Source organism: Zalophus californianus, chromosome 3 (genome assembly GCF_009762305.2).
Source record: "Zalophus californianus isolate mZalCal1 chromosome 3, mZalCal1.pri.v2, whole genome shotgun sequence".
NCBI classification, from domain to species: Eukaryota; Metazoa; Chordata; class Mammalia; order Carnivora; family Otariidae; genus Zalophus; species Zalophus californianus.
Window position 1 is genome coordinate 160,017,167 of NC_045597.1, and position 144,179 is coordinate 160,161,345.

Consider the following 144,179-nt stretch of genomic DNA (forward strand, 5'->3'; position numbering starts at 1 on the left):
TTCCACTTAGGTCGAAGAGCTTTCTAAATAGTCTCTTCTGAGCGCTGCCTGTTCATGTTTGTTTGTTTAAGTAACCTCTACACCTGATGTGGGGCTGGAACTCATGACCCTGAGAGCAAGCATTGAGTGCTCCACCTACTGAGCCAGCCAGACGCCCCTGCCTCTTCACGTTTGTTTGTTTGTTTTTAATCATTTTCCTCTTCAGTTGTTTTTTCTTATTAATTCATTGGAGTCCTTTGTGTATTCTGCCTAATAATCAATGTCCGTAACATTCATCAGAAATTTTTTTCTCAATGTGTTCTTTTAATGAATGTAATGGATACAGGTGTGGATGAGACTACTCCAAAAGACAGATAAATACCTAGAAGTACGAGCTTAGGTCATATGGTAAGTTTATGTTTAACTTTGTGAGAGACTTTCAGACAGATTTCCAAATTGGTTGTAATATTTTAAATTCCTGCCGGAAAGGTATAAACATTCTAGACGTTCCGCATTCTTATCAACATTTGGTGGCGTCAGTTTTTTTTATATCAGCCTTTCTAGTGGATATATAGTGATATCTCCTTGTAGTTTTCGCTTGAATTGCCCTGGTCATTTATGATGTTGAGCACTTTTCATTTGTTTCATGACCACTGTGTATCTACCTTGTGAAATGCCTGTTCAGATTTTAGGTTCTGTGTGTTTTTATTATTGACTCGTGGGAATTGTAGTTATCTATAGATCCTAGATACAAGTTCTTTGTAAGATATAAGTATTGTAAATATTTTATACCAGCATGTAGCTTACTTATTTTTTAACAATGTCTCTTGAAATGTAGAATGCTTCCATTACTCCGTTTTATCCATCCTTTTTTTTTTTGTTATTGTCAGTGATTTCCAGAGGTTCTAAATCTTTCCTTATTTCTAAGTCATACACATATTCTCCTATGTATTCTTCTAGAAGCTTTAAAGTTTTAGCTTTTATGTTAAACAGCTTCTGTTATGTGTTAAGGTGTTTGGCCCCTTGGTCAAAAGTCAGCAAGTCATATAAGCATAGGTCTATTTCTGGTCTCTTCATTGGCTCCATTAATCTATTTGTCTATCTTTTCAGAAATACCACACTGTCTTAATTACTTCAACTTATAGTAAGTCTTGAAATCAAACAGCTTAAGTCTTCCACTTTTGTTCTTCTTTATCAAGATTGTTTGGGCTATTCTAGGTCTTTTGCATTTCCATATACATTTTAGAGTCTGTTTGCAATTTCTACAAAAATCCTGCAGAAATGTTGATTGGCATTGCATTGAATCTACAGATCAATTTAGTAAAAAGTAACATCATAACAATGTTGAGATTTTTGATGCCTGAACATGGTATACTTCTCCATCTATTTGGGTTTTCTTTCATTTATCTCAGTAATCGTTTGTAGTATTCATTGCAGAAGTCTTAAATACATTTCATAAAATTTGTCCCTAGGTATTTTGTATTTTTCATGATATAGTAAATGGTGTTTTTAAAATTTCATTTGCCAGTTGTTTGTTGCTAGTGTATAGAAATACAATTGTGTTTTATATAGTGACTTGCATACAGTAGACAGCTTCTTATAACCCCCGTGTTTATCTCCTTGTATAATCCCCTCACCCTGTATGTGGGTATCTTTTTTCTAACAAATAGAATATGGCAAAAGGGAGGATGCCTGGGTGGCTCAGTTGGTTAAGCGTCTGCCTTCAGATCAGGTCGTGATCCCAGGGTCCTGGGATGGAGTCCCGCATCGGGCTCCTTGCTCAGCGGGAAGCCTGCTTCTCCCTCTCCCTGCTGCTCCCCCTGCTTGTGTGCACGTGCTCTCTCTCTCTCTGACAAATAAATAAATAAAATCTTAAAAAAAAGAATATGGCAAAAGGGATGGGATTTTAGTTTACAAAAAGACTGACTTTTGTCTTGCTAATTCTAGTTTGCTCTATTTTGCTCGTTTGCTCTGATGGGAGTCAGCTGCTCTGTTGGATATGTTCGATGGAGAGGACTGCATGGTAAGGAATTCTGGACACAGAGTAAGGGAGCCTCTGAACACTACTGGCAGAGAAATGGAAGCTCTCCCAGTTCATGAGGAACTGAATCCTGCCAACAACCCTACGAGTGAGGTTACAAGTGGATCCTCCCTCACCTAACCTGTGTGTACTTTTGACAAACAAAACCATGAGATAATAGATGTTTGTTGTTTTAAGATGCTAATTTTGAGATAATATTATGCAACGATAGGTAATGAATATGCCAAACTTGCTAAACTCACTTAGTAGCTCTGATAATATTTCTGTAGACTCTTTAGCATTTTCTACATACAAAACTTAGTTTAATTAAAAGTTTTACTATTTACTTTCAAATCCATATTCCTTTTTTTAAATCTGTTTTGTTTTATTGCAGTGACTAGGAACTGAAGTATGATGTTGAGTAGAAATAATGATATGGACTATCCTTTCCTTGTTCCCCATTTTAGGAGAAATGTATTCAACTTTTCACCACTAAAGATGATATTAGCTGTACGCTCTTTGTAGTTGTCTTCCATTAAGTGAGGAAGTTCTCTTCCAACCCTACTTTTCTAAGGGTTTTCATCAGGAATGGATGTTGAATTGTTTTCAGATGTTTTCTCTGCATTTATTAACATGATCATATTATATTAATTTGATGATTTACATTAATTAATTTTAGAATGTTAAACCAATCATGCATTCTAGGCATAAACCCAATTTCATCATGAAGTATCATCCTCTTTATATATTACAGGATTAAATTTGCAAATATTTTGATAGGGATATTTGCACTAATGTTCATGAGAGATATTGTTTCTTCTGTTAATGTCTTTTATTGGTTTTGTTATCAGGGTTATGCTGGCCTCATAAAGTGAGTTGGAAAGTGTTTCCTCCTATCTATATTACTAAAAATCCAGCAGTGAAACCATCTGGATCTAGTGTGCATTTGTTTCCAATTTGTTAATTTAAGCTGAAGTTGTGAATGTGTTTTTAATTACAAATTAAATCTAATGGATATGTATAGGGCTGCTCAAATTTTCTATTTCTTCTTGTATGCATTTTGGTGATTTTTTTTTCTTTTAAGGAATTTTACATTTTGTATAAGTTGTCAAACACGTTGGATAAAATTTTTCATAATATCCTCTTAATGTTATTTTAATGTTATAATCTGCAACGTTGTTCTTCTTTTACTTTTGGTATCGGTAATTTGTTTGGGTTTTTTTTTTCCCTAGTCTAGTTAGGGGCTTATCAATTTTATTAATCTTTTAAGGAACCAACTTTTTATTTCATTCACTGATTTTTCTCTATTATTTGTCAGCTTTTTATTGTATTTATTTCTGCCTTTCTATTTACTAATTCATTCCTTCTGATTATCTTAAGTTTAGTTTGCTTTTGCTATTTAGCTTAGCTTTCTAAATTTGGTAACTTAGATCATTATTTTTAATAATTTATCTTTTTCAAATAAAAGCATGAACTATAAATTTCCCTTTAAACATTGCTGCAATCCACAGACTTTTGTATGTTTTTATTATCATTCAGTTAAAAATATTTTTCTAATTTTTCTTCACATTTTTTTCATACCCCAATTTATCTCTTTTTCTTTTTTCTCCTAATGTTGTCCCATATGTCTTCCCATATGGTAAGCCTTTTTTTTTTTTTTTTTTTTACTTTCTAGGCTTCAATGTGGATAGATTCTACTTCCTGTCTTCAGATTCACTATTTCAGCAGTGTCTAATCTATTGACAATAATCAATCAATAATTTATTTTGGGTATTGTATTTTTCAGTTCTGTAATTCCCATCAACTCCTTTTTTATAGTTTCTCTTTCTTTATTGAAATTCCCTATTTATTCCTTTAATATGTGTATGTTGTCTTTTAAATCCTTGGACCTATTTGTAAAATCTTTTTCTATGACTTTCATCATCCCTATAATTTCTGGGTCTGTTTCTATTGATTGGTTTTCTTCCTGGTTAAGGGTGCCATTTTCTTACTTTTGCACATCTCCAGTAGATTAGATACTAGATATTGTGAATGTTACATTGTTGAAGGCAAGAATTTGTCTTTTTTTAGGGTGTTGGGTTGGAAAGAGCAGGCATTTAGTTGCTTATGAATCTGCTTCATATTTTTATTATTTTTAATTTTTTAAAGATTTTATTTATGTATTTGAGAGAGAGTGTGTGAGCGAGTGAGAGAGAGAGAGAGAGAGAGAGCATGAGCAGGGGGAGAGGCAGAGGGAGAAGCAGGCTCCCCACTGAGCAGGTAGCCTGATGCAGGGCTCGATCCCAGGACCCTTGGATCATGACCTGAGCAGAAGGCAGACGCTTAACTGACTGAGCCCCCCAGGCGCCCCCTGCTTCATGTTTTTAAAGCTTATCTTTAAGCTGTGTTAGAATGGGTCTGGTGTAGCTAGGGCCAGTTGAGCTCCTTTCTAGGAACTCTACCGAATGCCCTGGGGTTCAGTAAGGTCTCTGAACCTCACTGACTGGTTGGATATCAATTGCCTCCCAATCTTTGTGAGCTCCGCTCGTTGTTTGGCTCATTAATTTGTCCACTAGTATTTCTTGCTTCCCTGGTCATCTTTTGTTGCCCAGCCTGTGGAGTCGCATGCTGCATATGCACAGCTCAGTGTTTGGTCAAAGACCCAGAGAATCTCCTGTCTAGGCTCCTTTTTCTGTTTAGCTCCCTCCTTTTTGTATACTGCCCTGTAAATCCTAGCCACCTCAAGAGCTCTGAGTTCCAATGTTTATCTCCTTTATTCAGCAAGGACTGCTGTGCTGTTCGAGCTTGCTATCCCTCTACCACGGTCTGCAAAGTGCTGCCAGGCAGATAGCCAGGTGATCATGGGGTGATCATCTCAGTTCATTCTCTTCTCTCAAGGACTGTGGTCATGTGTTACTGTTATCCAACACCTAAAAACAGTAATTAATATATTTCACCTAGTTTTATAGTTGTTTGCAACAAAAGAGCTAATCTGGTCCAAATTACTTCATCACGACCCAGCAGTTTTTTAGTTTTTAATCATAAATGTGTTTTACATTTTATTGAATGCATTTTTTTCACCTACCAACATTATCTTGTGGCTTTTCTTCAATTTATTATGGTGGTGAATTACTTTAATAACTTTTCTAATGATAAAGTGTCCTCATATGCCTAGGATAAACTCAACTTGCCAATGATGTTTTATTTTTTTAATACTGGCTCAATTTGTTTTTGCCAATGTTTTGTTTAGAATGTTTATCCAAGAATGAGATAAGCCTTCATACTTTCGCTCTCACACTGTCTTGGATTTTGGTAATCAAGATTATGCTATTCTTTTAAAAGATACAGCGGTCGCTGCTGTAATAATTTACTATAAACCTGGTGACTTGAAACAACACAAATTTATTATCCTAAGTTCTGGAGGTCACAAGTCTAAAATGAGTTTCACTGGGCCAAAATTAAGGTGTCAAATGCCCATGCTCACTGCACAGGCTCCAGGAGAGAATCAGTTTTACTGCCTTTTCCATCTTCTAGAGGGTTACCTGCATCCCTTGACTCATGGTCTCCTTCCAGCCATCACATCACTCTGACCTCTGTCCTGTTGTCACTTCTTCTCTCACTCTGGTTTTTCTACCTTCCTCGTTTACCTACAAGTACACTCATGATTACACTGGATTTACACTGGACCTATATAATCTAGTATAATCTCTCTTAATCCTTGATTTAATCACATCTGCACAGTTCCTTTGCCACATCAAGCAAATATTCACAGGTTCCAGGGGTTAGGAACTGGATATCTCTGGTGGGGGGGAGGACATCATTCTGTCTAGCCCAAGAAGAGAGAACATTCCCCAGTTTTCTTTTCTTTGAAAAATGTTATATAAAATTTGAATTATCTGTTCCTCGAATATTTGATAAAATTCACCTGTCAAATCGTATGGGACATGTTTATGGGTAGCTTTTTAAAAAGAAACCGCCAAGATGTGTGTGTGTGTGTGTGTGTGTGTTTCTGTGTGTATGTTTCAAGATAACCAGAATAATACAGTAATAATGTTTTAAGAATAAGATTATTACTTTTTAGTATTTTTCACCATAGGACATATCTCTCTATGGCATGTATATATATATATGCCATATGCCACCAAAATGCTGTGTTTTAAATCTCTTTAAATAATTCTTCTCTATGTAATTATGCCACCAACTAGAGATATAGTTGGGTTCTTTTATCTTTTATACTTCAGAATTCTTTTTATCATTTTGATTTAATTTTGCTTTATAATTATGTAAACATTTGCATTGTTCCAATATCAAAACTAGAAAACAGGATTTATTCAGAGAAGTCTACCTTCCCCCCGTTCCCTAACTTATTTCCTTCCTCACCATGTAAGTAATCATTTTCATCAGTGTTTGGTTTATTATTCTGTGTTTTATTTATAATGTGAGCAATTATGTATATGTGTGCATGTGTGCATATTAGTTCCTAATTATGTAAGTATATATGATTATATGTATATTTTTTACATAAAAGATTGCATGATAAACACACTGCTCTAAATTTTATTTTTCTTATTTTTTTCTTACTAACGCTATGTTCTGGAGACCACTTCATCACTCTGCAGAGAACTCCCTTAAGACTTTTTATAACTCCATAGTACTCATTGTTTTCATGTACCATGTTTTTTTCAAATAATTCCTTATCTTTGGACATTTGGGTTACTTTAGTTTTTGTCTAATAGAGTGTTCCAACAAATAACCTTATGCATCTGTTATTTGCTAGTGTATTTTTGGGATAGCTTCTTAGAAGTGGGACCACTGGTTCAAAGAGTAAATACTTTCCTGGACATCCACAGAATCATCACAGAATATCTTGTCAAATTTTTTTTGGATTATTGCCAATATGATAGATGAGAAATGGTATTGCAGCATACTTTTAATTTGTATCTTTCATATTAGTGAGGTTGAGCATCTTTGCCTAGGTCTAAAGGCCATTTACATTTCTTTTTTGTGTTTTATTTAAGATAAGAGTATTATCTATACTTTTCTGTAGGGCTAATGGCATTTTCCCTTAGTTTTTAGATACTAGCCATCAACAACTTTTGTGCTACAGGTTGCTAATATTTTTTAATTTGTCTTTTCCCCTTAAAATATTAAGTCTCATTCTTCTACCTACCTTTTTTTTAATATTTTATTTATTTATTTGACAGAGAGAGATAACACAAGCAGGGGAAGTGGCAGGCAGAGGGAGAAGCAGGCTTCCCGTGGAGCAGGGAGCCCGATGTGGAGCTTGATCCCAGGACCCTGGGATCATGAGCTGAGTGAAAGGCAGCCGCTTAACTGGCTGAGCCACCCAGGCGCCCCTCTACCTACCTTTTTTTAGCTGGACTCACTTTCTTTTGCCACCTACCAGTAATCGTCAAGGCAAGACTTCCCCATTAGCTCTCAGGTCCACTACATAAACAGAGGCTCTTGAAAATTATTGTTTTACTATGAAGTAATGTATACCTTGAATAAAAAATGCAGAGAGACATAATATTCTTCTGCAATTCTGTTATCCAAACACAAATATTAATACTTTAAAGTATGTTTTCTTATTTTAAAAATATATTGTTTTACAATGGTAGATACATGTCATTATATATTTGTCAAGACCCATAGAATGTACAATTCCAAGAGGCAACCATAGTGTGCACTAGGGACTTTGAGTGATAATGATGTGTTGTGTAGGTTCATAGATTGTGGTTCAAGATGTTGAGAGTGGGGAAGTCTGTGTGTATGTGGGGCCAGGGGGTATATGTGGACGCTCTGTACTTTCAGCTCAGTTTTGCTGTGAGCCTAAAACTGCTCTAAAAAACAGTCTATTAACTTTCAAAAAAAATATATGTATGCGTTTTATGTAATACTCATATACTGTTATGGGCAATATGCCATTTTCACTTAATAATACTATATATTGTATAGGATTCTATTTTATTGTTTGGTTTTTTTTTTCCAGTTAGGTATTTTAATCTTTTACATTGCAATCAAACGTCCTTATAACCAAGTCCCTGACTGTTTCCTAATAAAATTTCATAGAAAAGAAATAATGACTCAAAAGAAATGCACATTTTAAGTGCTTGAGATATTTGTCATCATCTCTCATAGGGGCATAATAGATATTTGTTAACTGAATGAATGAAAACTGGTAGCTTTTCATGGGGAGGGAGGAAGTGAAGAGTCAAGACAGCTGGCTTTCACTTGTGAGGGCACCTAATACTGAAGAGAAAATGGAAGAGTGAAATTTCAAATATTTTTCAAACCACACGCCACCACCCTATCTCCCAAAAACATGTGGCTTTTCTCCAAGGGGAGACTCTCAAATGTTAGGCAGCTGTAGAAATGCTTGTGTTATACCCCACCCCCATTGAGCCTCACCGCCCTATAGGACTTGACCGCCCTATAGGATTCTATGACACAAAATAAAACAAAGAAGCAAGGCAAATATGTTCAACTTTCTGAGGAAGAAAATTCGACAAAAGAACTTCAGATTTTCAAATGAGGTCACATTAGAAAGGTGCTTAGTTATCTGTGAGCCTGCATGGGGCAGCAGAAGGAGTTGGGGTTTCAGTCAAAGTTATGTCTGGACTCACTTCTAGGTTCTGTTACTCACTGTCTTTGTGGATGTGGCCACTGGATTCTTCTGGGTCTCAGTGATGCCATCTGTTCTATCACCTTGTGAGGACAGAGTGAGTGCAGTAGTACCCCTTATCCATGGTTCTACTTTCTGTAGTTTCAGTTACCCATGGTCAACCATGGTCTGAAAATATTACATGGAAAATTCCAGAAGTAAACAATTCATATGTTTTAAATTTCTTGCCATTCTAAGTAGTGTGATGAAATCTCACACCATCCCGATGGGGATGTGAGTCATCCCTTTGTCCACCACATCCACACCATCTACACTACCTGCTCACTAGTCACTTAGTGGCCATCTTCGTTATCAGACCAACCAGCCTGGTATTGCCGTGCTTTTGTTCAAGTAACCCTTATTTTACTTCATAATGACCCCAAAGCACAAGAGTACTAATGTGTGGCAATTCAGACATGCCAAGGAGAAGCCATAAAGAGCTTCCTTTAAGTGAAAAGATGACAGTTCTCAACTCAACAAGGGACGAGAAAGAACTTGGATGCTGAGGTTGCTAAGATCTACAGTTAGAATGAATCTTCTAAGATTAATCTCAGGAAACAAACTGAGGGTTGCTGGAGTGGTGGGGGGTGGGAGGGATGGGGTGGCTGGGTGATGGACACTGGGGAGGTATGGGCTATGGTGAGCGCTGTGCAGTGTGCAAGGCTGTTGAATCACAGACCTGTACCTCTGAAACAAATAATACATTATATGTTAAAAAAAGAAGAAGATAGTAGGAAGGGAAAAATGAAGGGGGGGAATCGGAGAGGGAGACGAACCATGAGAGACTATGGACTCTGAGAAACAAACTGAGGGTTCTAGAGGGGAGGGGCGTGGGGAGATGGGTTCGCCTGGTGATGGGTATTAAAGAGGGCACGTTCTGCATGGAGCACTGGGTATTATACTGAAACAGTGAATCATGGAACACTACGTCAAAAACTAATGATGTAATGTATGGTGATTAACATAACATAATAAAAAAAAAGAATCTTCTATCTGTGAAATTGTGAAGAAGGAAGAAAAAAATGTATGCTAGTTTTATTGTTGTTGATCTCTTCCTATGCCTAATTTATAAATGAAACTTTATCATAGGTATGTATGTATAGGAAAAAAAAACATACTACCTCTAGGGTTTGGTATTATCAGTGGTTTCAAGCATCCACTGGGGAATCTAGGAATGTATCCCCACAGATAAGAGGGGGACTACTGTGTGTGTGTCCAGGGCTTAACACATCTGTCGCATCATAAATGTTCACTAAGTATGGGATCCCTTCTCCTTTCTGTGGCCCATGATGTGGATGAGCTGAGGTGTGATGTTCTTTTTCAGAGTAAACCCTATTGCCCTCCCCTACATATAAAAATCCTGCTTAGGAACAACCCGTGAACAGAAACGACAGTATCAACCATCCCACGCTCCTCTTTCATCTCTGCCACCAAACACTCGCTGCCACTTCTGTGGGACCCTTCACTAGCCTGAACCAAGCTCTCCCACATGGGGCACCACAGCGCCTCATGGATAGCTCCCGCCACCACTGCTCTGTGCCCCTCCCACCTGCCAGTATCGCCAGACCCTCCACACCCCTCTGCCCAGGACAGCCCCAGCCCCACACCCTCTAAAAACTGAACCCAAAGCCCCGTTCCTTTGTCCCTGGATCCACCTGGCTGTCCTCTGGCATTTCCGGTTTGAGCTCCAACAGTGTTCTCACCATCACCTATCTGCAAGTAGTGGGGAAGCTGACCCCACTGTTCCCTGACTTTCTGTGACAAGCCAGTTGACACAGGAGGAAGCCATCTCAACCATGAACTGCCTGGTTTTAGTTTCTGTTCTGCCACAATCCAGCTCGGGACCGTGGGCCTAGTCATTTTACCTCTCTGTGCCCCAGTTTCTGTATATGTAAAAAGAAGAGGTTGGACTAAGTAATCATTCCTCTGGGGGAGCAGTCCTCGTTTTCCAGCCCCTATGCTACTTTTTTTATATCATGGGGAGAAAAGAGTGTGCAGATGTGCAGGCAGGTCTCAACTCGGGCTTCCAGGGTTGCAGAAACACTAATGCAGCAACCCCCCTCCCCGAGTCCCTAGGGTGACCCAGCAAAGCTGCAATCCCTTTTCAATGCCAGACCAAGATTTCTTTGACATAACACGATGTGGTGATGAGAACAAGAAGCAACCCAGCTTTTACACGTTGCCCAGGAGCATCTCGTTTAATCCTCATGACAAGCCTTGAGGTTGGTATTGTTCTAGCTACTATACAAGGAGAATGAGGCCTGGTGGGATCACATACTCCATCAGGTTACCTAGTTAGTACATGTGGTCTGACTTCAGAGCCTATACTTTCTGCCTTGGTGTGCGCTACTCAACGATCTCCAAGCTCTCTTCCATCTTTATGATCCCACACAGGCTTTTTGGGCGCTAGTGGTGGGCATGTTTAGATGTCCCAAGAATTGACTTTCACATGGAAGTTGTTGTGTTTTCTTTTCTTTCTTTCTTTTTTTTTTTAACACAGGGGCCCTGGGTGACTCAGTCGGTTAGGCATCCAATTCTTGGTTTCGGCTCAGGTCATGATCTCAGGGTCCTGGGATCAAGCCCCATGCCTGGCTCCACGCTCAGTGTGGAGTCTGCTTGAAATTTTCTCTCTCTGTCTCCCTCTGTCCCTCCCACTCGTGCTGTCTCTCTCTCTCTCTCTCAAATAAATAAAATCTTAAAAAAAATACACTCTAACTAAAATATAAGCTATGGGTGTATTTGGTGTAAAAACCCAGCAAATCAAGCTTTGTCATGTCCAGCTACACTCTCAGCTACCCTCACTTCTGCCCTCCTGTCCTGCTCACTTTCTCAGTTCCTGACAATGTCATCTCAGTCACTCAGGCACTCTTGACTCCTAGCCATGGCACGACACCCTCCCTGCAACTCTCCACTCCCCACTCGGTATACGTTGTCAGTCATCACAACTGACACAGTTCTTAAAATCGCCTCCAAAACCTGTCCTGTCCTTCACGGTTCCACTGTCACCCCTCATGCTTCCCTCATGGCCGCAGCCACCCAAGTCCCACACTCTCCTCCCCACTGCCCGGTGAGCATGATTCGGGCACATCAGATGGACAACAAGAACCAGGTCAAGAGTAAGGGACAGGTTTCCCGAGACCTGAAGCCCTAGCGACCTCCATGTCGGTGAAGAGAGAGGTGGGTGCAAGAGTGGTGTCAAGTCCAGGGTGTCAGCAATGTAAGCAACCATCTCACCTCAAACAAAGACAAGGGGACCTTTCCAGGACAACCTCAGAACAGAGGAAGTGATCTCCTGCCCATCCTGGAGAGTAGAAACATGTTGCGGGTGGGAAGGGGCTTGAGTAGCTCTCTACATCTGAAATCAGCCCTGACCAACCCCATCTCAGGATAGAGGTCAGAGCGCTATACTGGGCAGGCGGGTTCATCCACCATGGATTTGGGGCAAGGAAAAGGGCTGGGAACAATAGGTAAAGGGATCTCAGTACTTTGTTAGCCTTCAAATTCTGGACCCTGAGAAGCCCTTACTCTCTTTCAGTTTCCACCTTGAGTCCTGCAAGGTTGGTTACTGGGTGTCTTTTAATCTCTGCCCCCTTCTGGGAATGACCTCAAGAGCCTCTCTCTAGTCCTTGGGATCAAACATCAGGAGCCCTTCACCTCCCAGCACTAGAACTAATATTATGGCTCTTTGGGGCTGTCGCTTTGTGGAGAATGGATCCCCAAACAGCTGTAGGGCAACCACAGCCTCTTAGCAGACTGCCCAGCACAGAGAAAATTTGTTGAACTACATCACTAAAACAAGGCAGGCAGAAGGATTACATTTAAAACACCTAGGAGCATATATTCCCATGAGGTGCTAGAACCGCAGGCTTCCAGCAAACGGCCACAGCCAACAGCATCTCAACCTCATCAGCAGAAAAGAAGATGTCGAGGGGACCCAGAGGTCACAAAGCAGAGACACATAGAAGTCCTGTGAACTGCAGGCTTGTGAGTCAGAGATAAGCCTTTTCCAACACACCCCCAAATCCTAGCATTTCAGAACTGATGAGTAGAGGACAAACCTGTGGCCACTCCGCGTCCACTAGGCTAACAGCACGTTGTTAATTACGCACAAGTCTTTTCCGCTGAGCCTGTAAACGGCCTCAGAATCCTTCTCAACACAATACTTCAGGAAGCTATTACAAATCGAAAGCTTGGCAGCTGGGATAAAACTTATTTTAGAAATAAGTAACACGGCCCTCTCATTCAAAGGGGAGGATCCCGAGACAGTGAAGTTTACTGAATTTTCCGTTCCCCTTGATTATTTAATAATGTAATTCAAAGTGTCACATAGAGCTTTTGACTCCTTTCCCAGTGCTCTTTCTAGTAACAGTCCTCAACCTTCAAATGCCCATTTGCAATCACGTTGTCTTGGAAACGTAAGAGTTTCCCCAACACTTACGACTCAGGTGGTGCCCCATGAACAGCTATCTAGCATTCACCCCAAAATAGAGGAAATATATACCAAAATATCTCACAATCCCTGAAAGGATTTAAAGTCATTGGTCACCATGGCAGGTAAGATGTGAACCTGGGCATAATCCTTTTTGTCTCTACTTCCCATCTTCGGCCTCTCTCATCATTTCTCCAGGGGAGTCTAGCAGCTGAACTCAAATGACCATATAAATGGCAAATAGCTACAAGAGATAAATGCTGAAGCAAAACAGTCATATTTGGGGGCATTAGGATCGATTCCTGTTTTCTTAAGCTTTCTGCTTTGTAACAAGAGCATCTTCTGTACATATTTTGCTCTCTTTGATTGTTCACCTTCTCATAAGGGAAAAAAACTTGATAAATCTTTTGTCTGTTTCGAACTCTATAGATTAAATTTTTACCATGCTAATATACTATATTGCTGAAAGAAGATAATTATGTGGTAAAATTAAGACATTCTGCAATTATATCTTGTAATATCATTAATTTCCAGATGCACACAAATTATATCTACCTCAAGAAGAATAGTAATTTCCTTTGTTTTGCTCACAAAAGCAGGTAATAACAATCTTTCTCCTGCAATTATTTTAGACAAATTTTCCAATTTGTTATCTTAGACCTCTCAGAGCAGTAATGATACATTATCTCAGGTTTCAAGTTTCACTTTTATCATTGTATCGCTAATGATCTTTTAGATTGAAAATGTTGTTTTCTTTTTGCGAAAGCATTGACACTCATTGTCATATCTTTCCAGCATCTTCATAATCGTAGGAGAGAAATCATTAAAGGTAATGAATGAACGGGGTTATTGAAAAAATTATGCCATAGATAACATGTCCCCATCTATGCTAACACAAGATCCATTTCATGCAAGACATAGAAAGAAAAAAATTAATGGCACAGAACAAAAATGCTCAAAGAAGCATGCCCATGAGTAGCTTATAAAGTTATTCCAATCTTTACTAGAATTTTGTATTCACACCAAATCGACAAATATTATTGAGCACTAATTCCATGCAACATACTATGTCAAGGAGTAAAAATGTCACTGGACTCTCTAAGAGTCCATAGTCTACTAGCTGGGGAGACAAGAATGAAAGAAATCAGTATGGAAGAGTGAATCACAATAGAAAGCAAGACCTACATTAGTAATACAAGACTGTTTACCAGGTGAATCTTAGAGAAAAGAATTCTATGGGTTCCAAGGGAAGAAAGCACGTGGAGTTTGGGAGGTTTGGGAGGAGTTCCTGGAGCAGGAAAGACAAACTGAACCAAATGTAAGAGAAAAGACCCCATGGCCAAAGTTGAACTTGATCAAGTAGACCTTCTCTACGAACCCATCTTTCATTGTCATCATCATCTTTCCACACCTCACCGAGACTCTCCTCATCTGGCTTTGCTTTATATCTCATTTCTGTTTTCTCTTTGTGATATCACTAACTCTTATGGGTTCAATAACATCATGTCTTAAATCTGAGTCTCCAGCAAATCTGTGTCTTTCCACTTGGACTTTGAATCCTACTTATGCTTCCTGCCTCTACTGATATCTTTCTCTCCATCCCAGTATGAACAAATCTTTTCTATCCAGCCAGGCTGGTTAAATGCCACCTCCAGGAAGCTTTCTCTTTACCCCCTCAGTGGGAAATTATGTGTCCCTCCCCTGAATTCCTACAGCACCTTTTTTTTTTACCTCTGGCATGAACAACCCTTATTGTTTGCTAAAACACTGAGCTGTGGTTATTTGCCACCATGCCTTCTCCTTTAAGCATTTGTGTATCTATGTCTCCACCACCAAAAGAAGTGGACCCAAAAGCCTGATTGTATTACATGATCCCATCCTCCTGGCCACAGCTGATTGTGCCATAGGTGGACACCAGTCTCTGGCTGAGCAAACTGAATTTTCTCTCCCAGCAGTTGTGACCTACAGAAGCAAATGAGTTTCTGCTGGTTCTCAAATTAAAATATATATTGGGGGGGGGCTCCTGGGTGGTTCAGTCAGCTGAGTGGCCAGCTCTTAATTTTCCCTCAGGTCATGATCTCGGGGTCCTGGGATGGAGCCCCACATTGGGCTCCCTGCTTGGCAGGGAGTCTGCTTGAGGATTCTCTCTCTCTCCCTCTCCCTCTGCCCCTCCCCACTCTTTATTTCTCAAATAAGTAAATGGATCTTTAAAGGAATCAAAGGTCACTTTCAATAGCATGAAAAGATGACTCACGGAATGGAAGGAGACAGTTGCAAATTATATAAGGGTCTAGCATGCCTAATATAAGAAGAACTCTTACAACTCAACAACAGAAAGACAATCAATCCAGTTAAAAACTGGGTAAAGGATTTGAATAGACTTTTTCTTTCCAACTAGTACATGAAAAATGCTTAACATAATTAGTCATTAGGAAAATGCAAATCAAAACCATAATGAGATACTACTTCACACCCACTAGGTTGACCATAATTTTAAAAATGGAAAATAACAAGTGTTGGCAAGAATGTGGAGAAATTGGAACCCCCCCCACCCCACGTTGCTGGTAAGAATGTAAAATGGTACAGCAGCTGTGGGAAAAATTTTAGTAGAGTCTCAAAAAGCTAAATACAGAATTATAATATGAACGAGCGATTCCACTCCTAGGTACATATTCAAAAGAATTGACAATGAGTGTTCAAACAAAGACTTGTACATGAGTGTTCATAACAACATAATTAATAATAGCCGAATAGTGGCAAAACCCAAATGTCCATCAGTGGCTGCATAAACAAAATGTGGTATATCCATACAATGGAACTATATTCAGCCATAAAAACAAATCAAGTGTTGACACATGCTGCAACATGGGTGAATGTTGACAACATTATACTACATGAAAGAAGTCAGACACAAGAGGCCACACATTGCATGATTCCATTTATATAAAATATGCAGAAGAGATAAATCCGGAGAGACAGAAAGGAGACTGTGGTTGCAGCAACCTTGGAGGAGAGGGGACTTGAGAGTGACTACTTAATAGATATGGGGCTTCTATTTGAGGGAATAACAAAGTTTTAGACCTCAACAGTGATAACAGTTGCATAACATTGTGAATGTAATTAATGCCTCCGAAGTGTACACTTTAACATGATTTAAATGATAATTTTATGCTATGTGTATTTATAAAGTTATTCCAATCCTTATTCAAATGTATTCACATCAAATCAACAAACACATTCCCATGTATATTCTACATGTATTTTACCATCATCATAATAAAAGACATTTAGAGTGGTTGGGTGACTTTGTCCATCATATCCATGGAGAATTGGAAAAATTCAATCCACAAAGAGTGAATGATGAAGCAATTGAGCAGAGAGAAATGTGAGCCTGAAAACAGGAAAGAGAAGTTTCTCTTGTCCTTCAAGTGCTGGCGTCAGTCCTCACGAGGCTCACATGTATTTGCAGCCTTGGGCTTCCACACTCCTATTAAATTCCCTCTTCACAATTCAGTAATTTGAGGGGGTTACTGCCTCCACCAAAGAGCTTGAGGACCGCCCCCCCCCCAGCTCCTTAAGAGCATGGTCTGTAAGAGAATTCATCTCCACTGTTTTGCCCACAGGGCTCACATAACCTAATACCCATTGTTTAACTGGCACACCGTATAAGTGCATTAAAAAGAAAGAAGGAAAAATAGATTCAAAATGAACACAGGCAAACACACACACACACACACACACACACACACACACACACAAACCCAAAACAAAACTTTTTGACCTAAGTAAAAACAGACCTAATGGAAGAATTTCCTTCCACTTCTCATAATAATTTAAATCAGGTTGCTTAGTAACCATCTTCCTTAAAATGGTACATTTATAAAAAATAGTGTTTTTATAAGAAGCTGTGGATTTCTAAGCCAGATTTTATAACCTCATGCAGGCCCATATGTCTTTTTTCCAGGCTAAATTCCAACTGGCTTGCAGAGGGATACGCATGCTGAAAAGCAATGCTGAGAATGTTGAGGGTCAGGTCGATAGGAGAGGAAGGATTTCAGTGTAACCGTAATATCAAAGGGTGCCTTGAAATGAAAAAGGATCTTGATCTTTATGCTGTGTATTTATTTTCTGGGAAAGAAAGTCATTGGATAATATTGGCAAGGAATAGCATGCCCATGACTATAGGGTGTGCTGTTCCTATCAAGTCACATGAAGAGGTGTCCAAAGAAGGGAGAAAGGAACTCTTAATCGTTTGGATTTTATTTTATTTATTTTATTATTTTTTTAAAGATTTGTTCATTTATTTGGGAGAGAGAGAGAGCAAGTGAGCATGGGATGGGCAGAGAAAAAAGGAGAGAATCTCAAGCAGACTCTGTTCGCTGAGTGCTGAGCTCGTCTTGGGGCTCAGTCTCATGACCCTGAGATCATGACCTAAGCCAAAAATCAAGAGTCACATGCTTAACTGACTGAGCCTCCCAGGTGCCCCATAAGACTTCTGAGGTCTTTCTTCCCCCAAGTTTCTATTTATTTATTGGGGGAGGGCAGAGGGAGAGAATCCTCAAGCAACTTCATTTGCATTTTATATGAAAACTCCAAAGCCCTGAACAAAATATGACCTAGGAGACGCAACCATTTTGTTGTTTTTCTCATGTAATGCAATTTTGGTATTCATTCTCAATTGTATATCATAATAAGAATTACCACTTAACATTATACTGGTGTTACATTTGTATAGTTCTTACCAGTTTTTACTGATCAGCTCCCAAAATGGAATATCCTGAATCAAAGATTGAAATGGTATAGTGGTGTCTATTTAAAAAAAAAAAAAAAAACTATCCATGCCAATTTTTTGGTACCCTCAGGGCAAAAAAAGTGTATCTCATTGCATTCTTTCTGGGTTATGGCTTCTTTCTTTGCTTGATTCGGGGCAGAGGCAGAGACTGGAAGGGAAAACAAACACTCCATCTGAAAACTTGCTAAATCAAGGAACTCAAAAAGTCAAGTAGGCAGTCCTCAATTGGAGTAATTAGCAGAATAGCCCATCTAATGCTGAAGTGCCAGCAGGTACCCAGAGCCCTCTCTTGATTATTATACTGCTTAAATGCACTCAGAGCACAATCGTGTACTCCAACTAAAGAGCCCCCGGCATTCTCTAGGTCTGCTTCCCCCTACGAATCCTGTTCAGTCATTTTCCCTGGGGTTAAAATGGCTGGACAATATCTCTTTGGAAACAATACGAATTTCAGTAAGATCATAAAAGAACACGTTTGAGGAGCTCAGCTGTGCTTGAGTTTATTAGTTAAATCATTTAGAAAAACTTCTCCTTTCTGCTTGAAGTCCTCCTAATTGTGTGACAGGATGAACTTGTCAGAGAGACTGACAGGTAGCATTCTTGAGTTGTCCACCCCTGGTCCCAGCTTCCCGCTGACGTGATGTGTGTGTGTGTGTGTATGTGTGTGTGTGTGTGAGAGAGAGAGAGAGAGAGAGAGGGAGAAGGGTGAGCAATGAAGTTACTTACAAGGTACAGTTACACCAGGAAGAGTCAGCTCAGGGGCCACCTGAGCCTGAGCCAGGGGAGGTCACCATGCCGCAACCCCCCCCGCCCCCCGGTGCCCCCGGCCCTGGCTCTGGCAGCTTTAGCAGCAGTAGTGGACTCCAGAGTGGATAGGAAACTCTGATGGCCAAGGGACCAAGGAGCCACTTTCAGGAGTTCTTGTGGCCCGGCCCGGAGCTCCCAGTCCTGCTCTTCAGACAGTTTCAGAACAACTGCGCCCTCTTCAGCACCAGCTACTCTTGGGGAGTCAGAACCTTGTAATTTACGGCTCCTCTTCTCATCCTGCAGACCAGTAGTAGCCACACCTAGATATAAAAAGTTTTCCATATCTCGTGGAATTCCTTTGTACATACACTAGATTATTCCACGTGAAAAACACCTCCCCCCCCCCAAATGATAAGAAGCCACTTCTGAGATGAAAGGTGTGTACTTAGAGGATGGGAATTGCAATCTCAGCTTTATTCAGCTGTGTACCTGTGCTCATGTCAACTTCTCTGGCCTCCAGTTCCTTCTTTGTAAAATGACACATTTACACCACATGATCTCTAAGTTCCCTTCCAGCTCAACATTCAGCATCAATAGAGCTGAAGTCACTAATATTTCAGTGGGACCATAAAAGTGACCAAGAGGTACTCTTCATTTTCTAGGGTTTAAGTTCCTCAATTCATTAATTTACAGTACATTTTCATCTCAGTTGAGATGAAACTAAGTTCCACTAAGAATTTCAACCCTTGAATATTTTATGGATCATTGTATGACATTCCACTAAGTTCAGTTCCACTAAGAATTTAAACCCTTGAATATTTTATGGGTCATTCAAGGTATGACATTCAACAAATATTTATTCAGTGTCCATGGTGAGCTAGGTCCTGTGCGGAGTTGGAGATAAATGAAGAAGGAGGCATGGTTCCCTGCCCTCCGAGTGCTTGCAGCCTTGTATGGGAGAATTAAGCCAGCACTGTGTTGTGGGTCAATTAGTAGGTGCTGTGGGGGCACCAAGGAGGGGCATGAAGGGCCAGGTGCATGATGTCCAAGAGAAAACCTGATCAGACAAGAGGGAGACAGAGATGGGGAGTAGTTTGTGCAAAGGCCCAATGGTAAGAAAGAGCATGGCAGCTTGGGAACCATAGTAGGTGCTGGAGCCTAGGGACCAAGGACTGGAGAGAAATAAGACTGAAGAGGTTTGGAATTATTACTATTTAATAAAACAAATTAAAAATCAGAAAATGACAGTCAGAACCACGGCAATGTACTTTACACTCAACCCGTGGGTAACAGTTTTAAAGTCTGACAATACCAGGTGTTGTAAAGAAAGTGGAGCAATTGAATCTCCTACATGTTGTGTGTGGTGAGAAAACATGCTGGTACAACCACTTAGTAAGACAGTTTTGAGATCATCTATGACTCAGCAATTCTAATCCACTCATCACAACAACTGCTTGTAATACCCAGAAATGAAAGCAATCCAAACGTCCTTTAATAGCAGAATAGATACGTTAACTGTGGTAGAGTAATGTAATGGAATACTATAAAGCAACCAAATAAACCATCTCTAAAGATGTGCAATAATATGATTACAGATCACAAACTTAAGGCCAAGGGGAGAAAAGACACAAAAATGTATATATTATTATGTTTACATAAAGCTGAAAAACAGGGGAAACTAGGCTTTACTTTTTAGGGATGCATAATATAAATCTATTTCATATTTTATGTAAATCTATTTTAAAGAGAAAATTCTCACAAAGGTCAGGGTAAGTTTACCTCTGGGAGAGGAAAGGGGTCTGTGATTGGGGAGGGGCTGACTGGGAGTTCCTGGGGGCGTGGCAGCATTCTAGCCACCAAGGTGGTTCACACGGAGTGTTTTCTTTAAAATTGTGTGTTCAACTGGGCATATAGACTATGCGCTTTTCTCAATGCATGTTACATTGCACAGTGAGACTCTTAAATAAAAAAGGGAACACTAGAATCAAACATGACAAAAAAAGAGACAGAGAAGGAGGGAAAGGACAACAGGAGAGAAGGTTAACGGGTACACTTAGTAGCCCTGATTATCTGTGGGGCTATGGCAACAGGGCCTTGGCCAAAAGCTGTTCAGAAGGATGGTTTCCTCCACCTTGAGAACAGCTCATTGTCGCATCCCTCAGCCTGAGTATGAAGTGGGGTCTTTCTCCTCGGAGACTACAGCCAAGGACAGAGGAGGAAGAATGACCGACAGAGAGAGACAGGCCCTTCCTTATCACATGCCCCTTGTGGGTTTCCTCCACGTCTCCTGGGAAACCTGTTGCCCTGTTTCTGTGTCCCCCTCCCTGCCTTGGGACTGTTGCCGGGAAAAAATTCTCAACCTTCTTTCAATGCAGTTCTCTGGCATCTGAGGCAGACCAACCATGGGGCTCCAGGCCACTTACTCACATTTTCCCACTTTTTCTGCTGTATTGTTGAAAGCCCTTTCATGTTTTTCTCATTTGATGCTTCAAACAGTCTCCAGATGTGGGTAGAGCAGGTATCGTTATATTCGTGGAAAGTTAGTCTCAAAGGAATAGTCCAGGGTCATACGGCTCAGACTAGAATGTGGGCCCCCCATTCTGAATCTACTTCAGTGTGCTATCCTACCGACTCCACAGATCACCAGAATATAGGGCCCAAGTCCCACACCCCAAGTTTACATGGCTCGGTCCATTTGTGAGAACCACCAAAAGCCCAGAGATGCTATGGGGGAAGTTACCTTAACCCACATATTAATGCACGAAATGACAAAAACTCTGATTCCTCCCAAACTTTTGGGTCGAGTCTAAATATCTCAGTAGAGCTTGCTTTCTCTGATGTGAACTTCACACACTTTCTTCATTTCACAAAGCACTGAAGAAACAAGATTCTGAAGCTTGCCAAAGGTTTTAGCCCCTTCGTTGTTTTATCTCAGAGAAAGAGAAAGAAAGTGAGAGATTCTCTTGTGTTTCAAAGATCTAATTTTTGGTGTGAAAGAGTAAATGTCTCCGAGTTGACCCCTTTGAAGCATGTGGTAAAGAATGAAAAAGGAATGGACAAGTAGAAATCAATACTTCTTCACTATTATCTATCAATGCGGGGAAACCAATCCCAAATGTACATTTCTTTCACTGCTTCAGTTGCTTATAAATATCATACACTAATATCAAGCTTTTGGACAAGTTTTTCAGTATTATAATATCGTCTAGGAAAATTTTCAATATTTAAAATTTCCTTGTAGTTGTGCTTGGTTTTTAACTGGTGAAATAGATGTGTTGGTGGACGATCATTTGTGTTTCGAAATGATTCTCTGCTTTACAGAAAGATTCATTGATCACATACAATCTTTCTCATAGCTCTCATGCTGCATTTTGAAATTGGATTCAGCACCATCCTGAGAAAAATGTAATTACCATCTCTTAGGATCCATCTATTGCATAAAGTGAGAACCATTTATATATTCATTTGATTACAAATTCAACGAAGTCCTTCTTAAACATACTCCAGGAATTATTCCATCGTGTTCCTCTCTTTGAAGTCTAAAACCAGCTTGTGCCGTCACCACGGAAAAAGAAATAAGAATATGACCAATCCAATGGTCAAGCAAATGTCTTAAGTCTTTTCAAGAGGTAAAAACCAAGCTAGAATTCTTAATTGCAATCAAAATCAGACCAGTGGCTATAATTGCTTAAAATGGTCATTTTTCCAAGTTATAATAAATGTAACCATTTAAGCTTATAATTTACTTAAAATAGCAGGCAGAATTGGGGTATTTTATAGCTCTTTCAGTCAGTTTGAACAAAGAAAGCAACATTACTGAATTTTTCAACTTGAGCAAATATTCCACCAAATTTTCCCTATGAGGTACTTTGCTTGGTCTGGCCTCTTCAAAACCATCCTCCAGACCCAGCAACAAAGCCACGGGCATCTCCTTCTGAACACCAAGTTGAGAATACATGGAGCAGAAGAGACAGAAATAAAAAGCTTTGCCAATAGATTTCACCACCGCGATGATGAATTTATTTCTCTCTCTGAATTTTAGTTTCCTTGTCCCTAAAATGGAGACAACAATCAGGATCTAGTTCCCAAAGTTGTGAGGATTAAATAAACTAACAAGCAGAAAGCTTCTAGCAGACCACCTGGCACAAAGTGAATGACAGCTGTTACTCTTCTTTGCGCTGGGGGTGAGGGGACATAGCTTCTACCACTAACTTCGCTACATCTAGCTATATGGCCTTGGTAGGGTTGACCCTCACCTTTTGTAGACCTTGATTTTCTCATTGTGACATGGAACTCTTTTGGGGTCACTAACTCAAACGTCTTCAGAGATCAGGCAATAAACATAAGTGAGGTAGACCAGGTGTAAGACAATCGAACTGCTTGGAAAACCGTCTGAACTTTGGAGTTCTTCCTAGCCTAATGGCATTTAAATTCTGAATTTGTTAAATACACCAAGACTGGCAAACCAAACAAATACAAACCTAATTCTGTCAATGAGTTGTCAACTTGCAACACCTGGGGGACACTCTGTAATACTCTTTTCAGCTCTGGCATTCTCTTCCTCTTCTTTTCCATGTTCTTCCTCTTCCCCAAATCTACTGTAGGTGGATTCACGTAGTCAGTCAACTAGTGGGTCAGCCAAAGGGGTTGGTGATTTTTTTAAAGTAACCCTGGAGTCTGCATTCCCCCACTCCACCCCCATCCTTTCCCTCATTTTCCACCTCCACAAATCCATATGTAGCCTTCTCCATACATATATACCACTGGCTGAAACTGCCACTTGGAGTGTCTATTTCACGTGAGCTATGTATGCACGTAGCTCTCCTCTACACTGCCTCTCTGTGTGTTTGAGGAGAGAGATGACATGTTTTATATGTTTTGTTCTGGGCTCCACACTCTGTGGACATTTAAGTCATGATGATGACAAAGAGTGCCATACAAGTTTCCATTTAAAGGTATCCCATTTCAGACTTCTAGAGTTTTCTTGGTTCCCTAAGCAGACAGCATAATCATATGTTTCATAAGTCTATAACAAATAAGGCATGTTCCAAAGTGCTGGATTCTTTCCCCTCTTTTTGCTTCCCATTCAAGGCTTAATTGATGCAGCACAATTACTTAAAGCTGTCTTTTTTTTTTTTTTTTTTTCCCTCATGGGTTATCCACGGACTACAAACAATATATAGTAGCAACATTCTGGGCTCCGAATGCACCAAGAACATCCTATGCCTACAGAAAGGAGTAAGACACAAAGATGAAAGGAGCTACCTACTTCTTTGAGGCTTTGTTCTTTGAGAAAAATCCTTTTCCTATCCCTTTCATTACCTCAGCGATGGAGGCAAATGCTTTAAGAAGGGTCATATAATACTTTGAAAGGCCTTTTGCCACAGTGTGGTTATTAAGCCCTTGGGAAACAATGGGCTTCTCTAAAACTATATGGAAAAATCGTACCCCCTGAGAGTCATCTCGGATTGGAATGAAATAAACTGGTTACTCTAGAGAGCAAAATATGATTGATGAAGGCTCAGAACCAGTGGTGTTTGGGTCTCTCACCTCTGGCTCTTTCTGACTTATTCTGTAGTACAACAGAATTCAGGTTGAGTCTTTGAAAAGCTCTCTGGCTTCTAGCTATAATGTAACATATGGTAAAATGATCTCAGCACAGAGTTATGTTTTCCTTTTCTTAATCCTCCCAGTAAGACCAAATTCCAAGAATGGGATGGAAGAAGGGAGCCGGACAGCAGAGAAATACAAGCAGGCTGTGGAAGTGAGAGCTGCATTAGGGCTATGAGACAGAAGAATCACAAAAAGTTCATATCCATAATAAAGAAACTGAAAGCCCCGGATGGTCCCTCTCCAAACTATTTGTGTTCATTTGCCCCCTCCTGAGGAGTTAGGACAATCTAAGTATTTGCTTAAATACACATAAGTACACTCAGCTTATAGGTCCTGGGGGAAAATCCTAATGTGGCTCTCTTAATACCATACAGGAAAATATCTAAAACTTGAATCATCTCTATTTTTTTTAAGTTACTCTTTAATGTCATTTTCTATTCTGTAAGATATTTTTACAAGTCAAGCCGAGTCTGTAATAGGGAAGGGCCTTGAAATAATTCTTTCTCCCTTTTTCCCTGTGATGCTGAAAGTTCACAGTCAGCTCTACAGGCTATTTAGTTAGTGGGGTTCTCAACAGGCTCTGGGGAAAACATCAAGGTTTTCCCTCTCTTACTGCATCAGAGGGAAGAAGAAACAATGTATAATACACAGAGCTACCACTACCCATAGTTTGGGTAAAGAGGGAGGAAGCAGAATGGAGGAATGCAGAAAATTAAATATTTTGACCCATGAAGGGGAGGAGAACTCTGTCCACCCACCGTGCTCCCAGTCACGTGAACGCCATCCCTTGTTAAAGCCCTGAATTAGGGACATTTCCTGAGAGCTTCAGATTATATGTGGGGCTCCATTGAATTCAATTTTGAGTGTAGGAAGTAAAGCCGGTGTCCAATATAGAAGGATTGATCCCTTTTTGAAGCCTATGGAAGGAAGGCACTCGAACGTATACATTTATTGTTTTTTGAATCTGAATACACATGTATTGATGGCTGGCAATTGCAGGTAGTTATAGTACTTTAATAAAGAACTCTGTTTTGACTTTTAAAAATCAATATTAAAGGAATCGTGTCTTCAGGACAAATTCTCTGGGCTGAGATAATTGGACTAAAAGATATGAGTAAGTGCCTTTCTGCCTCTTCGGGTTCTCATGGGCAAACTAGGTTTCATGAAGACCATAGCAATGGCTGTGCCCACTGCTGGGGGTGAGTGTCCTGATTTCACTAGGACTTGGTGCACTCTGTGTTTTTGTTTCACTTCTAAGTAAGTATAAAAAAGGCATTTCAAAGTTACTCTACTTTCACTGCATCTCAAAGTAGTTTTAAAGTAGTTTTATCTCATTAATTTATACCAACAGGAAGAAATTGGACTCCTTCATAACAGCATAGTTTCCTTTCAGATCTAATTTTCTGTACTTGTGTAGTCAGTGCTAAATTAGGCTATGGATTTAAAAATGAAGCCTGGTTTTGAGGCAATTATCCTTCTACTCTCTGTTCTATTTTAGGAACAAAAACAACAAAAAATACTGTTGCCAGAAGCAGTGGTAATGCTACCACCACCAGGAAAACTGGCTATGAATTCTAGATATTCCATTCATCCTCTGGATGAGCGGGGTCAAGCACTTAACCTCTACCCTCAGTTTCATCTTCTGCAAGGTAGACATACTATTTGCTCAATTGTAGTCACAGGATTGTTTTCAATACTGAATGAGATAATAACTGTAAGAGTGCTATGCAAAGTAACTTTTATTTAAAACATTGTAACAAGTAACAAACAAATAACAATAACCCAGAAGTTCCTTGATATGGAAGTTACTATGTGAGAGAGGAAAGAAGCTCAGAATCCAAGAGGGAGAGCTTAAAAGGCCCAGTAGGAAAAAAATCATAAACAAAGTAACAATTCCATTCTTTCTTTTTTTTTTAAGATTTTATTTATTTATTTATTTGAGAGAGAGAGAGAGAGAGCACATGAGAGGGGGGAGGGTCAGAGGGAGAAGCAGACTCCCTCCTGAGCAGGGAGCCTGATGCGGGACTCAATCCTGGGACTCCAGGATCATGACCTGAGCCGAAGGCAGTCACTTAACCAACTGAGCCACCCAGGTGCCCAATCCCATTATTTCTTAAACTCTTTGGATTTTTCTAAATAGACATGGAGTTTTCAAGTAGATTTGTAGGTGGTGTCAATCCTCCTGAAGAAAGTCAAATAAATATGAATCAAATTTAATGTCTATCAATAAAATAATTAAAAGTTAACATATTTATACATGATGCATTGACAGATGAGATCTACAAATCCTCCCGAAACAGAGATATATTGGGAGAGCAGTATCTGCTGAGGTGGCTTACCTTATAACCATAGGTTTTTGGATTTTCTGATGCTATTGTATTTTTTGTTTCATTTTCCAATTGGTGCTTAAAACTAGAAAACATTGAGAAGAGAAATTAATGGGCAAACTAAGACAAATAAGAGGAGAAAATTCCAAGTTCAAGGTTTGGACAACTCAAGATTAAGATGTGACTTCTCTCCCAAACTGATCAATGCAACTGTGATTCAATGCAATCACATTAGAGATCCTATCATTTTTTAAAGCTTTTATTTAAATTCCAGTTAGTTAACTTACAGTGTAATATTAGTTTCCGGTGTATAATATAGTGATTCAACACTTCCATACATCACCCAGTGTTCATCACAAGTGCACTACTTAATCCCCATCACCCATTTAACCCAACCCCCCCACCCACCTTCCTTTTGGTAACCACCAGTTTGTTCTCTACAGTTAAGAGTCTGTTTCTTGGTTTGCCCCTCTCTCTCTTTCTTCCCCTCTGCTCATTTGTTTTGTTTCTTAAATTCCACATATGCATGAAATCATGTAGTATTTGTCTTTCTCTGACTTATTTCGCTTAGCATAATACTCTCTAGCTCCATCCATGACATTGCAAATGGCAAGATTTCATTCTTTTTTATGGCTGAGTAATATTCCATTGTATATATATATACACCACATCTTCTTTATCCACTCATCAATTGATGGACACTTGGGCTGTTTCCATAATTTGGCTATCATAAATAATGCTGCTATAAACATAGGGGTGCAGGTATCCTTTGACTTAGTAGTTTTGTATTCTTTGGATAAATACCTAGTAGTGCAATTGCTGGATCATAGGGTAGTTCTATTTTTAACTTTCTGAGGACCCTCCATACTGTTTTCCACAGTAGCTGCACCAGTTTGCATTCCCACCAACAGTGCAAGAGGATTCTTCTTTCTCCATAACCTTGCCAACATCTGTTGTTTCTTGTATTGTTGATTTAAAACATTCTGACAGGTGTGAGGTGATACCTTATTGTACTTTGATTTACATTTCCCTCATGATAAGCGATGGTAAGCATCTTTTCATGTGTCTGTTGACCATCTGCATGTCTTCTTTTGGAAAAATATCTATTCATGCCTTCTGCCCATTTTTTAATTGGATTATTCATTTTGGGGGTGTTGAGTTTTAGAAGTTTTTTATGTTTTGGATACTAACCCTTTTTGGATATGTCATTTGCAAATATCTGCTCCCATTCCATAGTTTTGTTGATTGTTTCCTTTGCTGTATAGTGGCTTTTTATTTTGATAAAGTCCCAGTAGTTCATTTTTTAAATTTTGTTTTCCTTGCCTCAGGAGACATATCTAGAAAGAAGTTGCTATGGCCAATGTCAAAGAAGTTACTGCCTGTGTTCTCTTCTGAGATTTTTATGGTTTTAGGAGAGATCCTATCATTTTGTGTGGGTGCATGTATATGTGTGTGCAAATTGACAAGTTGATTCTAAAATGCATATGGAAATGCAAAAGGCCTAGAAAAGACAAGACAATTTGAATAAGAAAAAGTTGGAAGACTTACACTACCAGATTTCAAGCCTTATTCTAAAGCTGCAATAATTAAGACATTATATTGGTACAAGGATAGACAAATGGACCACTGGAACAGAACAGAGTGTTCAGAAATAAACCCACACATGTACAGTCACTTAATGAATTATAAAGGCAACACTGAAATTCAGTGAAGAAAGAAGGATCATTTGAACAAATGATGCTGGAGAAACTGGATATCCATATGAAAAAAAAGTGAACTTGGACCTCTTTCTCACACTATATTGCTAAAATTAAATCAAAAATAGATCAGAAAACTAAATGTGAAAACTAAAAAAATCAAGCTTTTAGAAAAAACAGAATATTTTCATGAACTTGAAATAGGTAAAGATTTCTCAAACAGGACACATAAAACCCAGAAAAGACTAAAAACAGAAACAATACTTCGGACTTCAGTAAAATTAATAACTACTATTCATTATATTTGGAACATAAAGATATATACAACATTATGTATGTTATACTGATATACATATATAATTATATACATATGTACCTACATAATACATATATACAACTGTATATAATTAATACAAATTATTATACATATTAATGACACAGACACATCCAGAATATATATAAATATCTTTTACAGTTCCATAATCTAAAAAACTAAACAACCCAATTTAAAATGGGAACAAGACTTGCATAGGCATTTCTTGTCACCCATCACAAAAGAATGTCTAAATCATGAGAAAAGATCATATAATTTGTATGAGGGAATTAAAAATCAAAACCACAATGGGAGATCACCACACATACACCAAAATGGCTAAAACTGAAAAGACTGACAATAACAACTTTTGAAAAATATGTGGAGCAATTAGAATTCTCACACATTGCTTATGGGAATGTAAATTGGCAGAACCACTTTGGAAAATATTTGGCGGTACACATTCCAAAGCTAAACATAGGTTTACCCTATGAATCAACCATTCTACCCCTGGGTGCAAGCCCAAGGGGAAAAAAATGAGTGAATATGTCCACCAAAAGACATGCTCAAGAATGTCAATGACAGCTTTACCCATAATAACTAAAAACTCTGAGTCACCCAAAGGTTCTTCAATGTGAGAATGGATAAATGAATTGTGATATATTCATACAATGGAATACTATTCAGCAGAACATGGACTACTGATATATTCAACAACATGGATGAATCTCATGTATATTACGCTGGGCAAAAAAATAAATCTAGACACTGTACATACTCTGTGGGTCCATTTAAATGAAATTCAAAACCACACAAAACTAACCAATATATACAAAAGTCAGAGCTGTTGATCGGGAAGAGGCATGAGGGAACTATCTAGGGTGGAGTTCTGTATTTTGATTTGCATGGTTATTACAGGGTACATACATACGTAAAAATTCATTGATTTGTATGCTTAAGATTTGTGATCATGACTGCATGTAAGTTATATTTCATCTGAGAAAGAAGAAAAAGGAAATAAATGATCTTTCACTGTAAAGATATTAAAAGTTAATCTCCTTTCTGAAATGTAATTCTAGATGTTCGGTGTTAGAGTACACCTTAAAGATCAGTCACCTCGTCTTATAGATGTACCTAAGAACTGGAGTTTACCCTGTCTTGTCCAAGGCCAAGAGCAAATTAGTGACACAGTTAAGATCAGACTCCAAGACTCCTGATGACCCTGTCCAGTGGTTTTTCCTCTCCCTCACTCCACTTCCCAAAAGCACCCCTGAGAAGGATGCTGGCACCTAAGTGAGCTCACCAATCAATCCCTATGTCCTAATAAAATGTCTGTGGAACTTAGTCTATGCATCTCCTCTGCTGGAATTCTCTTTCTTAATTTGTTTTTTTTTCTACCACATCTCTATTACCAATTTATCTTTCAAGACTCTGCTCAAAATTCCCCATTTTTTTAATTCAATTAGCCAACATATAAGTACATCATTAGTTGCAGATGTAGTGTTCAGTAATTTATCAATTGCATATAACATCCAGTGCTCATCACATCACATGCCCTCCTTAATGCCTATCATCCAATTCCCCCATCCTCCCCACTCACCTCCCCTCCAGCAAACCTCAGTTTGTTTCCTATAGTTAAGAGCCTCTCGTGGTTTTTCTCCCTCTCTGATAAAGTTCCCAATTTTTTAGTGGGCTTTCTTTATTCTTTTCCTCAGTGGAATTGATTCCCCTTTATATCTATGATAATAACATCTATTCTTTTTACCGGTATTTATTGGTCATCCACTATGTGGATGCTGTTGTAGATGCTTAGAATTTAGCATTGAGACATATAAATTTCTTGTCTCTGAGGGGAGAAATAAGGTCAGGAAATGACAAGAGACCCTAAGTAACAGTGTCAGGACATGGTAATAGGAAGTGCTCTTTAGATCAGTGGGTCAGTAAAGGTGTCTTTGAGGAAATGACATTTGAGCCAAGATCTGAAGGAAGCAGGTGATGAGTCTATCTGAAAATGAGACTCCTCGATGTATCTGTTTATATGTCTGTTTTGTCCATGCCAGAATCTGATTCTGATTGAGGGCAGAAATGGTATCTTAACTCATATTTGTATTCTGGATCAGTATAGGGACTCAAAAATGTTGGTAAAAATAAGTGAATGACATAAGCAACAGAAGGCACTACAGACAAAGTGGACTTGAGAATTTTGAAATTTTGTGATTCAAAGGACAATCAAGAAAGTGAAAATAAAATCCACAGAACAGGACAAAATAGTTGCAAATCACATTTCTGGTAAGGTATCTAGAACATATCTATACATCTAGGATATTTGAAAAATTCCTACAACTTAACAATAAAAATAACCCAATTAAAAATGGACACAGGATATGAATAAATATTTCCTCAAAGAAGATATACAAATGGCCAACAAGCACATGAAAAGATGCTTAAGACCATTAGTCATTAAGGAACTATAAATCAAAACCATAATGAAATACCACTTCTCACTTGCAAGAATGGCTACAATCAAAAAGACAGACAATAACAAGTGTTGAGAAGGATGTGGAGAAACTGGAACTGTCATACGTTGGTGGTGGGAATGTAGAGTGGGGCAGCCCTTCCGGAAAATAGTTTGGTAGTTCCTCAAAATGTTACATGTGGAGTTACTATATAACCAAATAATTCCACTCCAGATGTTCATCCAAGAGAATTGAAAACGTAAGTCCACCTACAATTTATATGTGAATGTTCATGTTCACAATAACCAAAAAGTGGAAACAGCCCAAATGTCCATCAGTTGATGAATGGATAAAGAAAATGTGGTATATACATACAATCAAATATTATTCACCCATTTAAAAACAAGTGAAGTACTGACATGCTATAACATGGATGAGCCTTGAAAACATTAGGGTAAGTGAAAGAATCCATACACAAAAGGAATAGTGTATGATGCCCTTTATAAGAAATGTCCAGAATAGACAAATCCATAGAGATAGAAAGTAGATAAATGATTGCCAGGAGTTTGGAGGTGGGGAAACAGAGTGACTGCCAGTGGGTGTGGGTTTCTTTTTGGGGTGATGAAAATATCCTGGAATTAGATAGTAATGGTGGTTGTACAACTTGGTGAATAAACTAAAAACCACTGAATCATATACTTTATTTTTTTATATAAGGTTTATTTATTTGAGAGAGAGTGGGAGAAGGGGAAGAGGGAGAGAAGAGAGAGAACCCCAAGCAGATTCTGCACTGAGCATGGAGCCCAGTGTGGAGCTCGATCCCATGACCCGTGAAATCATGACCTGAGCCGAAACCAAGAGTTGGACACTCAACCGACTGAGCCATCGAGGCACCCCTGAATCATATACGTTCAAAGGGGAATTTTTTTAAATTTTATTTTATTATGTTATGTTAATCACCATACATTACATCATTAGTTTTTGATGTAGTGTTCCACGATGCATTGTTTGCATATAACACCCAGTGCTCCATTCAATACGTGCCCTCTTTAATAACCATCACCAGGCTAACCCATCCACCCACCCCCCTCTCCTCTAGAACCCTCACTTTGTTTCTCAGAGTCCATAGTCTCTATGGTTTGTCTCCCCCTCCGATTTCCCCCTTCATTTTTCCCATCCTACTATCTTCTTCTTTTTTCTTTTTTTTTTTTTAACATATAATGTATTATTTGTTTCAGAAGTACAGGTCTGTGATTCATCAGTCTTACACAGTGCTCACCATAGCACATACCCTCCCCAATGTCTATCACCCAGCCACCCCATCCCTCCCAACCCCCCACCACTCCAGCAACCCTCAGTTTGTTTCCTGAGATTAAGAATTTCTTTTTTTTTCAAGCATTTATTTTTTTAATTTTTTAATTTTTTTAAAGATTTTATTTATTTGACAGAGAGAGACACAGTGAGAGAGGGAACACAAGCAGGGGGAGTGGGAGAGGGAGAAGCGGGCTTCCTGCTGAGCAGGGAGCCCGATGTGGGGCTCGATCCCAGGACCCTGGGATCACGACCTGAGCTGAAGGCAGACGCTTAACAACTGAGCCATCCAGGCGCCCCAGAGATTAAGAATTTCACATATCAGTGAGATCATATGATACACGTCTTTCTCTGATTGACTTATTTCACTTAGCATAATACCCTCTAGTTCCATCCACATCATTGCAGATGGCAAGATTTCAGGTTTTTTTTATGGCTGCATAATATTCCATTGTATATATATATACATATATATATATATATATATATATATATATATATATATATATACCACATCTTCTTTATCCATTCATCGGTGGATGGACATCTTGGCTCTTTCCATAGTTTGGCTATTGTGGATATTGCTGCTACAAACATTGGGGTACACATACCTCTTTGGATCCCTACATTTGTATCTTTGGAGTAAACACCCAGTAGTGCAATTGCTGGGTCATAGGATAGCTCTATTTTCAACTTTTTGAGGAACCTCCATACTGTTTTCCAGAGTGGCTGCACCAGCTTGCATTCCCACCAACAGCATAGGAGGGTTCTCAAAGGGGAATTTCTTAACATGCAAATTATATCTTAATTTTTTAAAAAGAACAAATGAATGAATGAAACAAAAGAACAAATGAATACCTAGGAGAGACCTCAGGCTTTGTAAAATTGTGACAAATATGAGCTCCTCAAATGCCGTGTCCACCATGAAATGGCAAAATACCACCATTTGGTTCCCACAGTGTTTCCTGCACTTGGTCAAAAGGCTGCCAACAGCACCATCACTGAAGACAGTATCTGGCCCATTGATAATTGAAGCAGTGAGCCTAAACCAGGGCTCTGGCCACAAAGGCAGCATCCAATGCCAGAAGCACATGAGAACATCTGGACAATGTCATAGCCAATTCAGACTTCACCCACACATCATCTGGTCATCTGATTACAGTTCCTTATAGCCTTAAAATTCTACAGGGGAAAAACTCACTCAGAACAAAAGATGTCTGGGTAAGTTCATTCCATAACAAGCCAATGAAAGCAGTAAAGCAAAGGAGAGCATAGTAACAAAAGATAGAGAGAGGGACCTTGAACAAAAACAGCGAGCTTTTTTGATCCTGTTGTTTGTCAGAATCAATAGAAATGTTTTCTTTCACTTGGAGAGTAAGAATTGGAATTTGTTGAAATTGGATCTTGAAGCACTTAGAATGTTTCCTTTTCTTTCTTTCTTTTTTTTTTTTTTTTTTTTGGTACTTGAACAATGGCACACATTCTGTTTACCAGGAAGCTCTGACCACCGCGGCAAAAATTGTAGCAATTGTAGTAATTCTATACTTAGCTTTCTGTTTTCAGGGTTGTATAAAATAGACTCAGAGATATTAATGGGCAGTACGTAAAGAAAACCCTTAAGATACTTTTGAAAATATGTAAACTATCTCCCTTTATATAAATGCTTTTTTCTGGAAATATCATCAGACTGTGATGTTGACTGGTAGGTGTAAGAGTGAGAACACCATTGTGAACTCTCAGTGAAAATTCCACCTCAGAAATAGGGAATGGTTATGATAAGTGCATGATTTCAAGATAAACCAGTTTTATGCAATAAACCAAAATGAGTGTGGCATTGTAAGTTTGCTAGCTTTGTACAGCTTTGTTTTAATTACGGACTGATACCACAGCTGCTACTCGTTTACCTAATAATCGAGCTTGGGTGTATCAAAAGTAGAGGACCCCAGGGCTGGAACTATGGTGCCTGAGTGTGAGAGCAAGCATGTCATGGTAACCTTCAGTGCACAGGCTATGAATTGCTGTAGGATTTTGCCTAAAGCCCCATGAAATTCATGGCAAAGAGAGCATTGTGTTGAGCTATGGAATAAAAAGCAGCTGTCCAATAATGCCTCCAAATAGGCCAGTGTGGGCCTTCCGCATACCCCTGCTGTGACTCAGAAAATTCTTCACCAAAATCCCCCCTGGCTTATCAGGTCTCTAAAAGATTCCCTGTCTTCCCTACAGCAAACACTGTGATCCAATTGAAATGAGGTCATTCAGAATTACCTTTCTTCCTATACAGTGAGTTTATGTCCATGTCCTTTCATGTGAGTGGACATAAGATCTGTCTTAGGCTTTTCTGGGTTGATAGGCCCTTTAGGCTGATCTGCAAGGCAGTGCTGGATTGGACCAGTCCTGCAAATACAGAAAGAATAATTTGTCTGTTTTAGCATGTGAAAAGTTCTGTCTAATGGAACTATTCACTCCAGCCAATGCCCAGCATACTTACATTTTCTCTCCCCAAATCCCATTCTATCCACCCTTTGAGCTGGGCCATCCTCAGCTCTGATGCCTAAATCCCCAACTGTGCAGAGGTGTATTCTCCCACATCAGGTAAGACTTGATAAATCCAGATGAAAAATTTCAAGATGAATCCTTCTGGTTTTGAAATAGAAGATGTTGGTCTAGGATAGTGCTTGCAGTTGAAAACGTTTTGTACCTGTCCCGCCCTCAGCTCCAAGGCAGGTCTTTCTCCCTAAATTGTCACAGGGACTATCACTGGACACTAACTTTTTATCTAAAGCTGATTGGGCTCGAGGCCCCAGCATCTTTAGCTAAACTCAGCCATCAATAATGGGTACCTGGAGATGATCACTCCCATTTTTTTTTTTTTTAAACCTGGAACACTGCTATTTTAGTTATCCTTATACAACTTCTGCATCTAAGGTAGCAGATTCTGAATGAGGAAATATAGTTGTTCAATTTCCCAGTAAGATGGCTATTTATTTTCCTCTATTTCCTAAACTTTTTCTGCATCTTTATAATAAACCCACAATATCTCTAAAGCCCTGATTTTTATCTAAAGGAACCTATTTCTGTTCCTTGCAACCTGATGAAGCTTAACAAGCCAAGGAGTTTGATAAGTGCCAGGAGGGCAGGGATCCCATCTATTTGTGGACTAGTGTAGGGGCTCAATAAATATCTGTTAAACGCATGGAAAGCAACCTTATTGTTTCTGCTTTTCAGCATGGATTTAGGATGGGGGAATATACATTAATCTAGGTGATGGTTCTTAAACTCTGAATATTGTCAGCATTGCTAAATTAGCCTGTCTGAAAAGGATAATTTCAGGTCAAAATGAAAAGCTATTCGATTGAAGTTCAGCTGATAATTGGGAAGAATTAATTGGAGTTAGTAAAGGAGAATTATTTACTTAATGAGTTTCATCAGTATGGTGTAGTGTTTTACTTGTCTTACTGACTGATGTAGATAAGGAAGCTGAATGGTTTCATTTAGGGAACATTTAGGTCTCCCGCAAATGCACAGGTAGGTCTGGGGCTCAGAGTTCTGAACCAGCGCTGGGGCAAGTGTCCTGGGTCCTATCGGGCAGTGGTTCTCAAACTTAGTTTGCATCAAAAAAATCACTGGGAGGTACTTTTTAAAACTCAGATTGCTCTCGAATTTCTGAATCAGAAGATGTATAAGTCAGGGTTCTCCAGAGAAATAGAACCAATAGGAGATATATCTGTATTGTATTTATAGATACATATATGTTATAGAGGATGAGAATTCCCACAATATGCCATCAACAAGCTGGAGGTCTAGGAAGATCATTCCAATCCAAGTCCAAAACCTGAGATCTTTAGGAGAATGGATGGCTCAAGTCCCAGTCCAAAAGGAGGAGGCTAATGTTTCAGATCCACTGTCAGGCAGAAAGAGAATTCTCCCTGCCTCCACCTTTTTATTCTATTCAGGTCCTCAGTGGATTGGATGAGGCCCACCCACACGAGGGGAGGTGGGGGGGGAGGCAATGGGCTTTACTCCGACTACCAATTCAAATGCTAATGTCTTCTGGAAACACTCTCACAGACACACCCAGAAATAATGTTTAGCCAGATATCTGGGCACTCCATGGCCCAGTCAGTTGAACGCATACAATTAACCATCACAAGTCCATCCCTCATCAGGCTGGCAACCATAAATATCTCCTTAAACCACAGTTAATCTCTATTTAAATAAAGAGAATAACAACATCATAATTCCAACTAACATCTAAGGACCATCCCGTGTACAAATAAAGAAGCATTACTTCCTTCCTCAGAAGAGAAGATAAAAACTTTGAATGATGTTTACTCTCCCCTTGATATCCCATAACTTAAATACTATCATGTAAAATTAACAATACTTAAATACTATGATATAAAGTCTATACATTTTATGTTACATGATAAGGGGATAAGGAAGGAAAGAAAACAAAGGTACACACACACAAATATATTCACAACAAAATAAGGAGAACATACTCATGACAAGTACAGTCCTCATTTCTGTAACTGGTCATGTGGTGGTAGCTGGTATTTATAAGTACCTTCTTCCTCTACCTGATGTGGGAAACAAAGGCAGAAGAAAAATTATTAAATTTCCTTACTACCTACAGCCCACTGACAAGTCCTTGAGGCAGGCAGAGTGACATTCCTCCATAGACTCAACTGCCTCAATGTTGATACTTTGCTAAGAGCAAAAGGCAATCCTAGCCCAACCCCCAGGACCCTGTAAGTCTAATTGAACATATAAAAATTCCTTTGGAAACTTCCTCTATTTCTACCCTCCACCAAGATACATGTTAGCAATCATTGCCCAAGACCCACCGATATACAACTGAAGGGTCTCATGACTGAGTTTTTACTAAACAGTAATAAATGATCTTTCCTAACAATAGGATCCCCCTCAGGATCCTGGGAACCTTGTTTCCCCAATGCCTGGGAGGCTTATGCTATCCCTAACCCCCTCCCAATTTGAAAGTATACAATGGGCCACTCCTCATGACCCCAGTGCAGCTCTTGCTGCCCACGGGTCTTGTCCCTGGGCTTTAATTAAACCACTTTTTGCACCAAAGACATCTCAAGAATTCTTTCTCGGCCATCAGCTTCAAACCCTAACTCTTTTCCTACATCACTATGCGTTCTGTATTCCCTTTATATTCAACAAGCACCTCAACTAATCATGCTTTTTTACCTGATGGGTGACTCCAATCTTCATTCTTGAAGGGCCTGAGCCATTAGTAGTCCTGCCTGGATTGAGTTGTTGCAGTTTTCCATTGATCTTAATCACAGGGTATGGACGCCCTAATGGATCTCCACTGTGGAATAGTAGTCCAATTTCCCCTCATAGTCAGAATCCATCACCCCAGCCAACACCATAATTCCCTTCTTTGCCTTTTGACTGAGAGGCATGTGGATCCCAAAGTGGCTAGGTGGCAATCTTAGCTCCAGTACAATGGAATTATTGTTGTATCTCCTGAGGGAAGCATTCCTCCTTTTGGAACTGAGACCCTTAGGTCAGCAGAGCACAAGGTCATAGGAACTGGAAGCAAAAATCTTGCTAATGGATTATTAGGTATAGTAGTGAGTCATGACATTCCCATTTCTACCCCTTGAATTCTGGGCCTGTGAATCTTGGCTATAGGAGAAACAGCACCATATTTTGGACATCTATTGGACAACTGACTCAGAGCACATACAGCCTCCTGAAAGCTTGCCCTAGCAGGGCAAAGTATTGCCACCTAGCTGGCGTGATAACTGTCTTCAGAAGACCCTTCCACTGCTCTTTTAAGCTAGCTGCTTTAGGATGGTGGGGAACACAGTAACACCAGTGATTTCCATGAGCATGAGCCCATTGCCACACTTCTTTTACCACGAAGTCAGCTCTCTGATCAGAAGCAATTCTGTGTGTAATAGCATAACGATGGATAAGGCACTTTGTAAGTCCACAGATGGTACTTTTGGCAGGGGCATTGTGTGCAGGGAAGACAAATCTGTATCCAAAGGCAATGTCTATTCCAGTAACAGCAAAACATTGACCCTTCTGAAACAAAAGCAGTCCAATGCAGTCACCCCACCAACAGGTAGCTAGCTGATTTTTTACCTGGTGGGGTGACTTCACTGATCACCTTAGGGAACGGTACCCTACTGGGGATTCAGTGTTGGTCTCTGCTGCTACCAAGTTGGCCTTGGTGAGTAGAAGTTCATGTTAATGGGCTCATGCATAATGTCTATCACTGTCACATGGCCACTGTGTTCATGAGCTCACTGGGTGATAACAGGCTGGGCAAAGAGACTGGTATCCACAGAACAAAGTCATTCTATCCACTTGACTAAGAAAAACTTCCTCTGCTGAGGTCACCCTTTTGTGAAGATTCACATGGGACACAAATATCTTCACAGTTATTGCCCACAGTTGTTGCCCATCCACGGTGCAAAGGTCCATTCATATACCTTTACCCAAATTTCCTTGTCACCAATTTTTCTAGTCATGTACCTTCCAAGTCCCTGACCATCCAGCCAAACTATTGACCACAGTCCATGAATCTGTATTTAATTGCACATATGGCCATTTTTCCTTAGAAACAAAGTGAACAACCAGGTGCACTGTTCATAGCTCTGCCCACTGGAAAGATTTGCCTTTACCACTTTCAGGGATGCCTCAGAAAAGGGCTATAGTGCTGCAGCAGTCCACTTTCAAATGGTGCCTGCATATCACATAGAGCCATCTGTAAAGCAGGCCTGAGTTCTCTCTTCCTCTGTCAACTAACCATAGGGAGCTCCCCATGCGGTCATTAGCTGCAGGCCAGGAGAGAGAAGGCAGTGTAGCAGAAGTGAGGACCATAGGCATTTGAGCCACTTCTTCATGTAAATTGCCTATGCCTTCAGCTTCTGTCTAGGACCAATCCCATATATACCACCTTCATTTGATACTGGAGTGTTCCTGTGCATGCCCAACTTCATGATCTGGGGAGTCAATAAATATCCAGTTCATAGTGGAATCACATGGTACCTTTGTGGCTCATGGCCAAGTATTCAGTCTTTACTAAGGCCAGTCAAGACCTGTTTCCCAAAAGGAGAGTAGTTATCTGCAGGGGATGGTAGGATTTTGCTCCAAAGTCCTAAGGGCCTATGTTATGACTTACCTACAGGGAGCTGCAAAAGGCTCCAAACAGCATAGCTACCTGTCATTGACACTTCAAGCGTCACTGGATCTGCAGGTCCGTGTGGACCACATGGCAGAGCAGATTGCAAGCAGCCTAGACCTGCTGCAGACCTTCTTTTCTTTGGGCCCCACTCAAAATTAGCAGCTTTCTGGGTCACTCGAAATGGGTTGGGGTAAAAGAGCCAGATGAGGAATATGTTTCCTCCAAAATCTAAAGAATCTATTCCAAGTATGCATTCTAGAGCTGGAGAAATAACCACAGGATGTGTTCAGTGGCCCACTGGACCCACTGTGAGATGGACCTGAGATAAAACTCCACTGGTCTCCTGATCTCCATAAGCCTCTGCTCTGACCGGTGGACCACAGAGAGGTTTTAGATCTTCCGGAATCAGGGCTGGTTCAGAGCCAGTACACAGTAACCCCCCCAAATCTCTGATTATTTCCTTTCCCCCAATTCACTGTTACTCTGGTAAAAGGCCATAGTTCCCTTTGGGGAACACTAGGAGAAAGATGAACAGTACAAATATTTGGTAGTTTACCAGTGTTCTTCTCAAGGAGGTCTGGTTTCCCCTTTATTCAGAGGGTTCTGGGTCTATAAACTGGCTCCAGTCTGGGAATTGATTGAGGAGCTATGACTCCGTTTTTATGATTCAAGTTATACTTTTGTTCACTTGTCCTAGAACTTTTCTGCTTATACAGATGAAGTAAGAATTTAGTAAGCTTCCTATCTATGTCACTTCTAGGAACATCCCAATCAACGTACCAACACCATAGGTCTATGTGAGCCAGTCTCTTCTGATGGCTGCTTTAACTCGGCGGTCCATTATAGTAACCACACCCACCTTGCCTTTGGCAGCTGAGCAAAGCCACTAGGGCCCTACTGCCCCGGAATCCAACTATTCCCATTGCCTTTAGGTTTCCCAGTTCAGTGACCGCAGCTCCCACTGTAAGGTCTGCCCTACAGAGAAGAATAACCACAGAGCTCTTCGAGGGTAGGGATCCCCTCACAAATTCATTTCTCACAGTCCTGCTGAAAGGTGTGTCTTCTGGAGCCTCCCAGGGTGAGTAAGCAGGTCTTAAAGACAAATCCACTCTAACATCACCGTCTCCCTGAGCCTTTGAATCCCTCCCTCTGCATTAAGCAAAGACAGGCCTGGCATTTCCAGTTTGCTCTGCGTAGGCCACATTTTGGTCCGTGTTTCAGCCTACCAATCAAACAGAGTGCTTTCTAACAAGCTGCAGCATTAAATGCAGAAGCTCTGCTTAGTGAGCCATATCAGTAAATTTGGCCTGATCCAATTTTATGTTCCTTCCTCCATTATCTTACACCCTTAATATTCATTCCCACATATGTTCCCCAGGTTTCTAACTGAACACATGAGAAAACTCAAGTGCTTCTCTTGGAGTATAATCTGAATTCCTGAGTTCAGCCAAATAGGGAATGGTGAGGCACCCAAGAGAAGAGCAATAGGAGGAAGTCACTACCACTCCTCGACCTCAGGAACCACAGGTGGGGTAGTGTTATTGGAATGAAAGGGCAGAGGGTGCTGCGGAAGCTAGACCCGGAGTGGGACCTCTCTGGTGGAGCTGGAGCCATGGGGGAGGTTTAGTAGCTGTGGAAGATGTTGCCCTGGGCAGACAGAAAAGGAGGGCTGGAAAGTCCTGGTCTCTCTGTACCCATCTCATACCCTGTCCACACACACACACACACACACACACACACACACACACAGCCCCAAGAATGGATCTGAGGGCAGACAAGCACAGGTACGGGGCCTTCCCAGAGGGTCAACAGGATGACTAGTGGTGGATGAGACAGACACGGGCCCTGCCTTCATTGACCTTACAGTCTAATTGATTGTACAGAGCCTAGCAACCCTGTAAGCTGTTGAGGCCCAGGGGGCTTTATGATCTCTAGAGAAGTGTTAGGGACTGAATATTTGTGCCCCCCCTAAGTTCATATGTTGAAATTTAATCCCCAGTGTGATGGTATTTGGAAGTGACACCTTTGACAGTTAATGGGGTAATGAGTGTGGGACCCACATGAATGTGATTCCTTCTTTGACAAGAAGAGGCCAGAGAGCCCATGCCACCCTTTTTCTGCCCCCTGACATTACAATAAGAAGTTGGCGGTCTGCAACCCAGAAGGGATTTCTCACCAGAGCCCAACAATGCTGGCACCCTGATCTCTGACTTCCAGCCTGCAGAGCTGTGAGAAATTTCTATCACTGATAAGCCACTTGGTCTACAGTATTTTATTATAGCAGCCCAAACTAACTAAGGCAAGAAATGTTTAAGTTGATTGTGTCACTTGATGAAGATATGAAAAGCAAATATATCTATAAGAGAAGCTGGGCTATTATAAGATAATATAACGCATTTTTTGCTTGTCTATATAGGAAGAAAGTTATAGAAGGAAATGTTCTTTTTCTTTTGCCCAAATAACCATACTCTGTATAAAATTAATGTTTTGAAGTGGAAAAGCTCTGAAAGTGGCAGTGGTTATCTTTTGAATTTATGAACATTGTTACTATCATATCTTACATGAAAATTAATAGGAGTTGAGGATGTGTATTGAAGGGAAAGGAATGGATCCTTCACTGAGCTTTTGTTGGGGACTGCAGTTGCATGGAGACATGGGATTTTAGGTATGACGCATAATTAAGCATGAATTAATAGCATGGTAGAGTGGGGTCTACAATAAAAACACATGGCTGTCTTTCACAGCTCAAGTGCTCTGCTCTGCTCAACATCCTAGAATTAAGCACTTAAATCAGATATCTTTAAGTTCTTGCCAGAAGAAAAAAAAAAACATATTTCTCTTGTAAGCCCGAATTTTTTTGGAGGAAGGAGTGGGTGGGTGGCAGTATTACAGAACTGTTCCTTTGAATGTTGCTCATATGGAATGTATTTGAACGACATTGACATTTGGGGGAAAAGATTCTGTGAGGATATGAGATGTTTGCTGGCTGCAATCATATGGTAATGATATCAGCTTCGCCTGGGAAAAATGACAGCACGAAACTCAGCTGATTTGCCTAGACAAAATTACATGAAATTGCATGTATTTGTCTAGAGCTTTCCGGTAATAAACATGAGAGGGATAGATTTTTGTTTCTTGGAGAGCAAATAATTTGGAGGCATAGTTCATACCCAGTGTATCATTGTAGCAATAAACAAGTGCCAGAAAACGTCTCGTCTTTCTTTAGGATTACATGTTATTGAGTAGCTTATTTAGCATGATGGCATATTTTCTTCACAATCTCACATGTTAAGTGGACTATTTTGTACATCTTACTTTCAGGTCATCAACTGAGTTTATCTTATCTTTGGGGGAAATAATAAAGTAGTGCCTATTAGTAAAAGAACATTTTATTTTTCTTTTGACAGGATTGAGTCAGTGCTGGTATGCATGCACAGTTGTGCCTCACGTGATAAAATAAATGTATTCCCAAAAGGTGGTGTATAAATTGAGTCATTTTCCTATTGGCTTATATTATCTTGTCAAAGATGTTATATTTTCCTTCCAGACTGAACTTTAATTAACTTCCAACACTTTAACTTTCAGTTTCTCTTTACTCCTCCTGCATTCTTTCCAAAAAGGTTTCCATATTAATCTTGGTAATTTTAAAAACTCAAAAATATATAGGAAACTTCACAACTACCCCAGGAGAGCAAGACAGAGTCTTGGGCATTTCTCAGCCTCCAGCAATCTGGAAGAATCACTCTTTCAGACTACTGAGAAAAGCTCAGTAGTCTGATATGTGTATAATTTTGCTTTTTTTCTACCCCCACACCCCCCGCCGGAAAAGTGATAAGGGACTGCTATATGGTACATACTTGTGTGCAAAATCTTTTATTCCCTGTTACCATCTATTGAATGATCGAACTCTGAAAGCACCTCTCTGAAACATGCTGTTTAGTTCTCGGCAACCAAGAGTCACATTCATATCTCTTTTCCCTCTTCTTCTGTTGCACTCCAGATGTCTTCTATGAAACAGCCTGTGGTGTGATAGAAAGACTTCAGATTGTACGGCCCTACGAATCTACATTTGAATTCCATCTCTGACATCTACTAGCCATATGACGTGTCTGCCTCAATTTTCCTCATCACTAAAATGGATTGAGTCAGCACTATTTTTAGAACAGTTGTAAAGATTAGTAATAATATGTATTACATACCTAGCACAGTGCACAGTACACAAGTGATACACAACGAATGAGAGTCATCTTTTTCCTCATCATAGTGATCATTGGGGTTCGTTATTGATTTCTCTGTATTACTACTTGATTTGGAGACCTGTAAGGTCAGAAGCTAGCTCAGTGCCTGGCATAGCAGGTGCCCATAATTATTTATGGAAAGAAATCATAGGTAAAATTGAGCATGTTCATTATACATCTGGGAACTCCAGATTCCTCGTGCTCGCTCCACCAGCCTATGGATACAAAGCAATCCGATTTGCTGACTCCACACCTGTTCACATAGCTCTCTAGTCTCCTAAAATAGGCTTCTTCCACATTTCTGTGAGCCTCCAGGGTTGTCTCATCTATGCATAGAACGAAGCTTGGTCCCAGAGAGCTCCTCCTCCATGGCCATCAGGCAATGCGCCAGAGCCCTGAAGGCACCAGGCTACGAGGAGGTTGACGGCAAAGGGCTGTGGCAGTGCCTCTCTCCATTTGGTATTAAGTCCATTACGGGGGCTCCAACACAATGCTGCTCGAGAACCAGTGTTCCTGACAGAGGCTCTGGATGTGCGCACAGGCTAGGAAGGAGAGACCGCACCGGGCCATATTCAAAATCAGCCATCCTCTGGCAGAGGCTCTGTGCACCACACCTAGAGCCGGGCTCCTTCCTCATTAGACGTATTATCTTCAGGGGCAGCTCAGCCCTCGTGAAGACAGGTGTGCCCAGGTCCGCCGAGTGGCTATGCGCTAGGCCGCAGCTGAACTCCTGTAGGCGACCCAATATTAGCTCGGGTGGCAACTCCTGCTACCTTCATCTGCGATGACAATCCATGCTTCCAGCCCACGGTGGATTTGTGGGGTTTTTTTTCCAACATTAATAAGTGTCTTATGGGAGAGCCAAGGTTTCCTTTTAACAGCCTCTGTGTAAGCTTGGCCCCCGTGCAGAGAGCGCAGGGCGCAGCACGACGGTACATCTGGAGTGCATCTTGCCACGCGCCTCCCAGGACTCCGGGGACTGTCAGAGTTCCCTGCTTTCAGAGTCCCTCCTAGGAGTTTTGCGGCAGAGCAGACACAGCATCTGTGCAAGGGTGGCCCCAGGAATCACAGGGTTAACCCTCTGTCACCACGCTGGGAGCCAGGTGGCAGGACAGGGCCGAATCAGGACTTGCCTCTTGGTCAGTCAAGTGCCAGCCACTTACTGGAGCCCTCGGAATGCTGGAGAACCTGTAAGCCCTGGGGAGGATCTGCAACTGCTCCAGGAACCGTCCAGGAGGACCAGTGCCCCAGTTCAGGCCGCACATGAAGTGGGGGGATCTGGGTCAAGGCGAGAAAGAGAGCCTCGGAAAGAATCAGCTCGGAGGAAGCACATGTACCAACAAATGAGTGCTAAGCATTTTGCGGTTGTCAAATTCCTAGGCCCTGAATAGTAATGAGAGGGGGCTTGGAGAGGCTAATGACTAATGGCCCCTCTATTTCCTGCTGATGTTGGCAGTTTTGTGTCATTTTGTTTTTATGTTAATTTATGCACACAGGATTAGAATGTAGCATTATGTGGTCATTTAATTTAATTGAAGTATGGAACTTCATGGGCCCAGTTTTACATTTCCCTTATAGATTTCAGTGATTTTATCTTTCGCATTTAATCTTCCCCCCATCACCATTCCTAATAGCAATAATAATACATTTACACTTGCATCACACTTTTCCTTTCTAGGAGCTCAAAGCACGTCATGGCCCATTACCCCACAAGAGCTCTGCAAGGCAAATGCCAGGGAGGATTTTAAGCACTTTCCTTAGGTTTAACATAAATAAAAAGGTGCAGCCTTTATCACAGAGATAAGTTCCCAGCCATTTAAATGACTTTTGAATGCAATGAGAAGCTTTGCTTATGCATGAGGCTTCCAGTGTGCTCTCTATTTTTCATACCTCAGAAATATGTGACCTTTAAGCCTGACAGCCCTGCTCAGGGTGCTTGTAACTGAGTAGGGAGTTTTCATGGATCATCCCACCCCCTTCTCTTCAAGAATGTGGTGTTTGTGCCACACAGCCTGGAACAACGGCCAAAGGGCACGGGGGAGCGCCCCTTGAGAAGTGGAGGGGAAAACGGGAGGTGAGCCAAGAACTCCCTTTAAAAAGCCACTAGCTCTTCTCTGGTGAATACAGATGGACCCAGGGAGCACTCTGAGGCTGGGACTCCCTGGATCTATTCATGCTCTTTCTGAAAAGCCACGCAAGCATCCGCTTGGAGACACTGGCGTTCGGCACTCCTTTTCTCTAAAGGCCGAAAGAAGAAGGGGGAGGTGGCAGTGAAATGCTCTGAGGTAATGACAGAGCAGCTCACGAGCCTGAAGGAGACAGCCCTCCCCTGTGGCAGAAATAAGGGGCCGTGGAACAGGAAAAATAGAGGGGTAGCCATGTCACATTTGCCTTCTTCTACCAGAACAGCCAAGAAAACACTATCTGACTCAGGCCTTCAGTGGGTTTCGTGGCCCTGTGCAGCCCGGAGTACCTGTTGTGGCAGAAGGGGAGGAACAGGAGAGACGGGGTTTGGGGTGCAGGGCCACAGCTGAGGGCCCGCGCACAGGTCTGATGCGGAATGCTCTGCTTCAACCCCAACGACTCTACTTCCATTCGGGGCTGCACTGCTTAGCATTAGGAGACATGGCGGGTGAAGTGCTCGGTCCCCCAAGACTGCCTCCCTTTGAGGCCAGCCATAAGTGCAGTCCCCAAGGCACTTGAACAACCTCTCCTCCTCCTTTTTCTTCCTCTTCAGCTGCTGCTGCTTCTTCTTCTTCTTCTTCTTCTTCTTCTTCTTCTTCTTCTTCTTCTTCTTCTTCTTCTTCCTCTTTTTCTTCTTCTTCTTCTTCCTTTTCTTCCTCTTCCCCTTCTTCTTCCTGTTCTTCCTCTCCTCCTCCTCCTTCTTCTTCTCCTTCTTCCTCTTCTTCCCCTTCTCCTCCTCCTTCTTCTTCTTCCTCTTCTTCCTCTTTACTTTCTTCCTCTTCTTCCTCTTCCCCTTCTTCTTCCCGTTCTTCCTCTCCTCCTCCTCCTCCTCCTTCTTCTCCTTCCTCCTCTTCACTTTCTTCTTCTTCTTCCCCTTCTCCGTCTACTCCTCCTCCTTCTTCCTCTTCTTTTTAAAGATTTATTTATTTATTTGAGAGAGAGAGGGAGAGAGAGAACTCAGGTGAGGGTGGGGCCGGGGGGAGAAGAATCCAAGCAGACACCCCACCGGCGCAGAGCCTGACTTGGGGCTCCGTCTCACAACCCTGTGATCATGACCCAAGCTGAAAGCAAGAGTCGGAGGCTTAACTGATGGAGCCACCCAGGCACCCCAGCGCTTGAACTTCTGACCAACTGGCTGCAAACTCGGGATTCCCATGACCCTCCTCGGGTTCAATAATTCACGGACTCACAGAACTTAAGAAAGTGCTATACTTATTACAGTTTTATTATGAAGGATACAAATCAGACCAGCCAAATGAAGAGCCACGTAGGGCAAGGTCTGGGAGGGCCCGAAGGCAGAGGGGTCTGTCTATGCCCTCTCTCCATGGAATCAAAGCGTGTACTCTCCCAGTATATTTGACGTGTTCACCCACCAGGAAAGCTCCACTGAGCTTCCAGTCCAGAGTTTGTATTAGGATTTCATGACATAGCCATGATTGCTTGAATCATTGGTTATATTATTAACTCAGTCTCTAGCTCCCTTCCTCCCAATCCCCCCATATCGCTTCCCTGAGGCTGCACGGGCTTAAAGTTCCAACCCTCTAAACACGTGGTTGTATTTCAGGTGACCAGCCCCCGTCCTGAAGCTATCTCGGGCCGACCACTAGTCACCTCATTAACATAAGATCAGGTATGATCCCAGGGGCTCATGAGTAACAAAGAACCTGGGACAAAGACCAGACAAACTCTTTATTATACAATAAGAGACTTCTGAATCAGGAAGTGGGGAATATGACACATATATTCCTGCTCCAGAGATTCACAGAGTGAATCTTTGAAATTAACGCCTTAGGAAAACTTACAGTTAGAGGCCAGGAGAAGAAAGATATTCAGCTTACTTACTAAAATACTTGGATTCTAGCATCTTTAACTCTAGCACCTTTGGACTTAATTGTCTTTATCAGTTAACAATTGATGAGTCGCCTTCTTTCATTCATTCAACACTAATTAACACCTGGGCCTATATTCTCATTGTCTTTATTTACTTAGTTTGGGGTGTTTCCCATTGTTCTAAATCGAAGGAAATACTGCATGTCCAATCAGAATTGTAGGGCATCCTTATGTTAGTAATTATGTGAGATCCTTTGGAAGAACTTTGCTAAGTTTTCATAATCAAGTCATACTAATGCAATTGGGCGTACGATTTACCACAAGATAAGGTGTACAAAATTATGACTATATGGATTTGAAATACGTAAGCCACATGAAGTGGGCATGAATTCCCACCACAACTGGGTTTACAAGAATCGTAACTTGATTTTACTTAAATCATATTAAATCTGACTCAGAAATCCCAGTGCTAAGTTGTAGGGAACTTCATTCTTGGTCTTTAGTAGGCCTTTCCTTCAATCCTCAGCCCCAGAGTCATTACAACAAAATATTGGGGGAGCCAACCCCGTCTCTGTCCCAGACTAGTCACTACTGATAAGTTCACTGCCAGAAACTACAGGAGCCCTTAAATGCAGGAGCATATTAGAAAAAAATGCAAATTAAAACCACAAAGAGATACCATTACACACCTATTACAATAGCCCTAGTAAAAAATGCTAAGAATATCTAGTGCTGGCCAAGAAGCAGAATAATTGAAACTCTCATAGGTTGTTGGTAGAAATGTTAAATGGTACAGCTCCTCTGGAAAACAGTGTGGCAATATCTTATAAAGTTAAGCATACTCTTACCAAAAGACCCAGAAATCTCCCTCATAGGTATTTACACCAGAGAAAGGAAATATGTTCATATAAAAATCTGTACATAAAATCTCATAGCAGTTGTTTTGGTGAGAGCCAAAAGCTGAAAATAACCCAAATGTCCTCCAACAGGTAAAAAGATAAGAAGATTATGGTAAATCCATACCATTCAATACTCCTCGGCGGTAAAGGAAATGAACTGTTGAGACACACAAAAACATGGATAAATCTCAAAGATATTCTGCTGAGTGAGAGAAACCAGTCTCAGAAGGATACTGACTGTATGATTCCATTTAGTTGGCAATCTCAAAAAGACAAAGCTATGATGATGGAAAATACGTCAGTGGTTTTCGGGGGTTATGGGTGGGGGCGGGACGACCACAGGGGGATGGCACAGTGGAGGTTTGCGGGGGTGATAGAACTGTTCTATATCCTGATTACATGAATCTATACATGTCTTAAAATTCATTGTTCTGTACACCAAAAAAATGTTAATTTTCTTTATGACCATTTAAAAACATTAACCAAAAAAAATCAATCCAAGGACACTGTTCCCTCAGATGCCATGTTTGGGTGTAATATTCCACAGATCCTGGGGCTCCAGTGCTTGGGGTCCAGTCTCCTTAGGCACAGAGGATATTCCCCTTAAAGAACTTGTCACCTCCCTCTAGGAACGATAAGAGAGACTGTGGACCCTTCCTGCTTTCCAGAATGTTCATCTTCTCTCTGACATTTTTTTTTTTATCTACTCCACTCCATTCTCTCCCCTATCAGGGGACATTCTCACTTAGTAGTCTCAAGACTTTCAGGAAAGCCAGAAAGAGAGGTTGTTTCAAGCACTTTCTGCTTTCAGCTTTTCAAATACCCCTGAGGCAAGAAGTACAAGGGCCTTGATCCCTTCCAGTAAAGAAAAAGGGGAAAATGAAGAGAAGAAAGCACTAATGATACTCATTGCTGCTGAATATTTTAGAAGTAAAAACAAAACCGAAGTTAATACCTCAGTAAATTACCCCACTGCTCAAGCAATAAGGAGAAAGTTTCACCTAAGCCCGTGTTGTTCTGGTCCCTGTAATCAACACAATCATATACGGAAAAGATCAGTTAAAAGCAGTGTGCTCAACCTAAAAGTGTGTGCATGAATTTGTGTAAATTAACAAAAAGAACAAGAGACAACCAAAGGTGAGACAGGCAGAGATATGGACCCAAGAGCTCCCGGGACTGCCTGTGGAAAACCAGTAACTTACCTACTGGGAGGTGAGTGGTTTCAGAAGGAGAACATCATCCCTAAATCCACGTGTCTGACCTGGCGGTAGAAAAGGGGCCAGCAAGTGCTCTGTGCAGACTGAGCTCAGGATCTGCCCTCAGATTTAAAGATTTGCAAGATGGAAAATGTTTCCAGAGATTAAGGACAATGGGCATGGGCCATGGCTGAGGTGCATAAACATATTATACTGAAAAGAGCAAGAGAAGGAACAAATGATGAGGTAAATGAAGTAAAATATTCATATTAAATGAGTCTGGGTAATGAGTACAGTTCTGTGTTTTCTTCTTATTCCTGGAAATTTAAAATTATTTCCAAACAAAAAAGAGTTTTTAAACAAAATATTCTTTTATAAAAGAAACCCTCTTAGTATAACACTATGTCTACATATCATAAATTTGTGACTACATGTCATGAATTTATTCAAACCCATAAAATGTGCAACACCCAAGAGTGAACCCTAATGTAAATGAAGGACTTTGGATGATAATGCTTTATCAATGCAGGTTCATCAATTATAACAAATGCACTGCTCCGGTGAGGGATGGAGATCAGGGCAGAGGTGATGCTTGTGGGGGGGGGGGGTGGTATATGAGAAATCTTGGTTCCTTCTGCTCAAAACTGCTGTAAACTTGAAAGTGCTCTAAGAAAAATAGAGTCCATTAAAAAAAAAAAGAGTTCTAATGCTCAAAAAGGTTGGGTACCACAACTTCAAAGAATGGGTAGTTAACCTACTTACTCCCAATGGCAACCTTCTCTCTGTTAGATCACAGTAAATGTATGGTTAAATTCTGAAGAGTGACTGAAGAGTTGATAGTCTCTTTTTTTTTTAAGATTTTATTTATTTATTTGACAGAGAGACACAGCCAGAGAGGGAACACAAGCAGGGGGAGTGGGAGAGGGAGAAGCAGGCTTCCCCCCTGAGCAGGGAGCCTGATGCGGGGCTTGATCCCAGGACCCTGGGATCATGACCTGAGCCAAAGGCAGATGCTTAACGACTGAGCCACCCAGGCGCCCCAAGAGTTGATAGTCTTTATTGTGGATTAGAAAACGCCTCACTATTTAGCTAGCAGACAGCTGGACTGCATTCAGTTATGACAACGTGGAGTTTCCCATTCTTGGACCATCAACCCACTTTTTTTAAGGAGGTGGGTCCCTACAATGCCTGGGGACATGGTACCTCAGCTACAGAATTTAGAAAGATATTTTTACTTTTTTTTTTTCCTTTCAGAAGAAAATCTAAGCTGCTTGTAAGTGTGTATTGACAAATGAAATCAGTCTTCCTTCCATGCTTTTTTCTTAAGCAGTAACTTTGGGCTGACTCTTTAAAGCATCCATGATCAATTCTGATGGGCAAAAAATATTAATAAGAGTGTCAAGAAGGTGGATCTGGCATTTGAGAATTTGATAGCTTGAGAGTGACAATCAAACTCAGGGCATCAAACTCAGATCAAACTGGGGATCATTATAGTTGGGATATTGGTTTCCTATGTAGCTGTGACATTGGACATCTGGCTTCTCACTCATCAGTGAGACACCACTTCCCAGTGGTGTCTTCCTGGCCTTCTAAACACCAAGGGGAAATCCAAATTGGGTTAAGAAATGTCAGACCGAATGTCCAGAGGTGAGACTCTTACACTGTAAGAGCATTGTAAACCATGACTTGCCTTTCATCATGACTTCAGAGTCGTAAATCTTGTCCCAAGCTAAATATGGATCTCCCCAAAGAGAGGTAGGTAGGGGAGAGGAAGAGATTCTGTACTATGTTACTTCCTGAGAATTCTCTTTCATTAATCTTTGCTCTGAAGGTGCCTTTGAATGACTCTTGGTGCAATGAATAATGTTCACATACAATGTTTCCTGTCAAACATTTTACTCACTCCAAAGTCTGACGACAGTTTGGGAGCAGTGTCTTTTGCTATTACATTTTTCAATTGGCTTTCTATTGTCACTTCAAGAAGTGTGGAAACACCTGATTTATGAGAGCCTGGCTTAAAAAGTATCATTTCCATTGCTTCCTTAGTAACCGCCTCCAATAAGCAGAGGACAGCAATTTGGCTTGAACTTGCTTTGAGAAGCTTTAAGTTTAATTTATACATTGGGTAGAGTTCTCCAACTCCAACTCATTGAAATTCAATGTAATGCATCCTCAGAAAGCACCTGGAAGACAAGAAAAACAAAGCTACGGTATGCATGACCCTATAGTAAGGCAACAGCTGTGTGTTTGTGAATACAGTCCCAAAGCAGATTCTCGTTTCTCTTTCTTTCCTCCACTGTCAGAACATATGATAAACAGAATTTCAATGAATGCAGAAACTACACCACAGTTAATAATTAGACCTGCTTCTCAAAGGTGCTTTAATCTTTTTATTTCCTTAAGTACCAATCTACAGTTTGTCTATGTTACTCCTGATATATTTTATCCAATAGCCTCATTTATGGGGCATGGTTTAAAAGTTAGCAGCAGAGAACTGACAATTTGTGCAAAGAGTAGGTTTGATTTAATATGTGCAGGCACTGGAGTCTCTTAGAAGATGATTGGTGCCAAGAAATTTGGAAGGTCATTATGTGGAATATCTGTAGCTCAGTATCTTTTGAACCTTTTTAATGGGTAAGGAGGAACATTTGTGCATAGTGATATGGGACTTATTGTACCCTTGTCCTCAAAGCTGTCAGTCACCTGCATGACTCTAAGATCGGTTTTGCAAATGCACGCTCACACCAAGCTGAACGAGGGGTTTGGAAGCTTCTCTCAGCCTCAAGTGGCGAGGGTTCCTCAGATACTGCTTCTCAAATTTTAATATGCGTTCACATGCCTTGGGAAGAAGGCTGAAAGGCAGAGTCCAAGTCAGAAGGTCTGGGGTAGGACCTGAAACTCTGCATTTCTAACAAGCCCCTAGGTGACACAGAAGCTTCTGATCCATTACCTCAACTGTGAGCTGCAAGGGCTTGGAGGACAGTGTTCCCCTGCTTTGCTGTCATCTGTGGAAGAAGGACTGGGATATTGGGGTTTGTGCAGCTCCCCTGCTATGTTGGTGGATGCTCCTCAGTTTCATTTTCCATATTTATTTGTACTTTTTTCCCCCCTGACAGCTACAGAAGGCCTTCTTGTGAAAAGAGAAGAAACTGAGGCAAGAATTCAAAAAATTTATTTGAATTGTTGAGATTACGGTCTTATGCTTTACTTTGGTTTAGAAACTTGACTTTTGGGGGGGGCTCTTAATTCAAATACAACAGCAGGCAAATAGTAACTTGGAGATGTAAAGGAAGCAAATCTTACATACAAGGATGACTTTTCCATGCTCTCTGATTTTGTTCTCAAATGAATAATAAGGCCAATGTGGGATTGCCAGGTTTTGCTGTAATTTAGACAATTGTTTCCATGTGTGGGAGTTGAGTTAGGATTCTCTATTTGTTGTGTTTGTCATTCCCTTTTCTTGATTCCATCAGGTCAATGTATGCTTTCAAAAGGGCCAGGGTCACACCACATTAATATGTTAGGGATCCTAAATTTGAAAACAACCCAGACTTTTTAGAATTTTTTTTTTAAAGGAATATCTTTGCAGTTCTGGGTGTTCCTTTCCGGCCTTCCCAAGCATTTTTCAGTCATTCCATTTGGAGTATGGAAATTTCCTGATCATTTTCACCAGCCAAATAGCTCATTCTTAAGTGGGTGTCTATATTTGTGGTGGGTTTGGGAAGGAGTGGTCAAAGCCTGGGACAGTAAAGTTCCAAAGAGTCTACATCAAAGTCACAATGTCATGATAACAAACCAACGCTGACATATCTGCATAATACCTTGCCGATTATAAAGTTCTTTATTGTGTATTTTTTTAAATATTTTATTTATTTATTTATTTGAGAGAGAGAGAGAGAGAGAGAAACAGCATGAGAGGGGAGAGGGTCAGAGGGAGAAGCAGGGTCCCCACTGAGCCGGGAGCCCGATGTGGGACTCGATCCCAGGATTCCGGGATCGTGACCTGAGCCGAAGGCAGTTGCTTAACCAACTAAGCCACCCAGGCGCCCTATATTGTGTGTTTTGATCTGGAGTCTAAAATACAAAGGTTAAAAATGGCAGCCCCCTCTTTGCTGATTCAATTCTAATATAACAAAGGATGTTTGGTGTTACCAGAGACTATAAAATCCTAGAGCTACAGAAAATACCTATGACAGCTAAACCAGCTAAACTCAGCCTCATGGAGATCAGCTTATTAAATGCTATTCATGTAGCACTGATTTTACCTTGAGCCAGTACAAAAGCTTTCTCTTCTCCCAGATAGTATTTAATAGTAATAACTGCTAACAGTCACTAAAAGTTTATCATGAATCAGGCACTATTCATATTTAATATAATCCAATCCTTACACCACCCTGTGTGGTAGATACTGTTATTAACCCCATTTCACAGATGAGGAATTTAAGATTTAAGTAAGCCATCCACTCAGCTGGTAACTGGGAAAATCAAGATTTAAATATAGGTGAACTGACTCCACAGTCTACTCTTAACAAGGAGGCTAAATTATCTTCGCTTTGGAAGGAAGGTTGAAGCTTGTTTAATTGGTAAAAAAAAAAAAGGGTATGACTTACTCTTGCCTCGGACTTTGTAATTTTCACCATAGCCTAGCTTCCTGTTGGCTCTGAACCCTTAAAATATCATTGTGTCTAGAGCTCAGCTTGACAACATCTGAACGCACTCCGCTAGTGCTTTGCCACCTCAGAGTACTCTCCAGGTCTTTTTTTCTTGTGTTCTGACAGGAAAATATTCCAGATTCTTTAAAAGAAAAAGTATTCACCTGAAATCTGTTGACCAACATTCATTCATTCATTCATTCATTCATTCCCCACTACCACCACTACCAAAACAGGGCTTGTGAAGGTTACATGGGACTCCAACATCGCAAAAGCTAAGGGTCACTCTTCGGTTCTCATCTTGCTTGACCTCTCATTTGACATTGCTGATCACTCCCTCCTCTGTGAAACACTTCCTTTAATTGCTTTCCAGGGAACCATATTTTTTTCTCGGTCTTGCAGAAAACCACACCTTTTCCAGGTTTTCCTTCTATTTGGGGGGCTGCTCTGTTTCACTCTGTTGCTGGTTCTTTTCATCTTCCTTAGCCCTAAAATTAGAGTCCCTCAGAGTTCAGTCCTTGGACCTCTTCTCTTTCTTCAGTCATGCCCTTGGTGATCTCAGCCAGTCTCAAGGTTATGCACTCTTGGATTTATGTCTCCAGCCCACTCCTCTCCCCTGAATGCCAAACCTGTACATCAACACCCTGTTCTTAGATGTCTAGTGGGCATCTCCACCTTTTAATGTCCCAAACCAAACTCATGGTTTTCCCTCTATGATTCTCTCTTTTAGTAGTTTTTGCAATCTCATAAATGGCAAATCTGTTCTTCTAGTTGTTCTGGTAAATCTTGCATTCATTCTTTCCCTCACTCTTTATATCCAATCTATCACAGTATCTCTACCTTCAAAATATATCGTAAATATTGTTGACTCACCCTTCACACTATATACAAATGCAGCCACTTACCATTTCTATTGATACCATCCTGGTCCAAGTCTCTCTCCTTGATTGATTAGAAAAATAGTCTCTTAACTGCTCTCCACGCTTCTACCCTTGCCCCACCACAGTCAATTCTGAACATAGCAGTTGGAATGATCTTTTGTAAATATAAGTCAGATCATACCCCCATCCCCTCAAAACTGCTCCTTTCAGAGGAAAGTCTCAAATTCTTTCAGTGGCCTGTAAGTACCCACAATCTGCACTCCTCCAAAACCCTTTTCTGCTACTTTCCTCTTACTCACCCCACTTGAGCCACAGCAGCCCCCTACCTATTCCCGGCACAAGCTGGGCACTCTCCCCTAAGGGTCTTTGCAGTTATCTTTTTCCTTACCTTGAATAATCTTCCACCAGATACTGCAGTGCTCCCTTACCTCCTTTAGGGATATTACCTTCTCAATGTGGACTTCTATTTCAGTTACTCAAAACTTACCTGCTCAAAACTTGGCAGATAAAACCACCACCATTTTATTATGCTCAAGGATCCTGTGGCTCAGGCATTCAGAAAGGACACAGTGAAAATGGCTTGTCTCTGTCCCCAATGACAGGGGCTTCCAAGTCTGAAGGCGACATGACAGCCAGAGTTGAAGTCTCACTCACTCACATTCTGCCAATTGATGTTGCCTGTCAGGGGATACCTCAGCCAGAACATCTCCATGTGGCTTCTCCATGGGGCTGCTCAGGCTTCCTTCCAGCATGGTGACTGAGGTCCAAAAGAGGGTGTCCCAGTGAGCACCACGTGGACCCCTATCCGCTCTCATGCCCTAGCCTCAGAAGTGACATAGCATCCCTTTCACCATAGATGCAAACCCACCGAGGCTCAAGGGGAGAAACACAGACTCCCACCTTCTGAGAGGAGGAGAATCAAAGTTGCATTGTAAGGAAAGGATGTGGAATGGGAGATCTTGTGGAAGCCATCTTTAGAAAATACAATCTGGCACACCTTCCCTGCTTGTTCTATTTTAAATTGTAATCACTCTCTGCCCCCGCCTCCTCCACCTCAAAATTCTCTATCCCCATGCCTTTGTTTTCCCCATTGCATTTGTATTAGCTTCCTATTGCCTGTAACAAATTACCACAAATTTAGTGGCTTAAAACAATTTTGGTGGGGTTTTTTGTTTGTTTGTTTGTTTGTTTTTGTTTTTGTTTTTACAGTTCTAGGTCAGAAATCTGAAATCACAGTACTAAAATCAAGGTGGGCAAGCCTGCATTCCTTGCAGAGACTCTAGAGCAGAATTCACCCCCTAACCTCCCCAGCTTCTATCGGCTGCCTGCATTCCTTGGCTTGCTGCCCCACATCCCTCTGACCTCTGCTTCTGTGGTCACCACCCACTCCCCCAACTCTGACTCTCCTGCCTTTTTCTTACAGGGATCCTTGTGATTACATTGTGCCCACTTGGATAATCTCCCCACCTCAAGATCCTTAATTTAGTTACATCTACAAAGTCTCTTTTGCCATATAAGGTACCATATGTGCAGGTTCCAGGGATCGGGATGTGGACATCTTTGGGAACCATTATTTAGCCTACGAGAGTGCTTGTCACCATTTTAAACACATGATATATTCTAAGTATTTGTTCACATGCTGTTTACTAGAATATGATCTCCATTACATTAAAGATTTTTTCTATTTTGTTTTCTGCTGTATCCCATGAGCTTAGGGCAGTCCCTGGCACATGTTAGGAACTCAATATCTATTTGTTGAATGAGTTATTTACTTGCCGAATGAATGGCTCCACAGATGTTACCGAGTGCCTACTATATGCCAGATAAAATGCTTGAATTAAAGCCATGCAAACACTTTTGTCCTGGGTTCCTTTCTGCAACACCTTGTGTCCATAAAGAAAGCCTCCTGTGTGGTGGTTCATCAAGGTAAAAGGGGGTCCTGCCCAAAATCACAATAAAATGATAACCTTTTTTCATTTCTTTTTAGATATGATGCAAAAAAAAGTTATTGTCTCTCTTCTAATAAGCATGCAGCCTGAATCTCTGTGATCTCCCCACCCAGTCACTTGTCCTGTAGAGAGAAGACATCGTGGGTAGAGGGAGATTCAGACCTTGGGTCTTAATTACCTACACAGGGTTTGGGCACTGCTATTCATTTAGCTCTTAATTGAACTGTCCCAGGGCCATGCTTAGAGTTTTGTTTCCATAATATTCCATGATATTTCTCCAGACAGTACACAAATAAAAATGGTTTTTATTTTTACTTTGAATTTCCTGATTCTTTCTGGATCAAGCCAGATGTGTGGAAATGTCTGTGTTTGTGTGTGTGTTTAGACACCCATCCATATGCTTGCAAGGATGTGAATTCTGTGACCTTCTGTTCTTTCTTTTGCTTGATGACTCGTACACGCAACCTCATAAGGCAAATCTCATAATTAAGTTGGATCTGGTTCAACCATGAATTTTTCAAAAGATCATAATCATCATGGTTTTCATGTTCATTTAAGAAACAATGTAGTCACATATGTCCACAAATGAACCTCACAAAATACTGCCCTTATCAATGTGGTTTTGGAACAGGGGCCAAATTGGACTTATTTATATCCGTTTCAGATGTAATGCCTTAGCCTGTCACTAAACATCACATAGAAAGCAGAATCTCAAAACAACATGAAATTAAAAGAAGCCAATGCTTGTTTCTGTGCTAACTAACATTAGAGACGATAGGAGCAGAGTGACAAAGACTAGTTAAGAGTTTAAGTTTCTCTTTAAGGCTCTGTTTTCCCAGATGTTAAATGGGAACAATAAAATCTTCCCCTGGCAACCTCTTGTATCTCTATAAACTTGAATTCTTTATCTATAAGATCAGGATGATAATAAGACCTACTGCACAGGGAGTTGGTAGGATGAAATTAGTTTCAGGCATAACGTGTTTCTTCCAACGCCTGGTGCTCAGTAAACATTCAATACATTCTAACCCATTATTATTATCTACTCACAGCATTAGGTGAATTCTAGACATTGGATTTACATTAACTAACTGGTAGCTATGATTTTTGTAAGCAGAAAAGGCTCCTTTAACTGAAAGACTGAAGAATCACTTACGTAGTGTGATCTCAGAAGCACTAAGAATGTTCTACTTACCCTTAGAAGGTCCTTTTCCACCTTGAAATAAAGCCTGCTGTTTCTCCAAGAAAGCTTAATTTATCTGACTTAAAATGTTAAAATGAAAACACTCCTAGGAAAAATATTACTTTAAGCATCGTTTGCTATTTACACTTTAGAATGAGTGAGTTTTATGTCTTGTTCTGAGAAATTTCCCTGGGGTAGGAAGAAACAACACGAGACGATTGGCAGCAGGAAAAAAACTTCACCTGCTCCACAATTATAAATAACTTATATGAATATCAAGTTTAATGACATATATGATGTTTTGGTCTCTGTGCATCTCCCACAACTGCCTCCTGATACCCCAGTTGAACCATCAGGCCTCAGAGACATTACACATACAGACAAAAATCCTTTTTATTGACCCTGATTGGACTTCAAAATTATGTTGTTAATGTTATATACTTTTCAAAGGAAAGTTATCACTGTTGCTGGGGGGCATTTATTTGTTGTAAATTTCATGGCTGGGACTAAAGCTTGAGAGAAAATATAGCCGTTGCTTATACATTGGCTCTTGTTTCTCCCTGTCTTCTGCCCTTGCCAGGCACCCGAGATCCACCCAACCCCCCCTGCAACAAGGCACCCCAGCCAGGCCCGGGCCTGCCAATAGCTTTCCTGGCGGAAGCAGAAACACCACACAAAAGCTACAGAGTACAATTAGATAGATTGCCTATTGAGGAAGCAGTGCATATTTCCTTCAGCTGGTAAGGACCGAGGTGCTCATCCCAGCTTTCACAAATGAGCTAACCTTGGTAAATCACATCCATTTTCTTGGCCTTGGTTTCCCTATGAGTGAAATGAGGATGGCACACAGTGATTTGTAGGATGACTTCTCTAGTTCTAAGATTCTGTGATTACTCCTTGCCAGTGTTGTGCTTAACGCCAGAAGTCATTAGTTCCTAGGGCTTCATGCCCAAGTGGAAGGTGAGCTCCGTTAGGTCAGGGCACCAGCGCTCCCAACCCCCCAGGACAGCTTGTCTTTCGTTGCCTACACACAACAAAGATGGTGCCCAAGGATTCCGGCCTCTCCTTTTCTCCCCCGCCGGAGTCATCCAGGTAGAAACTCTGAAATCCCAGGCCTCATTTGAACAAGTTATCTAAATTCTCCGAACAGTCATTTCTTCTTTTATAAAATGGGGACAATAATCGCCATCTCATTGGGCTTGCGGTGAGAATTCGTTTACGTGGTGCACGGAACTTGCCTCGCCTAGTGCCTGGCACATATTGGCAACTGTCTCTTCCCTTCAGTTTCACTGCCCTGTGCTCTTAAAATTCTAATTCTTCCTCCACATTAAAGGAAAGGAAACTATTTGGTGAGGCTGAAATTCATTTATACTGGATGATGGTTCCCCCAGGCTCCTCTGGGGTTCAGCCTTTTATCTCTGACTGTGGAAGGCTTTGACTATTCTCAAAAGGATCCCAAGCATCTGGGGTGCAGGTGGGAAGTAGGGATCCCTTGCTAAGCTGGGAAACTTCTCTCCGATTCTGAGCTCAGATGTCCTCAAAATCAGCTCCTCAGTCTACTCGAGTTCTTTCCTAGGAAGCCAGAGAGCCGGATAAGTCTGAGTCGGAAGGAATGGCAAATCTCTACCAGCTCCACATGCTCGAATGACAAGTGTCTGGGCTCCCTTGGGAAGCAGGGGCAGCTGCTGGAGATTCTGGCCCAGGACCTGGGGGCGTGGAGGATGCGGTGCTGGCCGCGAGGCATGTTTGCACTGTGTTCTCTCCCTCCTCCAGCTGGCTGCAGGAGTCTGCACGGGGAACAGGTGGAAGGAAGACGATGAAGAGCCAGGAGCAGCTGGACTCTTGCAAGGATCCCACAGAAAAGGCTGTTCCAAGATCTGAGCACTTGGACCCAGTTCGGGGAACTCAGTCCCCCAGGTCATTAGCAAGGGACTCACTCCCACGGCTGCCTGTTGCCTTCAAAGGGAAGCCCAACCCCCTTTCGTGGTGTCCAGGTCCCTTCCCAGCGTAACTGCTCCTCAGCTTCATGTCCCCACAGCAGTTCCTCATGCTCCGTTGGGCGGCCTCCACGTCTCCATGCCCCCTCAGTCTGGAAGGCCCCTCCTTTTCTGTACTGAAAACTCCAACACAGTTGCAAAGACCCGTCTCAGTCTCATGCTCTTTGCTTAGACCTTCAAGTCTCTTCCCTGTGCCTCCAGTGCAAGCACACCTCTGCTAGGACCTTCCACACCACTGCATCCCTGTCGTCTACTTTCACAGTTAGTTCCTCCGCTAGGATGCAAGCTACTTGAGAACAGGGACCTTGCTTGATTCCCCCCCCCCCTTATCTCCTGCCCTGAGCCTGTGTTGGCACAGGGCAGTTGCTCAATAAATGCCAATTAAGTGGCTATCGAGCCCCAGTTGCCAGAGAATTTATTTTTTAAAAGAGTTTTATTTATTTATTTGAGAGAGAGAGAGAGAAAGAGCACAAGCAGGGGGAGTAGCAGAGGGAGAGGGAGAAGCAGGGTCCTCGCTGAGCAGGGAGCCAGACACAGGGCTCCATCCCAGGACCCTGGGATCATGACCTGAGCCGAAGGCAGACGCTTCACCGACTGAGCCACCCAGGCATCCCTGCAAGAGAATTTAAAAAGAGAACTTGGTATTCCTCCATGAATACATCTTAGAGGACCGAGTAGCTCATAGTACCAAGAACTCAGTCTGCACTGACACTGATTGAAGTCTATTAGAAGATGAACCAAAAATAAAAACCAGAAATTTGACTCAACTGTTTAAAAACTGTATTCATTTTAGCCACTTTCTTCCATATTCAAAATATTTTTTCCTTGCCCATGGAAAACATCCTCTTATTGTGACAGCAGAATTGCCTGCTCAGCTTCCAAGGAGCCTCATGGCACACTGCACCCCCTCCTCCTTATCTTTATGGTCCTGGAGAAGCAACTGAGAGGGGAAAAAAAATGATGATCATTCACTGATGGATTCAGAACTCTTTCACAAAATGGGCATCAGAGCAGCTAGCTGAGGGTAATTTTTCTTTAAGAAAAATTCTGTAATATATTAAACATGCAAGAGCATTTTCTAGATTCTCTATCCATTTCCTCCACCCATGGAGGCATTCCACATCTAATTATAGGCATTTATGGGAACTGCTTTCATTTATGCCTAATTACCATGTAGTACAATAACTATTATGTACACCACTCTACGTGTCAGATTAACTTCGCTGTAAGTTTTATTGGATTATCATATTAAACTCTACCAAAGCCTGCTAGGTCTAGTTAAGCAAGTTTGTCCACTCTGCGTGGCTACCCATTTGCAGAGGACAGTTATCTACCCACATTCTAGAACACGGTCAGGGATTTGGTGAGAGTTACTTCTGATCCCTCCTTTGCACCCTTTACAACTCCTACCCGCACGCCGGGCCACTGCCTTGGAAGATTTCAGGAACATCTGCAGCAACAGTCTACTTCCGAGAGAATGTGGAGCTCGGTGGAAAATGCCGGGAGTGTGCAGAACGCTTAGTGGCCCAGAAGTGTTGGGAAAACTCCCCGGGACTTCTAATCTGGCAGGAAGATCCACACACTTTTAAAGAGGTCTTCTGATTAATTAAAGAGAAATATGCTTTTAATGTTTTGTCACCTTCGGGCCTTTCAGACACTACTAACCAGCCCTGCCATTAGCACCTTTGGTCTAAGTTGGGAGCAAATGTCACCTGGAACAAATTTCCCAGTATGAGGGACAGAGAGCTGGTGTGAGAGGCCATCCGCGTTCTGTCCCTACCTGGGGACTTGGGGCACTCCCTCTGGGCTTCCGGTTCCAAGACGCACCTGACAGCCCTAAGCTGCGGGCGGCAGGTGTGCTGACAAGCAGCGAGTGGGGCGCCGTGTGAATGTCCTGAGCGAGGCTCGGGGCGGTGGTGGGCGTGCGCGTGGGCAGCCCACCCGACGGCTGTGTGTGAGGCAAGGAATTGCGGAGGGAGGGAGAGATGTGACAGAGTCCTAAAAGCCCCAGGGAATATTCACTGCTCTGAAAGTCGCCCCACATGTTTGCCAAGCACAATGTCACCTGCCGTGTCCCCACAGCCCTTCTCGGCCTTTTGGGCCTTCTCTCTCAGAGACGTCCCTTCCCGATTGCGCTGTAAAGGATTGTGCACTCAGACATTTCAGGAAAGCTTAGGAAAGCGAACTTGTAAAATGGCTTGTTTGGATAGGCCTGGGAAGATGGCGTGGTGGCCACTCAGCGTGGCTGAGGGAGTCATTAGATAGTCCGGAGATGAGACTTGAACCCCCAGTTACATGGGAGACACGGGCCTGAAAAGCACTGTGTTTCCTGGAAACTAAGAACGAAAGGAACGAAGTGTGTGGGCGCCGCGGAAGGCTGGTGGCAGCCGTGGAGGCTGGGGCTCGGATGTCCCTGGAGGAGAGAACCTGCGCGGGGGCGTCTGGGAGCTGAGCGCCTGCAGGCGGTGCTGCGGTCAGGCTGCAGCCGCTTCCCCAGGCAGCTCCCAGCGAGGACTGAGCCTGAGCCGGCAGGGGGCCGAGGCCTGGCTGGCCCCACCTAACACCAGACGCCAGGAAGAGGCAATCTTTGCTCCGGATGGAGCTCCCCGCTGGGCTAGCCAAAATTTCTCAGAGCTTCACGGCAGCCAATCCGCTGTCCTTCCCCCTCTCCTTCATGGTCGCCAGACCTACTTCACTGTCCCCCTGCTCCCGCTGCTGCTTCCCTTTACCTTTCAACAATTTGCCCCAGTTGCTCACACTTCTCATTAGGTTTTGATGTCTGCTTCACAGAGGACCTGAATTGCGAATAGGTCTATGCCCCCAAGATAGGAGAAATTTATTATATCTTTAAAAGGTTATTTTGACTCAGAATACAGCTGCATAAATTTTTTTTAAAGATTTTATTTATTTATTTGACAGAGAGACACAGCCAGAGAGGGAGCACAAGCAGGGGGAGTGGGAGAGGGAGAAGCAGGCCTCCCGCCCAGCAGGGAGCTCGAAGCAGGGCTCCATCCCGCGACCCTGGGATCGTGACCTGAGCCGAAGGCAGAGGCTTAACGACTGAACCACCCAGGTGCATAATATTTTGCTCGTAGTTTCACATCCAAAAATCTCTGAAAACCCCAAAACTTGATCTGACCTTCTATGATGCTCATTGTAGTCTGAAGTTATTCCACTTGAGTCGTGCATCTTGTTGTAGAAGGATGAGGGGCTTGGTTATGGGATGTTGCCCTGAAGTTTGCTGGGCATTTAAGATACAGTATATGCATTGCATTTGCCCTGTAAAATATTTTAAAAACCTGAATTATGAAAAATATGTGACTCTAAGGGTTTTGAGTAAGAGATTGTAGACCTGAGCTATATAAAAATTAAAGTCAGCATGAAATAGCTGGCCTTTAAAAGAGACTCTCAATGAACTGCACCCTCCAGTCTTCACACCCTTGTGTGAAGATTCGAGGTCCTTTCTCCTTGAATCTGGGTGCTTTACCCAGAGAATGTGGCATATGTCATGTTCTGAGTCTAAGCCTTAAGAGAGCCTAGAATCTGATTCACCAGGAAATCTGACTGTCCTGATAAGCAGATCCCATGAAGAGGCTATGCAGACAGAGAGATGTCCTAAGATTACTTGAGCAGTGCCCCACCTGAGTCCATCCTTCTGGCCATGCCACCCAGGAATCTGACATGTTACTTAAGCCACCTTGAATGTTCCAACTCCTGCCATCTGACGACAGTAGCATGAGACACTCTAAGTGAGACCAGAATAAGAACCATCCAGCTGAGCCCTGGTCAGCTCACAAACTTGTGAGAAATAATGAATTATTGTTTTAACTTACTAAATTTTGTGGCAGTTGTTATGTGGCAGAAGATAACTTAAACGTACTAAAACCTTTGCTTACAAATGAGGCGAGGGTCACAGAATGGGAAAGGGAAAAGCTAGCATGGCACCAAAGATATGTAATGCTAACAATTCCCACTAACTGCCTTGAGCTTATATACATTATCTCAGAGCAACCCTGGGAAGGAGGCTTTATTACCTCCATTTTACAGAAGAGAAGACTGATGGGAAGAGGGGTTCTGTAATTTGTCCAAGGCTTTTCAGCTCATTTGTGATAGAGCTAGGATTCACACCTGGAAAGCTCTTGCATGAGTGACGCTGACCACCTCCTTCCGATTTCCGCCCTAGTGGAAATTAATCTCTTTTATGGTGAGCATGTGTCCCCTCTGCTCTCCTGCCTCCAAACACCCCAGGACTGCACCCCCAATTTTCCTCTGGGGGATCACCCACCCTACTGTCAATGCATATGCTCTGGGTGGAACTCTGCCGCATGATCTTGGCCTCAGCCCATAAGCACATCCATTCCCGAGGACACAGCTCAGGCTGGGGCAAGGACAGTGAAATTTAGTGGGAAAAAACTCTCTTCTCTACACTGGACTTGATACAAAGGAACGTGTCCCCTATACATGCCCTTCAACCTCATCAAGGTCTCCACATGTCTTTTACTCCAAACCTTACTGCATCCTTAGCATTTCCCTGAGCACATCCTTAGCCCCTTGCCTGCAACACCATCCCCCCACCTTTTGTTTTTGTCCAGTTATTTCTCATCCTCAAGACTCAGTTCGTATCGCCCCCTGATCCAGCTTGACATAGCCCCACCCACCCCCTCTTCCCAGGACCTGTGTTTGTGCTTCCGTGGTCCCTGTATATACTTGTGTTACATCACTGATCATATTGCCGTATCATCTCTGGTCTACCTGCCTGTCTTCTCTGCATTCTGCAAATTGCTCAAGGCAGGCAGCATGTCCTACCCATCTTTATATCCTCATTGCCTTGCACAATGCTCAGTCTGTAAATGATAACATAAATTAGATGAATGGATGAGTGACTGTAGGGTTATTGTGACCTTCTTCACTTAGGGTAGTTTTCCTGTGTCATTTAATAACAGCAAGTAGCCGATGAAAATTTCAAAGTCTGCTTTCGGCTTTCCCGGTGCTCTGGTTGTTGATAGTTGGTATTGGCATGTGTGAGAGTTGAAATACTGAAATACTTTTTGGGATTGGGAGATCATAAATAACATCTTCTTCTTCCAGTTAACTGAGAGCAAAGACATAAAACAAGAACGTTAAGATTCAAATGTCAGTTTCATTACAGTTAAAACCAACCGTAGAACATGACTTTAATCCGGGGGCCAAGCGGGGCTTTCAAATACTCTCTCAAAGGGAGAGTTTGGGTCTGCAAAGCAAATCATTCATTCAGAATTACTGCCTCCCTTCATGATGGAGAAAGGACCCTTCAATGTTTGCACTGTTTTAATAGTTTCTAACCACACATTCAAGGAGCATGACCAATAGATGCTAATTCCTTGCAAACCCCATCAATCACTACTACTCCTCTCATGTGGGAAAGTGAGAAGGGTCTCTCGCCCATGGGAGAGACCAAGAGTGTTACTTAGGAGAAGTCCCTTCCTGGAAACACAAAGCCAAGGACATGTATGCACATTATGTGATGGACATGCAGAAATCAGGAACTCCAGAGCTCAGGAAGCGGACGCTGTGTCCCTAGAGAGACACAAAAGTGCTGGTTTCTTTGATAGTTGGAAGGAACAACGAAAATACCCAGTGAAAGTGCAATCATGAAGTGCCTATGAGTGCTTGAAAACACTGATTAGGAATTTAAAATCCGTGCATTTTACTCACTCAAGCAGTAATATTTATGGCACATAGAATAACAAGGCTCTTTGCTAACATATCCAATGACATTTCTGAAACATGAACAATTATAGCGTTCTTTAGTTTACTTGGATATGTGGTAATTTCTTGGTTTTAATGGAAAATGCTGAAATGTTATATTACAATGTTCAGGCTGAAATAAATGAGGTTTTTTTTTTTTTTTACATTGTTTAGAAAACTTGGGGGAAAAGTGCAACCCCGGCTTACTTCCCATTATAGATTCAAATGTAACGTGTAGTTGACTGATTTTTGTACATTTCAGGCTCGATTTTGTTCTGAGGTAGTAAATGGGAGGGAGAGTTGAGCTATATATTTTTTAAATGGCACTGGGGACCTGGATTTAAGAGTTAGTATGGCCAAGTCATCTGTTTCCCTGGAACTCAGCCCCCTGATCCCCATCTGTAAAATGGGGCTATTACAATACCTACATCCCTGGGCTGAAATGAGAATTAAATGGGACACAGTGCATAGAAATCTGCAGGTCAATACCAGGCATTGAACTAGGTGCTTGATAAATGTTTTGTTTTGTTTTGTTTTGTTTTAAGATTTTATTTATTTAGTAGGGAGAGAGAGAGGAAGCATAAGCAGGGGGAGTGGAAGGCAAAGGGAGAAGCAGGCTCCTTGCCGAGCAGGCAGCCCGATGCGGGACTCAATCCCAGGACCCCAAGATCATGACACGAGCTGAAGGCAGATGCCCAACCGACTGAGCCACCCAGGTGTCCCTTGATAAACGTTTTTAAAAGTAGTCAGCAGGTCAGGACGCCTGGGTGGCTCAGTCGTTAAGCGTCTGCCTTTGGCTCAGGTCATGATCGTGGGGTCCTGGGATCAAGTCCCTCATCAGGCTCCCTGCTTGGTGGGGAGCCTGCTTCTCCCTCTCCCACTCCCCCCTGCTTGTGCTCACTGTCTCTCTGTCTCTCTGTCTCTCTCTCTCTCTGTGTCGAATAAATAAATGAAATCTTAAAAAAAAATATTCAGGCTTGGGAGCATCTGGATGACTTAGTTGGTTAAGTGTCTGCCTTGGACTCAGATCATGATCCCACCCTGGGATCGAGCCCCGCATCAGGCTTCTTGCTCAGCGGGGAGCCTGCTTCTCGCTCTGCAGCTCCCCCTGCTTGTGTGCTCTCTCTCTGTCTCTCTGTCTCTCTGACAAATAAATAAATAAAATCTTTAAAAAAAAAAAAGTAGTCAACAGATCATCCCAAGATATGTTACCACGCCTCCAGCAGCCAGAGGACACGGTGGAAATGTGATTTCATGAATTTATACCCTGTGTGGGCTTGCCCCAACAAACACAGTACAACGGCTAAAGTGGAATTAGAGAAACACCAGTGTTCACTCTTGGAAAGTGTAGAGGGAAAAAAAGAACATTTCTAAGGACTTTCCCTAAGCCCTGTGCTCAGGGAATGGAGACTAAAATTGTTGTAGGGCTACTCAGGATGAAGGCACAAAGGGATGATGGGGACTACAGGGAGGGAAGTCTTTTCCTGTAGTGCATGTACGGTTGGCAAGTAGCTACACAATGCAAGAAGTTGTTCATTTGAACCTGAACACTCAGCATTTTGCATTAAATATTCAAGTATGCCAAGAGCTGAAAGTATACTTCAGGCTGCGGGATATGTGCTGTACAGACCAAGTGACAAGAATACCAGACAAAAAGAGAAGATCTGAAGGAATAGTCATTGCCCATCTGAAAGTTTTCCGTAAGCATTTGTTTACAATTCAGTCTTTCCCCAGTTGGAATTTTGGACAGCGAACAGAGAAAAAACAACTAGATAACATGACAGAAGCACATTTCCCTAGCAAGTTATTGTGATTCTTGTATTAAAGCACAACTGAACATGATGCGTACAAGGTTTTTTGTTCAATAAAGAAGTGCATTTTTACCTATCTTCAAATTGACATTTGAAATTTTCATGTCCTAATTTGACTATGCAAATATGGGACTTGCAGAATTAACTTGATCACAAATATCATTAAAACTATATACAAGATTTTAAGCTCACTGAGCAGAAGTTATATCTTTTTTTTAAAAAAAAAGATTTTATTTATTTGTCAGAGAGAGAGAGTGCAAGCACAAGCAGGGGGAGCAGCATGCAGAGGGAGAAGCACACTTCCCGCTGAACAGGGAGCCCGATGCGGGACTCGATCCCAGGATCCTGGGATCATGAACTGAGATGAAGGCAGACACTTAACCGACTGAACCACCCAGGTGCCCCAGAAATTATATCTTTTTAACCATTACACCCTTCTTAGTACCTATTCTACAAAGTAGACTCTCGATGCATCTCAAATTAATATAAAAAATATAAATAGGTTTTTAAGTATAACAGATCCAATTGTTTTTCATACCTTTCTGCATCTTATAAAAGAAAATGAGGTGTAATAACACACATGGTATTAGGAACACCTTAGTTTCTTTTTGAATAAGTGTAATTTCTAAACAATAAATACTATTCTTCCTATATGGCTGCTTTTTGATAGTGAGTTTAACACAACCAAAAAGGCATGTTAACTGACCCAGGCCGCTGGAGGATCGTCTCAGGTGTTGTAAGAGAGCTCAGAGTTTCAAAGGACAGTGTCCGGCGTTTCAGCCCTGCTCTGCATGAGAGCTGCCCACCCCTTGCATTCTCGTGCTTTCCTAAATACAGCCACAGTTTCGCCAGTGTGTAGATACCTGGTTTCTCCATTAGGAAAGACAATGCAGCTCATAAAAGGTGATCAAAATATTATCTCAAATAAAACCGTTTTAGATGAGAAAAGAAAGCACCAATAACTTTTCCCCTTCGCCTGCCCTCAAAAGTGTCGGGAAGAAAGACAGTTACTCTAACAGGAAAAAGAAAAAATGCTCCATTCTGCCTTTCATGCAGGGTTTACTGTGTCATGTCACAAAAGAGAATAATTATCCTCTACCACCTTGTTTTTCTTCAAGATAGACCGATACCAGGGCTGTGCAGCTCAACTCTGGAAAACTCTGAAACAAACGGTAGGGAAGTGGATCACCTGGGATCAGAATTGGGCTGCGATGTTTTACTAAAATTTAAGTATCTTCTGTTTCATTTCCTCCAGGACTTATGAAGGCAGAGCCACCATAAAGTTTTATTTCCCAGGACATTCCTTGGAACACTCCAGGCACCAGGGCTAAGAGAACTGCCTCTAGGTTTTGCCTGTTGAAACTTCAACTTGAACTCTCTTTTGCTGTCATTCACTGCCAGGGCCTCACTCTGTGTCACAGTGACCCAAAGTGGGAGATTGATAGCCTGAACTTCATGGAGCCAAAACAGTTTCCCAAGGAAACGCGTGTATTTATTAACTAAAGAAAAATGAATACCTTCTGTTAAGCATGTGTCTCGGAAGCCTTTGAATGATTTCTATAAGACACAGACAATAGGAGAATATCCAAGAAGCAAGCAGCAGAAGAGTAGATAGGATCAACTTAGAACAGCTCAAATGAGACTGAGAACAATACGGTGCTTTGATTGATAAGGTGATTTAAAAATTAAAAGAGGGGAGTCTATCTGTGAGCTGAATGCCAGTTACCAGAGATTGATGGATGGCATGAGTCTTCCTTTCTTTATGGCATCTTTCAGATAAAGATGTGTTTTCTTTTAGAGAGGCTCTTTTATAAGACAATTGCTTGACTAGGAGGGTACGAGTGAGTGTGTGTGTGTGTGTGTGTGTGCGTGTGTGCGCGCACGCGCGCACCTGTGCACGCACTGCAGCATTTTAGGGCAGGGCTCTATACCTACAATGCAAGGCTGTGCCATAGCTTTGCAAACTGTCTATGCTTTCCATAGCTCATGCATAGATAGTGTTCTTAAAAAACATCCTTCCTGGAGAAGCCTTCATTTCCAATTGTGTCTAGGCACCATGTGGTAGCCAGCATGATTAAGGAAAAAGTGATTGTGTGAACCTCCAAATCCATCTGTCATGTCACTGGCGTTGAAGAGCCTCGCTGAAAAATTAGCCTCCTCCTTCCCCCAACTTGTGTTTTCCCATCCTCAAGACAATACGGGAAGCTCTTCGCTAGGAGAGAAGGGAACAAAGGGGCAAGGAATTCAATAAAAAAGAGATCCTAGGCAAAATGAAATATTGTTTCCCCGTCTGTATTGCTTTCTTTCTCTCCAATCCACCCAAGCATTAACCACTTGTCTGCTGCACCAGGAGGCAGAATCGTTTCTATGATTTGTCTGCAGAAGGCTGTAGTCTCTGAGGACGTCAGGGATGTCCAGAGTGATGAGTAGTCTGGAACACGAGAGACTAAACTGGACATAAAAATTGCAGCTAAATGTGAGAAAATACTTATATTTCCTCCTTCGGAATTTTTCTAGTACACTTGCTTATTTAACTGCACATACAGGCTCAAAGGCTTATTGGATTTTTATATTCTCTGTACACATTTGAAGACTTCTTGAAATTGCATACAAAATTTTATTTACCTGCACATGTGTGCATTTTTCTGGGGAGAGGATTTTTGTAATCTTCGGTTTCTTTAAAGGGTCTATGACCCACAAAGTTAAAATTCACTGCAACAAAGTATTTGCCGTTCTGTTTATTTTCTCAGTTATAGAAGGTACATCTTCCCTCTATAATTCATTGCAGATTAAGAGTTGGGAGACAAATTCTAGCCACAAAATACTTAGACCGAGAAGAGACCACAAAAAGCCACAGGTAAACCAGGCAACAGATGCTGAATTAGAAGACGAAAGAGGATGAGGTGAGGGACATCAGATGGGTAAGGACTTTTGTTTCATGTCACAGTTGCAATTCAGACTCAGTTGAAATGCATCTTACGTGGATTTGGAGGGTTTTTTGAACTTTTTTTTTTAGAAATTTGCTTTTTAATTTCTTCTTATTTCAATTGTTGAGAAGAAAAGATGTTGCATATTTGCACTAATGAACTCATTTTAAAATTTCCTCAGTTGATATTAGATTTAAAGGAAGTTAATGAAAATGGGAAAATTACAGAGTAGTAAGCTTGTTTCAGGTTTAGGGGATTTTGATGGAAAAGATGATTAGCATAGCTTGCCACACGCAGGCTGGCTTATGGTCAATGAAATTTTTAATCTGTGTACATTCATCTTCACCAGACTATTTCCTAAAAGTTAAAAAAAATCAGCATTCCTAGGTATATTTTATAATGGAGTATGTTGGCTACGATAAGAATAAAAGGTTTTTTTAAAGATTTTATTTATTTATTTGAGAGAGAATGAGATACAGAGAGCACGAGAGCGGGGAGTGTCAGAGGGAGAAGCAGACTCCCTGCTCGGCAGGGAGTCCGATGCGGGACTGGATCGCGGGACTCCAGGATCATGACCTGAGCTGAAGGCAGTTGTTTAACCAACTGAGCCACCCAGGCGCCCCAAGAATAAAAGCTTTCTAGGCAAGAGAGAGACCTGCAATATTGGGATTAAATGGGGATACTATCTCTCATGAGAACTGAACCCTAACACTGATTGCTCATTTATCAGACTATGTAAAGTAGCCTTAAAGAGACCAAAAACATCCCTTCATGATGAAAACACTCAGCAAACTAGAAATAGATAGAGTTTCCTCAAACTGCTAAAAGACATCTATGAAAAACTGGAGCTAAACTCATTACTTAATGAGTAAGAGTAAAAGCTTCAGTCTTGAAGTTCGGTATGTTCATCTGAAAAGTCTATTGACTAACCATTTGTGGTAGATTGGATTATTTGTTCCAATTCTTCTCTTGGGTGATAACAGTATAAGGTTGAACTATATAAAACTGACATTTTTGGTTAAGTAAAAAAATGGTCAGATATCAGCAATTTCATGCGGTTTAACCTAATGCCACCCATACCTTTTGCCATGTCGCTTTGCAGTGCTCCCCCGATGGAGGTGAAGTATCCTCCATCGTTTCACTGATGATGGGCTTAGGCTTGGCCATTTGACTCGCTTTCAAGTCAAGTTAGTGACTGTTTGTGACTAGAGACGTTAAATGTGCTTGTGATGTTTGGCTTGTACACCAAACTGTTCACCATGAGAACTTTCCCTGGGCAGTCCCTAGTCCAAGGATGAAGCGATACACATGAAGCACACCTGGAGTCAACCCACAGCCTGGAGCTGAGCCCAATAGACTTGTAGCCTGAAAAAGAGCCTCCTAGCCTGGAGCTGCTGAACTCCAATCTTCCTGCAGACTACTGTATGAGAATAATTGTTTTTGCTGTAAGCCACCAAGGTTTAAAGTTGTTTGTCACTCAGCATTATCAAGGCTATAGCTAACTAATACAGCATTGAGCAAGGGAGAGCAGCCAAAACAAAAGTAGGGTGTCTGTTCAAGCAATATTCAAAGGAAATGAGTCTTTTTGACTTCACCTGGGACTTTCCTAAACTCTTAAAAGAAGACAGGCAGATGGGTGGATACCCCAAGCAGCAGACCATAGCTCGAAGACAGGCTTTGTTTGGATAATTGGTTGTATATCACACTATAGGAAAACAATGACAAGCATCAGTTTTTAACACTTCTCAATCTTGACCAGGGTCTGATTTGCAGCCCAGCTCTAATCTGAATTCTCATAAATAGGGAAAAAAATCAAGAAAATAAAGTTGGATTACAAGTAAGGGCATGTTATTAGTTATGACTGTGCCATGCTGAGGAACAAACACTTGGATTCTATATTGCTTTCATTTACACTGAATTTTATGCTCAGTATTTTTCACTTCTGCAAGTCCTGGAGTTGAGAACATTTTCAGAAATGAAATCACAATTAACTGAAGTTGTTAGAAATTGTATAGTCATGGGCTCATGCATTTATTTATGTCAACAGTTCCAAAGGAAATTGCTATTAAGTCTTATCAACTGTCATCCATTTGTCCTCTTTAATATCCTGGGTTAAGCTATTACAACAGTGTCTCCAGTGTCCCTAATCATAACAGTAGCCACTGTTTATTAAATGCTTATTACCATGTACCACAAACTCTGTTATGTACTTTTTGAATGTTGCATCTAATTCTCACAATAACATTGAAAGACAAGTATTATCCCCATTTGAGAAGTGAGGTATCTGTGACCCAGAAAGATTGAGTAACTTCACCAATAATATAAACAGCTACCAAGAGTGGGAACTGGAATTTGAACCCTGGTCTAACTATAATCCTATTTAATGTTGAGCAAACATCAGTTCAAGCTGGAGGTTTAGTTGTAGAAATAAAAACATTCTATCCATGGAGATTTAGCTGCTGGTATAGGAAAAGAACCTTATAATAAGGTAGTCTTAGTTACCTTATTTATCTATCTACTGAAATCTATCAAAAAGTTACCATAAAATGCCAGTTTGATCTAGATTCTATGTCTCTTCCTTTGTCCAAACATTTAATTCATTTTCACTTCAGTTACTTCCTATGTTCTTATAACAGGTTCATTATGGACCTTTGGCTCAGTCCAGAATGGAGTTGTTTTTGAAAAAGCATAGCATATTATGGACATTGCTGCTATAAGCATTGGGGTGCACGTACCCCTTCGGATCACTACATTTGTATCTTTGGGGTAAATACCCAGTAGTGCAATTGCTGGGTCACAGGGTGGCTCTATTTTCAACTTTTTGAGGAACCTCCATACTATTTTCCAGAGTGGCTGCACCAGCTTGCATTCCCACCAACAGTGTAGGAGGGCTCCCCTTTCTCCGCATCCCCGCCAACATCTGTCAGCCATTCTGACTGGTTGTGAGGTGGTATCTCATTGAGGTTTTGATTTGGATTTCCCTGATGCTGAGTGATGTTGAGCACTTTTTCATGTGTCTGTCGGTCATTTGGATGTCTTCTTTGGAAAAATGTCTGTTTGTGTCTTCTGCCCATTTCTTGATTGGATTATTTGTTCTTTGGGTGTTGAGTTTGATAAGTTCTTTATAGATTTTGGATATTAGCCCTTTATCTGATATGTCATTTGCAAATATCTTCTCCCATTCTGTCGGTTGTCTTTTGGTTTTGTTGACTGTTTCTTTTGCTGTGCAAAAGCTTTTTATCTTGATGAAGTCCCAATAGTTCATTTTTGCCCTTGTTTCCCTTGCCTGTGGCAATGTTTCTAGGAAGAAGTTGCTGCAGAAATCGGAGGGGGAGACGAACCATGAGAGACTATGGACTCTGAGAAACAAACTGAGGGTTCTAGAGGGGAGGGGGGAGGGGGGATGGGTTAGCCTGGTGATGGGTATTAAAGAGGGCACGTTCTGCGTGGAGCATTGGGTGTTATGCACAAACAATGAATCATGGAACACTACATCAAAGACTAATGATGTAATGTATGGTGATTAACATAACATAATAAAATTTTAAAAATAAATAAATAAAACTTCAAAAAAGAAAAAGCATAGTATAAATAAGAATTCCAATCTTTACCTATATTTTTGAAAAATACAGTATGAGATATGAGTACAAAGTTCCTAACAGCTTTTTAAAATTCTGTATCTCCTGAGAGCCTCTTGCTCTCAACCCCAGAAAATTCTCTTCTCTTCTCTTCTCTCCTCTCCTCTCCTCTCTTCTTCTTTCCTCTCTCTCTCTTACCCCTCCCACCTGCCTTCTTCCCTTGTGCCCTCTCCTTCTCAGCCTATCAGTCCTGGGCCCTGCCACTCCCTAGACAACCTCTCCTCCCTCCACATTACCACACTGCTCCCAGGCACTGGCTGACACTCAACCTATCCAGCCCCATAGAGAACTTAGTGCCCTTTTCTTTATACAGTAAAGCCCTTTGAGGCAAGAGCCTCCCCTGAGGCCCTGATGCCTTCTAACTCCCTCCCTTTCTTCTCTTCTTACTCACTTTGTCCTCACTAAGTTCCAAAAAAGCAAACTGACCTTCAGAAGGTAGCACATAGCTAAGTGGGTAACTCCAGTATATTCTACCTCAGGGAAACAGTCTGGGGTAGAAAAAAATAAAAAGGCTGAGACCTTCCTAATTCCTCCATATGAATGTTGTTTGCCCACCATGTGATGTATTAGTTTCTTATTGCTGCTGTAACAAGTACTTCACATTAGGTGGCTTAAACAAAAAGTGTGCTATCTCATAGCTCTGTAGGTCAGAAGTCCAACATGGGTTTTACTGGGTTAAAACCAAGGTGTCAGCTGGCTGCGTTCCCTTTTGGAGTTTCTAGGGGAGAATCTATTTCCTTGCTTATTTAGTGCTATGGGCGGAACTAAGCAACTGGAACCCAGCAACTGGACTGAGATCCCCATGTTGTTGCTGGCTGTCAGCTGAGGGGCCATTCCCAGCTTCTAGAGGCCGCCCTCATTTCTTGGTTCATGGCCTCTTGCTTCCATCTTCAAAGTCAGTAAGTGGTAGGTTGAGTCCCTCTCATGCTCCAACCTCCTTCTTCCATCTCACCCATATAACCCATCTAGGAGAGGTTCTCTGCTTTTAAGGACTCGTGACTAGACATGGCCCACCTGGATAATCCAAGCTATCACTCCTTCTCCAGGTCCATACCCTTAATCACATCTACAACATTTCCTCTGTCACGTAAAGTTACATGGCCGCAGGTTCCTGGGATTAGGGCATGGGCATCTTTGTAGAAAAATCAAATAATCACTTTTGAAAGTCATATGATAACTCCGTTTCTTTCTTTCATTTTTTTTTTTTTTTTTTTTTACCTATCCTCCAAATGTTTCTATTAAGGTGCAAGCATTTAGAAAGTTTTCACTTGTAGTATAAGAAAAGATACAAGTTAGAAGATGTATATTCTTAGAAAAAAATTAAAAAATAAGTACATGTGGTCAACAAGGAGAAAGCCCCATTACTAGTTCTATGAGGCCTACTTTCCATAAGATTTGATCATTTTTTTGCTGAACATTCTCCTCACAATGGTCTTCCAAGAAGATAACATTTTCCTACAACATCGTCTCTAAATGTTTTGAGTTGGATTGGTTGAGATAATTCCAAAGTATCCAGGCCCCCAGGCCCCATCACACTGGAGCATCACATTTTGTTCTATGTCTTCTGCTGAAGATGCTGAAGATGAGACATTTTAAAATATGCGGCTAAATGGAAGACTCGTCAAGAGGAGGTGGGGTAGGGAATATTCGTGGTTATTACTTTTCCAAGTAGCTACTGCCACTGCTTTATGCTGTCTAGGAAAGGAAAATTAGAAGCCCAGATTACAGCAGGTCATTGCAACATGCAGAAACAAAGCGGGATATACACACGGAAACTGTCAGAAGCAATGCCAATTAAATGATCAACAATGAACAAGTCGAAAGGAAAAACGTGAAGCAAGGTGGAACACCAAAGCTGAGTGAGATATCATCACACATCAAAAGCTAATAAGAAGGAAAGCATGCAGGAATGGGAAGTGTTGCCTGAAAATGAGGTAAGAGGCTTTATATGCGGGACAGTCTGGGGGGTCTCTCAAAGACCTTTCTAAAAATAAATAGTGTTTCAGAAGTCTTGGCAGTAGATACAATGGAATGCTGCAGTGCATGCCTTGTTGTGGGGATTCACACGTGAGAGAGCTTCACGCCGTGTTCTTTGTTGTGCATTTTTATCCCACCTGCCAGAACTTTCTATTTATGCTTTCTCTTTTTCTTCAGCAGAGAACAGGAGAGTCATGATGGGCAGTTGATAAAAATGTGGGGCCGAATTTACATAGTCATTCAGTGACTGTCATGCACCCTGATGCTTATGGAGTACAATTAAGAGAGTCTCTAATCTGAATAAAAATCTTTTTGTTTCGTGTCATATACAATATCACTACAAGCTCATCTACATAGTCTATTATAATGCACACTTTTATACTACTATAGCCTTCACCTAATCAGTCCTCTACCAGCTAATCAGCTCAAATACTGTCACAAGTGGCATAATGCATGCAATTATCCTTAATTCAACTTCTAAACATGGAGGTGAAAGATCAGATTTAACCAAACAGGCTTATCAAGAATTCATGAATTGATAATCATGATTAATGGGAAATCACAGTGCAAAACTTGTTTTAATTTACCTGTTCATGTGTTACAGAGAAATGCGAACTTTCATCCAGAGCAAACAAAGAATGTCTAGACTATCAAATGAATTTTAACCCCAGGGTAAGAAACACGCATTCACTATTTCAAGGATAATCTTAAATGACAGAATTCAGTGTGGCTAAGTCAGGATTATAGTTTTGAAAATATCCCAACCTTGACTCACTGAAAGAGAAATAATTACTCAGAAATGGAATCTCTAGTTATTACCAATAAACATTTGAAGGGGGGGATTTACTTTGAATGGGATAAACTGAACTGCTTGTCTGTGTAGATCTTCCAATTTCTACAGAGCTGGGCTATTTTTGAAAAGTGGCCTTTGACAGTAACTGTGTTAGGTTTTATGTTCCCTTAAATATTGACTACTTATAAGGCACTCCGAATACTGACCTGTGATTCATTCATCTATTGAGATAATATTTATTGAGCACATATTACATGGTAGAACCTATGCTAAGTACTGGGGCTAAAAATGATAGATAAAAGCAGTCTCATCTTTGAGAACCTTGCAGTCCAGCAGGTAAGATCATACAAAGAAACTGAAGTAACTGACGTAACAGGATGAGACCTTGAGGAAAAGGCTGCGGGGTGTCTTCTTTTGTTACTGCTGTGCTCCGATGAGTTCACCAGGGGATGAGTAAAATACATGCTAGCACAATACCAGCGTTATGTCTCTGGAAGCCTTGGATTTCCCTTCTAGACCTTCCGCGGTGGCGGGAGTAAACACCTCTCGTGTCCCTGGCAGGAGCGTAAGGGGTGAAAGCAGATTGTGCCTACGATGGAAGAGTTAGGGCTGGTGTCCTAGGTCAAAGTGGGGGTGTGGCCCAACCCCAGGAGGCAGCTTCCCCAAAACTGAAAGGGGATGGATGGTGGCTTGGAGGTTCTTGAGGCAGCGATGCACTCTACTGTATTCACAGTGGGGAGTGATGGCTCAAATGGTGGGATACTTGTGGGGTACTTATGGAAACTGGCAGTGTAAGTGCTGAGATTAGGGTCTGCGTCCCCGAGTCTTTAGTCCATGGAGAGGACCCCTGGGAGGTCATGTTAGAGCTGCCCCTGCTCACCCACAGCATGTCCACAGGGCACTCAGACAGCAGAGGGGCTCCACCGGGCAGATCATTGAGGGCAATGCTGGCCCCCTTCTCTGGGAACCACTCCAACATGGAGATTGTAGACATTCCTGCTCATGTTTGGGAACTCCACAGACGTGACTGAGATTGAATTTCTTGCCTCGGGAATCTACTGTTGGGGAGCAAATCCATACCAGGTGGTGTAAACTAGATGCCCACAGGTATTACAAGTACTACAAAGGAATCTAGCGATGAAGTGGGCCTGGTTTGACTAAGGTAAACCAGAAACTACCTGCCTTTTAAAGAGAGTGATTGCTACCCAGCTCCAACCAGTTTTGACCATGTGGTAACACTGGTGGAGCATAGTATGAGCTCTTTGATTTTTCTGATTCGTTTTTAAGAGAAGCTGAAGTATTATGTAAACATCCTGAATTTTAACTATTGCAAACTAGTTCAAATTTTAAAATATTGTGTACACCAAATACATTTCATCTGCCATATTTGATCCAGAAACTGGTCATTTGCAACCTCTGGGCTACAAGGAGGATAAAAAAATTTTTTTAAGTGTGGAAAGTTGTGGGAAGTGGGTAGAGATGTTAGATTTTGAAATGGGAATAGGGGAATGGATGGGGCTTTGGAGAAGACGTGAGATATCAGAAACAACTGAAAAAATGAAGCACCAGAATTCTTAAGTTTGTTTATTTCTCATTCAATAAATATTTACTGAGTACCCCCTGTATCAGGCACCACGCTAAAAGTTGGTACAGAGGTAGGTGAGTGTTAAACAAGGCATCTCTGCAGAGCCCAAGAAAGTCTGTATGGCTGGATGACAGAGTTCAAGGGGAAGGTAATAAGAGGAGGCCAGAGAGGCTGGCAGGGGCCAGAGCCTGGAGCACCCCACACAGAGGCCCTGCAGAGGAGTTTGTACTCATCTAAAAGGCAATGGAAGGTTAATGAAGGATTTTAAACAAGAGTTCCATGAACAGGTGTGAATGCTCAAAGATCACTCAAGGTTAGAGCACAAAACATTGAAAAGAAGGCCAAGTATGGGGCAATACTGTTATTCTGGTGAGAAAGAAATTCCAGGTAAAGCAGAAAGAAGTGAATGGAGAGAAGTAAATGGATTCAGAGCCACTTAGGAGGTGGAAGGATGATAAAAGGTAATTGATGAGTAGAGAATGAAGGAGAGAAAGGATTTAAGGTAACTTAAATCCCAAGTTTCTGATTTGGGCACCGTGTGAATGATGGTGCCATTCTCTGAGATAGTAAACTCTGGTCCAAACAAACAAACAAAAAAGAAGCAGGTTTAAGGGAGAAGTTGATTTGTCCTGCTGTGGCATGTGACATTTATGGTGTCAGAGAAACATTTAAGTAGAGCTAGGCACAGGAAATTGGGTGTATGGGCTGTGAAGTTAAGGGGCAGGTTTGCACTGGACATGTAGCCTTTGGCGCCATCAGCATGTAGCGGGTCCCTAAAGCTGGGGAGAGAGAACATTGTCCACAGAGACTTTAGAGGAAGAAGATCAGACAGTCAAGAAAAGATCCCTTGGGACTAATGGTATGTAAGGAATGAGTAGAAAGGAAAAGAATGTAAAGACATGTAAGAAGAAGCAGTCAGAGAGGCAAAAGAAGAATCAGATGATTGTAGCTAGAAAGCAAAAGTAGAGATTATTTTTAAAGCGAGCAAGACAACTAAAATATCCTTGAGATTTCAAGACGTGTAGGACATTGGGAATTTAGGCAAGAGTAGTTTCAGTGGCTGGGAAGCCCAATGATAAGGTTTATCCTTTTCCTTGGTGAAGAAACATAAATAGCAATGGGAGACAGTTCTTTAAAAAGTTTGGCTGTGAACAAGAAGGGTGAGGTTGCTTGAGCCTTGATGGAAAGGTAGCATGGGATGAAGGAAAGGAGTGCGTGTGTGCGTGTGTGCGTGTGTGCGTGCGTGCGTGTGTGCGTGTGTGTGCGTGCGTGTGTGTGTGTGTGTAGCAAACTTGAGCTTCTCTAGATGTGGATACGAAAAGGAACCAGTAGAAGAAGAAAGGGCATTTCTTCCAGTATAAGAGATGCCAAGGGGTTTGTAGATGTGGAGACAAAGTCAGCGGGATTTCATTCTAACGTCTCTTCTATGAAATGGCAAGCAAGATTATCACCTGAGAATGAGCGAAGGAGATAGGGAGCTGGGGACTGGAGGAGACTGAGCAAGGTGTGATTCGGCTCCTGTGAAGAATGAGGATGGGAAACAGAATTCTGCGTGGTCTTAGAAGCCCTGCTGAGATCGGTGCTCATACATGTGTGGCGACGCGGATCTCCTGCACTGTGACGTTCCCTTTGGCAGAGCTCAGTAGCCCAGGTGATGGCTATAGTATCAGGAGTGGGGCAGCCGGGTTCCTCCAGTGTCGGGGGAGTGCCGGAGGATACAGCGGAAGGAGAAGGGGATGGGGATCCTTGAGAAAAAGCAATTAAAATGTTGGACTTTACAATCTGAGGACTCCATTAATAATAATATTATAATAACTTGTAAACTGCTATTATTATTACTACTTACGCGATGCTTCCTATGTCCCTGGCAACATTCTACACACTTTGTGTAAATGACTCACAACCATATGATGTCAGTGTGAGTATGTTCCCCGTTGTACAGGGGAAGCAACTAAAGCACAGAAAATGTAATTAACTTGCCCCAGGTTACACAGCTAATAAATGAAGAGTTAAGACTTGGACCCAAGCAGTCTGGAGGGCATGTTTATAACTGTTGGTAACATGTTCGTTGGTAACAGGTTTGTAACTGTCTCTGTCCTTTGTCTCTCGGCGTGTCTTTCTCTGACAGCCACGCATAGACATTCTTTTCTACTCAAGAGGGAGAAACAGATGAGCCAGGCTGGCTACACTGAGACATGAACACATACACACATCACCGGGAAATAGGAAGCAGAGTTGGGAGGCTCTCCACTCCATTTTTCTTTTTTCTAAAAAAAACCTAGATTGGACATAAGACTCGGTGCTCCATCCCAGAAAGACTGGGAAGCACACTTCTCTGAAAACCAGCCTCTGTGACAATCGCAGCCGCACCCCATCCTGATCACCACGTGGGCAGTGCTGGTTGGTGTCGCATCTCTCCGTCCTGTGATGCCGTGAAACAGCAGCCCAGGAAGGATCACTGTCCCCACACTTCCGTCTTCCACTCCCTGACGTCCTACATCCCCGATGGAGATTTACTCCTTTACATGAGGTTAAAGTGCACATATTCTGCTGAGCTCTATCTCATCATTTCCATCTCATTGTGAAAGTGTTTTCTGAACTCAATCTTTAATAGATAAAGTTACAGATAACAAGGTCACGAAGGGGAAGGAAAAGAGGAGTGTAGAGTCGACAAAACACTGTGCCTACTTACAATTTTATCTCCCAGCCGATGGTGACCATAGCGTTTATAGTTACAGAACAGTTCGATTGAACTATTCAGACCAGCTCTAGGACTTAATCTGGACTGTGTGATTCACTCCTAATAAAAGAATTTTTAGAATGAATGTATTTTCAGGGTCTTTTAAACAATGGATTCTTGCTTGCTTTTTTCTAAGTACATGTAATGTAGCATTTTTATAAAGTGTGGTTTCTTTGAGGTCTTTAAAAAGACTCCAGCTGTATAGAAATATCTCATTAGTGACAAAGACAAAGCAAGTTTTTCCTCCTTTGTTTGATCTAACAATGGAGGACTCATCACAAACTGGTGCCTCGCAAGCTTACAATGGATTGTATAAGTTGGGCATTTTGTTACCGCTTTTTAAACATTTCCTCCCCCTCGCATTTGTCCAGGTGCTCAGATTTCCTCCCAAAGTCACAAAATACAATATGAGTTGAACATCTGGCTCATAAAAGTCTTTTTGAAGGCAAAGCAGAATGTCTCTCCTGTCAAAGAAAGTTGCAAAAGAAAGTATACCCGAGGATTTCTACCAGATATGGCTTGGAGGCTCATCTTGTTCACTGAAAACTGGAACGTTATTGTCCTTCCTGGATCCTTAGTGGCTTGGTATTGTAATCAGGAGGTATTCACAAACTAAGCAGTCATCCAGACAAAAGGCGGAGCGCACATCCTCGTGCCTTAAGCATGTGGTCCAGAGAGGTATAATGAGGATGTCATGCAGTTGTACATCTAGGTGAAGCTGCTATTGACAAAATAACCGTCTAAAGATGCAAGCGCTTAATGACAAAAATATAAAGCTCAGGAAGCAAGAAGGAAAATGTTGAAGCTACTCATACAAAAGAATGATGAAAAAGATCTGTATTTGATAAATCATAGATGACCTGTTGAACTTGAGGCTAAGCTACAATAAAAGTTTCTGCTATTCACTTGACGTTTCATGTAGGGGCAGTGGGCTTTGCTCGGCGCTCTGTGTGTCAGCCAGCGTGTGGGCCCTCTGAGGGCAAGAATCTTGTCTGTCTTAGTCAACAACCGGATCTCCTTTGCCTTAAATAAGGCCTTGCACCAGTTGTGCCCTAAATCATTTGTTGAATTCTTTAAAGGCCAAATTACCTAGACTAAACCATTCTATAAAATACCTATGAAACAGCGGTCAAAAACTCATGTTGAAATATTGTTACTAAGATTTGGCCTCCAAATAAATAGCTTATTAAATGGACTTTCCCCCCTCAGCTTTGTCCATGTTTTAATAGACATACTTCATTTACCTCACGGTCTTCTGTTCCAACAGGAAAGAAACAAAATGATCTTTTCCCTTAGGTAAGGTCTTCCAGAAGGATATATTGCCTCCAGAATTATTTAGTAAGTTTCTACCCTGTAGGGTTCAAATCCTGGACACCCAATTTAGCCAGAAAAGAAAAACTATTGTCTCAATAATTAAAAGGGGAAAAAAAAAAAAAACGAAACCCAGGCCCCTATTGCCAATAAACCTCCAAGCTGTGTGACAAACAGATATCGAACAAGCACAAAGCCTGAGAGAAATCCAATAGCATCCACCTCGAGAACAAGCTAGTCTCGGGAGAGGACAATTATCAAGTGACCAGCGCTTACCTCATGGTTATTTAGTGCAGTCAGGTACAAAGGCACTTCTGAGATTCCATGATGCTTCCTCCGTGCTGGCCCCTAGCCTTTGACTGAGCCCTACAAAATTGTCAGAGGCACTAACGCTCACGGATGTCTCCTACTCTGCTGTAGCAACTTCACAAACACATCCCAGTTTCTTTCTCTCTTTCTTCCTGCCTTCCCTTCCTCCCTCCTTCCTCTCTGTTTCTTTTGATGGTTCAAGGGCTAAAACTACACAGGAAGCAGAGGACATATGAAAAAAAAATCATTTGAGAAGAGTTTAATAAAGAGACTATTAACAAGACTAGCAAAAGCACAGGAATAATGGAGCACTCAGCACCCAGGCTGGCGTCCGTGGGACTCACCACCCCTAGGCCTAAAGGGGCAAGGTGGCTTAGTGAGACCCAGTGGGCTATATAGAGAGGGCCTCCTGAGAGGACCTTAGATCTCCCATCACTTTTCAGGGACCTCACAGGGAGGGAACAGCCCAATAAGTACCTGCTTACCAAAGTCTCCTTCCTGTACTTCTTGTTGACCTAACCCAACTGGAGGCCAAAGGGCCAAGGAACCTGTTAACGTGTTTAGTACAGGTCAGACTCCGGAGGCACAGGGCAAGGCAGAAAGAGGTAGAGAGTGAGTCTGGAAGGGTAAACAGAAGACATCCAACATAGCACTAAGTCCCTGGTTCCCACATTTTATTTCTAGCTTCATGACATAATTAAGAAGTCTCTGAGCCCAGTTTTTCCCTCCCTCAATTAGATTTCAAGGCATCTTTATTCTTCTGTCTGCTGACTATATGGCCTATTTTATTTTGATTTTGTAGACTTTGATTGCCTAATTTCCAAACTCCATGATTATTTCAAAAGTCACAAACCAAAGTGATCATTTAGAAAACCTGTCTGGTATTTAATATCAGACAGACAATGATGGGTATTCAAATACTCACTGGTAAGCATGTTAAATATCCAGGGTTTATTTCAACACACACACACACACACACACACACACAGTTTTCCTGGAGCCTACACTAAGAGAGCAAAACCTAAAATCCCTCAGTCCAAAGCCAGAGTAAAATGCTAGTTCTTGTAAAGTTAACCACATAGTCATCTTTGTGCTAAAATTCATCCAGAGCAGCTGATATGGCTTATGCAAAAGGGGCTTGAATCTGGAATGATACATGGAATTCAAGCTTGGAAACCAGCAAGAACATTTTACCTACAAAGTTTTTACATTGGGCACTCTCTTCCCTGCTCCAACCCCATAGTATGGGCAGAGATTCTGTTCCCCTCCATCACATCCCACACTCACATGACCATAATAAAATTCCCCCTGGTTTGATTTCCTAGGAGAGCCATCATTTGATGATATCTAGCCAGAGAATCATTTTGGTTTTAAACACAAAATTACTTCAAGTCATACATGGGTCGTTTTTCCAGCATGCATCAGTTTATATGAGTGGATTTTCAATCAAAACTCCATGTCCTTCAGGCTAGCTATTTTGGATACCATATTTTCCAAGTGGAAAAACAATCATGGTAGATCAAAGCATGTGGCCGGGCACACATCTCCAGCACCCCACCTCCGGAGCAACCACGACTGAAGGCAGATGCCAGCCAACGCCTCGAGACAAGCAAGCGTGACTACATGGAGACGCTTGAGCAGCAGACATTTGATATTATCTCTTAATTTGTCCCACCTCTCTATACGCAAACCAGAGTTTCTGGCAAGTAATTTAAGAACTACCTAGCCCAAAATATTACCAGGAAAGAGGAGTCACTAGCTCTTGAATGCAGATATCTGTATCTGTATATCCATATCTACAAGTAAGGACTACCTACTGCAGGCTCCAGTTACATTGTAGTGCAAGTTAAAACTCCATGTTTGGTCAAGAATATCTTTATGGTAAGGATTCTAAATGTCTCTCATGATTATCCTTGGTTGGTGCTGAATTGTGTATGTTGTGTTGAATATCCATTGACATCTATTCTTGCTCTAGAAGTCATGCAGCAATTTTAGTCAAAAGCAATACAATTCTGACCTCCCAGTACACTGGATGGATTCTCAAGGCATTTTTTTCTTTGTCTATTTGCTTGATCCCTTTATTAGGTAATCAGATAATAAGCATTTTGAGGTCCTACTGTGTGCAGTATGATGTGATAAAAAGAAATACACCTTAGGGCGGGTGCCTGGCAGGAACCCGCTGGTCCAGAGAAGCAGTCAGCCTTGGAGACCCCCACATGGAAGGAGCTAGTGAAATAAATACCTGACCTCACTACCTTCCCTCTACTTGGCTTGAATCCCATTTTCTCTACTTATCAGTTATTGGTCTTAGACAAATGTATTAGCCTCCCTTAACCTTAAATTTTTTTTTTTTGCAAATTTGGGGTGGCGATAAAAACCTATTCCATTGGGTTGCTGTGAATGTTGCTGATTAAATGCAAATGTAAATCCCTTAGGATATCATCTATAATACCAATGAAATGAACAATAGCTTCATCCCTCTTCCCTCCCTTCCCCATTCCACTGGGCCAGGCAAAAGCAGCACTTGCAAACAAGCTAGGAATCACAGAATTGTATCCTTCCAAAAGGATCATAGTGATCATATCCTCTCCCTTCCATGTATCATTCCCATTCAAGCCCCTGTCGCATAAGCCGTGGGCTTTGGGCCTCATTCAGACACTAGAGAGCTTTGTGACTTTGAACAAAGAAATCAACTTCTCTGGACCTCAACAGCTCTAGGAAATGAAGACGTTACCATCTCCCCAGACTCCTTCGGGTGGAGAGGAGGGGGTGGCTTGTGGACACCACCTGACAGTTCTGTCAGGCTCCTCCTTGCCGGCCATGTTTCAACATTTCTCCACGTGACGGCACCCTCGTTTCTTTTAACAGTTTTTCATTTGAAAAATATAAAGGACAGGGAATATTTTATAATGGAAACTGGTGACGAAAAATGCCTAACAAAAAGTAACAGCGAGCAAGGGTCTTCCAGACAATAGGCAGCGAGAAAAAAGTTCTGACTTTGAGAATAAGCACTCAGGACAATGGGGAAATGGTCCCAATATTATTAAGGAAATAGCATGCCCTCCTGAGAGTGTGGCTGATTTGGGGAAGGATTTGGGATCCAGCTAAAAAGTTGAAATGAGATATAATAGAAAAGAGGGATTTCTGAAAGTTTTGAAGCCAGAGAAGGAACATCATAAAAGGAGGAGAACATCCTTAAAGGAGGAGAACCTGGCCCAAGATTGCAGGAAGGATGGGGAATATAAAAGCTTAGAGCTAGAGATGCCAAATGTATATGGGGCGGTAATGTGCACACGAGCTGATGGGAGCCTGCACCAGTGGGGTCGTCATGACATGAGTAGATAAATACACACACACGAGACAGTCTGAGGAAACATCTGATGGGCTGTGAGAACTTCCTAGATGGAGGAGAAAGCAAGAGGAGGTGAGAGTCAATTCTGAAATTTCACATCCACACACCCGGGAGAACGTGGGAACTTGGGCCAGAGGCAGAGAAGTGAGAGACGGATTTTTGTGGAGTCCAGAGCAGAGAAGCCAGTTTACAAGTCATGTGTGCGGTGGTAATAGACCCAGGGGAGGTAAAAGCATGGTGGTCCTCTGCAAGGGACCTCACACACGTGGGAGCAGATGGCCCAGTCTGGCTCCCATGCTGCACTGACTTGGTTTATTTGGGTTTATTTATCATCTTTGAGTGGCAATACTATTTCTGTATCTTCAGCATTTTACTCATACAGTTTATGAGTCCCTGTGTTATAGTTATTTATGTATATCTTGTCCTTAGCAGACTGTAAGCTCCCTGAGAGTAGGGATCCTGTCTAACTTTTCCTGATATCCTCCAGGATGTCTAGAAAAGTATTTACACACACAGGTGCTAGTCAATATTTTGAATAGATGATGAGCCGGATTGGCTACCTGCGCAATGAGATCTTTTGCTAAAAATGCAAAGCAGGCAAGACAGCATTGTAAGTTTGATCTGAAACCTGCCACCTCTACTCCAGGCACAGAACAATGAGACATAACATATGAAAAGAATATTTAAAAGACAGCTCAAAACAGGAGCGCCTGGCTGGCTCTGTCTATGGATAGTGTGACCCCTGATCTCAGCATTGTGAATCTGAGACCTGCATTGGGTATAGAGAGATTACTTAAGAATGAAATCATAAAAAAAAAAAACCCAGCTCAAAACCAAAAACAAAAGTTTTCTTAGAAAAGAGATGAAACGGTAAGGCAAAGCAGTACACCAGGAGGCAAGGTCTGGGTGCAGAAGCAGCCAAAGGCAGCCAGAGGTCAACCCCTGCCCTGAATGGAGCTAAAAGGGTTCCAGGCCAGGCTGAGATGACCCAGTGTTCCTTTGATATATTATAGCATAACAAGCCACCCCCAAACTCAGTGGTATGAAACAACAACCATTTTATTTTATTTTATTTTATTTTATTTTATTTTATTTTATTTATTTTATTTTATTTTATTTTATTTTAAGATTTTACTTATTTGTCAGAGAGAGAGAGAGAAGACAAGCAGGGAGAATGGCAGGCAGAGGGAGAAGCAGGAAACCCAATGCAGGGCTTGATCCCAGGACCCCGGGATCATGACCTGAGCCGAAGGCAGACGCTTAACCGACTGAGCCACCCAGGCGTCCCCACAACCATTTTATTACGCACATGTATTGTATGGGTCGGAAATTCAGAAAGGGCAAAGGAGAGAGCCTTCTCTGCTCCACAGTGTCTGAGGCTTCAGCTGGGACCGCTCACACGACAGGGAGTGATCTGAATGGCTGGTGGTGGGAACAGCTGGGGCTGGAGAACCCATTTTCAAGACGGCTTCTTGACTCTTGGGTCTGGACCCCAAGCTGGGCTGACTGAACAACAGACTCAGCTGGGACTGTAAACCTCACTAGAAAGTAAGGAAATGTGGGGAAAAATGAGAAAAGACAGACAAAATAACAAGTGTTAGCAAGAATGTAGGAAAATGAGATCTACGACTAGTGGAAGGAAAACTCATCAAATCCCGTGGAATTTAGAAATATCTAGTGCAAATAATTGAAAATTCATGTTCCCTGTAACCCAGCAGTTCCATTTCTAGGTAAAAATCTTAGAACTTTCCTTTCATTTACCAGGGTATCTGCCATATTAATTAGATGTTGTTGCACAACAAAGACCACAGCATCTCTATGGCATTCAAGAAGAAACACGTATTGCGCTCACACCTCTATAGGTCGGCTGGAGATCAGCTGAGGTAGGTGGCTTGGTGCCCGTCAGCTGGCGTGGTTCACACCCATGTGGGGGCAGCTGATCTAAGCAGGACTCAGCCGGGAGGCCTGCCTCTGACCCACTTGGATCATCCTTCTCCTAGGCCTAGAGAGTGGTCTTGGCGTGTTGTCATGGCAATGGCAGAGACTCAAGAGCGCTAAGCCGACCGCACAGGTTTTTTTCCAGGTGTTTGGTCACATTATGCCTACTAACATTCCACTGGACAAAGCAAGTCACGTGACCAAACAGAAAAATTAGTAGGAGTAACCGCAAAGCCACCTGGCAAAGGACATGGTTATAAGGGAGTCTTCACTAAGAACCGAGTCTGTGGATGCAATCTACCACATTCACCGCAAAATTGTTTCTAATAGGGTGAAAAGAACCTAAATCGTCATCAGAAAAAGAAAATGGGTAAGTAGATTGTGGTGTTTTCGTCCATCTGAGCACTGTAGAGCAACAAAAATAAACTAGGGCTACCTGTATCAACATATATAAACATCACAAACAAAATGTTGATTGAAAAAAACAAGTTGTAGAATGAAATGTGGAGCCTAAAACCCTTTATGACAGGTTTTTAAAAGCTCCAGACTCGGGTACCTATTTCTTATGGATATATATAGATATACATACACAGTAAAACTATAAAGCAGGGATAAGAAAGATTGACCTAAGCCTCATGATAGTGATTACCCCTGGAGAAAAACAGAGATAAATGGAATCCTGGAGAGAGACAAAGTGGGCTTCAGCCGTATCTGTGACATTGTATTTCCTAATATAAAAGACACGAAGCAAGTACAAGAAAATGTCAACATCGGCTAACTAAATCCGCATGCTGAATGACAGATGTTTCTTATCTGGTTTGGTGAGGAAAGGGTTACAAACAGCCAAACAAGTAGTGTTTTAGGCCCTGGCAGAGTCCTCTGCAAAACACCCTGAGATTCTGCCCACTCTTTCTGCTGCTTCCAAGCCCTGTCAACATTTTGAAACTGTTCCAGATAATGGATGCAAAGCAAATGAGGCCAAAAGAGATGACCAAGAATGAGCAAACTCCATTCATCTCATTCTGATCACTTGTGGGCTTTGGTTTTAAATCCCAGACTCACAGACTGCCTCTTGTTTTGTGACATTTGGCTGTCTCCTGAGTCAGCAAATCAAGTGACTAGGACACCAAGTCAAGGTGCCTTTGCAGAGGGGACTGAGCGTAGAGGGGGTTATTTCACTCTTTTTAAATTAATCGTTTCTCAGAACACCTCGGAGTCTCTTTCCATCCCTAGGGGAAAGAAAAGGACTATTATGGAAAGAAAATGACACCGAGATTTTGTTAGCAAATATTAGGAAAATTTTAAATCATGGCAAGGAGAAACTGCCAACTGGCCTGGAAGCATATAATAGTGTCGACGTGGGGGTTGGAACTTAAGATGACTGCAAAGCCCTTTGCTTTGAACGTACGACTAAAGCAAAAGTCAGAAAAAGAACATTGATTTTTAAGTAATATAAGGTTCGATACATTTTTTCCCCAGTAGAGTTAAATTTACTGCCATTTTCTTTTCACTGTGATATTTCACCCTGAAGATGGTGGTTTGGAATTGAAACGTACATGCATATGAAGAAGCATATAAAGATTGCACCAGTATAAGGCAGCCTTTCTAGATGGTCTCTGCTGTGGATCCGTGGATGGCTGTGTTAGTGCGTATTAATGGCAAACAGCTGACGTATCTTCGAAACAGGTGCTTAATTGAAGAAAATAGGATTGTTGGATGCAAGGCCACGAAGGTGCGAGCCTGCATATCTTCCAGAAGCACTCAGCCCAAAATGAATATCCTTGCCTGTTTGCAATGTGATATTCAACATTAATCGGAATGGTTTTTCAATGGAATAACTTTAGGGTTATTAGCTGTGATTTTTAAAGTGGCTTACGGTGGTTATTAATAAAAAGAAATCTCTCATCCCTCCCCTTACACCCCTCTAGAATTATTTCTTATATAGTTCTCCTTCCAAAGACCCGCTTGAATTTTTCCACTTCTCCCAACTCTCATCCGAGCCATCGTCCGCTCTCGCGTGACCTTCTGGTTTCCCTGTAGTCACTCTGGTCTCCTCTTCCTATCCATTCTCCATACAACAGCAAGAAGAAGCTTTCTAAAATATGAACCTCGTTGTGCAATTTGCCCTTTGAAAAAATCTTTCTGGCACTTGCTTCCTATTGCCTTTAAAATTCCTAATACGGCCTGGAAGATCCCACCTCCCGCTTATGACTTCAGACTCCACTCATGCTGCTCCCTGCTTCCTCCGGAGACTCCTACCACTGGGTGGTTTTTATTTTCAATCCAAGTTATAGTACACTTACAGAAGAAAGTACAAACAATTCTGTGAAGTTCGTAATGCCCCCATCTGAAAAAATGTCACACCCCCTTCTCCCCACAGCTTCCATCTCCCCAAGGGCAACCACTTAAGACTATTTCAGCTGAGTCTTTGGAAATTTGTGCTCACATCTCTAAATACCATGGTTTTAAGGCTACTTTTATTTTTGTTTTTATTTATTTAGTTAGTTTTAGGAAACCTCAAAGCCCAACATGGGGCTTGAACTCACGACCCCAAGAGCCACATGCCCTGCTGACTGAGCCAGCCAGGCGCCCCTTTTTTGGTCTTTATTTTTTTCATCATTTATTTTTAATTTTTAAGTAATCTCTTCACCTGCCATGGGACTCAAACTCATGACCCTGAAATCAAGAGTTGCATGCTCCACTGACCAGGCCAGCCAGGCGCACCCTTTTTTGTTTTAAGCCTACTCTATTGAGTTTTTACTGTGCGAGATAAGAACTCATTCTTTAATCCTGTTCTCCAGTTCTGCCCCCAACACCATCCTTCCCATTCCCAACATAGTTACCTGATATTATGGTTAGACAATACCCTGTATTTACATTATTTGGGCTATGTAAACATTTTTACAGCTGTGCCATGTGTGTCAAAGATTACTCTTCCTTTCCTGAATAACTTTTACTTTCCCCAGAGTTAACATTGTCATTTTTTTTTCCATTGGTTTTTCTTATCACTAAGTCAACCCTACACTCCCACTTAGGTGAGTAAACATTTTCTCCATACTCTCAGTTAAGTGCATGTCAGTGTTTATTAAGACATTTTCCTTGCTCAGACTTCTACATCTGATGAGCAACTGTCATCCTGGGGTTCTCCTTTTATTCTCATTTTAGTGTCATTTCAGGAAAAAGCAAAGTAATGTCATGTGTCCCACTTGTCACCTTGACCTACACTTCTGGCTTTCTTTCAGATCCTTATTCAGAGGCCCCAGGGCCTCCGCACATGCTGTTCTCTCTTCCTCAAATCTCTTCCCTCTCTTTGCCTAATCTCTTCTCATCCCTTCGATCTGAGCTTAAAAATCACTTCTTCAGCAGCATTCCCTGATTTCCCCCAGCCGGTCATCCTCATTATACTTTTCCTTAATATCTGTACTTCTCCTTCATAGCACTTATCATAAGTGTTAGTGCAGTGCAATAGTAACTTGAAATATTAATTTTTTTCCCTCCACAACTTATACATGACCTTTTCCCTAATCAGACACATCCATTTATTCAAGGAAAGTAGGATTTGTATAGAGGGAGTGACAAGGGCAGGAAGCGTTCCATGCTCAGTTTTTCCACTTCCAACAGAAGCTTGTCAGACTTAAAAGGGCAAATCATGAGGTTGCGGATGGAGAGCAGAGCTAATGCTGTAACCTGGAGCCCAGGTAAAGAGGAAGAGTGGCGTTGGCATCAGGACACTGGCCAAGCATCCTCCTTGGCCGGCACCAGGGAGCCTTGGGAGGGAGCAGCAACATCCACTCAGGGGGGTACTTCAATTATTTGGCAATCTGATGCTAATATTCACTAGTGTATAAACCAATATATAGGCCAAAAATTTTAAAGATTCCCTTTTATTGTCAAAATTATCTAGGGTATGAAACCGCTTGCAGTGAATAGAAATTATAGTACAAGTCAGTCACTAACTCATTCTACCAATTGCCAAAGCATTTGTTGGGTTGTGACAATTGGTGTGCTCGTGTGTTTGATGCAGCTGTCACTGTCTGAGGAAGATTCTCTGGGCACCCCATGCCACCTCCCCTGGGCCTTCCTCTGATTTCAGTTGCAGCTGAGGTCGTTGGCTTCCATGCACACCATCAGCATCCCAACACAAGTGTCTGCTAATCTCTTTGCTTTTCTGCCTGGAAGTACCCAACAGCAAACGCCCCAGGGGCCAACCTCACACAGCAGCAGCCAGACATCAATGGGAAACAGTTCCCCCAGACTCCCACCCTTTGAGAAGACAATTTTGAGGCACGTTCTACATGGTTTCTCGAAGGGTCCCTAGCAGGATCTGGCCCAAGTGTCCACAGTGAAAACCAGCACAGTAATATCTCAGCTGTTGACCTCCCTTCCTTCCCCATCTCATTCCCACTCCCATCTTCTTGCCTTCTGGGGTCGACTTCCAAATGTACTCCCTGTACCCAAGGTAGTATCCTTGTCTCAGGCTCTGTTTTGGAGAGAAACCCACGCTCTCATGCTCTCTGAGCATCTCTTATTTCCTGGAATGAGTCATGGTTTGATATTGGGTATTGCAGCAAACCTTTCAGTGATTTCGCTCTTGCAGTGATAATCATTAGGTGACTGGAGACCCTGTGAGGACCTGAGTGGTGGTTCATGCAGCGGCCCTCTCTCAGCTCCGCTGTGTAGTGCGACCCTCCCCAGGAAGACTTTAAAAACTGGAGTGATGGATGTGTTCCTAAACTGATGGGAGAAAGTCTTTCACAATGTATATGTACATGTTTATCAAATTGATGATGTACACTTCACATACCTTATCATTTTGTATGTTAATTATACCTCGATAAAGCTGAATTAAAAAGAAAACTTAAAAACTGGAGGCAACTTTCCAACACCTGAAATAAATAATCTAAAATCCAAAGCAAGTTCCAATAATCTGCACTCAAAGTGCCAAAGCCAGAAAAACAGCCTCAGCACTCCAGTGCATAGGGTTTCTGCGATAAACCTCATGTTCTGGGATGTATATTATTTATTCAATTTTACTGCATACTGTCATTACTCTTATATTATTTCCCAACTGGCATGAAAATATTTCCATATTTTAGTAGCCAGTGCAGTCATGCTAGTGGACCTGCAGACTTTTATCTCCATTCCAGGACAGGCCTGCACAGGCCTATGGAAAAACCAGCAGAAGCGAAATAAGTCAATCAGAGAAAGACAAGTATCATATGATTTCACTCATAGGTGGAATTTAAGAAACAAAACAGAGGATCATAGGGGAAGAGAAGAAAAAATGAAACAAGACGAAATCAGAGAGGGAGACAAACCATAAGAGACTCTTAATCTTAGGAAACAAACAGGGGCTTGCTGGAGGGGAGGGGTGTGAGGGGCTGGGGTAACTGGGTGATGGTCATTAAGGAGGGCATTTGATGTAATGAGCACTGGGTGTTGTATGCAAATGATGAATCACGAAACCTTACCTCTGAAACTAATAATACACTATAGGTTAATAATTGAATTTAATTTTTTAAAAAAAAAGATAAACCAGAAGATCACCTCTCCATTCCTAAGATTGTTAAACCTCGTCCAAATATGGACATGTGGAATTCACCCACCCCACTCCTTTCAATGCCCCTTCAGAAATAGAAGTCCAGGTCTTGTGTCAGTTTTCTGCTGCTATGTAAAAAACATCCCCAAACCTATGACTTAAAACAAACATTTATTATGATCTCTAATGGTTCTGAGGATTGACTGGTCTCAGCTGGGTAGTCCTCAATTGTGATCCCTCATGGGGTTGCAGTAGAATGTCAGCTGGAGCTGGTCATCCAAAACCTTGACTGGGTGGGACATCCAAGATGGCTTCTTCACCACATGTCTATTCCCTAGCCTGGAATGCTTGGAAGAACTGGAGGTTGTCCAGGCATTCTTCTTCCCACGTGGCCTCCCCACATACTAGCTCAAGCTTGCAGCATGGTGGACTCAGGTAAATGACTGGTTTGTCTTACAGTGAGCCTTCCATGAGACCAGGTGAAAGGCTTCTTCTGGCCTAGTCTAGAAGCCACACCCTGTAACTTCTGCCATATTCTCTTGCTCACTAGCAGGTTATATGTTGGCCAGATTTAAGGTGAGAGGATGACCAAAATAATCTGAATCCTGGGAAACCCAGTTCATTGGGGGCCACCTTTTAGAGACTTCCTACCACAGGTCTGGATATTAAAGGGGAGTGAGAAAGGTACTTGGGTAAGACCAGACAATAGTCAAACCCACCCCCTTTGCTTAAATATCTATTTATTTGTGTGATCATGTGTTTGATGAATTCTATCAAGACCAAGGGTTGGCAAACTTTTTCTGCAAAGGGCAATAGAGTAAATACATTAGGTTTTGGGAGCCATGCATCTCTGTCACACTTACTCAGCTCTGCCCTTCTGTGTGAAAGCAACCGGAAACAATAAATAAATGAGCGACTGGGGCTATGCAAAATAAAACTTTATTTATGAACACTAAAATTTGAATTTCATATCATTTTCATGTACTGTAAATTACTGCACTTCTTTTGATTATTGTTTTCAATTATTTACAAATGTAAAAACCATTCTTAGCTGGCAGGCAGAACAGAAACAGGCGGCGGGCCAGATTTGGCCCATGGGCTATAATTTGCCAACCTCTGGTCTAGACTGAGGCAGGGTCTGTGTCTGCCTTATCCACCCTTATAAGCCCTGTATTTAGTACATCATAGCAGCACTCAGTAAATATTTATTGAATGAATAGTTGATTTATACACAAATTATAAAACCCTGAAATAAGAATTTTGCTGAAAAGTCTTTAGTGTTCACCTCAACATCAATCTCCTCCACTTAAAACCTAGGTCAAAAATTACATTTGCAGCTTTATTGACATTTTCCTGGAAATATAGCAGTATCAGTACACCCAAGTCTCACTTACCCATGCTAAATGTGCCCAGAGTACCTTGAATAATCTGAGATTTCAATACTGAAGAGTGATGGAGGTTTATTGCCTTCTCAGCTTCTCAGAGAGATGCAAGCGCCAGCCGTGAATCAGTGGTCTCATAACTCCTGAGCCACACATCGCTATTTAAGTGCTAGCAATATGACACCGTAGCATCCTAGAATTGCCAAAAGTTGCCCTGGAGACTCTTGCTCACATCCCCTCATTTTCCAGCCATCCTGCTGGACATCCCAGCCATTGATGCCCTAACCACAGGACCTGCTGCCAAACCGATGGTCTTCCCTTTCTCCATTCCAACCTGCTCCTCCTCCCTCCGTGTCTCTGCCTGACTTCCTTGTTTCTATTAAGGGCACAATCAGTACCCCGTCCCTGAGGCTCAAAACTTGGGAATTTCCTTTTTCCTCTCCCTCTCCCCCATTATCCCATCTTCTCATAGCTACAGACCCAATTTAGATCCTATTAATTCTTGTCTAGACTCTAGACAAATATAATCTCTGAATCCCCCCTCCCCGCCCTCCCCACTCCCCTCACACACACCTTTTGCCTCTTCTCCTCCAACGCAATATATCGATGAAAAACTAGGAGTAACCCTCAAATGACACTTAATAGTTACTGCCTTACTTCTTAATCATTTGAGTAGCAATCTTCTTAAAGTATAAATCTGAGCATGTCACTTGTTTGCTCCAAAACCTTTAGTGGTTGTTCATTGCCAACCAAATTAAACAACCTCCCTGGCTTAACATTCAAGCACTTCTAACCAAACTTTCTAACCTCATCCATCATAGAGAGTCTACCTTTTTGGCAAAGTGAAGTGGAAGAGACTGCCTGTCTCCCAATAGTTATTCTTTCCTTTTTCCTTAGAAATAACACTCTTGGTTTTTATTCAGGCACAGAGCCACTGCATTTTCCAGCCTGCCTTGCAGTTAGACATGTCCATTAGACAAAGTTCTGTCAAACAAGATGTGAGCAGAAATGTCATGCGCATCTTGTGAGAAGTATCCTTAAATGGTAGAGGGTGTGCCCTTTTCCCGTTTCTTCCATCCAGTTAGGAAGAATGTGGGTGTGATGGCTGGACCTGGGCCGCCATCTTAGGCTGCAAGCTAGAAGCCACAGATGAAGGATGGCCACATAACATGATGGAAAGAGGCTGGGTCTTTCATGCTTGAGGTCATCCTACCAACCCTGAGCTCTCAACTCCTTTGTATGAAAGGAAAAAGAAGCTTCTAACTTGCTTAAGACATGGTTATTTTGTTGTCTGTTCTTTTGTTTTATCACTTGCAAGCAAACCAATCACAGGGATGTCAGGGGTTACTCGTCATTTTCTCAGAATTTGTTTTTCTTGCCTCCAGGACTCTCTGTTGTCAGTGTTCCCTCTGCCCATTGTACCCACCCCTTTTTATCCCCATTCCCTTCTGCTATGCATATTTCTACCTTTACAGTCAACCCATTGTCAAGGCCCACCTCCAGTGTCTTCTCCATGAGGCCTCTCTTAATTCTTCAGTCATTAGATTCTCCCACTCCTTAGATTCCTCCAGAACTTTTAACTCCCTTATGCAATGCTTTCCCTGATAGGGGTCATCTATAAACTAATCTTACCCCATGACCCTCCTTTTCGATGTGAGGGCAGATAGCCACCTATGATAAGTAGTATTTGTTGAGACACACTTTGGGAGTTGCTCCAGCTCACAGAGACTTTCCTTTCTTTGGGAACTGCCACTGCCCCACACCCACTCGCATGACCACCACCATCATGTTTTACCCTATGACTGCCCAGGGCCCTGGCTGACTGGACACGTGATGGACTGCTTTCTCTTAGCTGACCCAGTCAGAGTCTCTCTTCTGAGAAATGGAAGTAGAATTCTGGGCCAGCACATAAACTTGAGAGCTGTGGGCAGCCATGTTCTACCACAGGAGCTGGGGAAGTGGTAAATATCAGTCTGCAGTATGAGGAGAGGTGGACAAGAGATGGAGAAAGGTTCTGATGACTTTCCACCTTCTTGAAATTTTATTTAACTGAAATTGCTGGAGGGTCACAGATTATTTAGTGGCCAAGTAAGGGAGCCCTTCAGCTCTACCAATTTGGTGGAACAACCACATGGGTTGAGATTTTCACAAACTTTTTTTCTTTCTCCCTTGGCTCAAATTGTGCCCTTTTTGGCATTCTGTGACATTTGTTATCGGTGCCACTCGCATGGCATTTATCAATTATTTACTGCCTTATCTGGTTAGTCTCCATGTACAAATCTAGCTCATAAAGTACAGTGGGGCATGGCTCTCTTACTTAGCCCCCTGTTCCTAAAAGCTCAATGAATCCATTGGTGTGTTAGCTTTTCTCTATTTGCATTGGGAATAAACCCAACGATCACAGGCCAGTGTTTGTTATCCAAATTAGATTAATACGAAGATTGAATTTATTCGTAATTTAATTTGGTCCACAGATGGAAAGAAAGAGAGAAAACGCTTTATTTTCTGCACTACCTAAAAATCCTGACCCGAAAGAGAAGGAAAAACCAGAAGTGAGAAAGTTGAAGAAAAATAAGTTTCAGTAAGTGAATAACTTTAGACTCTAACGTGAAATTCACTCCCAAGCGTGCTGTGCAATGGAACACGTATTCTTCTGTTTTCTATGTTCAGCAGACAGCTGGAAACCCACACAGGATGCCAAAACTATGTGACCTACATTTGCAGCTAGACGGCATTTGTTAAAATGAAATCTAAGATTTAGAATCTTTTAGTTTAAATTTCCTTGGGAGTATTATGTGTACTGGATAATGGGGTAACAGATGCTTTACTCTGTTTTCTTCCAACTATTTAAAACCACGTTAATCTATCTCTCCACTCGTAAAAAACAAAAACAAAAACAAAAACAAAAACAAAACACCTCACTTTTTGAAGGGCTTTTGTCAGGTATGAAATATTAATCTATTGAAAGCTTAACCACATTTCTGCATCTTTGGAATGAAGGTAACATCTAAAATAAATGGAACTTCTTGCATTCTGGCTTACATTGGCTTTTTGTTAGCATGGGTGAAATAAATAAGGCTAAATAATTAACATTGCAGTCAGATTCATTTTCTCTTCAGGCAAATGGTCTGTGAGTACATTTTCAGAAGCCAAAAGCAAATGTTTTAAGGAGAACTCCACCTTTCCACAGGATTCCCTGAATAGGCTGACTCACATTTAGCAGCTAACTCCTTAAAGAGGGCACAGAGTTCGTTTTGATGATTGTGGTAACCATGGAGGTGGGCGGGAGAGTATCTTTTTCTGAGGCCTGGTCAGGGAGGGACTTCCCTTAAAAATCAAGATCTGTTCCGAACTGAAGTGCCCACACCCTCTGACTCTCAATCCCCAAACTGAGCAAAGGCAGCCTCAACCCGAAGTGACCACATATCCTCGAAGCCTGTAGAGCCAACTCACTGAGAGCCTTTTATTTTCCTGTATGTCCAGGAGAACTTAACAAGCTCTTCCCACATTTCCATGGCTTTCATTTCTGTCTGGAATGTTTTTCCTACTCCTCTTTATGATTTCTTCCCCACTCCCCCCATTTATCCAACTAATGTGCTGAGATCTGTCTCAAAGGTCATTTCTTCAGGAAGTCTTCACCAACCCACCAAAATGAATCATTTTCCTCAGTGCCACCCACAGTTCTGTTCTCATATCTACTGCTCTTACAAATCACCTTAGTAAATGCTCTGTCCCCTTTCCCAGGGGGCTGCCCCTCTCCACCCCTCCCCCAGTATAAGAAGTCCCTTTGTGATGTGGCCCTGTTTTATTCATGTTTGCATTTCAGCGCCCAAACTAGTCAGAGTTTAATAGAGTTGCAGAATAAAAGTTAGTTGCTTTAGTACAATCAATTATGCACTTTCCCTCCTATATCTTCCCTGGCTCTTTTTCCTATGCCTATAAATGTGCTCAAGTGGTTTTGGGTTTTTTTGTTTTGTTTTGTTTTTTGTTTTTGTTTTTTAAACTACTCATAGTAAGAGTGAGATCTTGTGATTTGCAACAACGTGAATGGACCTTGAGGGTATAACGCTAAGTGAAGTAAGTCAATCAGAGAAAGACAAATACCATATGATTTCACTCATACGTAATTTAAGAAACAACAACAACAAAGATGGATAAACAAAGAAAAAAGAGAGACAAAAAAAAAAAGAAAAGAAAAGAAAAAAATCCCAGACAAATAAATGCAAAGAACAAACGAGCAGTTGCCAGAGGGGAGGTGGATGGGGGGAGGAGTGAAATAGATAAAGCAGATTAAGAGTACACTCATCCTGATGAGCACTGAGTAATGTATACAAATGTTCACTTATTGTAATGTACACATGAAGCTAATATAATACTATATATTTATTGTACCTCAATTAAAAAAAAACTATCCATACTAAATGATTTTAACTCTTTGAATGAATAAGGATCCATGGGCCACAGTGACATGAATGAATCATTAAATGAGTGGAGAAGGGAAAGCTCTTCCTTATACTGTGAAGCCAATTAATAAATGTAGAAGGAATAATGAATTTAGAAAATTACCATTTGCAACCAATGTAATAATAATTGATTCAGCAAAATCATCAACAGATGCTATAGCCAGGGGTGAAAATTTGAAGAGAAATGGGCCATTTACATAGTCCCAAACTGTCTCCCATAAGATTCTTATTAATTATAAAGAGAAAAACAGAAAGTTTACAGTGAAGAAATCTAGCAAATATCATCACCTTGACCAAACAATTAAAGTGACCAGTATGGAACGAATTGGCACTATGTGCCTCTTGATATGATGCACTGAGAAAGACACAACATCACTTCCATAGTCTTCCTCCAACAACCTTCCATAGTCTTCCTCCAACATCCTTCCATAGTATACCATAATCTTCTTGCCTGCCATAAATGCATTAGCAGAATGTAATCAGGAGGAACATCAGACTAACCCAACTCAACAACATCCTACAAAATAACTGGTCTATTCTCTTCAAAAATGCTAGACCACTACAAAGTGTAAAGAATGACTGATGAACTATTCCAGGTTAAAAGAGACTAAGAGTGATGACAAATGAATGCAACATGTGATCTGGGATTTTCTTTTGCAATAGAGGACATTATTGAAACAATTGATGAAATCTAAATAAGATGTGTAAATTAAATAATGGTACTATAGCAACATTAATTTCCTGATGTTGATTATTAGGTTATTATTATGTTACAGAATATCCTTCTCTTTTAGGAAATACACTGAAATATGAAGTATAAAGCAGCATCATATCTGTGACTTATTCCCAACCAGTTCAAAAAAAAATATAATGAAGTGTGTGTTGAGGGCTGGAGTAGTGCCTGAAGAGAGAGAGAGAAATAAAGCAAATGAGGAAAATGTGATAAAATATTAGCATCTAGGAAACACGAGGGCTATATAGGAATTATTTGCACTATTGGAAATGATCTGAAGTCTAAAATTCTGTCAAAAAGAAAAAAAAAAGCACAAGTCAATCAAACTTCCTTTAATTCCTCATCCTCCAGTCAAGTTTCCAGAAGAAGATGTCTGCCAGTCTCTGCACTTCTCACTGACTCTCACCCACTGTAATCCACTATCCTTATCCATTACCCAACTGAAATGATCGTGATTTAATCTCCAATGATCTAAGTGCCGCCAAATCCAATAACATTTCTCTGTCCTCTTCTACGTTCCATCCCTGCAGCATCTGACACTCTCTCTACTTTATGCTTAGAAGTTCAGGTCCTTAAGTATAAACCAGCTTATGACTTTCTCCTCACCTACCTTTGTATCTTCCCTCCTGACCATTCCCTACAAGGATCCTTCTTTACCATTATCAGAAGTCTGGTACTATTCATGTATGGCTCTTCTCATGCATTTACTTTTCTTACACTGTTAGCAAAGCCAAACTCACCCACCAATTGTCAGCCCACATATCACCTCCATTGAGAAGTCTTCCCTGAATGACACATCAAATTTTGGTGGTCCTTGTACCCTGTGACTCCTCTCCCATAGCACTTAACGCCATATAATACAGTTGTGAGTTTACTTATCTATCTCCCCCCCATAAAATCCAGAAGGACAGAGACCATAGCTTATTCGTCTTAAGATTTTCAACATCCAGAACAGTTAGTTCCTGGCCCAAATAGGGCACTCAGTGTGTCTTGGGTGAATAACTGATTGACAGAATTGCCATGTTGAATCAGAGAAAAGAATCTGGCTTCTAGACCTCAAAGAACAAAATTGTGTTCTCAAGTAGAATGTTGTGGTTGGGAGAAGGCATCCTTTTTTTTTAAGTAAGCATATTTCACAGTTATGGCTATTTAGTACACTAGAAATGTAATACCATTTGTGAAACTACCATCTGGCTCCTTAATAGCAGACCAAAATGGGAGCGCAAAAACCTTCCATGTAGACTCTACTTGATTTGCAGGTCTTCTCAAGATTAATGCCAGTGATATTTCTCTTCAGACTCTAGTTTCCTAGTGTTTTCCATTTTATAGAGAAAATGAGGTCTGGCGTAGGACACAAAATGTGTTCATTAATCTTACAGCAGCTTCAAAGTGATGTTTAAATAATGGCTTTATTCTTCTGAAAAAATATTGGTCAAATTGTTGAAACAAAATGCAACCCTGGAAGAGTTTCACGAGAGAAACCCGTTATTTTTGTTCCCCATAAGGATTCTGCCAGAGACCAGCATTCGTAATATCTTCTCAACTAGAAATACACTGAACTATAGCTTGTGTTTCTAAAACCATGGCGATGTGGTAGAGATGACAAGTTAAGCCCTTGACAGAGTTTACATCTTATGGAATAACAAATTTGGTGTTGCTATTCTTTCTTAACAGTAACAAAAATCATTACTTTTTTTTTTTTTTTTTTGACGTCTATAAGGAAAGGCACATTCAGAGCTAAAATTGGCCTGGAGCCTTGTTTCATTGGCCTGAGGTTAGTACCCTTCTGTACTTGTGCTTCCTCTGTTATCTTAAGGAAAACATGGCCTCAGCTCGGTGTGGTTTTGTGGGGTTTGGGTTTGGATAGGCATTCTAGATGGACAATAAACTATTAAAGCACATAAAAGTCTCAGCAAACTGGGAGGGAGGAGAATTGCTCAGAATTCAAGGATTTTTCTCAAAGACTCCTTTTTCACACACGCAAAATGTAAATCCAAATGCCGCTCTTATGCAATGCTCTGCACACAGAAATTCAATATTTAGTGATGGTGATGATTTAGGATACACACAGTTTCTGAGATACAAAACTGGAAGTATAACACAGCAATCTTTCTTGTTCCACAAGAGTACACGAAGGAGAAAAGGTGACAACAAGATCAGTGAGGAAAATTAAGTATTTGAAAACTAATTTTCAAAGGAGAGTACAAAAAACATAGGAAAACATCTTTGTGCCTTGGAGTAGGCAACATTTCTTTAGCAAGACACAAAAGTAGTACTAAGCATAAAAGAAAGGTGGATAAATTAGACCATCTTAAAATACATAACTTCTGTTTATAAAGAGATACCATTAATGAAAAGAGAACATACACCTCCCAAAAAAGTGGGGAAAATATTATTAACATAAAGAATTTGATTTTAGGACATTTAAAAAGAAAAAAACTCCTGGGGCGCCTGGGTGGCTTAGTTGGTTAAGCAACTGCCTTCGGCTCAGGTCATGATCCTGGAGTCTCGGGATCGAGTCCCACATCGGGCTCCCTGCTTGGCGGGGAGTCTGCTTCTCCCTCTGACCCTCTTCCCTCTCGTGCTTTCTATCTCTCATTCTCTCTCTCTCTGAAATAAATAAACAAAATTAAAAAGAAAAAAGAAAAAAACTATAAATCAGTAGGAAAGAAAACAGAAAACGCAGTAGAAAAAGTAGTTATTGATTTGACAGTACTTCATGAACAAAGATATCCAACTATTGGCCAATAAACGTATGAAATTGGCCAAGTCAACCTCGTTTGTTGTCAGGGAATTAAAATTATTAGTTTATCTTCAAAGATAAGTGACTGTTTCCGTATTTGCTCATGTGTATAACCAAGTATTCAAAGATGTAGTAGGACATCTTTCTACTATTTCTATTTACTTCATTCTGCATTGCCTAAAGAAAAATAAAATGGGTTCCAAGATGCTCTGGCTCTGTCCTGAGTAACAATAATTGAGTCTTGAGAAAGATCTCAGACAGTCATTAACAGACCTGGCTCCTGCTGAGGAAGTAGGCCTTCATGGCTAGCCTCTCTTTCACATGTATTAGTTTCAAAATGACCACATCTCAATCACATCAAACACCTAGATGAACGTAATCATCTCAAACCACTCTCTTTAAAGTGAAAAGCAAGAAGGAAACAGATAAAATTAGCAAATCTTTAAAGTCTAAAATGGCAAATAATCTACCCAAATTCTAAAACAAACACGAAACTTTAGATTTTAATTATTCAGTAGTTATGTAGTCTTTGATCCTTCCTTCAAATAAACAGTCTTTTCTTAAGCATCTACTACCTGTCAGGCACTGTTCCAGAGTTCCAGGGATAAGAGATATACACACTTGTGGCAGGTGTGATATTTCAAGTCACTAACTCGGAAGAGCCTACATGCAATTTATTTTTTGCTAACTGGAATCAGCTTCTGTCTGTCTGTTGGCATAGCCCTTAATTTAGTCATTTCCAGATAAAACCAACTGTTTCAAGGTCTACTCTCAGATTTTTTCCTTTCTCTCTTTGCCCTCTCCAGGTCATGGGATTCTGAGTTCCCATGGTCCAGCATAGCGGTAGTCGTGGGAAGAGGAGGAGGGATCTGATCGGCAGTCCTATGCTGGCAGGTGCCAAGGTGACTAATCAGTGCTTTGGGTTCTCAGGCATAACCACACCTCTATCTGGGCTTGGCAGGACAAGTCATATCTTCAGGCCACAGTTTCTGTGTCTTCCTCATCCAGGTATTACAAACCTACTGTCAACCATTTACATAACCCTCTTGGAGCAGAACTGTCAGACGCTCTCTTACGCTGTTGGGGGCAGTGTCAAGTGTCTCAGCGAGCACCTACCATGATGAACATTTCTACTTTATTGATACTACACTGTGGAAGATGGGATTACTTTTCCCAGTTGCTCTTTACCACCTTTTGGGTGTGGTCAGCCCATGTTTGGTAGCTTAACTACAGGAGGATCCGAGTTCAAGAGAAGAAATTCAGTGGAGTCCAGGGTGGGGAGGAAACACTTTTATTAGTAAATCAAAATAATATCCCAGTGAGTGCTCTCAAAGAATTTACAGCCTCCTAGGGGAGATAGACCTTTCACCAGTAAATATGAAGAGAGCTTTCAGATCTGTGTTAGATACATGTATGTAAAGAATTTACTGGGAGTCCAAAGGAGAAGAATAGTAAGTTTTATCTGGAAAGAAGCATGAGTGAGAAGTTTCCTGGAGAAGATAATTCTAAAATAAAATTTAAAAGGTGAACACAATTCCCACTGATGACAAGTTAGGATAAAGCCATTTGGGGCAGATGAAGGAATATGAGCAAAGTCTGAAGGCTTTGTCCTAGATATATCCAAGTTTTTTAAATTTTATTTTATTATGATATAGATATATCCAATTTTGAAAGAGATGTATTGAAATCTCCTGTTACAATTTTTATTCAGTTCTCCTTGACTTCCCAATGGACTTTGCTTTATTTTCTAGGTTGTTTGGTACGTACAGATTTATAAGTGTTATGGCTTCTTCATAGATTATACATGTTACCATTGTATAATTTCCTTCATTGTCCTATTTAACACTTTTAAACTTAATTCCAGCATGTCCAATATTAATATTATTCTTCTGCTTTCTTACTTCCTTTTTATCTTTTCTGGTTTTCTTTTGTTTTGTTTTGGTATCTCTTCCCCTATTCCTTTATTTTTATCCTTCGTTTTAAATGATTCTCCTTTAATCAGTGTATCACTGAGTTTTGTTTTGATCCGAATTTAATAGTCTCTGTCTTTTGTGGGAGAACTGTATTTGTTCCCGTGCACTACCATAGCTGAGGTAATTGATTTTGTTCCATTTATTTCCTATTTATTTCATATTTTCATTTCTCCCTTTTTTCTCCTGTTTTTCCTGATTTGATCAAATTGCTCTTCATTCCTTTTCTCCCTTAGTGAATGCACAATATTTTTCTAATCCATTAAGTTGCAACCTCTTTTACCCTCTTCTCATCATTACTCATCAACTTCTCTTATATTATTTGAAAACAAAATAGTATTATATGTTAACTAACTCAAATTTAAATTTTTTAAAAAAGAAGAATACAAAATACCATTTTCACCAACATGATGCACTGTTTCCCCATTGATGGACTCTCCTTCCCTTCTGTTTCTCTCCTGCCACCGTAGGTGACATTTAGAATACTTTTACTTCCCTCTTATGCCTTCCCATCCCTAGTTTCTAGGTTTTGTCAGACAACTCAACACTTTAGACCTCAGACTCCTTTTGAATTTCACCTGAAGTACACCACTGAAGAGTTTTAAACATGGAATTGTAATGGTCAAATTTGTATTTTTAAGAGAACACTCTGCTTCAGTGGAGAAGCTTGGATAGGAGACAGATATACTTTATAGCTCACATTTTCAGATCATCCATATGCAGAGTAAACACTCAATAATAAATGACGCAAGCATGCATGAATTATGTGCAAAAACATGTATATTGTTTCCAGTGACAGACATGTTTTTATATTTTGTGCTTTACAAATATCGCCTCATAAACCTCATAAAGAAGTGGTATATAAGCTAGAGGCAACTGATAGAAATTCAGATGATGATGGGATCATGAACTGAGGAACTTCATTTTCTGATCACTACTTTAAGTCTAGAATGCCAGCAACTTAGCTTTATGGTAAAGAGAAATTAGAGTAGTTAGGGGGAAAAGCATTCACTTAGCGTTTGACTTAGAAGTCTAAGAATGCCAAAGAGACTGAAATGAAATGTCTAATTTTACTTCTATTTCCTGTGGTTTTTGCTTTGTTTTAATGAGATAGATGCTGTCTAAACTCTTCTATATATATGTTTTTAAAATTTTATTTATTTATTTGAGAGAGTGAACATAAGTGGGGGGATGGGCAGAGGGGGAGAAAGAGAGAGAGAATCTCAAGCCGACTCCACGCTGAGGGCAGAGCCCGAGGAGGGGCTCAATTCCATGCCCCTGAGATCATGAGCTGAGCCTAAACCTAGAGTCAGGCGCTTAACCGACTAAGCCACCCAGGCGCCCCATCCTATTCTATATTTAAGGGAAACTTGGATATACTTTCTTCATCAAGGTGTGGCATTCCTTTAACATTGTGACTCCTTATAGTATAACTTTAACAATATAACTCCTAAGTCTGATGTCACAACATGTCAGGATAACTCTAATTATCTCAAAGCATAGCAGTAATAGCAATAATATCTAATGGGTATTGAGTGATTACCATGTGCCCAACGTTGTTCTAAGTGCTTTATACGGATGTTGAACAATTGTATCAGAATTCTCACAAAACGAGCATTTCAGTTTGAGCTAATTAAAAATACACCGTGCCTAATATTCTGTGTTAGAGTCAAGCCTAATGATTCAGAATATGGAAAATACCCTTTACATGATTATGAACATTGCTCAGAATAGGAAACAAGGGGGAAATAAGTAAAACAGGGCATATCCGCCTGCTGAAATATTAGTTATATATGTTAAATGATCATTCAGTGCATACTTTCTGCAATTATCTCTTTAATACGTAACTGCCCTTTGAGAACGCCGTCTATATTTGTTTTCTTCCCTACTATACTCTTGGCAGCTGCGTCGTGTGCCTGTAGTGGGGATTGTTAAATTATTGGATGAGCCACAGAGAAATAGGGGAAGTGCTCATAACCAAACAGCAGATCAAAAAAAAGAAAAAAGGTCATAATATATTGAATTTATAACTACATAAAATACGTCTACGGAAAAGGCCAGCATGGAACACTGAAGCCGATCGCTTCCCTGCAGGGGCGAGATTAAGGAATTTACTCTCTACTGTTTTCACAGGACCAAGATTGTAACAGGAGTCTAAAAGGGACTTTTCCAGTCTATGAATTGAGACAGAACAATACCTGTTAAGTGCTCACATATTCTTGTAACGTTGCCGAACCACGCATGCATGACTTCTAGGCTCTTCCGTTTTCAGTGTCTCTATATAAGAAAAGGTCAGCATGAGGAGAAGTTTAGCAGAGAAGTTATTTCAGGAAGAGGTTTGTTGGAGTGCTCTGCTTTCCTCAGCCACTTTCAAAGAAGGGGTGGCACAAGAACACCTCTCAGTGGGCTTGCTGTGGGCCCATGACGTTTGGAGGCCATAGACCTCTACCTGCCTCTCACTTCGAGAAGGCCAAAGTGAGGGCGGTGAGCAGAGAGGGTTCCAGTGGAGGTAGTCCACACTCCAGCATTTGTCAAGGCAAATATTCCTGGGGCTTCACATGGAAAAGTGGACATCCCAACAGGTAGCCAAATATGCTCTGTCCTGGGAAGACCTGACCCCAGATGCTGTGAGAAGGGTACTGCCAGAAGCAGTCGCTGCTAAACCCCGGCACTACACAACTCCGTGTAAGACGTGGTGGTGCTGAAAGGTAAGCCTTATGTCTCTAGAAAGGGTACAGAAAAGAATCTAAGAGAGGAAGGTCACCAGAGAACCCCCAAAAGTGCCCCATTAGAGACAAGCATTGCTTACACTTCTGCTACTCTGAGCCAAGTAGTGAGGAACAAGAAGAGAAAAGGGGGCCCCCTATCTCCTTTCCTCTCTGCAGGTGTTCAAGCACGGGTCAGGTGAAAGCATTGAGCAGAAGCAAAGCTTTAGATTGCATGAGAGATGGGAGATTACGGCCTAAATTAAGCCGGACATTTTAATAACCTGCGGCTAGCTTTGTTAGTATACAGAAGTGACTGGAAAAAATGATGGGACCGCCTTCGATATCTTTGAGTGATGGAGATAGGAGAGCAGATAGAGCCGTTTTGAAACACGGTGGTATGAGAAAATAAAGCTGCTTCACATTACCACTCCACAGACCCTGGCTCATTCATTAAACCGGTTCCACTGAGCAGAAGAGAAAGATCTGCTTTATGCTTTCTTAGTTGGGTGTGTATGTACCTACGCACATATACCCACTGTGAGGGATTGTGTTTCTTGCAGAAAAACACAGAAGTAAGGAATAGGCATCTTGATTATGAAAGAAGGAGGAAAGAAGGCAATGGTAAATCTTGGTATGAAAATGAAGAGAGTAAAGCCAAACATTCAGCCACCAAGGATCTTTATTTCCCTCTTGGTTTGCCTCTCCAGCTCTAATGTCTACCGTCTCTTTCCCGCTGACGTCCCCGGGCTGCTTCACCTAGCCCCTGGCCTCTGGTCGTGTGTAGAGGCATTACTAGCAGGTCAATGGGCTTTAGGGAGAGATCAATAGGCTGCAGTATTTATTTCCTGTCACCACCCCTCCCCACCCCGACCCTCCGCCAATCCTAGGGTTTGGGCAGTAGCTGCATTCCTTTGGATTCCTCTAGGCTTTTCTATGTCCTCAACTTTTCTCAGAAGTTTCCTCTTTTAAGGACTCAGTTGTACCAGATTCCAGTACTGTCCCTCCCCTTCCTCCTCAGGCTTCAGGGTGGTCGTGGCCTCCTGCTGATTGCCGGGTGCCTCACCAGCCCCTGCTGGTTCTCCTTATCCTACCCACACCTCCGCAAAAAGAACGTTCTTAAATTCTATCCATGAAACCTCTTGATTGAACCATCTGATTCTTTCTGAGAGTCTAAATAAAACAGCACCTCTCCTCAATATCTCTTACTGTTACACAAGGAGAAGAGACAGGATAACTCCCTTCAAAGAATTTCTTGCAGTCGATGATGAACAAGACTACCCATGCGCCTGGCGTGATGTTAGGCACTGTGGAGGGGCCAATGAGGGTGCAAGATCACTGTTAGTCGAACAGTGAGCTTGGAATCAGAAAAGCTGGGTCTGGCTCTCAGCTCCAATAATTTACACTTTCTTGTAATTACCAAGGAAGAATAACTCTTACCCGAATTGTTTCCCAGGATTGTTGTTGGAAAAGAAAAAAATGTTATACATGAGAGTGCTTTGCATGTCAGGCTTCCGCATGTTTTCAGAGCTTTACAAGGATATGGCCACAGGGCATTGGCTTCTATGGTCCCTAGCAGAGAGGGACGGAGAGCATTCAGAAGAAGGGTGAAACCGTGGCCACAGGGAAATGCTCCATCATAAACTTCTGTTTGCAGAGGATCAAGAAGGGTCAAAAGGGCAGGGAGGAGAAATGTGACCTAGATCTGCTGAGGCTCCAGCCTTTCATCAGGCACCCTACAGCCTCACTCTGTGTGAATCGTGCCCCTCGTTTTTATTTTTTTTTAAAGATTTTATTTATTTATTAGAGAGAGAGAATGAGAGATAGAGAGCACAAGAGGGAAGAGGGTCAGAGGGAGAAGCAGAATCCCCGCCGAGCAGGGAGCCCGATGTGGGACTCAATCCCGGGACTCCAGGATCATGACCTGAGCCGAAGGCAGTCGCTTAACCAACTGAGCCACCCAGGCGCCCGTGCCCCTCGTTTTTAAAACCAACAAGACTACAATAGGTTCGCCTTTACCATCTTTCTTCTAGTCCAGCGATTTCTCACTTTTCCCGATTGCCCACTATTTCTAGACCTCAGAGAAGCCACATAATATAAAATTATCTGATGGAGACACCACACCTGTGTGCATTTTGTGCCTTGTGGGGAGCCACCTGGGCAGACTGGCGCAGAGAGAGGGCTTCACAAGGCCTGCTGCTTACAGACGCCGTGCCGTTGCCACTCAAATGTTCTACGCTGTTCTGAAGTTCCAAAGACATCATCACATCGCTTCCTTCAGCAATCAGGAATGGCAGAGACAAGATTAGGTGACAGTCTCTGAACATCTGTTTGCTGGCATTACATATTTACTAATGAGACTTTTGAAACACGTACAGACTTTTAAAACACTCAGAAAATTGTAAATACTTGTGCTTTAGGGACTAGTTGGGCGTATTAATTTTCCATTGTGATAAACTCAACTGGTTCTATTATATACCTCAATATTTGCGGATCTTGAAGATCAACACATGCCAGCAAAGAGTTTGCTAACTTTTAATTTGCCCTTTAATTTTTAATCCGTGTGGTTCTTAAGAAAGAAATTTAATATATTGATTTGAAATTTTGTTCAGTGAAAAATTAGCTCTCTCTGGGCTGCAGCTTTAAACTAATCATCAGTGAATTTATTGAGTCACTCCCAAGGACCTAAATCTCTGTTACATGGGTGGTAACATGTCATTAAGTGGCCTCCTTCTGCAAAGTGGGAAAAAGATGCTCACGCATGGGGTATGAGTGAAATGCTTCTAGAATTGGAATGAACTTTGCTGAAGGTTTGCATTGAGTGCGCATACTTAAGTAATGAGGAAAATAAATAATAAGACTATTTTGAAGAAGAAGAATGACTTGGAGACAGACAGGTAAAACTATTGGCCCTAACCTCATTACCCTTTTCTTTGTACTTGGTACTTCTTTCCCTTCTAAAATCTCTCCAAGATCCCCAATTGTTAAGCCATAAGCGAGAACCAATTAAACTTTAGTTTAATTGGTCATTGAGATAACTTGCCCAAATTATATGCCATGTCATTAAGAGCAATCCATTCATTTATTCAACAAACATGGATTTATCACCTTCAATGTAATATTCGATGAGGTAACCCATACAAAGCACACGTAGTAACTTAATTGCGCAATACCATCAGTTACACAATGCAGATAGTCATCATCATCATGATGATTTACCAAGCATTGTGCTAACTGCAAGACATAGTTTTGTGAACAAGAAAAATGTGGTCCCTGACCTTGAGTGCCTTCCTTTCTGGTTGGGCAAGGCAGAAAATACACAAAAATAAGCAAGATAGTAACAGTGTGATGAGTGCTTTTTAGGAAACAAATGGGCTGTTTTGATAGAAAAACTGGGAAAGTCATTTTTTATCATTTTTTATAGGATTGAGTCTTGTGTAAAGGGTTGAACCAATGGGTCTGGGGTCACTTCCCTTTGTTAAAATACCCTGCTTTGCAAGAAGTTATCATCTGAAACTAAATCTCTTAAGACATTTGTTTATAACTGTTAAGAATATCAGATAACATCCCTCTCTTCTTTTGCTTGGGCTGCAGAGGGTTGGATCCATGTTTACTAACTTTATTATCAGGAGCAGAATGTAATTTATAGAACTCTCTTCTGAGAGGGAGATACATGAAAGGAATCACCCTCCCACCATGAGGAAACAGATATCAGAAATAACCAATTCTAAATCAAATCTGTTGTTCCAGTTCCTGCCTAAAATTAGTCGTTGGATTCATTTTTTTCCCTTTTTTTCCTTGAGTGTAATCCAATTACTAAATGGTTTAGAAAAAATCCAAACGAAGCAAGAGTCCTGGTTAAAGGGGAAAGAAAATGAGACTTTGAAGTACAACCCCAAGGACTGACTTTTTCCCTCTGTTTCTCTGTGAGCATGATGCTTTCGTGTAATTTAATTGGCTCATTGCTCATTTTTTGTCATCTCTTTCTTGTTTCCTAGCCCAAGGGCAGACCGCTGTACTTTATACCATTGTTTTAACCTCTATCAAAGGCCTTATTATGCATACCCCATCATAAGTAATATCAAAATCTATAATCCTTACCTTCAACTGCGTTAAATATAATTGGACTTAAAACAACCAATTATGTCCTCAATTCAGCTGGTATATAAGGTGAAGAATGCAATTTCCCTGGAGGAAATGGGAACACCCCGATTCTATAAAATACTTCTAAAGGAATTTTGTAATTGGTCCCGTTCCCTGCCAGGTCTATCTCCCCTGGACCTCCTGGAGCACAGACTCCATTCAGGTATGTTACCTACCTTCTCCCCAAACACCCCACCTTCTTCCTAGCAGTGCTTTTGTTCTTTCTTCCTCGGTAGAGAAGGCCTTTCTCTCTTCGCTGCCATTCTCCAGCCAAAATCCTACTCATCCTTCCAAGCCCAGATCAACTCGGGTGTTACCTCCTTCTCAAACTTCCTTCATTCCCAGAATTACTATCCCCCACCCTTGTTTGCTCCTGTAACATCTCTTCTCACTTTATGCCCGATTTTATAGACATTTGTGGTCTTTTCTGTTTCCCTTTCTAATTTGTAAATATATTTTTTTAAAGATTTATTTATTTATTTATTTATTTGAGAGAGAGAGTGAGCTGCTGAGCAGGGAGCCCGATGTGGGGCTCGATCCCAGGACCCTGAGATCATGACCTGAGCCAAAACCAAGAGTCGTATGCTTAACCGACTGAGCCCCCCAAGCACCCCTCTATTTTGTAAATCTTCAAGAGCAGGAATTTATAAATGTATGTTTGGATCCCTTTTTCCTCTTGCATATTGCCGTTGGCCTACAAGGCAGCCCATATTTGTGTTTAGTGAATGAATAATCAACCAGTCCACATACTAGTCGCATCATGGTTCTCTTATGTTCCAAATCCTTGTGGAGTAGAATATGTTTTTTCTCCCAAAAAAGAATTACATACTAATAAGCCTTTTTTCCCCCCCTGCTCATGTTTATAGGAAAATATAAAGCCTGGTACAGGGGAAAACGCTAATGTTGGCTTTTTTTTCCCCCCTGCTGCAATTGCATGTCTAGGAAACCATTTTTCTCTAATCATTGCAATGAACATGTAATGTACTCTGGTAAACACTGCTGTCTGATGTGAACCTTTCCTGATGTAGGCAGCTCCCCTGCCAGGGTTTTCATTAAACAGTGCACCACACTGGGAGCTGGGAGGCGTATTATGCATATACTATGACAAGACATCTGAATCTTTTATTGGCATGTATATAATGGTCTCAGAATAGTAGTATTTTCCACCTTCTAATTATTGAATGCAAAGGTAATTTACATACATTTATTGGATTGGTAATTTCTTTTAAAAATTCCAGATTTGAGAAGGAGTCTCCTAGAGGATGCCCAGCCCACGTGGACCCAGAGGCTTCAAAACGGGAGTGGTTGGACATTCAAGTCATTAAAATCAAAGAATGCTCCTTTCCCTCCCTAATGTTTGGAAGGAACTTTTAGCACACATGTACGTACACACACACACACACACACACACACACAATAATTGTTTTTTAGAATACTTCATCAGTTTAACTAATCTAAAAACAGAGCAGAACATTCAGTTTTACACGTGTTGGGTTGATCACCAAACTTGATTACCTCTGCAACAAAAGGTTTTATGAATGAGTTGAAGAGAGATGTCCCAGTTATAAAAAACATTTGCACAAGGCTCCAGGCTTTCAGCCACCCATTTCAGACCCATCGGACTTGCCTTGTGGCTGCGGACTGCATTACCTACAACTCTAGCAATTAAATTTTCAGACAAGCTCCAGACCGTGCTCTCAAGAATGGATACAGTGACTATTTTGGTTCATCCCCCACAAGATGTGCCTCCAGACGAAGCCAGGCTGTGCCGCCGGCACACTCCCCAAAAGACTGGCTCCTAGTCGGGCCATGCTTGCGCTGTGACACAGCAGAGCCCTGCAGACGTTCTCCTGCAAGCTTGAGACTTCACTGTGTCCAAAAATAACTAGACAGGCCACGTTTGGATCTAGGAAACTTTTGAGTTCATAGACATATTTAATAATGGAAACCCTGGTCCATAATTTCCTACAGAGACCTCTGCTTTGGAAATGATTTTATTTATACAAAGCTACAAAAATACCATTTCTGAAATAGTTATGTGGGGCCCAGTATTTAATCTTTTCGTGACTTCTGGAAAAGTTCTTTCGACTGGTAAAATCCAAAGCTCATCTGTTTTTCCTCAACAGCCACCTCTAGAAGGGTAACCAAAACTACAAAAAGCAAGTAAAACAGGGCCCATCCGCCTACTTATAATTTGACACTTCCTCGATAAGGACTTCCGTTTCCCAGAAAATCTAGGTGCATTTTGTTCTGTTTCATACTATCCTATATTTAAACTTGCAAAAATGGTGGTGGATATTTTTTATTTCATCGAATGCTTAACAATGCTATGCATATTATCATTATGCGGCTTAAAATAAATATTATAATTCCAAGGGAGTTTGAATTCCCTGGAAAACCTTGCAAAATGTTTAAATCTCATTAAGTCCAAAAAATCACCAGAGTATGTGAGTTTTGCTGGATATAAAAGAAAAGACATCTTCCTGCAGCAAAGACAACAGACCTTTACAATGCTCCGGGCTGGTGCTGGAAATATGGCAACAAACAAGACCCAGCCCTTTGTCATCTCAGAAAAGAAAAGGACTTGGGCTTTAAAGTTTTGACATTGAAGTGCTGGCTTTGCTACTCCTGGTACAAACCTAACTTCATTTTACAAAGCCTTTATTTTCTCATCTGTAAAATGGGGCAATTCATTCCCACCAGGACTTTCGGCAGAATCCAGTGATGTATCTTATATGTGCAATACTTTGTGAGCATGAAGGGTCAGAGAAACACATGTATTACTTTAAAAAGAGAAAGAGAAATGAAATAAGTTACTTTAAAAGCTATGGCTTTCTTTAGATGATGGAATATGTTGTCTTTTACTTTTCTGATTGCTATTAAGAGGTTCTCACAGCAGAAGAGAGATTTTCTGTCTGTCCTCCAGCTTTTTGACAGATAGGCAGGGGAAACTGATCTGGGTCCAGAAAGTTTTGGTCAAAAGGGTTATCAAAAGGCAAAACTACCCAACACGAGTTCTATTCTTAGACATGCCGGATAAGCACACAGAAACTGAAACTGTAACAGCAACTCTTTACCTCCAGCTGCTGGATGTCTCTGGATTAGTGAGGTAACACCGACTCTCATGACAAACAGACCCTTAACATATTACAATGGCCCCAATACAGTAAAAGTTGATCCCTTGCTCAGATGAATACCAATGTAGATGTCCCTGAAAGGTAAGGGCTGTTCTCCAAGCAGCATTTGAAGCACAGTTTCCTTGTATTATTTTGAATCATATATTTACCTCTAAATCTATATATATATTTTAAATTTGAAGATGACCACCTGTAGAAATATTGCTGTTAGTTTATAAATATTTAAGAATTTTGGGCGCCTGGGTGGCTCAGTTGGTTAAGTGACTGCCTTCAGCTCAGGTCATGATCCCGGGGTCCTGGGATCAAGTTCCGCATCGGGCTCCCGGCTCAGCGGGAAGCCTGCTTCTCCCTCTGACCCCCTCCCCTCTCATGCTGTTTCTCTCTCGCTCGTTCTCAAATAAATAAATAAATAAATAAATAAATAAATAAATAAATAAAATCAATAAATATTTAGGAATTTTGAATGTTGAGTACCTCGAAAAATAAGGATTCAAGGGGATGTCTGAGTGGCTCAGTCAATTAAGCGTCTGCCTTCGGCTCAGGGTCCTGATCCCAGGGTCCTGGGATCGAGTCCCACATCGGGCTCCCTGCTCCGTGGGGAGTCTGCTTCTCGCTCTGCCTGCCGCTCCCCCTGTTTGTGCTCTCTGACAAATAAATAAAAATAAAAATCTTTTTAAAAAATAAGGTTTTGATTTTGTTTTCCCTTTTATGCATCTGTCTTAAACCTGAGCTCAATTTTCTCTTAGAAAATATTTAAATTCTAAAAACATCTTGCCTCAGAAATGCTAAGTTTACTTTTAAATCTCCACTCTTAAAAAAATTTCTAAACACACAGGTATGCAAAACTCTAAAATGATATGTGTGCTTCTTTCTTTTCTCCCAATGTTATTTTCAAATTATAGAGTCTCTTAGTGAGTAGAACTAAAGAGTAACATTTGGAGGTGGAAGCGCACCATCCTGGTCAGAAACACTGCCATCTTGGTCTTGAAGGAAGAACAATCATTAAGAAGCAAAAAACATCTCTAAAGTGAATACACCCTCTTTAAATTCAGCTGCGTTTTTATTTTTCTTACATTCTGTGCAAGACTTATGATGTTCTTATGATCTCTTGCCAACTCTTTTGATTAACAAGATTGGGGAAAAATACTTTTCTGAGCACACATCATACATTTTCCTAGAAGAATTGTACTGCACAGGGTAATTAATGTTATAAATAGTGAGTGTTTATTTGTGTGAGGAAGCTCCTAGGTGCAGGTTCCAGCTGGCTAGGTGAGTGTTTCCTCAACCGAGAAATACACATTGTAAGCACAATGGCATCATTACCCAATATGGGTGCGATGGGAGAGGAGCTTAGGGATACTATTCTAGGAGGAGAGATGCCCACATCTCCTCCATGTTAGCAGGAATTGGCTTCTGATCCTAGAACTGGACTTCATTTTTCTGGTTGCATGTATGAAGCTGAGAGCATGAGCTCTGGGATCAAACAGACCTGGGTCCAAGTTCTGACTCTTCTCCCTACTATCTGGGTGACTTGGGGCAATCTGCTTAACCTCTCCAAATCCTCAATGAATTCTGTTAAACAGGACTACCTCTGTTACAGGATTTTATGAGGATTGAGTGAGATAATGCATGTGAAGTACTTGGAAGACGTCTGGTATGTGGAAAACGCACAATACGTGCTGTTATTGAATTAAATTTTAGGACCCAAGAAAGGAAGTTCACAAGTAACTATGAGGCTTAATTTTTTTTTTAATTAGTCATGAGCAGGTCCCTTTGAGTAAGAGAAGCATTATTATCATTCTAAAACTCCAAATTTATTTTTAAAGTCCTCTATGGACTGAATTAGGTCTTCTCTAAAATTTAATAAAAAGGCCCTTTATCGGCATCATGTGGCAAAATAACATGGCAGATTAATTTCTATTTAGCAACAAAAGGATGTATCATCAGTCTGATGTGGTGAGATATCTATCACATTCCAGAATGTCATCCCCTGCTGTACTCCCCTGATCGTTTGCCTGCCCGGAATCCAGACGAGAAACGCTCTTCGGGGCTTTCCTGGATTTCAACACCACACCCCTCCACAGGTTCATAATCCTGGTTTGGTGATGTGATGAGGTAAAAGGCCAATCTCTTTACACTGCTCGAGAATCCAGAGAAATAAACAATACTAAATTATCATGTTATCTAGCATCTCACCCAGGTCATCTTTAAAGGTGGAGAACTGTGACAACTCTCTGGTTAATTGACAAGTCACACTCTGTCTCAGGGAACAAGTCGAGGTTTTTCCCAATGTGCTTTCCTTGTCGTTGTCTGGAGGATGAAATCCAGCTTCTTCTCCTGGCTCTTAAGCCATTTAAATCTTAAAGACTTAGGAATTTATGAACTTCAAAAATTATTTTCTATTTAAATGCATTACTTATTTTGAGAGAAGATTTCATCTATTATACACCAGTATTAAAGCATGATATTTTCTGCCTTTTGAGGAACTTTCTTTTTCACTCTAAGGACAGAATAATAGCAATTCTATATTTGTTGGTAACTTTCAGTTTCTGCATCATCTCACATTAGATTGACCACATAAAATACTTGATTTCAAAGGCAATTTCACAGGAAATGCTAGCTTAACTCTTTGGCAATGACTACACTACACCTTGAACGGTCTTGCTCACTGCTGCATCCCAGCACCTAGACCTGTGCCTGGCACAGACTTGGCACACAGTAAATATTAACTAAATATGATGATAATCGATTAAATCCACCTTAGACATAAAATTATATTATAAGCCATAGTTTTAAAATAAAGATGCCTGCAAGATCACTATGGAATCAAAATAGAAATGATGATTATTACTCGTTAAAATGAGACTATTAAAATATCTTTATTATCACGCATTTTTCAAGAGTCAATAGTATGTAGCTGAACAGAATCATCGGCCATATTCCTTTACACAAATAAATCTTTGATTCTTAAAGTTCAAAGTCAAAACCATCAGGCAGTATAAACTCTTTTGATCAACTGAAACTATTCCTTTGCTCCAGGAACTGCTCCAATGAACAGAATTTTCTTGTTTGCAATTTTCAGCTGGCAGATGAGAAACGCATGAAGCTTTATCCAAATGGAAAACTCAGTCATTCTCGGTAAAGTAGAAGGAAAAAAAACCCTGTCAGCTCTAAGAATTTGTCACTGGGAAGAATATTAAGGTGATGCACCTTATTTGTACCTTATTTGAACTGGAACAGGCAGAGACTGGAAACTCCTAATTTTCACATTTAACTGGACTCTCCTCACAATTATCTCTTCTCTTCATTCCCCAGTTCTCCTGCAACAGATAGCCACACACACACACACACACACACACACACACACACACACAATACACACACACACACACTCATAATCACAAACACACTCACTCACATATGGGTGATTGGATGGTTTCTAGGAATTTCTTGGTGGGATTGGAAGGGTCACAGCAGGGAGAGATTCTCTCCCACCTACAGTTACTTTCAGTCCCACTCAGCCTAGGACTCACGCAGGGGAGGTGAGGCAAGGGTGGCTCTTGTGATACTCCTTCTGGGTCAACTCTCTCCCCTCATCCCTGCCTGCAAGTTGCATGGGAAAGTGCATATTGCTGATGACTGCAGAGGCCCTCTTGGGAGGAAAAGCAGTGTTTACACAATTATTACTGAGCTGGATTCCAGACTCTGTATTGTTTTAGCTGTCTGTTTTAAATCAGAGAGAATGGTTAGGAAGTATTTTGGAAACTGACCGAAAAAGAGAAGTGATGTGGACTAACGTAGGGGTTCCCAGACTTTTGGATTTCAAGCACCAGTAACATGTCAAATAAGTTTGAGAACCAAGACACAGTTGCTTCCTTTTAACTTACCAGGTAAGACATTAAACCAATATCAAGTCATATTATCCACACTCACCAGATCTTCGTAAAGATTCTAATAGCAGAATAGCAGGAAGAACATAATCTCGGAATAAAGGACCATTCTTGCCAAGACAGGATGGTGGGTGACCTTAAACAGCGAGGGAGAGTGGGGGTGTGGGAGGTACTATTAGGGGATCCCATGGTCATCTTAGATCTCCTCAGATCCCCCTTACTGGTTCTTCGTGCCCACCCCCCAGCTTCTGGGCTGTGCTTCTGGTTGCTTCCACCAGCCACCTTCTTCAGAGGACTGCCCTCAGGCTTCTAGAGTTGCTTTGGGTTCATGTCCGGAAAACCAGAAGTGGCTGGACGTGCCTGAGTGTGAAAACCCAGCTCCTTTCCTTAGAGGTAGACCACCTCTGAGGGGGGATTTACTCACGATCAGGCTGAGATTGGGAGTGCCCTTGAAGTCATGCCCCTACTGGGCTTCCCTCCCAACCTGTCCCACTTCCCCACCCCTTTACTGCTTTCTCCTGGGAGCCTTAATATTTCCTCAATATTTCCCATGCACAGAAATCCTCATCTCTGGGTAGCTTCCGGGGAACCTGACTGAAGACACTTGGGTAAATGCTTCTTCCGGGATCGGTGTCTGTGTGTTTATGGCCTTTGAGGGAACCTGCAGGAGACTTGGATGAGAGGGTTGGGGTTCCAGTGCAAGCTTCACCATCAACCTGCTGTTTGCTCTTGGCCAAGTCCCCAACCTTTGGCTTTTCCTGTTTCACAGGGTGCGACATGGTGGCTATGGGGGAGATATGAGTGAGGGTGAAGTTGGGAGGCAATTCCACAAACACAGGTAAGGGGGAAATGTAGCTTCTCCACTGCCTAGAGCTGATCTCGTTTTGCTCATAAGCCTCTGCCCCGCTGTAGAAGGACAACATGCCATTCCAACCTGATCGATGTCATTCATCCAACAATTTCAATAGACTCTTTATTAATCAGTCTTCATCGGCCAAATGCTGTTCTTTCAGATGTCCCGCTCCTCTCTGAGGTGGCATCCAGGAAAACAGAAGGAGGGTGTGTGGCCTCGGAGTGGCGGGAGAAAGGGGAACCTCAGAGCTGTGGGTCGAGGACTCAGACCTAACTTCCTGCTGCCTGGTCTCTTTGGCCTTGTCCACCCAGCTCCCAGGCACCCTGTGGGTATTGGGTGCTGAAGCGAGGGCTGGCCAACAGGCAGCAGCTTCCGTGTCTCAATCAGAGCATACCCCACTCTCTGCGGTGTAGACCTCCCCAAGAATCCCCCTGACATGAGGAGCCCCTGAGGTCTGACTGTGACTTCCATTTGATGGCCACCTGGATAGCAATCTGCATGCCTTGTCACAGTTCACTCTGTCCCTGCTGTGCTGACCCCTCCGGCAGGTTCCTCAGCCACACTCTCAGTCCCCATATATGTCCCTACAGATCATGAAGGACATGCAGGTCTCTGCAATCCCACAGCAAAGCAGAGCGAGGCTAGCCCCCGCTTCCTCTCTGCCCGGTCACACTGAGTCATCCCTTTACAGTGAGTTCAGGGCCCGTGCTGCAAAGGCTAGAGCCTCAAACAGGAATAGGAGCAAATGTATTCTTCTTCGAGCTTTCCCCTGAACTTACCCAAACGCTTCCCACCCTCTGGGATTTCTCTCTGACAAAGAAAGATCGGGGCTCATAGTTGATCCTTCTCTTACCTCTGTCTTTCCCCTCCCCACAACGCACGGAGGCCCTGCAGGACGAGCTCTTTTTAGCCAGCTTCAACTCTATGATCCACCAGGGCCACCATGTATGCTGGGGCCGACTGCCTGAGCAAGAATGCCCAAATGGGACAATGAGCAGGACTTGAAATCCCGCCTGCTCTCTGCTCAGCATGGCGCTTTGTCTCCTTAGAGCAAGAAGGTCCTTTCTCTAGTTGTCCTGAAAGTACTGTAAGGGCTGGCAACAGTGCTGGTCAGATCCAGTCTCTTCTGAGAGCATTACCCACCCCTTCCCTGGAGCGCCAGTGGCTGTCAGAGCACACAGTCTACAAGGGAGAAGAGTGACGTACACATGGCTTCATATTTTCTAAATGCAATCCACATTCCAGAGGCTGAAGGCCTTTGAGACCAGAGGGGTTTGGGTGGTCTGTCAATCAACAAGTAGCTGTTGTGGTTTTGCCATGAATCAGTGCTGTGCAAGGACTGGTGTTGGTGTGATGTGGGATGGGGCCGGGGGGGTGGTTACGACGTGACCCCTAAAGAAGCAAAACTGAAGTGAGCTTTGGGGAACAAAGCTAGAAACCGTGTAATCGGGCAGCAGCTGTGCAGCGTGGGCTTCCATCCCATGGAGCTTCAGGGCGGATGCGGGCCGGTGAGGTCAGGAGCATCCAGGGAAGGCTGATAGCCATGCCAGGAATACAGGTGGGGGTGGCCCTGCTGACCTCCTAAACATGGCACAATCTGACTTCTCTTTGCAGCAAGCTCTATCAGTTGGGGTTTTTTCTCTATTCTATCTATCTCTATTCAATCCCTTAAAAAACAAAAAAACAGAAGGCCAGCTAAGCTTTCGCAAGTGGCTTATGTTTGTACGTGTACCTAGAACAGGAAGGTTGCCGGACCACCCTCATGAGGAAAACAGACATTTCTCCCGATTTCAATTTGATTTGTTTCTCCGGGTCAGGAAAAAAACCCTGAAACATGATTATTAAAGTAAAACTTGAAGTGGATAAAACAACTTTGAGCAGCTGTGGATTCAATTCCACCTCCTCAGCATGACACACACCTGCCATGTATGTTGTGCCCCACCTCCATCTCCTCAGACATGGGCATGTCTGCCAAAACAGTATTTGGCCAGTGTTCACAACGTGACACGTGGACATCTGAGCTGTTGTGACCAGGTCTCTTTACTTCATATATATTCCTTAGGCTGTCAAGGGTCATGCATTTGAGTGCTTCCCTCATACACTTGTCTGTTGCCCAATGGTAATTTGTGTGGATCAGAGCAATCAGCTTACTGAGAGGTGATCAGCACAATGGTCCTCCTACACCTCGCAGACCAAGTAAGGGTCAGCATGTATCTGAAGAGGCTACAAATTTAGGAGATCCATAGAAATCAGAGAATGACTCACTTTTAGTGAACTAGGGTCTATATCTTCTTTATTTCTAGAAATAAATAGATTTATAAATCTATGTAATATCTATAAATATTACAGACTGTTTCTAAGGAACAGAGAGAGAAGGAAAAAGAGAGTAAGAGGAAGAAGAGAGAAGAGCGAGAATAAAGAATGCTTTGTTAATAAGGGTGATAAAAAGGTATATTTCTGGCCCTTCTCAGAAGATGTTTTCGGATGCTTTTTCTTTTCTTATACTTATCAGAATAGAGGCACTATGGAAAAATAATGCACTACCTAAATTCTACTTATATTAGCATAAAAATGAAAAGTAATCACAGGAAATGATTACAGTATAACTATGCTTATAAATTCAATATTTTTCTTTGCAAAAGATGCAGTGCATGATTTTTAGTAGGGGAAAAAAACCATGTTTCACATCTAAAAATGGACTTTTTTTTAGTCTGAGGAAGGAAAAAATACCCAGGATGCTTTATGTGAGTTAATAGAATTCCAATCAGTCTGAACAACTCTTCCTACTGTCTGAAGCACTCACCAATATTTAACAGAAATGCCAAGTCTGATGGGCTATCGAATGAGAATAGGAATATTCATGGTTGTCCCTGCCCATCCCACAGGGTTGTTCTGGAAGATAAAATGAGCCAGTAGTATGTACAATAGAGGTCCAACCCTGCATCAGCATGGGGCTTTTCTCTCCATTCTGTCACAGCCCTCTGATTGTCCAGGCCCAACACCATCTGTATACAAGATGCAGGGTACAAGTGTCTTGAGTCATTGAAAAGAATGGGCATAAACCTAAGGGAGTTTGGGTGGAGCTTAGCAAAGTCTCAGAGATGTGCCACTTTCTCCCAATGGGCAATCCAGGGCCACTGTGCAGGCGACTGTGGATGACAGAAACATGCAGCAACAGCAAACATGGCTCCTACCCCTAGCTGACATGCAGGGCTACCTCTAAGTATGACAATGAAAGAAAATAAAATAACAGCATTGTAAGATTTTATCTTGAAACAGACTTACATTTTTGTCCTCTCAACTTCCCTCTCTCCCCCACCTTAGAAATAGCCTTCTTTCTTTGCCAGCCCGGTTTCCGGGCAGAATCCGAGAAATGGACAGGAGAAAAACAGGACTCTGGTCTGAGCCTGGGGAAGACAGTTGGCCGGAAGGTAAGGGCTAAGCGTTACAAGACTGAGGAGCTTCTGTTCACGGGGTGTCTGAGAAAATGAAAGAGGAAAAGAAACCCCCAGAAAGGTTTCTAAAGATTGTGAAGTGGACCGTAAAGTAAAACCATATAATAACTGGAATATAAAAGTGAGTAAGGTTTGAACGGCTCCTTAATTACCTTTGGGTGCGAGGCTGTGTTTCTTTGGATGATATATCTAAGTAACACTGGGCTGCATGAAGCCCTGGTGTTTCTTTAGGCATTTATCCAGGCACCCTAGCCACAGTATCTTTTAATGGCATATATATTGTCTGAATGACAACATATCACTGACAAAGCTCAAATGATAAATCTAGTGAGATTTTAGTAATGAGAGCTATCTCATGTGCTTCAGAAATTCTTGAAACAACTAGACATTCTTTCAGATCTCCACAATGAGTGGAAAGCAAAAGATTCTGTTTTCCACATGAAAGTGAGTGTTTCTAAGGATGCAATATGCTCTAGTAGGAATTAATATGTAAGTCGTGAGTCTTACCATCTATTTCCAGTTACAACCACAGAATTTTTTTCACTTTGGCTAAGTCATCCTTTCTGACTCCTTACAACTCTCCCAAGGATGTAGTAAGAGAATAAATCAGATCATTTGTCTCTGTAACATTTCAACAAAACGAGCCATATTCGCACAACGCTGGTACTTTAGTCAGCATTCTGGGCACCCTGTGGCCCAGTCAAGTTGACACGTAAAGTTAACCATGACAGCTGGGTTTATAAAATTATAAATAAAACTATACTTCCATTTGATAGAATGTTGTGTGCGATGTGTTTCTGCCTGTTCACCTCAGAACTAGCCAAGAATTCATCTTTTTGGGCGAGGGCATGCCGATGTTGGGGGATTCCGCTGATAGATGTTTTCCTACTAGGCATTGTTCCTGAAGAGCCTATGAGTTGAAGTAAAGGGAGGTCAAATGCAGGGTCAGCAGCTGACCGAGAGTAGGAAGGGCAAGGGGCTCGTGGGATGCCCAGAGGCTTAGAGCTGGATACCTCACTAGAACACATCTTTGGAATCTACTTCATCCCATATGAAACTTCCAAGACCTTGGGCCATACCAGTGACTTAGGAGCTGGACAACCTTTGAGAAATACAGCTAAGGGCAAGATGAAGTTGCTCAGAGAGGAACTTTTTTTATGTGAGTTAAACAAAGGAAGCTCTTGGCTAACTGCTGAGCTCACATGTCAGCCCCAGAGAGCCAATTTCTCTTCTTTGCTTTGTCTCTCAGAGTTCATTTTGTTTTGCAACCAGAAATAAATTTCATTTTAAAACTGTATCTAAGTCACACCCCCACTCTTCTATATTAGGGGGCACCAACTCTTCCCAAGGTGTGCCTTGCATCCAGATGAGAAATCCTTAGTGAATATCATTCTGGAGTAATAGCTTCTTTATAATAATGACTTACAAGTAACTCATTACCTTCTCACCAGCCAAAAATATGCACTTCTCCAGGGCATATCTACATGACAGTAAGTAAATATAGAAGGAAAGAATTAACTACTTTACATGGAAATATGCATTAATTTCTTTTCATGAAAATTGACTTGACAGACTGATAGTTCTGCCCCGATTCTTGAATAGGTAACTGTTCTTAGTCGAATAATTCCCATAATAAACAAGACTCTGGGATACTAACTTGTTGCCCAGTCCTCAGGTTAATCTCTCTCTGTCTCTCTCGCTCTCATTTATCTGTACATCTCATCTGGATTATCAGTCTTCTGGTATAATTATTTAGGTGTATCTCTTATCTTTCTGCTACATTGTAAGCTCCTTTACCTTTGTGTGAATCATCTTTACACCTTGCATAGCACTTAGCATAGTGCTTTGCTTTTAGTAAGTTCTCTATAAATATAAGCAACATAATGAGAATGTGTATTTGCCATGGAAAAACTAGTTAACACTTACTGAACAGCCACTAAGTAACCAACACTGTGCTATCCCAATGGAAGGACATGATCTCCAACAAAGAGAGATTTAAAATCATGTTAGTGAAAGGAGAGTTACTTACATACAAACAATCAGATATTTTGTACAGAGGCTATTAGTGAGATAGCTTTTGCTTCAGTTAGTATCTTCAGCTTAGTGTAAAGACAAATACAAGAGATTGTTCAAAATAAGTGATATCATATCATATAATACCCCGTTTCTGTAAATATTACTGCAGTGTATTGAGAAATACCGACTTAGGTACAGGCAAGTAAGATAGTAAATATAACTTAACTAGCAAGATATTTCTGTCTCATGGTTGAGTAATATTCTATTGTATACACATACCACATCTTCTTTATCCATTCATCATAAAAAGATGAAATCTTGCCATTTACAATGACACAGATGGAGCTAGAAAGTGTTATGCTAAGTATTAAGTCAGTCAGAGGAAGACAAATACCATATGATTTCACTCATATGTGGAATTTAAGACACAAAACAAATGAAAAAGGGGAGGGGAAAGAGAGAGAGAGAGAGGCAAACCAAAAAACAGACTCTTAACCATAGGAACAAACTGATGGTTATCAGAAGGGAGGTGGGTGGGGGGTGGGTTAAATAGGGGATGGGGATTAAGGATGCACTTGTGATGAGCAAGGGTGTTGTATGTAAGTGTTGAATCACTATAATTGTACACCTGAAACTAACATTACACTGTATGTTAACTAACTGGAGTTTAAATAAAAACTTTAAATTTTTAAAAATTGTTTAAAAAGAGAAAAAAAGAGATCTGTTTTAGTAAAAAGCATATATGTTAAAAATGAAGGTATCAAGTTAATTGTAAAGTTGGTTTGCAAGAAAAACAAGCCAGAATGGCAGAGAAAACCTTTTTTAAAAGTTTGTTTGTACAAAGAAACCCCACATACAACCAAGCAATAACAGCAGGGGAAAACCTTTAAAAAAAGATTAGTTGTAGGGAAGTATATTGAAATATATTATCAAGCCTCTATAACTAAAATTGTGTGGCATTGGCACATAAAGAGAGGGAAAGACCAATGGAAAGGAACAGAAAATGCAGAAATAGATTCAGCTGCACATGAGAATATAATGTCTGATGAATTTGAAAGCTCAGATCAGTGGAAGAAAAGCGTAAGTTTTACTAAATGGCAAATGATAATTGAAGAATTACAAGGAATAATATAAAGTTGTATCCATTCCTCACACCATACACCAGGATAAATTTCAAATGGATAGGAGACGTAAATGTAAAGAAGTAAAACTATATAATAACTAGAAGAAAATGACATGATTTTATAATCTGGGAATGGGAAAGACTTTCCTAACCAGAACTCAAATATCCAGAAGCAATACAGGGAAAGATGGATGGATTTAGCTATATATAATTTAAAAAAAAAAACCTTTGAATGGTAAAAATATACTATAAGCAAATTATAAAGATAAATGACAATTTGGAAAAAATATTTGATAAAGGGTTAATGTCCCTAGTATATTTGATGATATAAAGGAATCATTGCCAACTTTTTTTTAATTTTATTTATTTATTTGAGAGAGAGAGAGTGAGAGCCAGAGAGATCACAGAGGAAGAGGGAGAGGGAGAAGCAGACTCCCCACTGAGCAGAGAGCCCCATGCGGGATTCAATCCCAGGACCCCGAGATCATGACCTGAGCTGAAGGCAGCCGCTTAACCAACTGGGCTACCCAGGCACCCCCATTGCCAACTTCTTAGGTGTGATCCTGCTCTTGTGATTATGTTTTGGAAAAATAGTCTTTATTGTTTAGAGATGCTTATTCAAATACTTACGGATAAAATTACATGCCGTTTTGGACTTGCTTCAAAATAATCAAGGGGAGGGAGGAGAGGATGGATGAAATGAGAGTGGCCATGAATTGAAATTGTTGAAGTTGGGTGATCGGTACATAGAACTCATTCTACTATGCTCTCTCCTTTTGTGCATATTTAAAATTCTCTATACATAAAGATCAAGTCTTTTTGGGAAAAAATCTATATAAAGCACACAATTAGCTTCAAAAAACTGTCATTAGAGTTATGTTCAATACATATGTGTGGACACAAATGAAATGCAAATGGTCTCACACATTTGGCCTAATAAATCCTTTTCCATTGTATTTTTAAAATAAAGGTCACTGCCTTCATCATTATGGCCGACCAGATGCTCTGAGGGACTTTCCTTCTGCAAAACAATGAAATCCTATTGAAGACAAAATCTGAGACCTGACTGATTTCACATGAGATACGGGGTGCGTTCAGAAGTCTTCCCCTCCCCTCCCCCCCAAAATCATTGGAGATCTGAAGTACCAGGACTTGGGGCAGCTGGAAGGGACAGGGTTACCAGAGGCCGGCTGGACAACGGTGGATTGGTTGGCCCACTGTGGCAAGAGTAAAAGGAACCTCAGACTCTCTGTGCTAGCTGAGACCCTCAGGGAGGGTGAGGTGATCCCAGATATAGAGCTCCCCGGCCACCGGCAGAAGCAAATCATTTCTGGGGGAAACACAGCCATGGTCATGTGTTTATGTATTGCCCATAGCTGCTTTTTGCTCCAGGAGCACAGTTGAATAGTTGCAACAGAGTCTGCAAAACCCACAAAGCCTAAAAGATTTATCATCTGGACTTTTACAGATAAAGTTTGCCAACCCTATCCACTCTTTAAGGATGATGCCAATTCCACTGTCACCTCCCCACTCCAAAATGTATGCTGTTCTTGATTTACTATCTTGGCTGGGCGGAGGAAGAGTTTCAGCGGCCTCTATTTCACTACTCTCCTACCCTCACAGGTGAAAGATCCAACACGGGGATTATTTCAATTGCCACGCATAGAAATTCTAACTGTACCTTTATCAGTACCCTTACATCCCCAAGCTGGTTAATGCCATGACATAGCCCTATAGGCTGAGTGGTCCAGAGAAGGGTTAGGGGCAAATCATAAGGGGGCGCGTGTTGTCATGTGGGGGAGAAACTGCTCAATTGTCTCAAGGAAGGGGAATGTGCTAGTTCTTAAGAGGGATAGGTGGGCCACTTCTGAAGGCTTAGAGGGTGCAGGAGTCCATGCACTCAAATTGTGAGGGGTGATTAACCCAGATGTCTGCAACCCAAAAGTGGGCCCCCCCCTTTTTCCCCAAACTGGGCCTGACCTGGGCAGAGCAGACCCATCTTGGTCGGATCGTTATCCTTCTCTGGGGCTTGGTCATTTGATTAAGTCCTGGGCCTCAGCCTTATATTCAACTTTCTCTGCCTTCTGCTGCAAGAGATGAGAGCCCCTTTTGTAAGTTATCAGAGAAGTCCTCTGCTTTTCGTGCCTAGCTTTTCAATTGCTTGTTCAGCATTCACAGCTTTTCATCATCTGTTTCTAGGGCACCAGTAGTGCTTAGCAATAGCCATCCAATCTCATTGCCTTTAGAGCTGCTATTCACATATATTTCTCAACTGTCTGATATGTCATACCAGCTAGTGTATTACACTCCAGTACACCATCTCAATTCATCTCTGGTGAGAGCATTAACCGGCGGATTGCTACCTTGGGTCAGGTGCTGTAGTTACTCATCCTACCACGGTGACGGGGGCGCCATTGCCAATAGGGAGGTGTGTGGTCCAGCTCCAAAACCTTATCTTATCACCCAGTTTCCTGACTATTCCTAGTACCACAGCTGTCTCAGATTGGGTTACTTCTGCAGGAGAAATGGGGGCTATATAAGGGAGGAGCAAATAGATTTATGGAAATCATAGCTAATATTCCTGTTCTTGGGTTGAGAGGTTGAGATTAGCTGTTGTTTATTGTGTTATCTGGTAATTTACATATATTTACATATAATCTTTTGGGTATATCTAACAATATTTTTTAAAGATAAGTAGGCAAAAAATAAATTGCTTATTAATTGTTTATAGTGCATAGCATCTTATGCTACCATAATTAGAAAATTATTAAAAAGCATTACGCAGTAAAAACATTCTCTTGTAGGCTCCTGGATACTTAAAACCAGTATATTTTTGTTGTAGTTGAAAGTATATATGGTCTGTTGGGATTAACCAAAAATAGTGGTAGTTCTTTGTCTTTGTCACTTTTTATTGTAATCTTGGTAATCGATTTTGAATAGAAAAATGGCTCAATTAATTTTTAATAATATAGTCTACTTTAGCTTTTTTGGCAGGGGGAGGGACAGAGGGAGAGGAAGAGAATCTTAAGCAGGCTCCATGCTCAGTGCAGAGCCCAATACAGGACTTGATCCCAGGACCCTGGGATCATGACCTGAGTCAAAGTTGAGAGTCAGATGATTAACCTACTGAACCACCTAGGCGCCCCAACTCTGCTTTAGCTTTTAACCAATTAATGTTTTAAGTCTCCATTTTGAGGTGCAGATATCTCTATAAGAAGTCATGATCTGAATGGGGCTCTGAGGTAGCATTCTTAATGTAATAAATGATAATTTCCTGGGTCAGGTTCTAATAAATCATTTGTGCTGATCTTGCTTCATTGAGTTTCATCTTTCCATAAACTTTGTTGCAACACTAATGTACTGATTCTCAGTTCTTTGCATGATGGAATCCTTAAATATTGGTAAGATTTTACATGGACCAAAGTCATCAACAAAAATCTTGGATGACTATTTTTAGTTTTTTAAGCAAGGGAGTAAATGATTATATCTATGTTTTGTAGAAACAAAACAAAACAAACACAAAAAAACACACAAAAAACAAACAAACAAAAAACCCAACATATATATCCTGCTGTTCTGTGGATAATGAACGGAAGAGAAGGAAGAGTGTAGGGAAGGAAGGAGAGAAGCCACTGAGGACTCTTACCAAAGTCCAAGCGAAAACCAGTGTCTGAATCAGATGGTGACAGTGATGATGGAGAGGAAGAACTGAACCAAGAGATCTTCTGGATATATCCTGGGGAAGAGCGTGGTGACAAATTCAATATAGAGATAAAGGGTAAGGACTACTCAAAAGTGACTCAAGTTTCTAGTCAGGTGGATTGGGTGGAAATTGTGTCATCTGCACAGCTGAGTAATCAACAACGAATCGATACGTTAAGCGAGGAAAAGTTTAACTCAAGTTTTAGCCATACTGATTGCGAGCACAGTGGTAGAGCCATCGGGGATTATCAAGCAAGAACATTTGCCAAAGAAATACTCTGTAAAATTTTTAAATTTTTAAAAAACTTCTTCTCTGCTATTACCTCAGTTATGCCTTTCCTATTTTTCGAGAGGAATCACAAAAGATCTCACAGCCCTGTGGGAAGACAAGATAACCATGAAGGCAGCCTAAACTGAGAACAGCCCTGGGCCAACTCTGGTACCATGTGCAGGCCCATGGAGGTCTAAATGGAACTAAATTTTTCTCCATATTATTTTCTATTTTATCCTTTTTAAAATTATAGTACAAAATATTGTCCCAACTATGACAAGTTCAAGTCTTTTTAAGTTCGTAACATAGAGCTTATATAAAAGTGAATGATCATACACCGACAACCACACAATCCATAATTCCCATTTGGGCCAACACAGAAATAATCAATACATAACAACAGGCCTACCAAATACCAATATACAGCAATAAGCCAACCAGTCCTTTTATAGATGGGATGTATAAAGCATTAGCAGCAGGTCCACTTTGGGCTTCTATTTTTAGTTGAGCTTAGCTGACCTTTAAATAGATTTACATTGGGAGAAATGTAAAACTTCCTCAAATATAGTACTACTTAATTCAACACAAGCCATGCGAGGGAAGGGGAATGTCTCTGGAGAGACTTTTTATATTCCAGTAACTATAAAAGAAAGGTTTAAGACTAAGGTATTGCCCTGAAATGTCCACATTCGAGTGAAGTTTATAAATGTGTCTTTGGGCTTAATAAAAATGCCATGGAATTGTGTGCCCCCTCAAAGCTGTTCTCACCTCTGGGATTAGTTTTTGGCATCTACTTTCAGGGTGATTATTTGATTTTGATAGCTGTCCCTGCAATTTTGTTATGATGCCACCAGATGGTGATAAAGAAAAAAAATACTACGATCAAACTGTAGAGGCTGCACTCCTGGGAGGCAACATGGGCAGGCAGTTAATTGATTAGGGGACACATATTTTCCACTAATGATTTTAGCTTGTGTAGTCACAACAGCACAAATACATTGTTGTGGGCAAGTCTTAAATAAATGAATTGTCTTCTGGGCCCTCAACTTTTCCATCTAACCCCTTATGACCGTCGGTACTTCTTCCTTTCTCTTGCCCACCAATCAGTCCCTGCCTCTGCTCCTTCAACAGCAAACACAATATCTGTCTGTTTATTTGGTGACAGTTTTCTCAAACATTGTTTCAGTTATTCCTCCAATCTATCTGTGAGATAGACGTTATTATCCTTTCACTGAGGATATTAATACCAGGGGAAACTGAGAAGCCAAGAGATTAAATAATTTGCCCAAGTTAACCCAACTTATTGGGAATTTTATTAAACATTGGAGATTTTTTAATTGAGGTATATATGACATATAACATATTAGTTTCATGTGTACAAAGTAATGATTTGGTATTTGTCTATATTGCAAAATGATCACCACAATAAATCTAGTTAACATCCATCACTACGCAGTTACAAAAATTTTTTTCTTGTGATGAGACCTTTTTAAGATCGGCTCTCTTAGCAACTTTCAAATAGTAATAACAGTATTCTTAACTATAGTCACCAAACTGTACATTATATCTCCATGACTTATTTATTTTACAACTGGAAATTTGTACCTTTTGACCCCTTCACCCTTCTCTTCTGCCCCCACTCCCCTCCTCTGGCAACCATCAATCTGTTCTCTGTGAGCTTGGTTTTTTGTTGTCACCGTTGTTTTATTTTAGATTTTACATATAAGTGAGATCATACAGGATTTGTCTTTCTTTGTCTGACTTATTTCAGTTAGCATAATGCCCTCAGGGTCTATCCATTTTGTCATAAATGGCAAGATTTCATTCTTTTTTTTTTAAGATTTTATTTATTTATTTGACAGCGAGAGACACAGCGAGAGAGGGAACACAAGCAGGGGGAGTGGGAGAGGGAGAAGCAGGCTTCCGCGGAGCAAGGAGCCCGATGTGGGGCTCAATCCCAGGATCCCCGGGATCATGACCTGAACCGAAGGCAGACACTTAACGACTGAGCCACCCAGGCGCCCCAAGATTTCATTCTTTTTTATGGATGAATAATATCCTATTGTGTGTACATACACATTTTCGTTATCTGTTCATTCATCAATGGACATTTAGGTCATTTCCATGTCTTGGCTATTGTAAATAATCCTGCAGTGAACATGGAGGTATGTATATCTTTTCAAATTATTTTTCATTTTTTCCAGATAAATACCCACAAGTGGAATTGCTGGATCATATGGTAGTTTTATTTTTAATTTTTTGAGGAACCCCCATGCTGTTTTCCAAAACATTGGACATTTTTAAACCAGGCCTAACTCTAAAACCTCATCCATCACACTATCCTGACCTCATATGCTGTCAACATAGGCTCTTCCAACGTCTTTAACTAAAGAGAATCCTTTTGGGGAAAAGAAAAAATGGAATTTCCAGCATGACATAGTTGGGGGGGACTAGAAGCTCTCAGAGGGTATAGGTTCTTTAGCTTTGGACCTACTAAGCCCCAGATGACATGTTGGTTGGGCCCACTTGATTCAATTTAACAAACAATGATTTGAAGCTCCAGGTACTGAACACTGTGCTCAGTAGTATAGCAGAAATAGAGATAAATGAAACCAAGTTCTACATTGTAAGAAGCTCATATCTCTCACCATCTTTTTCTACCAAATATCACTGAATGGCATGCTTTCCTAATAGAAAAATTTGCCTTAAAGGCAGCAACAACCTAAGGTTTATTAAGTGTAGATTAGTACATGGTACAGGACTTACTTGGACCTATACCAAGTCCAAACATTTTGTACAGTATCGAGGACCACATGGAATGACAGAGGAAGAGCATGAGTGGAAAGGAGGAGCAGCTGGTAACCTTTATTTAGTTTTAAGACCGTCAGAGTTTTATGGACCACTCACACGTTGCAGTGGGCATTCTTTTTATTTATCATCAACCCATCCTTGGAGAATCTATTCCTTTCATTACATGATGAGATCCCGATGGAGCTGTTAATCACACAGCCCTGCCACATTGGACATTGGAGTGGGCTCGTGCCTCCTCAGATGATATAATTGTGTCCCTCAAAGCATGGTGATTGGTCCAGGGCTGTACATGTGCTCCAGAAAGAGCCAATCAGAATCCACTTTTGAAATTGATCAATGGACACCAGTAGAAGAAGCTATTTTTCCACTGTGATTTCTAACCATGTACTGTGTGAAATTCACCCACCACATGGAGTGTGCAGGTGGAATAAAGCCAACCAAAGGCAAAGCAGTGCCAAGACATGGAGAGAGTCACAGGACCCGAGGACATCATTTGGACTCTTGGGTATATTACTTAGACTTTTACTTATATGAAATAAACACACGCATGCACACACACATAAGCAAAACATTTTGTATGCATCCATTTTTTTTTCAGAGTTTATTTGTTTGATCGACCCGAAGAAGCAGTATGAGAAGTTAGGTTGAAAGTATGAGAAGTTAGATTGAGTATCTGTATCTTGCAACCAAGAGTCCTGATTTAACAAAGAAAAAAAAATCTATGATATCTTAAACTTAGCAGTCAATGGAGCCACATCCTTGAATCTCCGAGGATAATGAGGCGCCAAGTAGAGGGCCTGGTACAGATGCCCCGTTCCTCATTTGCTGTGCCCATAGAAACAGCTGTCTTGGCTATGAGTTTATTGTGTTTCCAAGGTCTCTTCTGGAAGGATTTGGAGCAATTTCTGCTGCTCCCCGTCAGTATCAAGGATGTCACTGAAAACAGCATCTTGGAATCCTAAGTATCCAAGCCAGCCTTCACTTCCCTATTAGCAATTTGAACAGTTTGCCATCAGGTATTGGGACTTGACCCTTTCTCTTTGTTCTGGCTCTCTGCAGATGCTGAACAATGAATTGAGATCACTGATCTAAGGTTTCTATCTCCACAAAGAGAAATATTTTAGCTCATTCCTCTTAGTCCTGAATAAATAGATTCCCAACCATGACTAATCTGAAAATAAGCATTGTGTGGGCCCTCACTGACCATTGTTAAATTGCTAGGTCATTAATCAATTGCAATTACCTGGCACGATGGGAGGGTGAGGTCTGGAAACTAACCCCACAGTGGAGAGGGGGGCTATGGTGCCCTGGTCTGGAATTCGGCTACTAAAAACATGCAAAAAGTCGCTGAGGTTTCAGCCTCACAAACTCTGATCATTTACCGCTAAAAATAAACATGTGCTCAAGAGACAACTACTAGGTAAACACTCTCAGAAAGATTTTTCAGCATCTGCATACAGAAACTGCCATCCAATGCCCAGGGAAGCTGAGGGCACAGCACACAAAGAATGCTTTATCTTTAGGGGAGCCAAAGATACAGCTGAGCATGAAGGAAAGGCAGGACAAAGTCGCTTCTCTTGTTCAGGCGGGGAAATGAAACGTGATTCATTGTTTGGTCTTAAGCAGTCACACATTTACTGTTCCATAGTCATGCCAAATACTGGAGTTTGCCTTTCATTAGAATAAAACGCCTCTCCCTAGCATTGGTATTGGGCTACCAGATACTTCCTGGGAAGTAGAGACATCAAGGCACCTTGTTCTCACAGAGTCCTCTGTGCCACGTCCAGCGTGTTACCTGACACTGAGTGGGCACTTAATTGATTGTATTTCTTGCCCATCTCTCCATTAATACTGTCTACTGTAGGCAAATACAATTTGTAAAAAGCAAAACCATAAGGCAGCTAAATTAGGACACAAATATGCAAAATCGAAGGACTCTTTCCTTTGCCTCAGGTTAATTTTAAACTGAGAGTTTCCTCACTTGAGGTGCATTTAAAATGCACAGTTTATATACAACTCTTCAGCAACACTTTTAGTATGTAAGAAACAGGGCACACGTTTGTGCGTGCCATTTTGCCTCCATCAGGATTTGCACAAGAAAGCTAGAGAGGAAGAATTGACCGAAAGAACAGCTGTTTCAAGAGGCAAGAGGTTGAAAACTTAAAAGCTTTTAACTTAAAACTAGGTTCGGAGATTATCTGAGGTCTTCAAATATTCATACAAATTATATTCTCCTTTATCATGGGTCAGAGGAGAGACGGTGCAATGCATGAGAATGTACTCTCCAGCATTGTGATGGAAAAACCTCCAGAATCATCAGTTCGTGGATTTATGGGTTTTGAATATGAATTTTTGCCATGGATCACACACTCATTGAGTTGCACTGGCTGAGCTGTGTGGGACCCAGATGCCCCTGCCAAGACGAGGAAGAGTGGGAAAGAACTGCATGCTACTTGATTTCCTGCTTTCTCAGCTGTTTTCGAAGTCTGAAAGCCTAAGTCTGCCCCTCAACAGGGATCAAAGTTCCCTGAATAGAATAGCCTCCCAGTGGAGCCTCGTTCCTCACCAGTCCAGCCTTGCCCTGTGCTGTGGTTACAATCACATCTGTCCGAGACAGTGTACTGAAATTCTCTGCCCCGATCTAAGCCTGAGCGTCCCTACAGGTGTCTTTCCAAATTTAGGCAGATGGTTTAGTTTCTTTTCTCTTATTTTGGGTTTGTTACACATAACATTTAGGAAGGATTGCGGTTCTTCCTAACTAGCTAGGGGTCTGATTCTCACTTTCAGCATTTACTTAGTAACTAACATTTCTGACCACCAGCTAGCTCCTTTCCATTCTTGCTCCCCACATCAGAATTTTTTGAAAAGCCATCATCTAATTCTACTGTTCAGTACGTCTCTCATGAGGCCTAAATTATGTCAGAGACCAGAATTTTAGAAACAATCTTGTGACTAATTCCATAGGCTTGAGCAATTCCCAGACTTCGAGGCCCTTGTGATGGTTACTCTTATGTGTCAACTTGGCTGGGACACAATGCCAAGCTATGTGGTTCAGTGTTATTCTGGATGTTTCTGTGAGGGTGTTTTTGAATCACTGCACTTAGTATAAAGCAGATTGCCTCCATAGTGTAGGTGGGCCTCATCTAATCAGCTGAAGGCTAAAATAGAACAAAATTACTGAGCTCCTCTGAGCAAGAGGGAATTCTGGATCAGACAGCTGGCTTTCAGACTTGAACTGCAACATTGGCTCATCCTTGGATCTCCAGTCTGCTAGGATTTGCTAGTCTCCCAATCTCCCCAATTATGTGAGCCAATTCCTTAAAGTAAATCTCTCTGTCTCTGCCTCTGCGCATGCATGTGTGGATGTGTATCTTATTTGTTCTGTTTTTCCTGGAGAACACTGACTAATGTAACACTTTTTCTTCCATTTTAAATTATGGAATAAACTGAATCCATTCTGCAGACATCATGACTGTCATGATGAGCTAAAGAAATAATATGTGCAAAAGAGATTTGAAATAAATAAAGAACTGAACAAATATAAGGATTTACTTCACTAAACCCTGAACTTAAGAATTATGGTGAAAATCAGCAATTTACTTAAAGATGAGCACCAGAAATTTCTTCTTCTGAAAAAGGCTCCTGCATGAATTTCTCTTCTTTGGTCAGGTTCCCAGCAGTGAGCTCAGACAAGTTAGACCTAAGTATGGCCCCGAGGGCCTCAGAAGAAGTGGCACTGTTTACACATGAAAATCAAGGTTGCTTTCCTTGTGTTGCTCACCCCGTTCTTGAGAAAATGGGTCCTAACTAGTCTCTAATAGGTACCCACTCTCTTCAACAGGGTACACAAGGGTTTTCTAGGTGACTCCTCATGTTCACATACTTTTTGTCCACCAAGACAAAATGGCTGACACAGAGACCTCTTTGTTCATTCATGATTTTTTTTACCTATTCCTTCAACAAGTGTTTATACAAAAATCCACGGGTGTGCCACACCCAAGGTCCAACGATGATGAAGACACCATCCCTGTCTAGAAATATACACTAAAGATTCTTAAAATTTCCAAGGGAGATGACCTGAAACATTCCCAAATCCCTAAAATCGAGAATATGGAAATGGTTTCATAGCATCTTGGCTTTTCTCCTGAATCATATTTTTTGCCCGAGTCACATACAATTTATGAATATTTTCACATCACACATGAACCACCTTTTCAACTTTACTCAAGCTTAATCTCTTTACAAGGCAGTGATTTTTTCCTTATGCATAGAAAATTTTTTTGTTATGTGTTTGCTCCTGTTACCAGAAATAGAATCAGTGATGAGCAGAGGGTCAGTGGAATCGATGGGTCAGGAGGTTTATCTGTTTACCTGATAACCAGCCTTGGACCAGAGAACTATCTGTTTGGACCTGATATCCAATCTCATAACTCAAACAATTGAACTGATGTCCAAGTCTACTTATTGACATTTTTCTTTCCTGTAGTTGACAAGGTGCATGTTAAGTACTTAAATGCCAAGAGTAGACTGCAGAATACATCTTTGTTCTCATGCCTAACTTGGCTCTCTGGGTGCTGATGCTGTTCTGTCCTCTGGGACTTTACACCTTGCCTGGTCATTCTTTATGGTAATGTTTGCTCCCCACACACTGACCTCCATTCATAGGTCGCTCTTCCCACCCTACCTGCTCCCCAATTGAGAGGCTTTATCAATTTGCCAGATTCTACCAACCTGTTGCACGTGGACTGCTCTAGTCCACACTGTTCCATTTCAGGCCAACCCCAGGCCCTGACAAGAGGCTAGGGCAATTGTTTCATTTTTATTATATTTGAAGTAATTATTTGACTTTCCATCAAATACTTTGATATTTTCTACTGTATTAAACTCTTCAATATTATTTTTCTTTTGAGCTTGGCAAATAATCTTTTTGTTTGATCTTTTGATGTTAATATTACATAATACAGAAAAATGTACAATCATTAAGTGTATAGCTCAAGGAATTTTCAGAAAGGGAACATATCTGGTGTGTAAGCAGCACCCAGATTAAAAGATAGAACATTATCAGCACCCTAGACATTCTCCTTATATCCCTTTCCAGTTACTGCCACTATTTTGACTTGCTGTTGTTTAATTTTATGTAAATAGGAGCAAATAGTATTGTAGCAAACACGGGTGTGTGCCATTCAGATGTCCCTTTAGGAGAGAACTTGCAGTGAGGAGTCCAGTGAGCCAACAGCCTCTACTTATTGCACCATCACGATCCGTTGCAGAATTTACACCAAGACCTTGCTCTCTCTAGGCTGCGCCCAGCCAATGACTGAGCATAGTGGGGTACTAAAGCCAAGCTATTTCTGCTTAGTGCTACAGCCTCTAACAGGCAATCTTAGGTCTAGGGATCGTCATCAACCTGGCTGCCCTATAGTCTGGGAGTCTTCTTCCCCATCCCTTTCACAGGTATCAGAACTGCACTGTAGTATGACAGCTCTCCCTGCCTATTTCCACCTTCTCCCCTTTATTTTACATATTACATATCTTGGAACTTCAATTCCATTTGGCATCTGCTTCCTAGAGGACCTGAACTGACACACTTTCTTTGTGTCTGGCTTTTGCTTAACATTATATATGTGAGATTCATCCATGAGCAACCCTTTCATTAAAAGTCATTAAAAAGTCAAATTATATACCAATAAGGCTATTTTTAAAAAATCTATGCATATATATGTTAAATTCTATAACTCACTGTAGTGTCTTTCTCATCTTTGTGATTGGATCTATTCTCCCAACTGCCAGCCTCCTTGAGCTTCAGATTCTCCCTGAAAGTCTGACACAGTTTGAAGTACATCTCTGATAAGAGATGATAAGAACATGTCTCAGAAATAACTCACAAACTTTCAACTGCTCATTCATTCATATAACAAATAGACATTAATACCTACACTGCCAGATGCCAGGAGGGGCACCCATTGGCAGGTGAAATCAATTCCAAATTCAGTATCCTAGCAGTTGAGAGCCCCACAATGTGGCTCCAGTCTGCTTTTTCAGATGCATCATCATGTACCCCCATATTTACCCTTGAAGATATATGTTCCTCCATTCCAAGGATTCCTTAGAACTTGTGATAGTCTGACCCTCAAGGCAGATCTGGGCAGGAACTGCAATCCCTCCCTATTTGCACCCCCCAAAGGCAGAACCAAGTTTTGACTTCAGTCCTCAGGCAGCGTCTGTGATGCTGGTAATAAGAAAGGTACGCCTTAGAAATAAGGGGGGAAGCACTGGGCTGAGAACTGAGAGAACAGAGTTCAAGACCCTGTTCTTCCACTTACAGCTTTTGTGATTTGACCTAGTCACTTAATCTTTCTGAGGCTCATTTGTTCAAAGAAAAGATCAAACTAGATTGATCTTAAGTCCCCTATGGCCCTATTGAAGACTCCAACCTAGATGATCAGAGAAGAGATAGTCCTGGTGTATTCGGCTGCATAATGAGCCACAGCATGTACTAAATGGTTTGGTCACTTTCATTTTGTCATTTACTTGGATAGAATCTTCTGCACTGACTTGCCCAAACACTGGGTAACCCTCGTCTCCATCTGGTACCTATTCTATGGGCATTTCAGGGACTTTCATTTCCTGTATTCAAGTCTGGAATCTTTGAGAGCCCTAATTTCAATTTGGAAGGGGATAAAATTGGCCCTGCATGTCCAAACTTAGAAAAGCTCAACAGTCTATGATCCATCTGTGTCATAAACATGTTCACACACAAACACACCCCAAAATCCAATGTCTTTAATATGTAACAGCTGTTGTGCATATTAATAACTTTGACTTTTAACTTGATTTTATACAAGTGAATCTTTATTTCCTTTCGTATGGGTCTAGAAATTTTAATTGTAAGAAGCAAAGTGTTCATAATTCTAGGAATGCAAAATTCGTCATTTCAATAATATTCTTTCGGTTTAGAATTCCTGCCAATGATCTAAAAATAGTTAAAGAAGTTCTTTTGCTTTTATTTTAAATATGAATTCCTTTTGACTTGATCATCTGTCATATGAGGTTCCTAACTTCCCTCTGAATTGAATTCTATGTGTGAATTTGTAATGCCTGAAAATAGTTGTTAAAAATGTAAGCATCAACAACATACACATAACTACACTCAATTTAAAATGCTTACTATTAATGAGTATGATTATGTAATATTTTAAGCACTTATTAACACTTGAAAATCCTCATATAGCTCTAATTTTCCCAGTAGTTTTAATTCCATTTTCTAAGCATATTTACTTGCTGTTTTAAAAATGGCTAGAGAAAACCTAGATAAATATCTGACTGGAAATTTAGTATATCTCTTTACATTTATTATATGACAGGGAAAGAAAGGAAGCTAACATTGATTATGAGTATACGTGCTAACTCATATGCTAAGTACTTTCACATATATACTCTCATTTAATTATAGACAAAAAGCTTATAGTAAACCAAAAAAAAGGTATAAATGAACTTTAAGGATTTAGCAGATGTCTGATGACTTTACTGAATTTATGAAGATTTTTTCAATGCCTACTTTAAGTTCAAGTTGAAGAGTGAGTATTTATTTGAGCTCCCTAAAAACATCACCTTTGATGTATAATTAAAACAAAATCTTCCAGGATAACCTTGATAATTAAAAATAGGTTCAGCATTTTCACCCTTCTATTTCTCCTATTCTGTCATGTTCATGTAATATTAAAATTACATTTTATTTAGTACCCCTTTTTTCAGGTTATTTTCTAGGAAAACTCAGAACACATTTTCATTAGGTATGATATGTTCTTCACTGAGCGTTGCAAAAATGGGCTTCATTTGTATCTAATAGACTTCATTGACATAAAGTAAGACATTTTTAGGTTATTTTTAATTCAAGTTTTGAATTGTTAATGAGTCTGCTGCAAAAAATAGCAATTAAAAAAATAATAGCACTTAAATAGACCCATTTGTACCTCTAAAGTATACTGAAATTGTCCAAGCATGTTATCATAAAATAGAAATTATTGGAGGGGTAAAATCTCTTTTATCCTGATTGGCAATGAATAGTCACCAATATAAAAGACTGCAAAAATTCCATCCTTGTAGAGAAAGAACAAAACAAAATCCTGCCCTTTCTAGGAGCAATTTGTAGAAAGTATAATATAAGAACACATTCTTTAATTGTGCATAAATAGAAAAACATGGATAAAAGACGAGTAAATATTTTCAAATATTAAGATCTACAAAAGCAATGGCAGTGGCAATTTTACTGATTGATAGAAAGTTAGCATTTGGGGGGAGTTGCCACATACTATTGTAGTTCCCTAAAGTGGAAATTTAATAAATAGGACTCAAGTGACTTAAAAGAGTCATGTTATTAGAAACAGTTACTGACATTTGGGAGCAAAGAACCATCACAGTAGTTTCTGGTTTGGTTTGTACAAGAGCCCAGGAAGTTCTCCAACTTTATCACCATTCCCTCATTATAGGTGATAGCGATGTTAGAAACAGGCCAAGGTAAGAATGGCCCCTAACTGATTTTGAACTCCCTGTTGGCCCCATTTTCCAAGAGGTTTAATTGGGGGCATCAGATGTACATAATTATTTACCTTTGTTCTCTCTCACCTATATCCAACTCCTGTTAGCCTAGCCAATCAAGAGATTGTGTAAATTATAGGTCAGTGCTTCTCAAACTTTAATCTGTATAAGAATTACCTAGAGAACTTGTGAAAACACAGAATCTCAGACCTAAACCCTAAAGATTCGGATTCAGTAGATCTGGGTGGGACCTGAGAATCTACCTTTTAACAAGTTCTCAGGTGATGCTCCCAATGTCAGTCCTATTGATTATGTTTCTCTGAAGGATCTTGACTAATACCAATATGCCATGGGAGCCCCACCCACACCATCTTGACATCTTGGCATTGCCTATTGCCATGCATGCTACTCAATGGCTTCCAACTGACACATTTGCAACTCAGTCTGATGGACTTCTCAGGCCAATAGAATCTACTTGATTGGTACACAGAGCAGCTGGAAGTGTCAGACAGATAGTGGATTCTGAGAGCACCCTCAACCAATGACCGAAAGGCGTTGTTTGCCCCTTGCCTCTCAGGAATAATCCAAGGCATGTTCTACACTATCTCTCAGAGTTCACTGTAGGATTACAGGACACTGCAGTTGTCCATGGTAGCAATGTACTTGAAACTACACTCTTTATTAGGCTCTCTGCATTTCCCTGTCTCATTTCCCCATAGTCCTACTTGCACTTCTAAGGATTACCTCCCAAGTAAACTGTTTTATTCAAGTCCTTGATTCAGAGTCTACTCTGGGTGTGCCCAAGCTACAGTAATAGTACATACAGGGTGAAAGAATCAATAAATAACAGTCTGTAACAGTCCAAGCATATTATTTAGAAACACTGAGAACAATGCCAGAAGAAACACGTAAAATAGCTGAAAGTAATTGCCCTTGGGGAGGAGATCTGGCATAGACCTGGGAAACAGGTAGGCAAAGAACAGCCGGTGTTTGTTAAAACTTTGTGATATTATATGATTATTTGATATATGCACATGCATTTCTTTGTTAAAATAAAAGATAATGTTAAAATATGCTTTTGAGTTACTTATAGAATTAGGAGCAGCAGGGGAGAAGAAAAAAAATACTGGTTGATTAAGTTAGAAGAAGAGAGAGATTTTCTTGGAAGAAATGTGATCTTAGTAATCAGATCAGAAAGATATGAAGGGAAGAAATCTACACAGACTTAATCTATACAGTATAGAAAGGAAGATGTACCTGAGTCTAACTGCTTATAAATATGGGAGGATAAAACAAGGTGGTGTTTTAGTCATTGCTAAAGTGAATGGGCTCAAAAGAAATGGAAAAGAGAAAGACTCGAGATTTCAGGGAGCAAAGTGGAATGGTATCCCTCGAGAGGGAATTCAGATGCAAGAAGTATTGAATAGCATTCTCTTAAAGCCATAAATAGAATGTCCATAAAAATACAAACTGGGAAGTACCCCTTGGAGAATGAAATGTCTCCACTAAGTGATAACAGAAATCTTGAACAGCTTCTGAGAGAAAACAACTGAGAAGATCAAGATAGAATATGCAAAGCATTATTACAGAGGTGAATTTCATGGTGACCTAGTTATTGTAGCATGAATCCAGAAACTGCCAGTCCTATGAGAGAATTCACTCTAAACATTCATAGAATTAAGTGGTTCAGCTTCTAGAAATAGCTGAATAAACTCCTATTAGGCCAAGGATGATAACTACAAACTCCAGGAAAAATATAATAACAGAATAATCTGGAGTCTTAGAGAATGAAAACAAGAAGGCAGATTTTGGAAAGGAGTAGATATTTGGAAGAATGGGATGAATTAAGGTGAATTTCCCATTTTTGTGGCTTTTAGCTCAGAGCTAAGCTGCAGTTGGCACCATGCAGAGCATCTAGAATTCTGAAAGGAAACCGGTTATTCTGCTTTGAGGAACCATAAGACATAGTGTGAGGAAATACAGCTGCAAGAAACAGAGAATTATCCCAGAAAGTATTTAGATAGATGAAGCTCCAAATAGCTCTGTACAAATCTCTGCTGGACCCCTCAAGTCTAGATAATGATAAAAGGACT